This window comes from Canis lupus, chromosome 1 (genome assembly GCF_048164855.1).
Source record: "Canis lupus baileyi chromosome 1, mCanLup2.hap1, whole genome shotgun sequence".
Lineage (NCBI taxonomy): Eukaryota > Metazoa > Chordata > Mammalia > Carnivora > Canidae > Canis > Canis lupus.
Window position 1 is genome coordinate 44,966,791 of NC_132838.1, and position 144,179 is coordinate 45,110,969.

Genomic DNA, 144,179 nt, shown 5'->3' on the forward strand with positions numbered 1-144,179 from the left:
TGTGAGCCCCTAAATGATAGTGTTGGCTGAGAAACTATAGAAAGGCAAATCCTAAAATGGATGCTCTTTAATGGGTATTAACATTTATTACAAAGGTCAAATCTTCACATATTATGCCCACTTTTATGAGTAGATTCTCAAGTTTCTCCCCCAGACCTCCTTGTCCTTGATGTTCCTTGGGCCACTTCTCTCTCCACACAAAGTGGATGATCTGGTGCATTGCCTGAAGTTCACACTCTTGGGAGGTTTTCCGCTCACCAGTGGCTTTTAGAGTTGCCCATAAGTGAAGCTGTAAAGGTACTAACAGTCATTTCTGGCTTGAATTTACACATCAACTCAACTCATTAATGACCCGAGTGCTGGCATTTTTCTCCTCTACCTGACAGAGAACTCCCCCATGAGATCAAATGTGTGAACTGAATGCAATAGTGAGAAGTGGCTCAAGTATCACTTTTTCATGGAATTTCCTATTCTCTCTGGAGCTGCTAAAGCCGTCTTGCGTGTGCTGTTTCTATTTCACAATGAATTTCTTCTGCACTGCTCTTACTTACATCTATTAATACCTACCTCTTAATGTTTTGTTCTGGCTGCGAAGTTAGCTGATACTGCATGGTAGACACTCTGCCATAGTTAGTATCTACCAGAGCTAAATAGCATGCTTGGAGCTTTTTTTGTTTGTTTGTTTTTTTAATGGTGAGTCTTTCTGTTGCAAATGGCATGGCCTTGGTCCAGTGACTCTCATATTAGAGATTGTCAGACTCCATGTTCTTTCTTTCTGTATTGTATATATCTCTATTACCATGGGGTTTCTTGAGTCATAAGTCCAAGCAACAGAATTACTTATAGTGTGGCCTATTTCTGCTGCCGAAGCCATTCTTGTTCTGGGCCTCACTTGAAACTAGAGGTTTCCCATGTCAGAACAATCTTCCCAAGTATAGAATATTTTAAAACTGAAACAGGCCCACCAAGCATAATGCTTCTTTCTTATTGGTCAAGATACAGTAACTTGGTCTCTACTTTGAATGAGATGTCCTAGTTTTTCCCAGGCCACTGGACCCCTAAATCTCTCACATATTTTGCAGGCTCCCTAATCTTTGTAGGGTTTATGTCTCACTCTCTGGAGTTCTTGAGTCTAATCATAGCCTCCAGTGCACTTGCCACTTCTTGCTCATCAAGTTCTTATTGTTTATTACATGATATTATCAAAATAGTGGACCAATGTGATCATGTGATGTCCTGTTTAAATGGTCCACTCTCAGATAAGGGAGGAAAATGACTCAATTTTTGACTATTTTGTGACACATACCAGTGGAGTTAATATAGACCTGGGGCAAGACCATAAATGTGTGTGGTCATCTGTCACATATAAACATGAAATGCCTCTGATCCTCCTTCCTGATGGATAGTGAAAAGAGTTTACTCACCTCGTCAAAGTCCATGTACTTGAGGTTGTAATCTGCTCTAGTAAAGATACCACATCCAACATAGCAGCTACAATTGGGGTTATATTTTGGTTAAGTTTGCAAGAATCCACTATAATTTGTCATGATCCATCTTGGTTTGCCAGAGTCACAGACTGGTAAATTAGTATGAGTTGTACCACTACTCTTATATTCTTAAAGTTTTTTTAGGGTGGCACTAATCTTTGTCATTCCCTTTGGATGTGATACTGTTTTTTTATTTACTATCTTTCCTGAAGGAGGTAGCCTCATGGACTTTTATTTGGCCTCTCTCACTACAATAGAACCAACATGGGAGTTCTTCCGGCCACTAAGTATGGCCATTCCAATTATATATTCAGAAACCAAATTATATGGGCCTTTCATCACTTGACTTGTATATGTCTCTACCCTACTCTAACATATGCTATGATATTCGGGAGTGGTTCCTGGGAATCAGCAACAAATTAGACCATGTATCCAATTTCCCTTGAAAATATATGTACTGTATATTGTTGGCTTCCCATATATCTTGTCTCTAGGAAAACCATATTTTATTAGCGATCTTCAAAGATCCTTATGGCCAGCAGATTTCCAGGCTGTCACTCTGACCTTGCTGTCCATTACAGCAATTCTGACTACCTTGTTGATAACAGGTGCTGCCATCTGGTCTCAACTAGTCATTGGCCGTGGCCACTCTGGCTGAGAATGGGGAACAGAACCTCCTGGCGTAGGTGGCTCTCATTTAGCTGAGGAAAGTTTTCTGTAAATGAGGGATGCTGTTAGCTACAAAACCTCATTGCAACTAGGGAATGAGAACTTTGGCCAGATGAAAGCTCTGGGCAGGTATCCATGGCATCCACAACAATAACATTTGGCAGTAGGATAATAACTAAATATCCAGGCACCCTGTTTGCCTGGGAATTTTGTCCCTTCCCCTACACCTCCTGCCCTGGACAGAACTGTCAAGACAAACCTAGTGCAGACTTCAGTGTTGGTAGAGTGTTTATGACTTCCTAAAAAATGTGACTAGAAAAATTAACCAGCATCATGGAACTATCTATAAATACAAGTTTGTTTGTTTGTTTGTTTGTTTGTTTGTTTGTTTAAGAGAAAAGATGGATATAATGTTCAGATTTATAAGGGTCAGGATGTCTGAAAAGTCTATGCTTATCAGTACATTGGAATGTCAACCCACACTCACTATCTCTATCCTGTGACTTGGCCACACCCTTGGTCAGTCTGACACCTCAAGGGCAGCTCATAAATCGAAGAATATGAAGCCTAAATTATCTTTGCTTTATGATACTTGATCCTTGAAAGTGACTTTGTAAGGCTTTGTCCTTAAATGCAGATATTATTAAAACCTGATCTGATTATTAAAATACTGTACCTGTAACACCTATGTACATGTGCTTTTAAAAGCTAAGACTTTTCATTTATCTTTCTTATGGTAAACATATTTGGATGAAATTAAACTCAAGTCACATAGTATGGCAAAGAACTTTCATGCTTGTGGTTAAAACTTGGAAACCCTAGAATTTCTGGGAGAAATTGATGGTTCAGGGGGACTATGCAGGGTATTTGAAATGAAGGTTTGCTATAGACAGAACAATGGCCATCTCCTAATCACTGGAAGCTGTGTATAGGCTACAAAGGGGAATTAAGGTTGCAGATTGAAGTTAGGTTGCTAATCAGCTGACATTAAAACAGAGACAGTGACCTGGATTCATCAAATGGGCCCAGTGTAATCACCAGGTCCTTAAAGGAAGGAAGGCATGACTAGAAAGAAGGGTGCACAGAAATACAGTATCACTGACTTTCAAGATGGGGACAGGGAGCCAAGCAGCAAAGGAGAGAGAAGGAAATGTATTCTCCCCTGGAGCCTCCAGAAGGAACATAATCCTGCCAACACCTTGATTTTAGCCCAAGAAAGCCATTGTCAGACTTTGGACCTTCAGAACTATAGAAAAAAACAAAAACAAAAACAAAAACAAACCCACGTTCCTTCTTCAATCTGCTAAATTTGTAGTAATTCATTACAGCAGTGAGAGAAAACTCATATGAGATTGTTGTAGGAAGCAGGAATATACTGTTATCAGTGCTAAGAGTCATGCCTTTTGCTGATCCCTTTGGTTTAGAATAATTTTTCCTGCTTCTATGTGGAAGCCCAGACATAATGGGTGGTGGCTGTATGGAGGAAAAGAGAGGGTAGGGCTCAACATGAAAAGTGGTAACTGGGAGAGAGAGAAAAAAAATAACCTTTTATTTGTTTGTGTAGACAGCAATCAAGGATGTGTGAATCAAGTTCAAATGCAGGCTAACTTCCTCTCATCAGTGATCCAAAATAAAGGCAATTTATTACGCTCTTTCTACATTTTTTCTGTTCATTCTTCACACAGAAACAGCTTATGCTTTTTAAGAAACATATGTGCCACAGGTCTTAATGTTATGATCTGCAACTTTTTCTAATTTTCTAAACAAAATGTGGGTGCCTAGAAATGATAAGGGGTACATAATGTGCAAGTCAAGTTTTATGAAGACCAACAATTTTGATAAATATATCTTTTTACTAAAAAGTCTGTAAGGTGAGGACCACCGAAGAAGAGCCCATCAGTTATTATTGAAATAGATTTCCCAACATAATTAAATGCTGTATTTAAAAACAAAAACATCAAGTCTAGATCAGCTATTCTTATGATGGCCACCAGAGAGCACTGCAACCTTTGTAGAAGCTAAAAGCCCAGCCAGCAAATTCTTCCCAGGGAGTTTGTTCTTGAAGAAAGCAACACTGTGCAGGGCAGAAAACGAACACCAGGAATAGATTTCCATTTTTTTCCATATCATTTTACTAGATATGTTTTCTCTTGTTTTTATTTGTATCTTACAAGGCAATCTCAAAAAACATAAAGCAGAAGAAATGAGCCATGCCTCTTTTTTTCAGTTCAAAGAGGACAGGTGACAGAGAATGAAAGCACAAGGAAATTGAAGATATCACTCCCACATTGTCATCTTGCCCCAAACACCATGCAGTGCTAAATGTCATATCCCCATCATGCAAGGACATTAAATTCTATGGTGATTACAGATCCTGGTGTTTATTTCAGGATGCTAAATGTCTCTATGGAGCATGCTTCCTCCCCTTTGGACTCAATATAAAGAAATATTGGTATAGAACAGTGAGATCTCACGGGAAGAGATCTGGAAGGACTTTTCTGAATGTAGAATCATGTTTAATGTTTTCCGTGGTCTGTGGTAGTACGGGGAAGAGTAAAAATGTGCAGAGGAAGCAAGGAAATTGCTTCCTGTCTCACAACATAGAAAAATGTGGAGCTGTTCGGTATCTTGTTCACAGAGAGGTGCGGCTTTCAGGGAAGGTAAGAATTATTCCTCCTCCTTAATCCATTCCCTATGGACTGTTAAGATCTAGTTTCAGGGGCTTTCCTTCTTAATTACAAATTACAAAACCCTGACATTTCTAGGACTGTCACCTGACATTTCTAGGACTCGATTTCTCTTGTGAGATAAGTACACACAAAATTGGAAGGAAAATAAAATGGGAAATCTCAAATACCCTATTTTATTAGACTGAAGAAGAGATATATTCTAAAACTAAACAGAAGTTATTGGTTATTTTATTATATATTTTTATTATATTATTGGAAAGGTATCCTCTGTACTTATATTACTCACTTAAACATTCTGTGTGGCTAAATATCAAAATACTACCTTTCAAGGAGACTATTTTAAAAGGGGTGTGTGCCCATGTACTTAAATATAGCTGGGATTTGTCTGGTACCTCTCCTTAAGAGACTTAAAGCATATTTTCTTTTGATCTCTCAGTTCTATGATATTGTTTGTCACTTCAAGTCTATCTGAGGAAGCTACCATAATTACAGGAGAAGAAATTGGGAGAGGAAGGTGGAGGGACTAACGCCTGGTCACTAGGCTCTGTCTCTGACATCTCCCGACATGCTTTTAAAAGAAAACAAGTGAATTCCATTTCTTCTAACTACTTCTTCCATCCAAGGATCTCTAAGAAGCAGTGAAATTTCCAGAAGAAAGGAAAGGAAGCAGAGTGACTAGGTCACATGTCGATCCAGTCAGCTCAGCAGCCAGTGGCTGCAGGAGGGACAGTCACCCTTCAGCCCTGAGAAAAAGAGGAATTGAATGGTCCCACAGGTTTCCAGTGGATGACTTCACAAAAGCCACCATGGCCGTGGATATGTTTAGCGCAATGCACACATACCAAACGTCACAGGGCTGGGACCCCACAGTGACTGGGCAAGGTAAAGGGAGAGAGGAGTGGGAGGAGCTTATTTCCTCCCTGGTGAGAAAAGAGGAATGATAGTCCACAATCATCCCTGCAAAGACCACTAAGAGGGAAGGAGAGAAGCCTGAACACACAGATTTGCAAACTACAAAGTGCTACATAAATATAAGGCTTGGGTTTCACATTGAAATCTGACTCCACACACAATCTTTCTTAGGCTTCCTGGAGTCTTTGAAGTAGTATGCTTTATGATTCTTCCTAGATCTTTGATGCTACACAGAGATTAGAACTAAGAATTATTAAAAGCAGTATATGCCCATCAAATGTGGGACCATTCAATTCAGTGTATGCTGCAATGAACCAGCCATGGAGGTATCCTATCGGGCACTAGTCTGGGTCTGCAGGCTAACAACAGAGATAAGTAGTCTTCCTTACAAACTCAAAGAGGAGTCCCATCCAGATCCTAATCCACAGCAGGTGCCCCAGGGTTGGATCTGATTATGCTCAGATTATCTGCTTCCTGAGCAGCCATGGTTCTGGGTCATTCCCCAGCCCTCAGACACTATGTCTACAGGAGTGGGTAACAGAGTCACCCTTTAGACCGCATGAAAGTACCCAAAATCCATTTCAGAGATGACCCAATTCCCAAGAATAAAATGGAAGTAATCTAGTTTTCCCAATATCCTTTGAACCAGAAAAATGGCAGGGTTATTCCTAAATTGAGTATCATGGAAAGTGTCACCCACTCTGTCACTTCCTACTGCCCCTCCCAACCCCAATTCCTCTCAGTGGCCACAGCTGAAGCTGCCTCACAGAGGCAGCCCCCTACTTCCTAACACAAAGTAATGCAGAATGGAAAGCATTTACAGAAAGGTCTTGACACCAATAGGCAGGCAAGCTTGGTCTAGAAGAGTGGGTGCAAGATTGGGCAGTTTGGTCTTTCACTGGGGGAGCTTCTGCAGAGTAAGTGCTTTAACAAAGCCAAAGCTTCTGGATTGACTAGACCTTGACAAATAACTGAAAGGTTTGATTCCATAATCTCTTGGACCTAATCTGCCTTTAAGTTTGAGTGCTCCTAAAGGAATTTACACTAAGTGGCCAGTTAAGTGTGCATTAATGAGAAGCCAAAGCAAAGCATGGAAGTGTATTCTCGAGCCCTGGCCAAAAGCTTCTGGAGCACTTCAATTTAAAAAAAATGGTTTCGGAGTTTCTAGATTGGTATCTCAAGCAAAGGGAAAAGAAGGTGAAAGAAAACTTTGCCATACAATTATCTCCTCCACTCATACTTCTCATTCCCTCGAATTTTGTTTACATTGTGAAGAGATTAAAGCACTGGCTGCTCAAAGCAGAAGCTTCAAGATCCTATCTGAGGACTCCCATGGTCACCGTTGCCAACAGTAAATTCACCATAAGCCAGGCCCCTGAGTCTGGGAAGCCATTCTATGTGGGGCAGGCACTCCTAAATGTCTGCTGGGCCATACTGCCTGACATGTTCTCTTATTTTATTTATTTTTTAAGATTTTATTTATTTATTCATGAGAGACACAGAGAGAGAGAAGCAGAGACATAAGCAGAGGGAGAGGCAGGCTCCTTAGAGAGCCCCATGTGGAGCTCAATACCAGGACCCGAGAGCACCACATGAGCCCAAGGCAGATGCTCAACCACTGAGCCACCCAGGTGTCCCACGCCCTCTTATTTTACAGAAGCTTCTAGAACTCTAACTTGTTTCCTGCGGTTTTTCTTTCTTCTTTCTTAATACTGAGGTTGTTTTTGTTTACAAAGTATTAACACTTCTGAGTAAAACTTGGGGAAACATTCAAGGACTCTTTCCATTTGGTTTGCAGATAAAATTCAGAGGGTTATTTCCATTTGAATGTCAAGCCACAGGTTCACTCTCTGAAACATACCCCGTGTGCGTTTTTGGCTGACAATTTGCTAGGGGTAAGGGCAAAATGGGTTTTTGGTGGGTTGTGGTTATTCGTAGGATGAAAAATATTTGTGGTGATTAATAAGGGAAGATATTACTTCTCTAATAACTTCATATTACTTCATAACTACTTCTCTATTAACAGCAGACCCCAAAATTTCTATCAGACCCCAGATAAAAGACTATCTTCACTGTGTTTCATTTGGTTTAGGGTTTGTGGGCATAAATGCCATAAGGCTTAAAAAGTTTATTTACTTGAAAAAATAACCTAAGGTGAAAGTCCTTTTCTGGTTAAGCGAGTGACACAACTCTAAGCACTCTGGGTTGAGAAAGAGAGGGAGCGAGAGGGAAAGAGAAGCTAGAAATTGAACCATTATTAATACATGCCTCCACATTTATCCCACAAGTTATCCTGAGCATTCCTCATACATCATAGTGCAGCATAAAAGCTCCACTGAATCAACAGTATTCCTATTTTCTCAAGCAAAAAAGTATATACTTGGAGAATATATATTGAGCAAAACATATAATTACTTTACCATCTTTTAAAACACTAGTAATTTGACCTTCTATAAATATACTTAAATAACAAACATATTATAGATAGCTATTCACATAGGACACAAAGTGACACGTAAATATACAAAAATAAAACAATCATATTGTAAGTCTCTTGTTGCTTTTGTGGGGTTTTTTGGAGTAAAGATATCAATCAAACCCATTCAGACACCAGAATTATCTTGTCCATCTTGATCTTGGGGAAACAATATAAATTGACACTGTGTATTGGCATCACACCCAGAGACAAAAGCAAGAAACATTCCTTGCTGGACTTACTTCTATCTCCTGCAATGGCTTAGAGAAGCTAGGAGGGAGTAGAGGTCTCTAAGTGTGATGACATAGATCTCTTTAGCTGTTCTGTGGAAAGGAAACTAATCAGATCGCTTACTCCCAACCCCAACCCCACCCCCACCTCCACCCCACACCTGGGTAAAGTGTGGAAACATCAAGCCGTTTTTTGAGGGAGTGTTTAACAGAACATGCCACCTCCTTGGGCTATCCCACACACCAATCACTGTGAAGTATTTCTCAGCTCATGGAAAAGGCACCACCATTCCAGACCAAAGGTGAGAGATTTTGGTTCTGTAATACCACATTTGTTCCCTTCCAGTTTCTGCTGTAAAACACATTCCTCCACTCAAAGAAATGATTTGAAGAATTCAACTACCCAACCTGGTGGAATCTGTAGATTCTTCTTTTGGAAAAGAGAACATTTCTCTGAATAATTATCCCTGGTAAAACATGATCTTTGTCCATAGAACACTGTGATTCTCTTTAGAGCAAGGAACCTACACTTCTCACATCTCACTTAGAGCCCAGCATAACCATGAGCTCCGAGTAGAAACACGATGTTTGTTCAACTGGACTCAATCCCTCCAGTCTCAGTGTAAGCACTACAACCAGAATGAAGAGTCCTGTTGCTGTCAGAGTGGGTCCTCACTTTAGTCACATCTTTAGAGAAGGAGCCAATGCTTGAATAACTGGTTTCAGTTTTCCTTTTAAGGAAAGCTCTTATAACATCTCCAAAAGTTGCTTGGGGTAATATAAGGGAAGAAAATGCTGGCTTGTTCTCAAATAGAATTTTCAACACAGGCAGAGGAAGGTGGTTTCTCAAGTCCCTCGGGGGTGCCTTCATGGGCAGACATGGGGGCTCGCTGCTGCTGATAGATATCCTGGATCAGCAGGGTGTTCATCACCTTCCACTCCCTGTATTTTCTGGCAGTCAGCTTCGGATCATCCAGCAACTGGTTAATCATGGCCAGGTCATGTTCTTTACACTGCCCAAGTAGAAGATAAGGGGGGGGGGGGGGTCAATAAGATGCAGTGAGTATCTTAATTTCAATAAATCCTCTTCAGCCCTTTTCAAATACACATATACATTCATCATAACATTATCAAAGTGTTTTTACACATTACTATTCTAATCCCTAAGCAAGCCTAAGAGATATGGCAGGACATCCATTTGTATATATTTGCCAAAAAGAAGTTAAGTATCCTACCCAAAGGCTATTGGAAGAACTAGACATCTAGCCAGGATCTCCCATGTGGCTTTTTCCAGATCAATTCTCATTCCATACCTCAGTAATATTTCTATCTCCAAGTGAGCATCATTCCATCTAAAGCTTATAATTGTATCATGTCATTGACCACCCAAACTTCACTATGAGTAAAATTGGGACACAGTACTTTCCCTAAGACATCAGATAATCCAACATATGTCTCTATTTTTATTAAATTATCTTGATTTTTTAATAACTCACACACATGTATTTAATTAACATATACCAAATTAATATATAGGCTATCTTTTTATTCAAAGACTACTACCCTTCCATCAAAACAGTATGTGTTCCAATGACACTAATAGAGCAAACAAATCTATTCATATTATTTTACCCCACCTCCTCTGTAACCAATAACAAACATTTCTGAAACGTCTGGCTCAGGTTAAGGGAATGTTCTATAATCAAAGAATGGGCTAAAAAATGAGATGTAAGAGCCTCCACAATCCAAAATCATCCAGTCCTGATAACTTTATCTCAAATCTACTCTTGTCCCTCTGACCATAATCCTAACTTTGGCTACAAAATGCAGTTCATCACATTTGATATGTCGCTGCTCCAATCCTCACTTTAAACCCCCCTCTGCACAGCAATGCAGGGCATCCACCTAAAAGGCTAAGTCCTCATAATGGCTCCCCTTCACATCAGAGGTTCTCCAGATTTGTGCTCCATTTTCTAACTTAACTTCCTCCTTACTTCCTGTTCAAACAGTGTTGGTGTGCATTTTCCCCACACAGAATCAGTTCACATTCCATGATACTGTGCCACATGGAGGACCTTCTTCATCTTTCTTCTGGTAAACTCTACTTCCTTGAGTTGCTTTCACATGGAACACTTGCCAATCTTTTTGTACCAGATTTTACCACAACTTATAAATCTATACTCACTTCAGGCATCATATTCTCTAGAAAACGTTGTCTGAACCCCTAAATTGAACTGAAAGGCTTTTTTTTATGCTCTCGTGCCTTCCAATCCTTAGAACTTACCATGTTGTCCTTAGATGTTCCTGGATCTGCATGCCACCTATTCTAAAGCTTCTTAAGGAAGGTGACAGAAAGCATTTTATTCATCCCTGTATTCCTTGCTCCTAACACACTGCTGAGGGCCAGGGAGACATTCAATACATGTTTGTTATTGAACCAGTCTTTCTGTCTATCCCCAGGCCAGCATGTGTATAGCTAAAAATTCACAACCAGGCTCACTGGTTGCAGTTCAAATTCATGACCACAGCCATTGAGTGGCTTTTACTACTACCCAGTACTCATATTTTCCCACCCCTTTTCTCTCCCAATCTCCCAAATTACTATTTCAACACTTTTCATCCCTACTCAACCTCCTCCCCCATCCTCCCTTAAAGTTCATGACCCTGGGGCACCTGGGTGGCTCAGTGGTTGAGCGTCTGTCTTTGGCTCAGGGCATGAGTCCGGGGTCCTGGGATCGAGTTCCTTGTAGGGCTCCCACAGTGAACCTGCTTCTCCCTCTGCCTCCATCTCTGCCTCTCTCCCTCTGTGTCTCTCATGAATAAATAAATAAAATCTTTTAAAAAAAAACATTAAAAATAAAAAAGTAAAGTTCATGACCTTGTTCTCTATTTTTGTTTTTTGAGGAAATGGAAAAAATGAGAACATTTCTCTCAAATTCCTACTGCCCACTACCTACATCAATACAGGTATAACCCAGACTTCCTTCCTGTTCTTTTGGATGAAATATCTGTGCTCCCAGCAAAGGCGAATTTCTCTCCACTTGTGCAATATCACCCAACTCTCTCATACTCAAGAAATTCACTCCCACAATTCTCCCCTTTTTTGTGACTCATTAATTTCCCATCTCCACTTAATCATTATGCATGCTGTCACCTCTCCCATCTTCTAAGCCCTCTCTTAACCCCATATCTCTGTTCCAGCAAATGCTTCACTTTTCTCCTTGTCTCCAATGTCTCCCCTGCCCATGCCCATTCTCTCACAGACCCATTCCCATTGGGATTTAACCAAAACTGTTCTGGTTAAGGCCAATGACCTTCATGTTGCTAAATCCAAGAACTATTTATCTTCAACTTGTTTATCAACAGCATCTAAAACTGTTGACAACCTCTTCTTGAACACTTTCATCACGTCATTTTTGTGACATATTTTCTTGATTTTTCTCATCCTAAAATGACCACTTATTCTTAATCTCCATTGATGACTCCTCATTCTGGCCTCAGTCTTAACATTGGAAAGCTCCAGAACTCCCCGTTTAGCTTATTCTTTCTTCTACGTATATCCATGTTCTTGCCATCTCTTATGATCTCATGTCTCCCCTTCTCCCTATATACTAAGGGCCACAAATTTATCTTGCAAGCCTTATCTCTTCCCTGAACTTCATACTTGTTTGTCTAAACTTCCTCTTCAGCAGCTTTACCTAGACACTTATTAGGCATCTCAAATATAACATGTCCAAAACTAAGCTCCTATTGGGGTACCTGGGCGGCTCAGTTGGTCAAGCAAGTGATCCTTGGTTTGGCTCAGGTCATGATCTCAGGGTCATGGGATTGAACCCCTCATAGGGCCCCATGCTCCCCACAGGGTCTGCTCCAGATTCTATCTCTCCCTCCCTGTCTGCTCTTCCCTCCAAGTGCACACCTACTCTTTCAAACAAACAAACAAACAAACAAATAAATAAATACTTCAAAACTAAGCTCCTATTATTCTCTACATGCCCGACCCACCCCAACTTCCAATACACACTGAAACCTGTTCCTATCATGGCCTTTTGCAAAACACCTAATAGCAACTCCAGCTTTACAGTGGCTCAGGCCAAACACTGCAGTCATCCTTGATTCCTGCTCTCACTGCCAATCCACCAGCAAATCCCAAGTTCTACCTTCAACATATGTCAAACTATGGCACACTTCAGTTCAGGACCTTCCAAAGGCTTCCTATTTCACTGAGTAGAAGCTAAAGTATTATCAATGGCAATAAAGCACTATATGTTATAATCTCTCATTACCTTTCTGACCCACTGCTGTTCTCTTCATGCCCCTTCCTCCTACAACCCTCCAGCCACATGACCTCTTTGCCCTTTCTTAAGCCTACTAGGCATATTCCCACCCCAAGGCACTTACATTTTTCTCCTTTCTTCCTATAATACTCTGCCTTGCATAAGCTCAAGACTCACTCCCTTTCCTTTTTCAGACATTACTCACACTCTACCTTTCAAAGAGGCTTTTCATACCTATCTTAGTTAAAAATCAATCCATCAGCATTCCTCATCCTCATTCTATTCTCATCACTCAGCATACTATAAAATTTATTTACTTAATTAATTTCTTCTTGTACCTAAATGTAAGCTTCTTAAGGACAGGCATTTTTGTCTGATATGACCACTCCTGTATCATCAAAGGCTATAAAAGAATGATTCACGCATGCTAGACATTCACTAAATACTTGTTGGGAAAAAAAAATGAATGTTTGAAATAAAATGTGAGTGAATAATTATCCATTTGTTTTGAAATCTCTTTTATATCATGAACCCTATTTAGAGCCCAAGGAAATCCTTGCCATAAATAACAACAAAAAAGGTTTATATATATATGTATTTACAACAGGTTTTACAATATGTAAAAAGTTTACAATATGTTTTATATACATATTATTATATATATTTGTTTTATGATATAGAGATATAAATCTCTATCTATATATTTGCATATAATTTTAGGATTCTAGCATTGATAGCATTTATTCTATCCAAATAAGGGATCTGGTCTTAGATGATCCTAAACATTGGCACAAAAAAATGTATTATTTGTGCTTTACAATTAGCTTTAACTTCTGTTTTACATGAAGCATTTATTACATTTTCTTTTCTTTTTTTCTACTTTTTTTTTACTACATATATAATAGTTTGAGTGATAAGATTTACAATTCTGAATCAAGAGAGCAAGAATGTGATAATAGATGGAGGTTAAAATATATATTTAGACTCCAGGAAGGAAAGAAAAATTGTGTAGTGAGAAAATAACCAAAGAGTAATAACAAGCAGGCTGACCAAAAGGCAAAAGCAGAGGTTAAATAAGTGGGTAACTAGAAAAGATTGCTGGTAGAAAATCAAGCAAGGCCAAGAGAATTTTCTTTCCTTCCTCTGAGTTCTCAACATCTACATTCAAATAACAACCTTTTCCCCCCAAAACAAGCTTCCATCCTTTGATATCACCATAATGCTATTTATGTGAAGTTGTGTAAGGAGTTTTACTTTGCTCTTAAGAAATTTTGACAGGTAGGGTGAAATAGTTGTTGGGAATAAAGAACACACCATGATGAGCACTGAGTAATGTATGGGAGTGTTGAGTCACTATATTTCACACCTGAAACTAATACAATACTGTATGTAAACTATATTGGGATGAAAATTAAAAACCTAATAAAAATTATTAAAAATTATAATTTCTTCTACACAAAAAAAGTTTTGACATCTGCTTCAGAGAGAGAGCCTAATATTTTATTGAAAGAGCTAAATAAGATCTTTGCAGATAAACATAATTTAAAGAACTGATTTTCTTAAGGAAAAGTGAATTAACCACTCCTCTAAATCTGATCAAAGGTTTTAGGAAAGGTCTTTTCAACTTTGGGCTAACACTTCTCATACGGTTTTCAGCTCTAAACAATTCAAGTTCCTTATTATTTAGCTCAAGTCTGTGTTAAATTCTTTTTTTTTTTTAAGATTTTATTTATTTATTCATGAGAGAGAAAGAAAGAAAGAGAGAGAGAGGCAGAGACACAGGCAGAGGGAGAAGCAGGCTCCATGCAGGGAGCCTGATGTGGGACTCGATCCCAGGTCTCCAGGATCAGGCCCTGGGCTGAAGGCAGCGCTAAACTGCTGAGCCACCCAGGCTGCCCTGTGTTAAAGTTCCTTTATGGACAAAAGAAGTAACTACACACACGAATAGAGAGGAAGGAAATTAATGAAATGACAGAAGGCTCTGCAGTGCTTCTCAGCACAGCACCCCAGTCAACGGCATGGCACACCGGTTCTGCTTCTCTCCTGCAGTGCAGGAGGCCCACTGGATGCTTTGAACTACATTTATGATATCCTTCTTGCCTTCTGGCAGGCAGGCAAGGTTTGGCAGGGCCTCTAGAAAATACCATCAAAGAGACAATGCTCTACTTTCCTTTTTGACTCCAAATAGTCAGTATATGATGACTTAAGACCTAAGCATCGGAAATGTGTTCTACCAGAGAAGTTGGGGAAAGCAGGGTTCATTCCTCTTTTGACATAGACCAGAATAACCCTGAGAGCAAGTTTAAGTTGTATCTATTAATTACTCATTTTAAAATAAAGACAGGCTTAGTCAAGAGTCCATGGATGTTGAATTATCAGAAATTCCTAAAGATCTACATTTACGGTATGACATGATGATTCGGCTCAACTTCCTAGAAGAATTTCCATAAAGAGAATTTGTTCCAATACAATCCCAATGTAGGGATTTTTCTTTATTTATGAAATGTGCCTATCACTAATATAAACATTATTGTTAAAAGTTTCCTTGTTTCTGCATGAAACTATGTTGTCTTTGCTTGTTCACATGGCAGTTTTGAAGTATTATTTAGATAAACATTTATATCACAATGTAATAAATATAGACAAAAATGCACATATAAAAATGTTTTTGCTTGGGGCACCTAGGTGGTTCAGTGGGTGAGCATCTGCCTTCGGCTTAAGTTGTGATCCTGGGGTCTTGGGATTGAGTCCCGCATCAGGCTTCCTGCAGAGAATCTGCTTCTCCCTCTGTCTATGTCTTTGCCTCTTTCTCTGTGTCTCTCATGAACAAATAAATAAAATCTAAAAAGATAAAATAATAAAATAAAAAGGTTTGTGCTTGATGAATTACAACAAAATGGACATATCTGTGTAATCACCACTGAGGTTAGAGGGAACCCTTATCCAGCACCTCAGAAACTGTACTGTGGCCCCCTCCGAGGAATTTCTTCCCTTCTCCTCAAAGGCAACCACTATCCTGACTGCTCTGAATTTTAAAGATAATTATGATTCAATTCAATTCAATTAAAGATAGTTAAAATAATTTTCATAGCCTTTGAATAAACCTACACAAACCAAATTATCTTTCTCCAGGCTGATGTGCTTTTTTTTTCCCCCCAACAAGGCAATTTCCATATCAGCATGTCTTTCTATCTCATGGATTCCATAACATGGACTATGTTTCACCAGTCCCAGGATTACACTTTGGTGACATCTAAGAGATCTGTGAAAAGGGCTTTTTCTAGGAATGCAAAGACTGCAGATCTTCAGAAGGGTGTGGTGGATGGCCTCCAATGCTTCTTGCTCCCTGGCATTCTTGCCCTTATGTAATTTCCTTCCTTCAACATAGGCTGACCCTATGTCTTGCTCCTAATGCATAGAATGCCATAATTGTGATGTGGTGTTGCTGCTGAAACAGGTCTGATCCATCTTGTTCATTTACTGTTGCTGTCTTCCTCACTCTAAGGAAAGCCAACTTCCATTGGGAAAGCTACCATATGTTCACAGGACAAGGAACTGGATAAACAAGTGGGACTTCGGTCCAACAACCTGCAAGGAACCAAATCCTGCCAACCAGCATGTGACAGAGCTTGGAGGCACTCCTTCCCCAGTGGAGAAATGCATGCAGCCCCCACTGATGCTGGGATTGCAGCCTGTAGGAGACCTGGAGGAGAAGCATCCAGCCAAGCCAATACCAAGATTCCTGACCCAAGGAAACTATGAACTAACAAGTATTCATTGTTTGTAGTGGCTAACTTTGGGGCTATTTTGTTATCTCACAAGAGATAATTAAAACACTGGGAGAAAAGCAAAAAGCTGCTAACTTCATAAATGCCATGGCCACAGTGCATGGAGAGCAGGAGGGTCACAGAGAAGTGTACGGACGGCTAGTAAAACCTTTGAATTCTCTGTACAAACCTGGCCTCCCAGTGACCAGGTCAGAGCACAGTCCCATGACAGTCTAGAGTCCTGAGCTGCTGTTCTATGGAAAGCTAAACCCAGTCTTTCTCCTTCTAGAAATGGCCTGAACTGTCCAACCTTTCTTTAGCCTGTTCCTTGTTTCTCCCAACATGGGCTGCAATGTATCCTCCACTGACATACAATTTGTCTAGGCCAGTTCCTCCTCCATGAAAGTCCTTACTTCTCACCCTGATATTCTTTACCTCTTACTTATGGGCCAGTTGTCAGCCCCTCCATGACTTTGTCCCGAATGGCCTCAGATAGGCAGCCACGTCCCTCCACCTTCTTCCTCCCTCCACCAAAGCACTCAAGCTTCTATCAGCTACACCATTCAACACATTGCATTCTGTTTTCCTCTCTGTTTGCACTGTCTGGTGGTGTGCATTCAATGCTCCTGGAGACCAAGAATAGAGTCTGGGACTTAGAAAGATTCAGGAAATATTTGTCTAATGAAAAACATAGGAGTTCCTGGTTGGCTGAGTCAGTTAAGCATCTGCATTTGGCTCAGGTCCTGGGATCAAGCCCCACATTGAGCTCCCTGCTCAGCAGAGAGTCTCCTTTACCCTTTCCCTCTCCCTCTGTTCTCTCTCTCTCTCTCAAATAATTAAAGTCTTAAAAAAAAAAAAGAAAAATGTATTCACTCACATCAGTTATTATAGCTAAAATAGTAAATCTCAACATGTTATGTATGGCATATTACATTGAATGATCAAATATATTTATCAACTTCATGCATACCATAAAATATAACATATTTGGCTTTGAAAAGAGTTTACTAATGTCTTTCATCATTAAATGTTGGCAAATTTCTCTGCATTTGGGTTTTCTTTGTATAATTAAAATATTCCTCTGTCTTCTCTTTTCAGCCTCATTTTTTTGCAGCCTTTTGGGGTGCCTAGCTATTCTACTAACAGGGATATCTGACTAAGACTCATTCAGCCATTTCTTTGTAGCCTTGTTCTTTGATTGCTGGTATTTCTTCCTGGAAAGAGACTCAAATTCTTGATGCAAAAGGACATGTACAAGCCAAAATTAAATTGCAGAATCTATCAAGGCTTTTCAGAATCTATAAATCTTCTGCTAATGTGGAACTATTTTGCAAAGTTTCTCAGCCTCCTCCTGTTTATGCTATAATTTACATGTGAAAGCAATATGCTTTTGTTATGAAGAACCACTTTTGTTCAGGAAGCCCTGAAAATAGCCTCAGTATGTTGTGTACTGTGTGTCCCCCATTCCCATTGTGAAAACATCTGCTGGCTCATTACAATCTAGTATACATTTCCCATTCCCCATCTCTCATGGCGTTTTCTCACTCCAGAGCCTTGGGCTGACAATCACGAAGTCTTGGATCTATCTGAAATCTAGAGATTTTCTTCTGGATGTAGTTGGAGAAGAATGGTACTCTTTAATGAGTCAAGTGAAATTCCAAGATCTTATTTCATATCACTGCTTATTCTCACAAGAATATCTCACTCTCACTATCTTAAGCCCTCATTAACATTTATTGTGCAAGGTAAGGGATTTGAACTTTTATACCAAAGTGAATGTAAAGGTCAAAGCCCTATTTTAGGAAAGTGCACTGAGTGCTATTGTGTGAATGTTCTAGTGCTTCAAGGATGCCAAAGGTCATTTGACCCTACAGACGATTATACTTGTTCTCACTGCCCTCCTCTCCACCCATACAAACACACTAGTGAGCATGAATCTCTCTGCAGAACCAGCCATGCCATGCCCCACATCCACAGAATTCATCCACAATCTGAAATTTTTTACCTTCAATGTGCTATTCAAGGTTCGGATTTTGTGAAGTTTCTCATTTATGGATGGATTCTTACATCGCTTAACAAAGGACTTTCTCAACTCCTTTTTGGTTGAAGGCCGACGGTCCCCAAGAGGAGAAAGACTAGCTTGTTCTAACGATTTGTAGAGTTTCTCCATTTCATCATCCTCAGACAATTTTGTTTCTTCTATTAAAATAAAAAAAAAAAAAGCAATAACAATAAACCCAGTTAAAATCAAGTTGAGAACATTAGATGCTGTGGTCCTAACACAAGGCCTAACACAGCTGCTCTGCTGACACCTTGATCTCACACTTCTAACTTTCAGGACTGTGAGACAATAAATTTTTGTTGTTCAAGCCACTCGTTTATGGTACTTTGTTAGGACAGGGCCGTATTCCCTTTGAAGGTGCTAGGGAAGGATCTCTTTCAGACCTTCCTCCTAGATTTTGATAGGTCTTTGGCTTGTGGCAGGAGAACTCCAATATCATGGGGTGTTTTCCCTGTGTATAGGTCTCTGTGTCTAAATATCCCTCTTTTATGAGGATGCCAGTTGTATTGGATTGGGGGCTCACCCTCCCAACCTCTCTTAAATAATTACATCTGCAATAACCTAATTTCTAATAAGGTCACATTCTAAGGTATTTCTAAATTAGGATTTCAACATGAGAATTTTGGAAGGACAAAATTGAACTCATAATAGCCCACCATGTAACTCCCTTCCTCCAAAATCATGTCCTTCTCACATGTAAAATGCATTCACCCCATTCCATCATCTCCAAGAGTCTTAACCCATTCCAACATCAATTCAAAGTCCAAAATCTAATCCAAACATCATCTAAATGTGGTATTGGTGAGACTCAGGGAATGATTCATACTATGGCAAAATTCCTCTCCATCTGTGAACCTGCAAAACAAGTTATCTGCTTCCAAAACACAATGGTGGAACAAGCAAGCCCTTGCAAACTAATACATACTCTAAAGCTTGAGAACCATTGTCCTTGGTGAGTTTTAGTTTGTTTTCTTTTTTTTGTTTGTTTGTTTGTTTGTTTTGTTTTGGGGGTATTTTTCCCCCTGAAGAGTTTTAATGTTCTTCCTAGAACTGCCCTTTGAGAGAACAAATCCCCTTGTGATCTGTGGCTTTGAGCAGATAATGATCATTACACATACTCCCCACCCCCTTTCTTAACTACAACTTGCTAGCTTCAGCCCAAATGCATCCCGTGAAGTGACTCCACACAGGATCCAGGGGGGACCCACATGAACTGGGCTAAGCTAATGGCAGTTCCCTCATGCTGCCCATAGTCATTGATTCAGGGATGAGCATGTGCTTCAGGTCAGGCCACCTGGGGCTAGGAAGACTCAGTTCTGAGACTTTGGTTGGGGTATAAGGGATCAATTTCTCTTTTTTTTCTAAACATGTGATGATGTGAGCTAGAAGCCTGCAGGGATCACCCTAAGAATACTAAGAATGTAATCAATATATAGGATACAGCTAAAACATGGATCTTGGTGATTTTTTTGGAGCCCTTGCAACTAATGGGAGCCTTTGTTAAGCTACTCTCAGGGTAGTTTTCAGTCATGTACAAATGAGGACCCCAAGTGATACAGATTACCCAAAGAAAAATCTTCATCTTTTGATACTGCTTTAATATCCCACTAAGAACTTTGGTCCTTTATTCCTTTATTCTCTGAAAATAATTTTAAGAAAGATACACAATGAGATTTCTTTTTTCATCATGTCCTTTTTAGTGTCTATGTATTTCACATCTTATCCTGAGAATAAGCTTGATAGAAGGCCATCTAAAAAGTATGACATTAGGAAGAACTACAAAAAGGGGCCTCTCCAAAGGCGAGAGAAAAGCATATGATATTAATGTAAGAACTTCAAAATCAAGCAAACTTGACTTACTTTACAGTTTACTCTTGTGAAATTAGAAATATTTAAGCAGTAATTTTCTCTCATCTACTGCCAGAAAACTACCATGGGTGTTCTCAATATTTTTTCAGAAAACAGAGGGCAAAGATGTTGATCTAACTTTGTGACCAACTTAAAGTATTGGTCAGTAAACCCCTTTTCTTTCTACCAAAGCAGACTCCAAAAGGGGGAGATCTTCAAAACTGAGTTTGAACACAATTAGACTTTTTGACTCAGACTGTGTACAGAGTGAGTTTTTCTCAAATAAGCACATGAAAAGATGATCACATCATTAGTCATTAGATAAATACAAATCAAAACCACAATGAAATACTACTTTGCACCCACCAGGATGGCTAAAATTACAAAGACGGACAATAAGTGTAGAAAAGGATATGGAGAAACTGGAACCCTTATACATTGCTGGTAAGAATGTAAAATGGAGCCACCACTTTAAGGAAAAGTTTGGCAATTCTTCAAAAGCCAAACACAAAGTCATGATATGACCCAGCAATTACATTCCCAGGTATATACTCCAGAGAATTAAAAACATATGTTAGCACAAACTTGTACCTAAGTATACGTAGCAGTACAATTCATAGTAGACGAACGGTGGGAATAGCTCAAATGTTCATCAACTGATGGATGGCTAACAAAATATGGTATATGCATAGAGTGAAATATTATTCAGTAATTAAAAGCAATGAAGTACTGATACATAACAACATGGATGAAACTTGAAAGCATTCTGCTATGTAAAAGTCAGTCACAAAAAACACAGACTGCATGAGCCCATTTGCATGAAATGTCAGGACAGGAAATCCACAAAGACAGACAGTAGATTTAGTGGTTGCCTGGGGCTAGGGAAGGGGTAAGCAGGAATAGGGGATGATAGTTAAAGGCGTAGGGTTTTTTTTGTATATGTTGTGTTGAAGATGTTCTCAAATTAAGTTGTAGAGATAGTTGTACAACTCTGTAAATATCTTTAAAAACATTGAACCATTTTTATATGTGGATTTTATGGCATGTGGAATACTTCTCAATAAAACAACAAGAAAGTAGGTTTTTATGAGATTGTTGTGATAACTGATGATACTTGCACAGTAAAAATACTAAGGATGGTAACAGTGTTGGATTAGGCTGGAGATGTCAGAAAGCCTTAAGAAAATTAAATGAAAAGACATCTGACTCTCAGAGGGGACATTAGGATTGAGGACCCTGGGACATTTCAGACATACAGGGACACAATAATTTTTGTATGTCCTTTCCTTTTACAGCAAGGTAGGTGAGATTCTACTTTGAATATAGTCTTAATACAGAACTTTCAATGCTACCATATTTTTTAAGTAAACTTCAGAAAGTGAACCAAATAAGTGTGTAATGAAGAAAATAATAAAATGATTTCTTTAAATTTCTGTGTTCATGAAGCAGCTCAGTAGTGCTATTAAAGATTGTGATAATAAAATTACCTTTGACAATACATTGGTTTGTAATTATGTCAGAGTAAAATGATCATATTAAGACTACATATCAAATTCAAAAGATATTAAATTAGTAAAGATAAAAGTAATTTTAGAATCTTGGAATAATGTGGCATAAAGTACATTTCCTAAATGAAAAATAAACAGGGCTGCCTTTTAGGTAGATTTATTATTATTTAAAATATTTATATGGATATATGTTATCTTTATGTTAAAAAATATCAGAAATTATCTTTCTTCCCCATACACATTCCTTCCCCTGACCTAAATTTGAGAGCATTAATCATGAGAATACAGGTGTACGTGTGTGGTATTTGTGTGTGTGTGTGCAGTGTGTGTTGTGTGTGGTGTCTGTGTGTATGTAGTATGTATGGTATGCATATGTGTAGTGTGGGGTGTGTGTGTGTACAGTATGGGGTATGTGTGTATAGTGTGTGTGCATGTGTATGTTGCATGTACAACTTTATCTTCTAGTCTCTCAAGAAACAGTGAAACTTTAAAATTAACACATAGGTAAAGTGGACCTTTGGGGATTACTGAAGTTAATACAGAATTCACCTAAAATAGGACCAAATAATATTTAAAAAAATTCTCTATTTGAATTCATCTAGAAACTGGTGATAAAAGGAAGGGGCAAGTATGCTCAGATAAGGTTAGAGCTGTTGGGAGAAATGGGGAAAACCTGAAAGGTAAATGTTCTTGCTGTACTCCTGCTTCTAGCCATCCACCTTTCCTGGGGGGAACCTGAAACTGAAAGACTATAGATACGTCTGACCTCTAATAACTGGATTCCAGAATTGCCCACAAACATAAGGACGATAAAATAATAAAAGGTGATGTTAGGAGTCCAGAAAAAAATCCCTATTGGCTTTTTTGTGTCATAATCTGAGAGATGTGCAATATATCGCTAAATACTCAGGGGACATACCTGTGATCCAGCCATGTCCATGACCCAACCAGGAGCTCGGTATTGTTTTTACTGCTGCTAAGGGCTGGTCCTTAGGTCTTCACAGGGCCATAAAATGAGCATTCAATAATAATGGGAGCAGATGATAAACAGAATTCATAGGACAACAAAAGACCCAAAGGGTATAAGCACACAACAAAATACAACTTACACCTGACCCCAGAGCACAGGTCTTCCCAATCCCCCCAGAGAGGTTAGAGTCTTCCCAATCCCCCCAGAGAGGGCAGTGCTGGTATGTTAACCCCATGCCTTTATGAGGCTTCTGAATAAAGTAGTGTTCTAAAATCTCCCTGTTGTATTTTTATGTAAATATTGTTCTACATTATAATTTCATACTAGGAAGCACTAGATCATTTATCATATTTTACCAGATTGTAGAAGGAGCAAGGAAAAAGACTGCCAGCAAAGACCACTGGTCTGTCTCATGTTAGGAAGAGAAGCCAAGTCCATCATTCCCACCTCCCTTGTCTTCTACAGCGAAATAAATGATCTGACAGTCAAGGGTTTCCAGTGCAACTGCTAGCCTTCCTCTCAAGAGTGTATCTGCCTTCTTGCATAAAATAACAGGACGTTAACTCCCTCCACCACATAAGGCACTTTCCAGACTATCTCATCTAGCTCCCAAGGCTTTGCCAAAACTATTTTTATTTTGTGGAGGAGAAAAAAAAAAAGGAGATTCTTGAAAAACAGTAAGTGGTCTTTCCAACATGTAAATCAGTGATGGAATTAAGAACAGCTCAATTCCACACTGTGCAGGCCCATGTGTTTCTAGACCAGTCTTCTCAAACTTTAAAAGGCGAACAATCACCCATGGCTCTTGTTAAAATGCAGACTCTGACTCAGCCAGTCTGGGAAGGCCCTGAGCTTCTCAATTATTAACAGGCTCTCAGGTGATGCCAGAACTGCTGGCCTGTGGACCATGCTTTGTGTAGTAAGGCCAGACTGTCACAGATTTGTCATGTAACACCGGCTTCAACCCACGAGAAGAGAAAGGAACTGGAGTTAACAACTTAAAAGTAGGGACTCATCTAGAGAGCTGCACCTACTTTCTCTGTGACTCTTATTAGGCTAGCTCAGAATGTCTCAGGGGTCCAAACAGCAAACTTTCTCTAAATTTTGGTCACTGGAGCAGCCCCGGTGGCTTAGCGGTTTAGCGCCGCCTGCAGCCCAGGGCCTGATCCTGGAGACCTGGGATCCAGTCCCACGTCAGGCTCCCTGCATAGATCCTGCCTCTCTCTCTGCCTGTGTCTCTGCCTCTCTCTCTCTTTCTCTCTCTCTCTCTCTCTCTGAATAAATAAATAAATCTTTTAAAAAGTAAATAAATACATTTCGGTCACTGTAATATAGATTTAGACTTAAGAAAGAAATGGGATTTTTTTTTAAAATAGGATCTTTCTTGGTGACTTTAGCAAATGAGGCAAAACAACATTTTAACTAATGGTTAGAGAAGTTCACTTCTTTCCAAGATTATGCCAGATGAGTGTGCTGTTCCCTTGCCATCCTCCCACATAACCTACACTATTGTCTGCCTCTGACAGGACAGACATGCTCCCGTAGGCCCAGAATTTGGCTGTCGAGAACATTGTATGCAGATTATCTCTTTAAATGCAGCATTTTCAACTTTGCCTCCCCCACTATCTTATTTTTGGTGTTTCCTTGTGCTTTCTAGAATGTGGTTTTTATTTTCTACTTAGAACAGAAGTGCCAAAGGAAATTCATATGCCATATTTCATATCAGAATTTGAAAGGAAGCCTGTTTTGAAATTGAAAAAGTCTACATGATGACCCAAGGAAGAGAAGGTTAGCTCCTGAACATGAAATACTTGGAAAGGTTTATGTAGGAAGCAGTATTCCCTGCTTTAGGTGCAATGTTCAAAGTGAGAAAGCAAGACCGTGGAAGGCACTTATCACAAAAAGATAACTACATAGTCATTTCAATGTTATGTGTAGCCATTAATACTTTGCAAATGTTATTTAATAGAATACCTGATGCCAAGAGATTCAAAAACTTTTATAGGCTTTCTCTAATTAGTGACTTGACAACTCTCCAAGATAGCAAAAGACTTAGAATCATACTGTCAGATAATTTTGAATTATGTAACTAAGATAAATCTGGATAATTCATTTTAAAAGTAAGGATACTACTGACCAAGAACATTACCATAGGAGAATTTTGAGAGAGAGAGAGAGAGAGAGACTGCTTGCTCTTGCTATTGATGGAGAACAGCCATTATGTATTGAGTTTTTAGCATGTAGAAGGTCTCATATTAACCACTATAGACCTTATTATCTTTGTAACAACTCTATGAAAAAAAGTGTTATTAGCCCTCATTACAAGGGAGAGACTGTTGAAACACATAAAAACTTCGACCAAAGCCACAACGAGACAGACATAGTGATGACTCAAAACCTTCAGCCTTAAACTATTCTATACTATAAATATATTTGATGAACTGTCTTTTGAATAAAGCCCAATGAAGAAAGATTTCACATCAGGCAACATACAGTTAGTTAGATGATAGCCACTTGGACCACACACCAAAGCTTGGATTCTTGCTCCCACCATTCTGTCTTCCAAGGGAAAAATCCCCACCCAGAACCTCCGTTTCTGGGGTGGCCAGGTTTTACACTAAGAAACTCTATTCTCACAGGGCCATAGGGTACCAAACCAGGAAATTAATAAGCTGGCCAGCAACCTTGGAGAGAGGCTGGATGATCGGATTCTCTGTTGGGGCATTTGAACTGAGCACCTGGGGATAATCTGGTTCCAATCAGGAGCAGAAGCTGAGACATGGTCACAGCAGGCTAGGCTCCCATAAAATAAAGATAGAAGAGCTTAGAAATGGAGAATAGAACATTGGAAAAATAGTATTTGAAAGATGATTAAAACAAACAAAAAAAGAAGGCAGGCAAAATAAATTCTATGATAGAGAAATCAGATTGAGAAAGAGTATCTAAATAGAAAGCCAGTACTTTCACTTGTACTCTTTTAAGTCTGAAAGATGAGTAGTTTCATTTTGATTTCCCTCACTCTTTTTTAATTTTAGCTTTACATTCTCTACCAGAGTCATATACTTTTCTTTTCCTGGGTATTTGATGCTCCTGTTAAGTAAGGTGACTCAATACTCTTCTACCATATTATTGCTTTTATTGATAAGAACAAACCTGGTCAAAAAAAAAAAAAAAAAAAAAGAACAAACCTGGTCTATTGGGCAATCTTTAATGTTGTTCTTTATTATTATTATTACATCTTATGGCAGTGATTTTTAGAAGCAATCTTAGGCTGAGTCTGTGGTCCAAGTATCTGATAAGCAGCTCTACATTCTTAAAACAGATATTCTAGGGAACCCTGGGTGGCACAGCGGTTTAGCGCCTGCCTTTGGCCCAGGGCGTGATCCTGGAGACCCAGGATCGAATCCCATGTTGGGCTCCCGGTGCATGGAGCCTGCTTCTCCCTCTGCCTGTGTCTCTGCCTCTCTCTCTCTCTCTCTCTCTCTCTATGTGTGACTATCATAAATAAATAAAAATTTTTTAAAAAACAGATATTCTATTTGTTTTAAAAATGTATTTGTCCAATCATATAAGCACCCACAATTAGGTGAAATATTTAACGTAGACATAAAATTTCTACATTTGCTCACATTCTAAGAAAACAAAAAACATTGGCATGCATACAAAAAAAGGCATTTCCTTGGGATTTTTTTTTTCTTTTCAAAATCCTTGCAAGGATTTTTTTCTTTTCAAAATACGCAAGAGGTTGAATGGGAACTAAAAAGGGGGAAATAGCTAGAAAATTGCCTAAATTCAAGGATTCAAAGCCAATGGACTCTAGTTAAATATGTTGACCTTGGGTCCTAAACTATTGAGTCCATCTACCACGTGGGTCCATTTTGGAGACAAATGAGCACAAAATATAAAAATGGAAGATGCAAAAGGAGAGAAGGTATGGGGGAGAGTGAGGCAAGACAAAGGAAGAAGTTAACCTATTTTAAGTTCACTAAGCAGAAAATAAAGGTTTGGAGCAGATAAATGCTCTTACCTTTTTAAGATGGCACTCCCTTTTCCTTATCTCGATGATTATAGTCTAGTGTGATCTATAATTATTTGTATAACATCCTTCTTTTTACCTTATAGGAAAGCCACAGTGTACATATTTAGAGTTATGTATTTAATTATGGCATTAAATCTCTACTAGCAAACCTTTTCCCAGGAAATGATACCAATCCTAAAGAGTTGCAATTATATTTAGTAATATAAGAGATTGAATGTGCTGGAAAACTTAGAACTCATCCTGATTCCTCTCTTTCCCTTTGACATTTGATCCATTCATTTACTCGATTCATCCATCAAATACTCTGAATGTTCACTGTGTGCTAAGGCAGTGTATTTCAGAGACTAGGGATAGACTAAATAGACAAGAATATTTTATGATTTTTATACTCTTACATTTAATTGTATGATACATCCCAAATGCATATTCTTCTACCCCTGGCCCATTTCATTGCTATCAACTTAGTCCAGGCCACCATCATTGCACTGTTGACTTATCTCAACAACTACATATCTGGTCTACTACAGCTTCCTAATCCCATTTTCCAAATAGTGAAGTAATATTTTTAAAGCTTAAGGAGGGGATCTGAGTGGGACAAATTAGCGAGGGAGACAGATCATGGAAGACTCCTAACTCTGGGAAACAAATAAAGGGTTGCAGAAGGGGAGGTAGATGGGGGGATGGGGTAACTAGGTGATAGGCACAAAGGAGGGCAATTGATGGGATAAGCCCTGTTATACTATAAGTTGTCAAATTGAATATAATTTTTTTTAAATGTAAAACAAAACAAAACAAAACCTTAAGGCACACCATAACACGCCCCAGCTTCAAAAATCATCCCATTTCATTTAGAACAAAATCCAGGGATCCCTGGGTGGCGCAGTGGTTTGGCGCCTGCCTTTGGCCCAGGGCACGATCCTGGAGATCCAGGATCGAATCCCACGTCGGGCTCCCGGTGCATGGAGCCTGCTTCTCCCTCTGCCTGTGTCTCTGCCTCTCTCTCTCTGTGACTATCATAAATAATAAATAAAAAAAAAAAATTTAGAACAAAATCCAAACACCTTATGGGTTCCACTATTAGCCACATAAGCCAGCTGCTACCCACTTCTCCAATCCCTTTCCTGAGCTTCCCCTGCCCACTTTGTTCCAGCCACACTGGATTTCTTTCTGTTTTTTGTATAACTACAAAACTTATACTAGTCCTAGAGCTGTTGTTGCATTTTATTTTCTCTCTGTCTGGGGCACTTTGCCAGCTATTGTTCACTTGTGTAGGCTCCTTTGTGCCATTTGGCTCTCAGATCACCTTCTCAGGGAGGTCCTCCCCAAATAGTCATCTAAATCAAGGTCCTTCCTCCAACACCCTATTATTACATACTCCTACTTTATTTTCTGTATAGAACTTATTCACTACCAGAAATCATCTTGTTCTTGCATTTACCTAATTGTCTCCCTACCCTACCATAACATATATATACACCAGATTGTGAATTCTATGTAAGAGACCTGTTGCCTCTGTTGTTATTCATATCTCCAAATGCCAGTTGTGCCAGGAAGACAGTAGATTCTCAGTAAATATTTGTTAAACATTCATTATTTGGTCAAAAATTTTTTTTGATTTTTTTATGAGTTTATTTTTTATTGGTGTTCAATTTGCCAACATATAGAATAACACCCAGTGCTCATCCCCTCAAGTGCCCCCCTCAGTGCCCGTCACCCAGTCACCCCCACCCCCCGCCCACCTCCCCTTCCACTACCCCTAGTTTGTTTCCCAGAGTTAAGAGTCTCTCATGTTCTGTCTCCCTTTCTGATATTTACCACTCATTTTTTTTCTCCTTTCCCCTTTATTCCCTTTCACTACTTTTTATATTCCCCAAATGAATGAAACCATATAATGTTTGTCCTTCTCCAACTGACTTATTTCACTCAGCATAATACCCTCCAGTTCCATCCGCGTCGAAGCAAATGGTGGGTATTTGTCGTTTCTAATGGCTGAGTAATATTCCATTGTATACATCTTGTTCTTATCCCCTTCACCTATCCCATCAAATAAGCACAATGAGCTAATTTTGGAATTGCATTATTAAGAACTCAATAAGTAAATTATACTTATTAAATTCTGAGTATCTAGATGGGCCATAAGTAAAAAAATATATATTTTTTAGCTAGTTAAGAAAAAAAGAGGACACAAATTAGAAATGAAAAAGGGGGACATTACTAGAGATTAATTGGACACCAAAATGATAACAAAAAAATATTATGAACAACTCTATGCCCACAAATTTGATAACCTAGCTGAAATGGACCAGTCCCTTGAAAGACACATATATCATAACTAACATGAGAAGAAATAGATTATATGAATAGGCCTATCTCTATTTTAAAAATTGAAACATTGATAACCTTCCAAAACAGAAAGCGCTAGACCCCAATGGATTCATTGGTGAAATCTACCAAACATTTAAGGAAGAAATTATACCAATTCTCTACAATTTCTTTCAGAAAACAAAAGCAGAGAAAGTACTTCCTGACTTATTCTATGAGGCCAGAATTATTCTAATACCAAAACCAAATAGAGTACAAAAGTTGAAAACCATAGACCAACATGTATCATGAACACAGACATAAAAGTCTTCAACAAAATATTAGCAAATTGAATCCAACAATGTATAAAAAGAATTATATACCACAATTAATGGGATTTATTTCAGGTTTGTGAGGCTAATTCAATATCTAAAAATTAATTAATGTAATCCAGCACATCAACAGACTAAAGAGGAAGAAAAAAAACACATGATCCTATCAATGGGAATACAGGAAAAAAAAATTGAAAAATCTACAGCCCATTTATTTTTTTTTAAAAAATTCAGTAAATAGGAATAGAAGAGAATATTCTCAACTTGATACAAAAGATCTACAAAAACCTACAGCCAACTTCATAAATGGTGAGCAACTTGAGGCTTTCCCACTAAAATCAGTAACAAGGAAAGGATGTCCCCTCTCACCACTCCTTTTCAACACTATACTGAAAATCCTAGCTAATGCAACAAGAAAAGGAAATAAAAGATATACAGATTGGGAAGGAAGAAATAAGTCTTTGTTTGCAAATTACATTATATGACATTATGAAAAGGCAAAACTACAAAGATACTAAAAAGGTCAGTGATGGCCAATGGGGGGAAACAGAAGGGAGGGCTGAATAAGTGGGTTACAGAGGATTTTTATGGCAGTGAAAATACTTTACAGGATACCATAATGATGGATACATGTCATTAGGCATTTGTTCAAAACTATAGAGTACACAACCAAGAGGGAACCCTAATGTAAACTATGAATTTTGACTGATAATGATGTGTCAATGTAGGTTCATCAGTTACAACAACATCCTACTCTGGTAGAATAAATGCTACAAGTGGAGAAGACTATGCATGTTTAGGGGACAGATGGGAAATCTCTGAACCTTCTGCTCAATTTTGCTCTGAACCTAAAATTGCTTCAAGAAAGATAGAAGTCTACTAAAAAAATATTTTTCAATTTTATGCTTACTATAGTTGTGTAGTTTGAGGAAGATAGGACCTTATTTGCTTTAGCTTTAATTAGGAAAGCATAACATTGCAAGGAGAGAAATTAGAAAGTAACAATAAAAGGATAGTGCAAGAATAGATGTCAAAGGCTTAAGATCTTATCCTAATGAGAAGGGTCTCCCTGGAAAATTAACCTTTGAACTGTCCTTTCTAGCTGCAAATTCAGACATGTGTTGATATCTTTACAGTTCCTTGCTCTTGATGAACAGAGAGACATGTGTTCATGTATCCAGAATAGTCAAAAAGAGCCAGGAATATAATTATAGAGACAAGACAATGAATCTGATACCATGATGTTAGAAGCATTTCAAAGAATTGCACAGGTTTCTTCCCGGAGCAAATAGTGTAAATTGCAGGTCTCTGTTCTTGAGAAGACTTGTTGATCAGGGGAATAAAGTCATAGTTCTCTAAATTATGTCATTGACCTTTTGTTATTGACCTTTTATGAATCCCACTCAGATAGTCAAAAACATATTAACTTTGAAATTTTTTAAAAATATTTTCTGTGTGTGTTTAAGCTTTTATTTTAATTCCAGTTAGCAAAAATATGGAACGCTTCACGAATTTGTGTGTCATCACTGTGCAGGGACTATGCTAATCTTCTCTGTATCATTTCGATCTGTATGTGCTGCTGAAGTAAGCACTCATTTTGAAATTTAAAAGCATTCTTCTAAAACTATGCTTATTTACAGAAGAAATCAAAAGCTGAATTACTCTTAAAACTTACTGTTTGCAAATGGCCAATAATGAAAGTACTACATTATACAAACTACAAGTTCTAGTCAGAGGTACACAGAACCTGCATGTATTTACTAGGAAAAAGATAGGAAAGTGAATCGACTAGGCAATTAACTTAAGGAGCAAGCAAAGATCAAACAAAATAAATCTAAATAAAATAAAAGAAAGAATTCATAAAGATAAAGCAGAATCTTATTAAGTGGATAATAAAAATAATATGCAATCAATAATAGCAGACTGTATTTTAGAGTACAAAAGCAAATAAACTTCAGGCAAATTCAATTCTGATCACACAAGTAAGAAAAAAATGAAACATAAATATTAGAAAGGAAACGCTAAAATGGTCATTACATAAAGCTAAGATAACTTATCTAGAAACACTTAAAACAACTTCTAACTATAAGGTAGGGTGACTACTATAAGACAAACATAAAAAAAAGCCTTTTATTTTCACATCCACAATAATAGTGATAAAATATAATAGAATTAAAAGATTTCACTCACAAATGCAAGAAAAACTATAAAAGGTCTAAGAACAAACTTAATAATATACATGCTACACTTGTAAGAAGAAAATCTACTTAAAATAATACTTAGTACTTAAAATTGTAAAATGACCTGAGTGGAAAAATATACCATGTTCATAAATAAAGTGACTCAGTGGTTTAAAGATAGCAGTTCTCACCAAACAAATCTAAACAAATTCAAGAAAATTTTAATCAAAATCCAAATGTGATTTTTTTAAATTAAACTTGAAAATCAAATCTGAAAATTTACCTAGAAGATAGAGCCAAAGAGAGAAATGTTTTCCTGAATAATGAAGCATGCTATAAATGAAGAATCTAACTACTATACTGACAAAGTAGTGTCAAGGAGAGAAATGTTTACTGAATAAAAAAGTGTGCTATAAAGGTAGAATCTAACTATAATACTGAAAAATTAGAAGATAAAAACATCAGTGAAAGACTACAGAGATTGCAGAAATAAGCCTATATGTATGAATTTTGATACTACAAGGTGATGATACAAGTCATTGGAGAAAGAATATGTTTAATGTCATCAGGCAATGAATATTCACTTACAATTAAGTTAGATGCTTATAATCATAAATAAAATGAACTAGTTATATTGCCCAAATTTGCAGGTAAGCTAATCTGCATTATTTCATGACATCCTCTAGGGTCTGTTAGCCACTTGGCACAGAGCAGACAAAGCAGGTAGATCATCTATGCTTGAGAACAATGCCATTGAAGTCAACAATTATAGATTCAAGATTTTCCCAATCGTAAATATTTACTTCTATTTTGAGATTCCTTCTCAAATTATAGTTCAAAAAGTAGAATCACTGGGAAATTTTCTAGGGACTAAATTAAGTAATAGAGATACAAAGACCAAGATCAGTCCTCACTTGATAGGCATGCTATGGAAGCCCTCCAGTCTCTCCTTTGCTTCCTATGTTCACTGCCACCCCAGCTACTACAAAAGTTTCCTAACTCTTCTGATTTTCTGTGTCCCCTTATATGCTTCTGCCTCACATTCTAGAGCTGACATAATTTTTCTAAAGCATAGAATCTTAGAGATTTGTCCAGCCTGACTGTTGCTGGCTTTTCATGACTTTAAAACAAATTGTGATTAATAATAATAATAATAATAATAATAATAATAATAATAAACCATAAATTATGTGACTACCTTGATTAGAAACAGTCATCCATTATCTACTGCAATAAACTAATGACTAGCCCAGTATTCAACATCATCCCCCAAATTTCTTTTTCATCCCTCTTTGTCGTGGCTCCCCTCTCTATGCACAGGTCCTCCCACTTAGATCACAAACTACTTAAATATGATCTTCCATATTTTGAGTTCCTACTTTCCTTTACATCCCTCGAGTACCTTCTCTCTCTCTGTGGCACTTACTTTACTCTGCTTTCTTTTTGTTAAATGAGTCTCATTCCTCCCACTCTCCCCATTAATATGTTAAAATTTTCTAGTCCAGAAGTTGTATTTTGTTCATCTGTGTCTTCCTGTTAGAGCAGAGTACATGAGTACATGTTAGGTACTCAAAAAAATAAGGCTAAATTGAATGGACTTCAGTATTCAACTTTTTTTTTTAATGTTCTTTCTCCCTAAAGAAACATGCTGCTTAATTCCTACAGCAGCATCTAAATTAGCTAGCTAAAATAATACAGCATCCATCCTTTTGCAATCAGATTATGTACAACTTTTGGTAATATTTGCTAACCCGTAAAATCTGGCTCATTTATGTCACATTCTTAAGGTGTCATGCATATTTCCAGTAGGCTCATTTCTTCATAAACAATTCTTTTTATTCAACTTGATTCCCAGACTAGACTTGTACTTGATCATTTATCATACATCGAGTATAAGTCTTATTAGCATCCAGGACATTCACGATGTAAGTATCAGTAAAATCGTCTCCACTTTGTCAGCATGATGTAAATAGAGACATGCATGTGAGTCATTATGACATAGACATAAGTAATGTCCTAAAGGACATTACTAAAGGAGGCTAATAAAGGACATAAAGGACATGTCCTAAATGAGGCTAAATAACCTCTCACGGAAGAAGGAAATAATTCAGGGTAAAATTGAGTTGAGACTAACCCTATCACCTCTTTTCCCAGGATGTTTTGAGGAAAGACTCAGTGAAGAGTCTGGATAGCTCTGGAACTCCCAATGTGGAAAGGCAATGGGATGCAATTAACACCCTGCATTTTTTTTTATTAGCTCACACCACAGGGAAGAAACAAAAGGCTATTTCAATTCAGTATAAAATTCCAGCAACCACAATTTTAATTGCATAACTGCAAAACATTTCTTTCATTGTCGAAATAAAAAAGAAGGCTGTAATGCATGCTGCCTGCTTGTTTCAAGACTCAGTTATTAACCTTTAAGAATCTTTTCTAGGAGAAAAGCCTCTTTCTCCAGCAAATGCATCTTGAGACTGAGACTTAACCTAAAATCCTTACTCCTGTCTTGGACCATGTCGACACTTCATTCCCTGTCATAAAAGCATCCTGAACAGTATTTCAGACACAGGAATGTCAAGGCTTTTCTTTTTTAATTGGCAGCTAAAGAATAATTTTTAGCAGTCACAGAAATGAAAAGCTAGCTTATTCTCTAACACACAAACACATACATGTAAAAAAATGCATAATACGCAGTCTGATTACTCAACAGCAAATCATTACAAACACAAGAAAAGACCTGGTTGCTGTTTCCATAGCAATGACTTTATGTGGTTTAACTCTTCTGGGAATTTAACCAAATCCCCAGCAGCAGGAGAAAATCATCAGCAAAAATTTTGTGACATATGGCAACTGCCAACACATAACCAAGGGAAAAATACTTTTATTTTCTCTTCCTTTCTACTAAGAGGAACACCTTCATGTCAAGTTGTTTGAAGAAGCATAGAGATTTTGCTGGTCACGCTGCACTTAACTCAAAATTTTAAAATAGTAGGTTTCTTCTTCCTTAGATTAAAAGGGATGTTTGGTACCTAGCTAGCTCTGCAATTCATGCATCCCCAGAATGACGTTCGGACATGGACAGAGAGCTACATACATCTTTCCATGACTTGCAGCTTATTCATCCTCAAGGAAAAAAAAATCAGTCTGCAGGGTCATCTCTCAGAAAAGAATGCAAATGGAATTTTACTGTTTTGCTTTTAAAGCCATCCTCATCCTGGGGTAGTATGTGTGTGTGTATGTGCACATGCACTTTTTAGTTCTACTTATGGCCCAATGACTAAAGAATTTTTCACAGGAAAATAATAGATGTGGTACTTTTTATTTGTGATTTTCTTTAGTTCAAGCAGCTCCATATCTGGAATGCTCTTCCAAGTATCAAGTTAAAGAACATGCAGTTCAAGTTACCTTAGTGCTCTCTTAGGTATATCTTTATAAGAACCAAGATTGTGGGGCGCCTGGGTGGCTCGGTCGGTTAAGCATCTGACCCTTGGTTTTGGCTAGGGTCATAATCTCAGGGTCAAGAGATTGAGCCCCACATCAGTCTCAGTGCTCAAAGCAGAGTCCTCCCTCTCCCTCCTTCTCTGCCCCTCCCCCAGCTCCTGCACTCACACAAGCTATTATGTGCTCTCTGTCTCTCGTTATAAAAATAAATAAATAAAATCTTTTTTTTTAAAGAATAAAGATTGTGATCGATATGTATATGCAGTTGATACCCAGTGAAAATGGTTGTCTCAGAATGAGGAAACACCTCCAATGACAAGGAATGCATTACTTTCCAAGAAACCCATTCAATTTTGAACCGTTTTCAACATTAAAAAGAAGTTTCTTATGCTGAGTCTAAAACTATCTCCTTTTTGCTTGTGCTTCTAGCCTCACCATCTGCATTAGTTTTGTACTTCTAAGGAGAAGGAGATTATGCCCAAAATTCCTTCTATGTGACAACACTTCTCAAACCTGAGGCCAGCTTACATCCTGTTTTCCAGCTGTTAGAGTCCACTGGTGACCTGCTGGATTCCTCACTGGTGCTGTTTCCACCCTCCTCCCTACCCTATCTCTTTACCTCTAGACATGTTATTCTGTCAATGACTTTTTTCACTCTACTTTTTTTTTTTTTTTAGTGATTTTTAAAAGATTTTATTTATTTATTTATTTGAGAGAGAGAGAGAGAGAGAGAGAGAGAGAGAGAGTACACAGCCAGGGGATATGCAGAGGGAGAGGGAGAAGCAGGCAGGCTCCCTGATGAGCAGGGAGCCTGACATTGGGCTCAATCCCTGGACCCCAGGATCATGACCTGAGCTGAAGGCAGACACTTAACTGACTGAGCCACCTAGGTGCCTTTCCACTTTTTTAAGTGTAAAGCAGATCATTGGCTTAAATTAGGGGTATTAAGCAAAAATGCCATCAGTTGCCAGACAGGTAACTCAACTGGGTGAAGCATCTTCAGGTAAGGCCACAGGGAGTGATGACAACTGTGGTGACTTATAGAATGAGTTCTCAACCTGAGCATTCAAATTGGCATATTTCAAAATACTGTACACACACTCACACACACACACACACACACACATACACAGGGACTATAGTCATGATCCTGGGCTTAAATTATCCTGAGACCAAATATTAAATTAACAGGGTATATCTAAAAATTTGAGAACTTAAACTTTCCCTGGTAAGGCTAGGAAAGATGGGAGAGCAGCCATTTGTGTCTTCAGGCCACTCTGGCAAGGTATCATGGGAATTTCACCAGTCAACCTTTTTCCACAATTACACTCAAAAAACGCAAACCGAACTCAGCATTCCCTCACTGCTGAGTATCTTATATTAGATAAGCTGGTTTTTACACCCAAGTAAACAAGGTACAGACCATCTGAAAGGATACATCATGACTGAAAACTAACAATAAAAAAAATCCATCTGCACAAACAATAAAGACCAATTATCACAGAGTATTAAGAAAGTTCATATTATTAGGGCACCTGAGGGGGCTCATTCGGTGAAGTGTCTGCCTTGGGCTCAGGTCATGATCCCAGGGTCCTGCTTCTCCTTCTGCCCCTCCTCCTGCTTGTGCGTGCACACTCTCTCTCAAAAATAAACTAATTAATTAATTAAATAAATTTACAAAAAAGAAAACACACCATTATTAATTTCTTTACTCCATTAAGTGTTTCCTTTGCTAAGACTTAAAATGTTTTGTTGTTGTTTTTTTTCAAAAGCATAAACTGTGCTCTCCTTTGTGTTTAAAAGATCTAGAGCTGGGGCACCCTGGGTGGCTCAGCCGTTTAGCGCCACCTTCAGCTCAGAGCATGATCCTGGAGATTTAGGATCAAGTCCCGCCTTGGGTTCTCTGCATGGAGCCTGCTTCTCCCTCTGCCTGTGTCTCTGCCTCTCTCTATCTCTCTCTGTATATATCTCATGAATAAATAAATAAAAATTTTTTTTTTAAAAAAAGATCTAGAGCTGCCTTCCAAAGTGCATGCAAGTTGTCTGTCTCCCTGTTAACCATACTGGCACCTTCAGGAGCCAACTCAACTCACAAAGACCCAGACCTTTTCAGTGGTTATGGCCCAGGGCAAGTGGATGCTCTCTATTTGTTCAGAACCACAACGTATCAATCTACAAAACCCTGCTCTAATCACCACAAACTCCAGGGCATAGAACATAGGACCAAAGAGGAGTCAAGCTTTTCCTCAGATGGGCGGAAAATCACATGTCTCCTAGCTGTAAGCATGTGTCCAGTGACCCAGTGGGTAACTAACAGCCTTGAAGTTGGTGTCTTCCACATACAAACTCCTCTACAGAAGCAGCCCTGGTGCTTAGCTCCACCTGACAGTTTAATTATCAAATCATCATTCATGACTTTCAACATTCTTTTTACAAATTAGCCTTAAACTTCTATACCCACACATCAATATTCATTCTCCGGAAAGGAGTAGACAACTTCTTGGTTTACCTCTGTCTGCCATCTTTGATCCAGTGGGCTGGTCTGGGACAGCAAGATGGTCCAGGTTGCTACTCAGTGAAGAAGTATCATCACTAGACAAAGAGTTCAAAAATCCACTTTCTGATGTGGCAAAGCTATTCTCCAGAGCCCTGCAACTGTTTGCTTCAGCAGGGGCAGATGAGCGCACTGCCACAGCAAACATTATAGACTGTTCCTCATTGTCAGCAGCGGCCGAACTGTTGCCCATGTCGATCCAGGACTGTCTGTCTCTAGAGAAGGAGGCCAAACTGCTTTGTGTCTTTATCGTACTTTCCAAGGAAGAGCAAGAACATGATTTGGGTGAAGATGAAGGTGCCTGCTGGGCAGCCTGTTTCATAAATAAAACCAAAAAAGAACGAAATAAATCATGATTAAACCAGCATTCTCTACTTTCCATTTTTAACAAAGGTACTCTAGTGTTTCAGAAACAAATTATTAGTCACAAATTATTTGAAAAACCATTCACAAGTTTTGGATTCCTTTTTTTTTTTCATTTGTTTTACCAACTGTAATTCAGAACAAAAGCTTTTTGTTCTTGTATTTAACCCCTGCTTTTTTTTTTTTTTTCAAACAGCTGAAGACATCATATTTAGCTTTATATTTCAGTGATAGGGAAATAGCTGCATTGCCCTTGCATAAGACCTTAATTCTCATACTTCATATGAGGATTATTAGTACAATCCCTTTTTATTCTGTTTGAGTTAAATCTGCTATAAGGGGAAATTAAAATTCTTAAGCTTCCACCTTATTTATTTTGAAGATTCTTTTTTTTTGTATATTCTTTTATGGAGTTTGATTTGCCAACATATAGTGTAACTACCGGTGCTCATCTAGTCAAGTGCCCCCCTCAGTCACCCCATTCCCCCTCCCCACCACCCCTTCCACTACCCCTTGTTCGTTTCCCAGAGTTAGGAGTCTCCCATGTTTTGTCACCCTCTCTGATTCTTCCCACTCATTTTCTCTCCTTTCCCCATGATCCCTTTCACTGTTTTTTATATTCCCTGTATGAGTGAAACCATATGATGATTGTCCTTCTCCGATTGAATTTGAAGATTCTTGAACAGATCACAGCAATGTTCATTATAAAACTGTTACAAAGACTTATAAAATACACTGAGAGAGAATTTCTCTGTTTGTATTCTGTATTTCCATTAGTTGCCAAAAGGAATGAGGTTAAGATTAAATTTAAATTTCATTCTATTTCTTATGGATCTATATGCCATGTTTAACTGACACACTGGGTGCTCTGTAATGTCTTATTAAAGAAGATAAAGAAACCTAAACTAGTCTAAAAAAAGAACCAGAAGAAAAATGTATAATATTTATATTCACATGACAAGAACTACAATGACATTGTCCAAAACCAACTTGTGTAACTGAAATTGTTAGTGGGATAAAGCCAAAGAATAAACTAGGATTTTCTCCCAAAACCTTCAGAACATTGCAACCAACTCAGCAATGGTTGATTTTGTTCCCATCCTGTGTGTTCCCAAGAATTTTGCAGGTTCTAAACTCAGAGTTCTAATAGGAAAAGCCAGTATTTACCCAATCTATGCTCAGTTTGCTGAATATTAGACATGCTTTATCAAATAATCAATAAATCCACTTTTTAGTAGCATGACGTTAAAATATCCAGTTAAGATACTGATTCATCACGTACACCTTATTAATAACATATTTGTACAGACATGAAAACTTTCATTCCAGAATGTGTCAATGAGTTTGTAAATCAGCTGTCTTAAATCACTCAGACCATTTAACAACTAAGAGCTTAATCTGCAATTCACTAAATAAAACCTTAGCTATCTAGAGGAGATAATACATACCCTTCCAAGCTGTCCAAATAAATGCCAAGACTTGCTTACTCACTAGAATGATCTGCAAAATAAATATTAGCAAAAATACCATTCCAATCTAAGTCCTGACACGTTCCCCCATTGTGAGCTATTTTAGTAAAACTTGGCTTTGGTGGGGCCAGCTTCCTTTTCTGAAAAGAGACCAAGTGCAAGCTTTTCCTGTTGCTCCTGCTATTACTGTAATTTGATTAGCAAAATGGGCTATTTGAGCAAAAGCCTGTGTACATAGCTGCTTCAACACTTTCCATGAACCTTTCTGGACCTCAAAGCTCTGCTTATGGGCCAAGGAAAGACATGTTTATAGAGCACCAGAAATTTCTGTTAAGTATATTCCTTTGGGAGTACTACTCAAACATAAATGTTTTCAATCCATTGCTCTACTTTTGTACCATGTAATATTCATAAATGTGATTTTTAAAATTTATTTATTTGACACGGAGAGAGAGAGAGAGCGTACGCACAAGCACAAGCACAGGGAGCAGCAGGCAGAGGGAGAGAGAGAAGCAGGCTCCCTGCTGAAAAGGGAGCCCAACGTGGGGCTTGATCCCAGCTCCCTGAGATCATGACCTGAGAGGAAGACAGACGCTCAACCAACTGAGCCTCCTAGATGTCCCTATAAATTGATTTTTAAATGGAAAAAAAGAAGAGTGAGCAAGAAAAAACAAGGAAAAAGTAGAGAGATGGAAAGAGAACATGAAAAAAAAAAAGATGTGTATTAGAAGAGATATTAACAAAATAAGAATCAAAGTGATCCTGGAGTGTCATCACAGAGGGCTCAATATGCAAATGTGCCTTAGAGATACTGTGGTGCTAAATCACAGGTGATTATTTCTACCATCTGTAGCTACCAATAGCCACAGTTAAACAGAGAACACTTAACTCAGTGCCTTATATGAACCATCCAGGTAATATACTCACAACATTTCTCACTGCAAATCAAATGACAGTCCTCCTCACTCTATCCCAGTGGATTAACACAAACCCGTCCTTTATCTCAGTTCAAGGACTGGCTCCTCCAGGAAGCCCTCAGTGGGCTCAGAGCCTGGTGGGTGCCTCTATCTGGTGCTCCCAGGCTTACTTCTATCATACTTGAGAGAAGTCATTTTATTTGTCAATGAATACTATAATTGCTGATTGACTCATTCATCTTTTTTGGTGAGCTACTTGAGAACAGGCTGTGTTTAAGTATTATTTTTACACATCTATTTTTACATCTATACCTGACCTACAATTGATAATAAATTAATATCAGTACAAAATGGTCTAAAAGAAAAATAGCCCAGAGTAGTTTAGTCTCTTATGAAGGAGCACCCTGAAATTCTCTGTAGAATTTCTACAAATGATTTATCCTAATCCCAGGACCTGGCGGTGACAGTCACTGATTGTAATGCAAATACTCCCACAAAATGTTCTCATGATCTCCAACAAAATTATTATTTTACCTATTAAAGGTAAGTAATTGCATGGTGGTTCATTTCAGAACATTTGTGTTTTAAACATTTTACTTTTTGATGAGAAAATTTAAAGACATTTTAAAAATCTAAGTTTTAATGAGACTATATGATTAAATTAAAAATCAATATTGCTTTCCCATTTCCTCACAAATTTGCATGTCATCCTTGTTCAGGGGCCACACTAATCTTCTCTGTATCAGTCCCATTTTTTTTAAGATTTTTATTTATTTATTCATAGATACAGAGAGAGAGAGAGAGAGAGAGAGAGAGGCAGAAACACAGGCAGAGGGAGAAGCAGGCTCCATGCAGGGAGCCCAACACGGGATTGGATCCCGATGTCCGGGATCACGCCCTGGACTGAAGGCGGCGCTAAACCCCTGAGCCACTTGGGCTGCCCTCAACCCAATTTTTGTATATGTGCAGCCAAAGTGAGTATGCTTTTTGCCATTTAATGTATATTTTTTAATTCAAATTCCAGTTACTTAACACACAGTATAATATTAGTTTCAGGTATAGAATTCAGTGATTCAACATTTACATAAGACATTTTTTATTGATCAAAGAAGCTCAGTTCAAATGTTGATTAGCTCTAAAATTTTTTTCTTTGACTTGTTTAAAAACATAAATTTGACATAGGGAAAAACAGTTTAAGACAGCCACCAACAGTCTGTCATTAGGAAGAAGTGAGTCAGCATATAGATTTTAAGCATATTTGTTTCTTAAAAGAAGAAAATACAGGAATAACTTAAGACTAAACATAATAAAACCAAATGAGGAAAAAAAAAAGGAACGTGTATGGCTTTTCTTTTATGGGCCACATTAATAAAAACAAATTAGTCAATTGCTGCCAAACCCCAAGAAATATTGTTTGTATTTCTACAGTATGCTAGTAGTAGCATTCTCTAAAAACCCAAAAATCTTGTAGAGCACACACCCCCATCTGACCCTGGCCTCCTGTATAATCATGGAGGACCTGCTCCTCACCCTAATCCCCAGTATCCTAGTGAGCTTGAAGAAACCACTTTACTGCTAAATCCTATTCCTTAACTTCCTCCTGCCACCATTACCCGCCCCCTCCTTACCTTATCTTCTCAGTTTCTCTCATATCTTGATCCACCCACTGGGTGGTCTACATTCCAACCAAGTTCAAAATCTGCCCATTCCTTTTTTCAGTTATGCCCTGACCTGCATCATCACCACCTCTCACAGTAGATCCCTGCAACCCTCCCTCTGATTTATTTGCTTCTATCGTACCCCCCACCTCCCAGGACAGTGGGGACCTCTCCCGCACAGTAGCCTGAGTGGCTCTTTTAAGATGGAAACTGATCACATCGCATCACTCCTCTGCTCCAAACTCCCAAAGGCTCCCTTAAGTAACTCAAAACATCAAAGTCTTTAACAGGCCCTGGGGCCCTACATGGTATGGCCACTGCGACCTTGCAACCTCATTTCTGCTGTTCTCATTTTGACTCACTCTGCTTCAGCCACTGACCTCCTTAACTCTGCCACCTACACACCAAGGATATCTTAGCTCTAACTGTTCCCTTTGCATAGAACTCCCCAAACATCCACTTGGCTCTCACACCACCTTTCAAGAGTTTTGCTCAGACCTCAGCTTTCACTCAGGCCTATCCTGGCTACTCTGTTTGCAGCTACGACCCGACTTCCAGAAATCCTGTTTCTCCATAGTCACCATGCTTTACTTCCACTGCATAGTACATCATTTACTTAGTACATTGATTGTTTCTTACCAGACTCCCTCAACTCAGTTTGACTTCATGAAGAAATAGATCATTGCTTTTTATTTATTTATTTATTCATATGTCCCAAATATTTGGAACAGTTGCTCTCAACAAAATTTGTTAAATGAATGAGTAAGCGCATAAACATAGATCAAGTTACTAGACTATGCTTTTTAATGATTAAACTTAGAAAAAAAATATGTGTAACAGATTTTTAATGATGATTAAGCTCTTAAATCACTTTGTAACATCACTGAATAGGAAATATGAAGGAAGTCAGTTCCTTTTTTGCTCTTTTGTTGGTTTCAAGGAATTGTGGATTTCAAGGAATCATGGATACTGATTTCTACAGAGAAACTTCCAAAGTGAAATCTACCAGGTCCCAACTGTCTTGAGCTTTTTTAGCAAGTCTGTCAAAAGGTCCCCATTTCTAATTTCTCTTTGAATAAATGGATGTCCTTTCCTATCCATCCTGTGAAGTCTTCTCAAGAAGCAGCAGGATAAACAGAAACCTCTTGTTCACTCAGAGAAGATCCTGAAGTGTTCTTTATTCTCTTGTTGAATGTGGTCCCACCCGTTAGAAGCAGAGGTCCAACTGATCTTGTGCTGAGGTCTTAACCATTTGCAGCAATTAGAAAGACTGGACATTAAATTACATTTTTAATTCAAGATTCTGACTTTGGGGAGATGATTTTCCAGCATTGTATTAGTCTATAATTTTGAGTCATCATTCCAAAATGAAAGTTCATTACCCAAAATATCTTTTCAAAGCAAGAACTTAGAGAAAAAATGTTTCCACCTAGGCATATATAGCTCAGTCCTAGATAGCCTATCGCGGATTAAGCCAACACAATAAGCTGATTCATCCTCTGGATAAAAGTTACCATGAGTTTTTGAATTTTTGTATTTGAATAGAAAGCTTAAATGTTATTTTAACCAAGTGTCTTGCATGTCTATTTTTCAGAAACAAGAGGAAACAAAAACAAAATCTGCCTGGAAAATATGTGAGCCTGAGGAACATATTCTGTTTCTAAGGAAAATAAAATCTAACTGTTCAACATTTATCTATTTCTGATATATTTCTTCAGAAAAAAATGTTAGGAGCACCTGAGTGTCTGAGTCAGTTAAATGTCTTCGGCTCAGGTCATGACCTCAGGGCCCTGGGATGGAGCCCCACATCCAGCTCCCACTCAGTGGGGAGTCTGCTCCTCCCTCTGCCTCTGTCCCCCCTCGTACTCTCTCTCACATAAATAAATAAATTCCTTTTTAAAAGAGGAAAAAATGTTAACCTTGGTGGTCTTCCAGAAAATGCTCAACTTAGAACCTTAAGAAATAACATTTGATCAATGACTCAGAAAATTCTAGAGAATCCTCCCACTTCAATGACCCAACTTATTGGTCCCATATGCCTCTCTTCATTTATTTGTTTTGTAACAAGCATTTCCTGAGCTTCTACTGTAACATCAGGTAAAACTGTTATTGTATGATGCAATTGAGCCTTGATCCCTCATCTAAGAAGATAATTTGGTTGCTTTTAGTCTTTTTTTTTTTTAAGATTTTATTTATTCATGAGAGAGAGAGAGAGTCAGAGACATAGGCAGAAGGAGAAGCAGGCTCCATACAGGGAGCCCTGATGTGGGACTCGATCCCAGGACTCTAGGATCATGCCCTGGGCTGAAGGCAGACGTTCAACCACCAAGCCACCCAGGGTCCCTGCTTACAGTTTCAAGTAGAGTTCTAGATCTCTAACAATGCTCTTAGTAATCTGTGATACCAGTTGCCACTATAAAACTAAAAACTGCAGTATTTTAGAAACTAAAATAAATCATATAAGAATCATGAAGGGGTGGCAGACAGTAGGAGGGAGAGAGAATTTCAGGAAGAGAAAGATGAAGAACCAATCAAATCATTGTGTTACAGGTTAAAAAAAGGAGAAACAGGGGCATCTGGGTGGCTCAGTCGGTTAAGCATTTGCCTTTGGCGCAGGTCATGATCCCAGGGTCCTGGATGGGGAGCCCTGTGTCAGGCTCCCAGCTTATCGGGAAATCTACTTCTCCCTCTCCCTCTGACCCTCTCCCTCACTCATTCTCTCTCTCTCTGTCAAATAAATAAAATATTTTTTAAAAATTAGGACATACAGAGAAAAGAGAAAAGACAGAGGTAGACAGAGACAAAAAGAGAGGGAGGAGAGAGAGACAGAAAGAGAGAAACTAAACAAAATATATACTTCTCTATTAAACTAACTGGGCACATCTATTTAGTCCTTTTTAAATTCAGAAACTGATTTTAAAAGAGGAGAAAGACTACATTAAGGGCAAGTTATGAATATACTAAGATAGGACATATTATAAGTCTAATTCAAAAATTAGTCTGAATTTTACCATATTCAAAGTTTAGTTTTTATTTATATCTTAATTTAATAGGCTAGTCCTTCTGAATAGGAATTTTGATAAACATACTCAGTCAACAAATATTTATTTCTGGTCTTGGTTGCTAGCCAAATAAACTAGAAAAGGGACCGCAATTCTCCCCTCAGAGCAGGTGACAATAGTAGAGGTCATCATTTAAATGCTATTTAATATCCTAAATCCAGAAACTGGCAAAACAAATAAAGATGAAAACGTCATCACACAAAATAGAAAACTCTGGCAGAAGAGGTCCAGTAGGTGAAGGAGCTGCTGTAACCTATCAGAACCTATAGTCACTTGGGCCCTCGGATGGGCAAGTGCCATAGTGGGGTGGAAAGAGCCTAAATGACAGAGTGAGACACAGCAGGGTATGTCCATCTCAGGTGCCCCATTCACTGCATGTGTAGCCAGGCCATTCTATCTGTCTGAACTTTAGTTTCCTAATCATGAAATAAGGATAGCCACATATACCTCCTCATGACCTAGCAATAGGAGACAACTTTTAAAATCAGATACAAAGACATAACCACAGCAGAAGAAATGGATAAATCTGCCACATTGAAATCCAAAACAACTATCTATAAAAAGAGATCATGAAACAGTCTAAAAAAGTAAAAGTCATGAAGCAGAAAAGGAGATGTGCCTTCCTTCTGACAAAGAGCTAACATATAGGATAATAAAGATACTTTATAAAAACAAAATAATACCAGTAAGAGAGCTAAAAATGTGCTAAAGACTAAACAGACAGTAAACAAAACAGAAAATCCAAGTGACCAATAAATATGAAGAGATGCTTGGCCTCATTAGTAATAAGTGAAATGCAGACTAAATAATACTACTTTTCAGGGTTATGGGGGTGGTTAAATGGTTATATACTTAAAGCACCTACATAAGTCCTGGCACATGGTAGGTAGAAGAACCATAAATAAACTTCCCCCAAAGATCCTTGCTTTATTCCTTTTAAGGGCCATCACTCTAATGCCAACGAGCATCTAAATACAAAGCAAGATGTCAAGTCTTAACATCCATTAATAACCTGAATTTACATTGGATGCTTCTAAAGCTGAGAATTAAACTTGGACTTCTCTCTAGAGAATACACAGAACACTTATTTCATGTACAGATTGAATCCACTAACCCTACTTCTGGCTTCCTGATACCCTTCGGACTCTAATTTTCTCTTCATCTATTGCGTTCATCCCCTTTGTGTTCATTTTACATTGTTGTAATGCACATGCCCAGGACAGGCACTTTCAATTCTTTCCGAAGACCATTAGGGTATAAATAAACACTATAAAATAAATCTTTGAAAGCACTGGCTTACCACCCAGAAGCCCTCTGCATTACCCTAAGTCCTGTCAGCATGATACATCTGTGGGTCCCATGCAAATGCACTGAGTTTGTCACACCAGGGGGTTGCTACGGAGAAAAGTGAAAAATCTGAAAATTATACTTGCTCCTTGGAAGGTACATCAATTTAGCCTGTTCTAAAAACTGATTGATCAAAGTAGATTCTATGCCACTGGAAGGAATGAGATCCATGCACTTGATCATGACCAATAGAAAAATGAGGTCAGTACGTACCAAAGGAGAGAAAGTCTCTGCAGAGTAAGGAGGGGGTGGTGTCTCCACAGCTATTTCAGGGTCCTCCTGTTCACTCTCACTATAACATTCTATACAAAAATGAAAATGTTTAATGTTTCAACACTGTCATCACTTATTCCATAATGCATGAGCAGAGGTTTTGCTCCATCTGGCTATTATAATTCCAATCCGTTTCAGAAAGGACTCATCTACTGAGCTACCTGGTACAAGGCGATTACATAAGAGGGAAAAAAATGAATAGCCATATTAGAGTTTCTGCCCTCATGAGAGTGTAATACATAGGAAGAGGACTAGCCATGGCTCACGGAAAATAAAATAATTCCTCAAAAGAGGTTAAGAGTCATACACTAAGCTTCAATTCAATAGTGATTAATTTTGATCATAGGAGCTATCAGGAGCTGAAAATGGCTGGATAACTAAACCATCAACAGTGCACACAGAGTAATGGGAGTACCAGGTTAAGGGTATAGGTTGAGCCAACTATATAAAGTCCCCTAAGGGATGTGGTAAAAAAATAAAATAAATAAAACTGAGGCTTTAGCACAGAAGGCCTTAAATACCAGGATAAAGAGAAGATCTTTGTGTCGTGATTTTTTTTCCTCACAATCTATAAACGCACTTCAAATATACAATGGTTATTTATGTTGTGGCAAAGAAGACCAAGGAAATGGTAAGGACACTGATTTCACACTCTTCCATTGTAGTTCTTTATTGTTTGAAATCAAGTTGCCACTTTTCCATTTCTCAACTTCAGCTTTTATAATTTTTGCTATCCAAAGATATAACTCCCCACCTTCCAATTTCCAAGATTTATGTGATCTGAGCACTTCAAAAATTGTATCAACTCTGTGACTCTGGCACTTAAATCCTCCATCCTCTCAATATTCAGGAGTAATTGCATCATTAAGAAGATTTCAACTCCTGTGGCTTTTGAACCAAAAGAGTTACGGACTGAGCTAAAAATATGGCCTGTGTCCCAATCTGACATTCAGTTTCCTAGCACAAACTTAGAGTAATTAGCCTCAGCATACACCTGGTGGAAATATTAAAATATCAGAGAGGAAATAGTGGGATGAAAGTTATCTGTCTAGATCATGACGAGATCATGTCTCTGAGTAAGAACTGAGTGAGTGGGGCAATAAAACATTTGTACTGGCAGTTGTTTGAGATGTCAGTGAAGCCTACAGCTGCTAATGTGTGGGTGAAGTGTAAAAAGCATTCTTAGCCAGCATGGGAAGCTATTCCATGTTGGTGAGTCTGTGTGAATTTGTCTGCTTCTACATATTTTCAGATAATTTCAAATGCCAAACTATGTTTCATTAGGACAAGACTATGCATAGAACTTGACATTGTATTTTCATCCTATCTCATCTTAAGATTACTAAATTTTCAGAAATTGAAAATAGAACATACCTTCATCCTTTGTAGCAGATTCATGATGGATTACAGCTAATCCAAGCTTGTTTAACCACCTAAAATTCAAATAGAAAATAAATGCTTAGCCAAAGAGATTGGTCATCTCCTATCTACCTTCCCCCCCATACCCCTATACCCTGAAGGAAGGTCTTGTGCCAGTCTTTACAACGCAATTGTCATAATTCTATAGTTGGTCTAAACATTTCCAGAAACAGCATAACTTTATGGTATTGAAATCTAAAACCACTTGTTTGACAATACTTTGTTTACATGGGATATTCTTTGTAAGACAAGAAGTAAGGCTGTCCATTATCCAGTTGGCTAAGGTGGGCAACTATATATTCTAAATATCTGAACAAATATATCTTTTGCAACTGTGCATTTGAAATTTTTAGCAACCATCAAAACCTGTATCCTTGAATTTAGTAACCTGACTATTAAAGTACCATCTTTATAATTCTTAAAATGTAATTTTATTTCACAAAAAATAAAGAAAGGATGTCCATTTTTAAGCCAGATTTTTATATTAATCAATAAAAGATATGGCCAGAGTTTGACAGGTATTCCTAAGCTGCGGAAATGTTTAATTTCTTGAAGAATTTTATGTTAGGTAAAAATTTACAATGTCCTATCGTCTTAACAATTTACCATTTTATTGGCAATAATTTGCAACTAAACATCAGTAATAAAAATAGAACTAGACAAACTTGAAGGAACTCAAACTTGGCTCATGACCTCAGGCCATTGGAGTTCCTTTTCAAGGGATTAGTCAGGAACATACTTTATTACACAAATTCATGAAAGACAGAATGTGTCTACATCATATGTTCTTAGCTATATAACTTTCTATTTAAAGGGAAAATATTATTTTGGGGTGGTAATAATCTGATTTATTTCCTACCTCTTTCCAGTTTTCTATATTTTTAAAAAGTATTCCATATTATGTGTTCACTTTTTTTTTTTTTTTTTTTAGAAACCAGTGTATTCAGTAGTGGCCTAAGTCAACCAATACCAATAAAATAAAAAGAATGTTATGCATTTATTGACTCACTTATGCTTTCCATTTCTTCTAGTTCTGTATTGCTTCATGAACTATCCAGCATGCTGGTCCCTCACTACTGCATAATTGTTGCATATTCCCAAGTCTTTTCAGCTGTTAACAAATTAGGAATCCTTACCCAACCCTCAACCTGTCATGGTCCTGCCATATTTATTATTATTAATAGGAAATATATAAATTTCATTTTAACAAATAAGCAGAACTTTCTATAAGAAGGAAGATGAACTTCAGATGAATTTAAGAAGCCCCTCAGGGGTGCCCAGGTGGCTCAGTCAGTTAAGCAACCAAATCTTGATTTCAGCCTAGGTCATAATCTCAGAGTCATGAAATTGAGCTCCCAGTCAGCCTCCATTGGGGCTCCAATGGGCTCTGTGCTCAGTGGGGAGTCTCCTCTCTTTCTCTCTCTCTCTCTCCTCCTTCTGCCCCTCCTCCTGCTTGTACTCTCTAAATATATATAAATATTATATATTATATAAAATATATATAATAAAACATATATTTTTAAAGGCACTTTAAGAAGCCCCATCAGCACAATGATAAACATGAACTCTTTAATGGCCACTTAAAACCAGACTAATACATGGGCCCAGACCCCACTATAGAAACCAGAAAGTGTTTAAGACCCAATAGAATAAAAAACAACTGAAAAAAAAAAAAACAGGAAATCAAATAGAACAAATTTATCAGCCTCCATAGAATTTTGGGAAATGCATATTCAAACACAGGAAAATATTACCACTAGACTGGCAAAACTTTAAAATACTGATTTCTAGAATTGAGGAGGAAACATTCTCATCCTTTGTTCAGTTGAACTTCAAAATTGATACAGCCAATTTTAAGCAGGCAAGTTGACGATACTAATCAAAATTTAAATATCTACCCCCTAATTATAAATGTCTGTCCTACAAACCACAAATAAGTGTGGAAGAATGTTAATTCAACAAGACATGCAATGGCAAAAAGAAAAAAAACACTGATACAATATAATCATCCTTTAATAGGAAAATGGATAAAATATGGCACTAATTTCATCAGTACAATTAATGTTATAATGAAGCTAATAAAAAGACTGAGATAGGAAGCCTTGTGATGGCCTGGAAAAATCCTAACATACTATTAAGTGAAAAAAGCAAGTACAGAACAATATGATTAGCCTGATTCACTGTACTTTTAAAACCTTGTATTTGCACATGTGCATGAATTGGCATGCAAAGAAAAGCATCAGGAAGGATGTATGTCCCTCATACTGTTAAAAGTGGTTAATCCTAGGGAGAGAAGATGAATTGGAGAGTGAAGCTAGGAGTCTGGGAAGGTTTTCACTTTAAATACTTCTGAATCATAGTATTTTTTACAAGAATATGTTTTGTGTGTTATTTAACTGAAGGAAACATTTTAAAGTACATTTCTAAAACTTGATCAGGCAAAGCACAATGTCTTTATTCACTTTCAAAATACCCAAACTAACTATTCTTAATTTATACCCGATTTCATAAGTGCATACTGACCTTCCCCCCAAAACAGCATCTAAAAATGAAATAGACAGTTTTTAACATATCAAGACAAAAAATAGTTTTGAACTGAGTAAGCCTGAAACAATAAAAGGCATTTCTAAGTTCCTTTCCAGAACACAGAAATACAGAAATATAGCAAAACGAAAGAGTATTGACAATAAAGAAAAGATTCCTCCCAGCTCTTACCCAAAACTCATGTCCTTTTCATTGCCACCATTAGATACTTGCTGTAGAAAACATGATCGTTCAGAATCTTGTTTGACTGTTTCCTTTCTAGAACCCACTAGCTTAGAGTACCTCCTTTGCTAAGAACTTTTTTTAAAACTAAGGCAGTAGAGAAATTTCTATTTGTGGCTAAATAGATGGATGCACAAAAAGACTTATATTTACATAAAAGAAGATGACAGATGTTTCCTGGGAGTTTGTTGTATATTAAATCGATGTGTTGGAGGAGCACAAGTGTTAAGAAATTGATATACAAAACAAGAAGTTTCTTCCCACAAACATCGTCTGAGAAAGGCAACTACCAACCAGTCTTTGTTTAGAAACCAACTCTTCCATTACCCTTAATTACTTACCCCTGTGCTTGTAAATTGAGGGTCCCTGCAGAACACACAGCATTTCTATTAAATGTAATTACCTTCCCCTTCATCGTCCCTGAGAGAAACGTCACTGCCAAAAAATGCAGTTTCCTAAGGAAACAAACTTCTAAAACAGGACCCGTCTCTCCACTTGCCAGTCCCTCCATCCCCAGATTCTCTGCATCTCACAAAGAAATACCCAGCTCCATTATCAACTGGCTCAAACTGGCCTCCTCAGTAAGAAAGAGAGCTCTTCAGGTGCCCCTCAGAACAAATCTTTAAATGTCATCTGCATCATTTGGTGGGAGAAGAGGAAGCTAACTTGGAGGCCCCAAAGAGATTCCACTTGGATGGCTATTAACACCACCAGAGAATGCCAGAAAGGACACTGGGAATTAATTGGTGGCTCACATCCAGACTGACCCTCACTATGGCAGGGCTCCAAGTACTGCTGGGTGAGATGTAAGCCTTTCACACACCACCAACATACCTACAGCTTATTAATCAATAAAATTTAGTTACCAAAACAAAAAGAAAAATAAAGAGCTTTGTGAAGTTTTTTAAATCTTCTTTTGGGCATCCGCTCTTATTTTTCTCAGGCACTTGAGAAAGCCAGGGGGAGAGAGCTAAAATCAGAAAGAGTGTAAAAACAACTTCTCTCTTCATTTAAGTAAATAAAATTCTTGTTTGAAAGACTCAATTTGTCAATTCCTTGTCTCGTTATTTAACATGGGGTGTCCCAATGGTCTGTAAAGAGCCATTCTGCCCTTATCTGAAGGTTGTGGTGGGAGCTTAGGGAACAGGTGAGAAGGTTTCCAGCTAGATGAGGTTGCTGATGGGGCTTTCCTATAAGAAGGCACATGTGGGGGGGGGGGGGCACCTGCATGGCTCAGTGGTTGAGTGTCTGCCTTTGGCTCAGGTCGTGATCCGAGGGTCCTGAGATTGAGTCCCACATCAGGCCCCCCATGGGGAGCCTGCCTCTCCCCTTGCCCATGTCTCTGCATCTCTCATGACTAAGTAGATAAGCTCTTTGGGGAAAAAAAAAGGGTGTGTGTGTATCCACAGCTTATACATGTTTGGTGAAAGGCAGCTTTTTTCTTTAGGTTTCTAAAGCAAGAGGGTAAAGAGAAATTAGAGCAGAATGATAAGGAAATCATTGTGTATAACTAAACAAAAGAGATTAAACCATAAACTCTTTAAATGAATTATGTATATATTCTTTATTTCTTTTGCCCAGGATCTGCCACTGTGGACATATAGTAGGTATTCCACTGACACATTTTTATTAGTTATGTGATGGTAATGAGGAACACTGAGAAATCTGAGAATAGGGCTTAAATTAAATAGAAGGCCCTCCAATGCCTCAAGCACCTCAAATATATATAGCCTCTTTCAATTAACAGCCATTGTGCTCACACTATAATCTAAACCAGCAGGGGTTGGAGTCGGGCAGGTAGTGCTCTATGCATATATTCCACTTACTTAAACAGGAAAAAAAAAAAAACAGGAAATGGAGTTAGGGACATAAAATTTTATGTGAGATGTACTCTGAGCAAGAACATTTTGCAAAATTTTCATGATAGAACATGGATTAGTAATAAACAGAGGGATCATCATGATAATTACACAGGACATAAGAAATGCTACAGATATTTTTCATGTAGAATTCTAAAAGCTGTGAGATTGGTCACAGTACTTTCAGGCCTTTCTCCCTGTGATGCTGATTCTCACTGTAACATTTTCTTATAATGACTTCTGTCCTTTCCTTTCTCAACTGAGTGGTTCCCTCAGAAGAATCTTATTACTTCTTCCTAAAATAGCCATTTTGATAAAGGTAGTTCTCCAAAATGCTTCCAAATAGCCTAGAAGAAAGTAAGAACACTTAAAGTGCTAAGGAGACTAATCCTTAAAGTAGCAGTAATAAATAAAACAGGTGATATTAACATATGCTTAAAATTCAAACACCTGACCAAAGTAATCTATTTCCAAAAAGATTGGATTTAGCAATTTTCTCTACTTACACACTCATTTCCTGTGCATTCTCAGCTGCGAAAAAAAAGGTCTTGATCTGTGGATGGCTGATCTTAAAAGCACTTGAAGGGAGAAAAACGCAGACACATGAAAAATTAGAAATTAGTGTAGTTATCAATGGGTTTGAAAGTAAATCAAATACAAGTGTAGAAATTCGTCTGCTTTCTTTGTAATTTACAAAAAATAATTTAGTCTCATTAAATATCCATTGCCTAATCTCTATTTCATGTAGAGAGCAGACAATTAATTTATCGTGTTGAGACATCCAGACTAGGACTGAGTCTTGGCTAGTTAATAGTTTCTATTTAAAACATATAGGCATATGCTTTTATTTTCATTTGCTAACTGCTTTGCTATAAAGAGACAATAAATTAAAATTTACAGTCTTAGAGGTGTCACTTAATATTCAATAAATTAAAATTTATAGTCTTAGAGGTGTCACTTAAATATTCAGATCAACCTCTTAAAGCAAAATACTTATTCAAACTCAAATACATACAAGAATTTTATTTGTAGGAAAATAATCAAGTATAGAACTTCCACACTGTGACAACACGTCAAAAAATTTATCCAAGCTACCTTCTAGGAGTAAAGGAAAAATATACTTATTTTTAGTTTAAAAGAAAAGTATAAAACACTGAAGATTAGCAATGAAATGCTTCCTCTTTACCACTAGACCGGAAGTCCTGCAGTACAGGCCAGCATTCTGGTAAGTAACCAGTTTGGTCAAAACCACGAAAATCAACACAACGTCATGTATCACTGGATATGTACAGTAACAATAGAGTGGCAGGGACTTAAAGCTAATTCAATTTTATTCATTTTCTTAGAGAAAAATCTAGTCAGTTGCCACTACTGGTAACATAGGTCACTAAGGAGATAAATGCTTTTTTCTGATAAAACAGAAAAAGATGTCAAAGGCAGAAGAATAAGAAAAAGGTCAAGAGGGCACATTTGCAAAATGCAGCTGGATGCTTTCATGAAAAGAGCACATGAATGGTTAGCTAATCTAGACCAGCTCTCCTGTGAGTTCTAGGCAAGCTCAGACTCTCTGAGCTGTTCCCTTCTCAGTAAAATAAGGACTGTAGGCTGGTGACTTCTTTGGTTCTTGTCTATTCTCAAATTTTTTGGACTTAAATTATATCAGAGTATAATCCCAAAGTCTACGGTATCTCAGAATTAATTCTATTTCAAGGATGACAATGTTATGAACTAAGTCAAAGAAAGTGGTCTTGCTATCATATCTTAAGCTCTAGTGAGTCCTATTGAACCAGTCATTCTCTTCACCCAGACAAGATCTTGACATCTGATCTCCCAGCCAATCCTGGATGGGAGCTTGTTTTTCATTCCATCTCAGACACAGTTGTCAAAAATATGTCATGCCAAGGCTCCACAGGGTTTTAAAATCCATCTGTTCCACAAAATGAAATTACAGAAAATAAGAGGTTAAAAGCTTACACTGTTTTTAGGATGCTAACCCATAGGTTCAAAATTCTCAGGCATTTGGGTGTTACCTTCACTAACTTCCAAATCACCACATCACTGGAGAAACTAAAATTATGAAGGGATGTTACCCTGGCACAGAGTTTTGTGGAAAATGATAGATAACTTACTGCTTTTTCTTGCATTCAGATGCTCTCTCTACAGAGAAATCGGGCAGATTGACAAATCCATCAGCCTTCTCTGCCTGAGAAAAATACATACAACAGATATGAATAAATGAGTCAATCCTAACAGTAAGTGTGTAAAGATCATACACATTGAATAGAGATCATATAATGAAATGAAAGAGAACAAAAGATACCTCCCTGAATCAGCATTGGACTTACCCAGATCCATATTTGATGAGAGAAATTAATAGTCTCCTAATAAGTCATCCAGAATCTTTCCATGAGAAGTACCATGACCCAGCTTAGGGATGGCCAAGGTATGACATGCATAGGACTTGGCCCAACCCCTTCCTGTATCCCTGGAAGATACCAGTGCTAACCCATCAGAGCTCTACTCTGCCATGTTAGTAGGCAACCTCAGTATCAAATTCACCTCCAGTAAGCCAGTTCTCATACTCCACTAAGCCACAAGCACAGAAGGTAGAATGTAACCAGCATCCTAGCATACGGAGGACAGAGGCCAGATTTTGGAGTTAGCAAATCAAGGTTCATATCATAACATACCTAACAACTTACTGGTTGTTAGAAGGCTTGAATGAGCTTAGATAAATAAAATGCTTAACAGATACTCAACAAACATTAGTTCCTCTCCCAAGTCTGTAGGCAGTTCTGACGGGATTAAACCATAGAACAGTATCTTAGAACATCTCAGTTCCATATCATTTCCTAGGAAGACTTTTTTCAAGGGAAAGTCTTCAGAAAAAAAATGACTCTTTGGACATCGCTTGAATGTCCCTTCAAAACATCAAATATTCTATAGGAAATATAATTCTTGTTCTACCTCTCTGAGAATTTGTTAATCTTTATGGATAAAATATAACTACACCACAAGGAGGCTAGATTGCTTGTCAGATAGAACTCAAATATTCTTCCATCTACACTAGTGTCTCTGAGTAGGGAAATACAGTCCACAAGATTAATCCTTAATGACTCAGTGCTATTGGGAAATGAATTTTAAAAATTGATTTTTGAAAATATAATCTTAGTTTTAAAAGTCCACTAACTATTAACTTAGCACCATGGCTCCTCCTACCTCATTTCATGATTCTGCAACTCTTTCCCTTATTCCCAACCTGAGCACAACTCCTATACTTCCTTCAGAAAAATTAAACTGTGAAAACTCTAATCCTATGCCTGTCCCATCTTCCCTCTCCTATATGAGTTAATCTATCCAAATTCTTCACTTGAAATGCTTTCTTCTTACAAGGCTCAAAACTCAATTCTAAAGGGAACTTCCTTCTTAAAAAATTATATATATCTATATATCTATATCTATATCTATCTATATATCTATTTTATATATATATATATATATATATATATATATATATATATACTCTTTCATTCAACTTAACTATTTCTTAATGAACTGTTTACTCACTGGATGGTGGTTTAATCAATCCTATCTCCAAAAGAATTTAAAATATTTAAAGAACATAGACTGTAGATCAACTTTTTCTACAACATACAATACTTCCTGTGGATGTTCATCAGCATTATATAAAAGCATGGTTTTGAAAAACTGTCAGGCTCTGGTAATTCTACTTCTAGATGTATACCCAGAAGAAGCAAAAGCAGGTACTCAAATAAATACATAAGCATCCATGTCCACAGAAATACTACTCACAATAGCCAAAAGGCAGAAACAGTCCCATCAACAGGAGACTAGATAAACAAGTTGTAGTTTATTCATACAATGGAAGATTATTCAGCCATAAAACCAAATGAAGTACTGATACAGGCTACAATGTGAATGAATCTCGGTAGCATTATACAAAGTGAAAGAAGCCAGACACAAAACATCACACATTATACATATAACTACCCAGAATAGATAAATCCACAGAGACAAAACACAGATGAGTGGTTGTCAGGGGCTGGGGAAATTGGGGAATAGGGAGAAACTGTTTAATGGGTATGAGTTTTCCTTTTGGAGGGTTGAAAATGTTTAGAACTAGACAGCAGTGGTGGTTGCACGAAATTGTGAGTGTATCAAATGCCCCTGAATTGCTTAGTTCAAAATGGATAAACTTAGGGTGCCGGGGTAGCTCAGTCAGTTGAGCATCTGACTCTTGATTTCGGTTCAGGTCATGATCTCAGGGTTGTGAAATCCAGCCCCGCGTCAGGCTCTGCACTGGATGTGGAGCCTGCTTAAGATTCTCTCTTCCTCTCTCTTGGCCTCTCTCCCCCTCTTAAAAAAATGGATAATCCTATGTGAATTTCACTTCAATTAAAAAACCATAATCTATATTAGGCTAAAGTATTTTTATGTAAATTTCTATAATTATTTTAGAAAGAAAACAATTTATATTCACCATTTGTTTCTATCCTCCCCTCATTCATAGCTATGCCCACTGTTCCACAGAAGCTGTAGTTACATGAACCCCAATGATTTTTATGTTGCCAAGTTCTATGTCTTTTGTTCTTCAGTCAACTGAACTCTAGTAATTGATACTAAAACTCAAGGCCTCCCTCTAGAAACACCTCATTTCTTGCTTTTCTGACATATTCCTGCTGCTCCCTTTCTCCTCCAACTACTCCTTGCTTGCTTTTGTGAGGTCCTCTTCTCTTGCCTGTTTCTTAGATGTCAGTGTTCCCCAGACTTCCCACCACAAACCTATTCTCTTCTCACTCCAATACTCTCTCTGGGGGGACTACACAGCCTACAGTGGCGGCATGTATTGCCACTGCACACACACATATCCAAAATCTATACCTCAAACTGGGACTTAATCCTGAGCTCCTGTCCCAGAGATCTGACTGCTTTGCATACTTGTTCTCATGAGCATTCCACAGATTCCCTGTTACAGACTGAATATTTGTATCCGCTAACCCCAAATTCCTATTCTGAAGCCCTAAGCCCCAGTGTGATAATATTTGGATGTGGGACCTTTGGGAAGTAATTAGTCTTAGATGAAATCATGAGAGTGAATCCCATGATTAGATTAGTCACCTTATAAAAAGAGGAAGAGACCAGAGGCCCCCACTGCTCTCTCTCTCCTCCAAATAAGGTTACAGTAAAAAAGGAGACATATGCAAAGGGCCAGAAAGAAAGCCCTCAGCAGACACAAGCTGTTGGCACCTTGATCTTAGACTTCGCAGCCTCCAGAACCATGAGAAATAAATGACTATTGTTTTAGCCACCAGTTGAAGATATTTTGTCATAGCTATACAAAGACACTACCTGAGAATGACAAATCCAACCACCAAACTTATTACCTTATTCCACAAAAAGCCTGCTCCCCTTTCTCCTGTGTTCTCTCTTTCATTGAATATCACCTTCAGTCCTGTTGTCAAACAAGGAAAGGTGGCAGACATCTTTGACACTTCCATCCCCTTGTCAGCATGTATACAAGTCATCACGGTGATATATCACCGCTGCCTCTGCCCCAGGTCTTCCTTCCATGAACCACCTAGCACCTCCTTCTGCTCACCACTGACTCTCACCTCACTTACTATCAAGTCTCTCAAACCATTCTCAACCTCCTTCTAAATCTGTCCTTTCCTCTCATTTGGTGCCCAAATCACAGTCACAGCAAATCTTAACTCCTTGAACACGCTTCATGTCACTTCATGTCCCAACTGCCCTTCGACAAAGTCTGAGTGCCTTAGCAGAACAGGAAGACCCGTTGTAATCAAGGTCTGCTTAATTACACTATTTCATCTCCTCCAATGCCCCTGGCCTCTCACTCAACCAAAAATAAACAAAAAATTGAAACAAAGAAAAACTATATTTCCATTTGTGCTGAATTAGAATTGAGGCCTAATTTATGGCATTATTATTCTCTAGACAATTCTCTAGACAATTTATTTTCAATACAAAAAGCCCATCATAGATGATAACAATATAAAGTCAATCAACAAAAATCAAAATATAAATAATACATAAGTTGTAAATCTTCATTTGTGTGGATTTTTTCTGCACAACTGAAATGCCTGAGAGTCCTTCAACTAAGAACTAAATTGAATTTGAGTTGAAAGATACCTTAGCATTTCTTTAATAAATCTTTCCTTCATTAGCAAAGGCATTTGTTCATCGTACTGAAGACATTCGAGCTGTATTCAAAATCACGGATAATGTGTCAAAAATTACCTTTGCTTATTTGACTTGCAAAAATACCTTAAAAAATGACAATCACATTGGGAAAATCCTAAAGGAATGACAGTTTTCTCCTCTTCCTCCTCCTCCTTCTTCTCCTCCTACCCCCTCATATCACTTGTTCCTTGTTACATTAACTAAAATAACTTTCTCAAATGTATCCTTCCTCCTCAATAATTCCTAACTTTCCATAAAGTTACTTGCAAGTTCTGCATCAGTACCTGCAATTTTCCCTCTGTATACTAATGTAACAAAAATCTTGCTCTCTTGGGATGCAGGTGGCTCAGTAAGGTAAGTGTTTGACTCTTGATTTCAGCTCAGGTCATGATCTGAGGGTCATGAGATCAAGACCCATGTTGGGCTCCACACTCAGTGGGGTGTCTACTTGGGATTCTCTCTCCCTCTGTCCCTCACCCTCACCCTTGTCCACACCTTTCTCTCTCTCTCTCCTTCTCTGCCTCTAAAATAAATAAACAAAACTTTAAAAAATCTTTCTCTCGCCAGAGGTATCAAGCCATCCTTTGGCCATTGTATAACCATGTCTTACCAAGTCTATCTGAATTCTGAAGTGAGACAATGTTTTTCAATTTCTGGTATGATGTTCAATAATTTCAAAGGTATTCTTTCTCACATGTGAGTCTATCCACTTTCCTAAGCAACTCTGATTTTGTTCATCTCATTAGGATCTCCTCTTCAGCTGCTTTATTAGACAGTACTGAATATACATTTTTATCAAAGTTGTTAGTACTACACATTCATTTATTCAACAAAGATTTATTATTATACCTTCTTTGTGTCAGGCACTGCACTATGTCAGACATCTGAGATACATCAGTGGACAACATAAACAAAAACTTCTACCCTTGAGGGGCAAACAGACAGTAGCTCAACGTATAAACACATTTATCAACATAAATTATATAGCCCATTGCATAAACACATTTATCAACATAAATTATATAGCCCATTGCAAGCAATAATTGCTATGAAAAAAAAGTAAAGTTGATCAGAGTTAAGGGGTTCTGACTACCAGCAGGGCAGGTTGCCTTTCTGTTCTGAGACTTATAATGCCCTTCCAACCTCACTCCCCTAGATACAGCTCCACAAATCAATTTGGTCTAACTTTTCCAAACCTTTCCTCTGCTCCTCCAAGCCTAGAATAAGTGCCCTTCTCTTTAAGTCCAGGGGTAGGCTTTGCTTCTATACTTCTCTTAACTGCATTTAGTTACCTATTTCTCTGTTTCTTCAGTAGACTGTGAGCACTTTGAAGGAAATGATTTTATCACTTATTGTTATATCACTAATACTTGGAACAATGAAGGTGTTCAATACACATGAAATAAATAGAGAAGTTCTATGAATAAATGAATGACAGGAACATTGTCTTTTTCTTTACAATAAAGAAAGTGCTAAAATGAGATACAGAAGCCACTTTGGAAAACTGGCAATTTCTAAAAAACATAAACATATTATTACTATACAACCCCAATATTCTATTCCCAGGTATCTACATGAGAGAAATGAAAGCTTATGCCCACACAAAGATGTGCATGCAAACATTTGCAGCAGCATTATTCATAATAGCCTCAAACTGGAAACAATTTAAACATCCATCAAAGAGTAAATAAATAGGGTGATCTACTCTTATGATGAAATATTGTATAGTGAACATGTGCTAAAAGATGGATTAACCTTGAAACATGATGTTGAGTGAAAGTCAGAGATAAGAACCCACATATTACTGGATTATTCCTTTATGTAAAATGTAGAGAAAAAGCAAATGTATGGAGACAGAAAGTAAAATAGTGGGGTTGACTAGAGTTGGGGTTGGCAATGAAGATTAACTATAAATAGGCATGAGGGGTTTTATTGATGTCATAAGAAATTACTTAAAACTGATTCATTATGATGGTTTCATCACTCAGCACATTTACCAAAAATTATTGAAGTGTAAATTTTAATAGGGTGAATTTTAAGTTATGTTGAATATATTTCAATAATATTGTTTGTAAAAATATGCAAGGAAGGTTTGGGGAAATAGAAAACCATAATGAATTCCCTCTGCTTTGGATGTCAGTAAGACATAAAATAAGGTAAAATATGAAATCTCAGCTGTTCCTATTGGTGACTCAACATGATTTGTTCAAACTTGAGACAAAACTGGTTTAATATTTCCCATATTCAATAGTTTAAGCTAAATTATGACTTCAGTTTTGGACTACAGGAGTTTTACAAAGATATTTCATATACAATTTGCCACACTTCAAACATATTTTTGAAAATTAATTAAAATGAGACATCAAACTGAAATATTTAAATGCAAACATCAGTATCCATTGCCATCAATAATGCTTGGCTTTTTCATACCACAAATACCTTGCAAAATAGACAAAATTACTTCATAAGTACTACATTTATCAGAAAGGTAGACCTGAAAAAGAGTGTATGTGTTATGAATATATATATATATATATATATATATATATTCCAGAGAGTAAGTAGGTTAAAGAAGACCAAACCAGAAACCAAGGAAGTGTGATATAGGAAACTGTCATATATTTCATGGTTAAAAATAAGAGGTATAATTATCTCTCTATTCTCGGTGGAATCATAATTCTCTGATTCTAAGAAAACTGATTTTTTACACTTTAATAATTCTGAAATCAAGAAGCACCTTAGAATCCATATGTATTTTTAGTGCTGTATCCCGCCGCCCCCCCAAACCTGGTAGTAAATAAATTGTAGGTCTTTAAATGAATAGAATCTTAAATTTGAGGGAAAACAAAATATATGTTTCTTTGTAAGATGCTTTTGTATTTATTTGTGAATATGGATTTAACTCTTGCAATGACTTGAAGTAAATGTAAGTGAGGTTATCTAGTCAATATCAGAATCAGGAAAAGCTGAAAAAGCTCCATTTTCTCCAAATAAACCTGTGATTTGCTAAGTTCTGCTCTGAAACCCCCAGCATGCTAGTAACAGGCAAACTCTAAGCTCTAAGCAGAGCCATCCTTTCTCATGTCATCTTGAATGTGACATGATAAAAATTGTTGTTACTAAGTCCTCATAGTTGTCACTAAGTCCTCATAGTACACATAGACATATGACCACTATAGAAATCTGAGTTACAGTCTCTAATACACAAACTCATATGAATAAAAGAAAAGAGAACCTACAATCAATTGTGAAAGCTCTAGTTCTACAGAGAAACAGTCACTCTCAAAAATGGCTGCAGAGTGGAATCCATTTGGAGGATACTGGGCAGTAACTAGTAAAATTGCATTTACCCTCTGACTCAGAAATCCAACTTCTAGGATCTGTCATAAATACAAATATGTGCAGTAATGCACATTTTTGCAATGCATATTTGCAATAACAAAAATTCCAAATATGTATCATCGAGAGACTATTGAATAAACTGTGGCAACTACATGCAATGAATAACTCTAAAACATGACATATATAAATATAGAGTAACCTTCTGGACACAGTAGGAGAAAAAGTAAGGTACAGGACGGTAGTCATAGTATGCAAATTTTATGTACAACACAGATAGGATATGCCTCCACATATATACTTGCCTACATTTGTAAAAGGAAGCTATGTAGGAAATGCAAACATAAAAGGAGGGAGCAAAATGGGCAGAGAAATAGGAATGAGAGCAAGACTTATCTGATTGTAATCTGTTATATAGTTTTGACTTTGGAATTAGGTAGATGATTTATACTTAAAAAAAAAAACTAAGAACAAATGAAGCAATTCCTAAAATTAAAAAAAAAATAGAAACAAATGGACCTAACTGAATATAAATGTGATGATGTCACCCCACACAAATTATAATAATTACTCCAAGATACTTTAGAGCACAGAATTTTAACTTTACATAGTTGGTGGAACATGGGCTAAGGACTTTTAGTAGCAACATTGTCATTTTTTTTTGGAGAGTTGTGTGTGTGTTTTTTTCCCCCAGAATTCTCCCCACACACATAAAAGAATTGCATGAAACTCAAGGGCTCCCTCATTCTCTGCTTGCGCTAGAGGCCAGGCTGCTGCTCTGTTCTGATAAGCAACTCATCCCTCTCTTCCCTTCAGAAAGGGAAATGTACGCACATTCTGCAAGTATTACCTGGGCCCACAGGCAGAGCTGAGCGTATTAGCACTGAGCTTATGAGCACTGCAAGGGAAGCAAGAAAAAAATGATGTTTGCCTTTATATTGTCTTCCTCTCTTCTAGATATCGGAGCAGGCCTGACAGTGACAAGGCCTAAAATCCTGTTAAGAAATATGATAAACTTGAGAAACATCTAATAATAGCTAACGTTTGCTGAGTGCTAAGCATAGGCCATCAAGGTACTACCATCTTAGTCTGTGGATGGAAATTAATCACATTTGAGCACCATCATGAAACTGATTGGTTTTTACCTCATCACCAAACTAGATGGACATTATAAAATGAGGAAGTAATGGGGTTATTGGTAAAGAAACAGGACTCAGACCAAAACCCAGAAATCGGTTAAATAATTCTAAATATGAGATCAAACGGTCTCAATCAGGAGCTAAAATAGAAGATAATCTACAGTCTATGGATGGCACAGAAGAAGAACCCCAGATTTAGAATCAAAATATTTTGATGCAAGCCACTGATTGTGTGATCTTAATCAGAGCATGTAAGCTCTCGGGTCAATATCCACACAGTAAAAAAGCAGATATAGCCAGATCAAGGCTAACTAGAGTTAACATGGAGACATGTTGTCCTATAAAACTATTAGTTATAAAAAATTTAAGATTTTATTCACATTAATTCCCAGGCATCCATGATAAGAATGGGGAAAAGGAATAGAAAGAAAAGACAAAGAACAATCCAGAAAGAAAAAGATGAAGTAAAATAAGTTTTTAATCTGTCCATTGTCAGCTGAGTGCTCTGAACAGCTGTCTCTATGTCTTAGCTCTCCCTTGTCTTCTTTGTATCAGATTTAATTGCTGTAAAAAAATATTTTAGGAGCTCAGTTAAACATCCAACTCTTGATTTTAGCTCAGGTCATGATCTGAAGGTCATGGGATCAAGCCCTGCCTCAGGTTCCACAGCATGGAGTCTGCTTGGGATTCTCTCTCTCTTTCTCCCTCTGCCCCTCCCCCCACTCATGCTCTAAACAAACAAATAAATAAAATATTAAAAATACTTAAAAATTTTTGGACAACAAGAATACTAGCAAGCTCACTATCTTCTTCATCCATTACCTAGGTAATGTTTTTGTTAAAATTATCATTGCATTTGAGGGGTATCTGGGTGGCTCAGTCAGTTAAGTGACTGCCTTCAGCTCAGGCCATGATCTCATGATCTCAGGGTCCTGGGATCAAGCTTCACATTGGGCTCCTCACTCAGTGGGGACTCTGCTTCTCCCTCTCCCTTTGCCCCTCCCCCCTGCTTGTGTGTGCTCTCTCTGTCTCTCTCTCTCTCTCTCAAATAAATTAAATCTTTAAAATATATATCATTGCATTTGAGTTTAACATTACCTTATGAATATAATGAGATTTTGATCCAAAGAGACTCTATTTACAACAGCCTAGAAATAGATCCTCCACATAGAAAATAATAGTTAAATTTTTTAACTAATAAACAGCAAGGTCGAATTTCCTACAGAATCCACACATTTCTGGCAAGAATTATAAAAATGGACTGAAGCTTTGCTAGTGATAATCATGCTGGTTCTGAGGATGCTCCAAGGGGGAAAGAAAGATATCTGAAGGAAGCAGACCACTTGTAGCGGGTGCTGTCAGTAAGCCAATCATATGTCCCCTTCCTTACCACCAGGCCAGACTGGCCAGGCTTCCCACTGACAAGACCTGCGACTCTATGGGAGGGCTTCTCTGGCTGCCAGATTCCATTTCTCCTCCCATGTGGAGGTGTTCGAGAAGCACTGGCCCTAGGATGAGTTCTCAAGCAATGACTGATGGGACCTGGTATTTAAACACCTCCAGCTCCCTGTCCCTTGGGAGGAAAATTCTAAGGTACGTGTTTTCTAAAGGCTCTCAGAGTTGCCCAGCAGAACGTGGCTTCAGTTCCTCAGTCATAATTTGCCCACAAAGGAGAGTTTTACTAGCTAACTTTCCACTCTGTCTCACTTCCCCATTCCCCTTCCAAGTATTTCTGGTATCACTTCCCAAATATACTGCTTGTACCCAAATCCTCTTCTCAGGGTCTGCTTCTGGGCAACCTAAAACAGGATGCTGTTTGTCTCACAGAAATGTTTCTCCTCATGGTTCTACTCATGAATAGCCCAACTGCATGGTACCATAATCTCTCTTCATTGTTTCCTCCTAAGTACCACCCAAGGCCATGACTACCTACTATCATATTAGGTCACATTTCAGTAGTGAACAAGAAGTGACTGGCACCCTATTCTATGATTTGTAAATCAGCTCTCCTAGTTAGCATTCTTCCTTTATTCTTCCATTCTCTTTCATGGAGTCATATTTTAAATGAAATTAAGTTACTAGTGAACTTTCTGGTAGATGTGAAGATAATCATTGCCTTCTGAAAGGGTATTTAAAAACAATAAGAAACCTCACAAAATAAAAGAGTCTTATGTTATTGTTCTCTGTAATATAAAATCCTGAGCACACAGGCCCTTCATGATCTGGCTCTGTCCAACAACATCTCTCACCTTTCAGAAGCCTTAAAACCCTAGAGATAATTTTTACCTATATAGTATTGATGTCTTCAGCAGGAAAGAAAGAAAGAGGGGTGGAGGAGAAAGGAAGGAAGGAGAGAAAGCACTACATAGGAAGAAAAAGTTTTAAATTAATAGGAATAAATGTGATAAAATCTCACCATTACAGAATAAATTGTATATCTTGTTATCTAATAAACATTATCTACCATCCATGGTTAGAGCAAGAGTGAGGGAAGAGTAAAGAAAGAAATACGATTCAGAAAATTTGAATTCAGAGAATTCAGTGTATTCTCTTTCAAAATCAGAAATTAGAAGAAATTTTTTAAAAAGTTCTTTTAAAATCACAGTCAATATAATACATAATCTTGTCTTTACACAATATATAATAAATCTTCCAATACTTCATGAACTTCTAAATATCTTCAAACCGTTTTCACGAGTTTCATGAGTGTTATCAAGGTATGACTCAACCCAACCAAAAATAGGAAAAGGTATTTCTCCAACGAGAGCATACAAATGGCCAAAAAGCACATGAAAAGATGCTCAAAGTTAATAATCATTAGGAAATGCAAATCAAAACTGCAATGAGATAATACTTAACACCATTTAAATGGCTACTTTAAAAAAAAGTATTTTTAAACATGGGGCACCTGGTGAGCCAGTTAGTTAGGCATCCAACTCTTGATTTCAGATCAGGTCATGATCTCAGGGTCATGAGGTCGGGCTCCATGCTCAGTGTAGTCTGCTTGAGATTTTTTCTCCTTCTCCCTTTGCTCCTCCCCCTCACATATATGCATGTTCTCTCTCTCTCTCAAAAATAAATAAATCTTTAAAAAATAAAATAAAAATAGAAAAAAACTTAAGTAACAGAAAATAACAATCATTGTTGAGGATGTGAAGAAATTGGAGCCCTTATACACTCTTGGGGGCAATGTAAAATGGTGCAGCCGCTATGGCAAATACATCGGTTCCTCAAAAAATTAAAAATAGAACTATCATAGGATCCAGCAATCCCCCTCCTGGGAACATAGCCAAAAAAAAAAAATTGAAAGCAGGATTTCAAAAAGATATTTGTACACTAATGTTCCTGGCAGCCAAAAGGTGGACACAACCCCAAAGTGTCCATCAGTAGATATGAATGGATTAACAAAATGTGGTATGCACATACAATGGAATTTCAGCCTTAAATAGAAAGGAAAATTTGACCCATGCCACAACATGCATGAACCTTGAAGACATTATGCCAAGTCAAATAAGCCAGTCACAGAAGGGCAAACACTGTGTGATTCCACTCCTAGAAGCTATTGGAGTGGTCAAATTCACACAGAGAAGGTAAAATGGTGATTGTCAGGGATAGAAGAAAGAAAAGAGTATAGCATTTTAGTTTTATAAGACAAAGAGAGTGCTGGAGATGGTTGTACAAAACTGTGAATACACTTCTTGTCACTGAACTATATCCTCAAAAGTGACTAATGGGAAATTTCCTGATATGTGTATTTCACTATAAGTCTTCAAAATCAAAAAATAATTTAAAAAGTTTTAAAGATACTACTGCAAAACTCATTATTTGTCAGTAAAGGAAAATGCAATTACCATAATAATTTTTCTAAGACTGAAAGTATGAAAATCGTGGTTAATGTGCTGTGAATGAGCACCGTCTCTTTCACAGGTTTGAGCCATCTATTCACATATCTCATAACCAGATAAGGAAGAAGGCACAGCGAGAGCAGCTAATTTGCTTGAATGTTAGTTAGCTAGCTGAAGGGTCAGAGTAGAATCTGTCCTCCTGATTCCAAATCCACCGCCATCTTCAACTATAGCATGTTATTTCCTTGTGTCCTTTTTGAAGACATTGTTTCTTTTTTTAAAGATTTATTTATTTATTCATGAGACACACAGAGAGAGGCAGAGACACAGGCAGAGAGAGAAGCAGGCTCCATGCGGGGAGTCCAACGCAAGACTGGATCCTAGGACCCCAAGATCACAACCTGAGCCAACCACTCAGTTGCTCAACCACTGAGCCAACCCAGTGCCCCTAAAGACATGGTTTCAAACATGTTGTCCTAAATTCTGACTCCTTTAAGAAATATTCAGTTTGTTTTTTTAATTTCCACTGTATAGTTTCCTTTTGAAATGTTCTTGAAACGTGCTCCAAGGGGGACCAAACGCAGCAGCACAGTGACAGATGAGTTCATCACTTAGCTTTTCTGTAGAAGCAGCTGGGCTCTTGGCCCTTAAAAAAGAAAGCTCCAGAGGGATAATAAATCTGCAAATGATGACCTCGGGAAAATCCTCAGCTCTAACCAAAAGTTCAGCTCATCCCATGGGCCATCATGTGTCATTCTATTGCTTGGGAAATGTGCACACAAGCCTCATCACAAAATCACGTATTACCTGAATTCTTCCTCCAGGTTAGGAATTACGCAGCTGAAGAATCCCCCAGAGTCTTCTAGTTCACTCCTCTGTTTTTAAAACTTAAAATTAACCTTTACTGGGGTTAGTTGGCACATTTTTTAGCATTGCCAGCACAGGATAGGTCATTCTTGCCAAAAGAAACCATTTCTGGTATCTAAAAACCTTTAGTACAATTCTTCTGCAACCCCAAATCACAGCATTATGTGATTTCATCTCAGCATATATCAAATTGTGTATATTGTTTTGATTTTTGAAAATATTGTTTTCAGATGCATTTCATCTTCTTAAAGTTGCTCTGAATTACATTAAGGATATTCTTCTTGCTCAAAGTGCACTTGTAAGAAAATAGATCCATAAAGAGTTATACCACTGACCTAGGGTTACCTAACTCTGCTAAGAAACTGCAAGACTAAAATCCAGGTGATATTTCTCCCTTAAACCATGTTGGTGAAATCCACCTTCCTGCTGCTTGCTTAACAGAATTTACAAATTGGGAAGCCTGGGTGGGCTCACTGGTTGAGTGTCTGCCTTTGGCTCAAGTCATGATCCTGGGGTTGGGGGATCGAGTCCTGCATCAGACTCACCACAGGGAGCCTGCTTCTCCCTCTGCCTATGTCTCTGCCTCTGTGTGTGTGTGTTCCTCATAAATAAATAAATAAATAAATAAATAAATAAATTCTTTAAAAAAAGAATTTATAAGTTATATACACACATACACATATGTACACACATTTATACACATACTATGGCTGTATAAACATACATATATTTATATATAAGTTAAAAATATGTATCATTTTATTTTTAAGTTACATACATACATATACTTATGTATTCTATCACCTGTTGGCTATTTTAAGAAGCTTTAGAATAAAAGCCATTTCTGCTTTTAAATTCTATGGATCAATAAACAAACCATAGTATAACAACATGTGTTACATTAGAAATGACATGGAGGGACGCCTGGGTGGCTCAGCGGTTGAGTGTCTACTTTTGGCTCAGGGCGTGAGCTTCTCTCCCTCTGTCTGTGTCTGTCTCTCTCTCTCTGTGTGTCTCATGAATAAATAAATAAAATATTTTCTAAATGACAGGATATGTATGTGTTGGCATGAAAATATATTGATAATATATTGCTTAGTGAGAAAATCAAGTTACATATTAAACATAGTATCGGGCAGCCCCGGTGGCTCAGCGGTTTAGCGCCGCCTACAGCTCAGGGCATGATCCTGGAGGCTCAGGATCGAGTCCCACATCAGGATCCCTGCATGGAGTCTGCTTCTCCCTCTGCCTGTGTCTCTTCCTTTCTCTCCTCTCTGTGTATTCTCATCAATCAATAAATAAAATCTTAAAAAAAAAGAAAAAAAAAACATAGTATCATTTTATTTTTGGAAAATATAGAAAAAATTGGAAACATATACACCAAAATGTTTACAGTGATCACACCAAGTTGGAAAGATTGTGATTCATTTAAATAAGTAACTGATCGTAATTCACTTATTTCTTTCTGTTGGCCTCCCATCTCCTTTTCTTTATTTTGCTTAATTTTGTTTTCTAATTTTTCTAAATGAACACATTTTATAGTATTTTTTAAGCATTTATCAAAATTAAATTTCCAACAAGCAAGAAGATGGATTGTACCAAAAACAGATAAAGTAAAACAAAAAGAAGTTGTGGAGACTCCTACAAAAGCACTGTGCCCTGCCCACCAGAGGAGAGACAGTGCTGCATCCCCTGAATGGGCACATCGGTCAGTGCTGTGAGCTAAGAGAACGGGTCTCTCTTGCAACCCAACCTACATCACTAACCCTGGCATCCTCTTCCAAACCAACAGTGCCCGAGCATGTCACTGCCTCCTGAGAACAAGACAAGAGAAACAAAGGATTTCACAGTGTTGGTGTTTCACAATTGATTATGTAAAGCTTGGAAAGATTTTAAAGGAGAATCATATTGGCAACATAAGTCATTGTTCCCACATCATATGAACTGAACAACAAGAAGTTATTAAAAACAGTCTGCCCCAAATACAGGCTGAGCTGATCATAAAGCTTCAGTGGGAGACCATTATTCTCAAAATCTATTCTGGGACCTACCAAGGAAAATAAACATTAGGACACAGTGATAGATAGCATCAGAGACAATAAACAAAGTCCACTTTAAAGATCTTTTCCACATACTTGAAACTATAACAAGGGAAGTAATAGAATTCAAAAAGTCCTCAATCATTCTTACATTCAGATTTTGAGGGGTACTTACACTATCCTTTTCACCCTGTCATCCACCAGTTGTCTCCTTGAGGTAAAATGCAACTTATAGCTGCTAAAACATCCCACTTTGCTCATTAGACCCGTCAGTTCTACACCATCTAGTTTCCCCTCTCCAGGACAAACTCTAGGAATATATGTTGGCAAAGAGTTCATCACTTTTATATAATTAGTCTGAATCACCTTCTCCAAAGAAACATTTTTAAATATTGGAATTTCATTTGGGATACACTCAGCAGTTGGTATTTGAATTACAGAATAAATATGAAGTTCAACTAGAGACCCATTATTAATAAAACACCGCATTTTGGTATAATTCAGGGAATACATAAGGTGCTCAATAATGCTCTGAGGAAAAAAAAATAATGCTCTGAGGAACTGATTTACAGACCTAACTGATGATTAAGTAATTCGCTCAACAAATGCCTGGTGCCCACTCTGTGCCTAGTCTATAGGCTCTAGTGACACAGTTTAAACCAGAAAGATAAAGAATATACCCTCAAGTGTTTACACTGTAAGTGGGTAAAAGAAGAAGAAAAGAATATAGTAAGCTCTGATTGAAGTATTCATAAATTCCTCAGAAATTAAGACCTGGGCTGAGATCAAGAGTCACTCAACTAAAAAAAAAAAAAAAAAAAAAAAGAGTCACTCAACTGACTGAACCACCCAGGCACCCCAGTATGTGCTTTGTTGAGGGGGAAGAGTCTTCTCTTACATTTATTCCATTTAGGAAATGTATTTTGTATCACACTGGACTTAGACCATTTATTTGGATGAATTCTGCTGAATGAACTTTGTATCTTTTGAGACAAAAACAAGTTCCTAAATAAAATTGAAATGTTGAAACACACAAAAAAATTTTTTTTCCTAACCTTTGGTAAACTCAGGTAGAGATTTTTCCAAAATCTATGCCAACAGGTGATTGCTAATGAAATGTCTCTTTCCATTCTTTGCTTTTTTTATCTGAAAGACACTCGATATTCACTGAAAGTTTCAGAGGAGTTGTCTCACAGAAAGAGAAAATCTGGCTTTCAAGTGTCATTTTCTGCAAAAGTAAGTTCTACCTAATCTAAAAACTGGTTAGATCTTTGCTGTAGAGATTCTCATAAAACTGATTCCAAGAAAAATCCCTTCCTCTGAAATTCACATCAAGTTGCACATGCAGCTAAAGACCAAAAACACATGATACAGGCCCAACTGCTTGAACTCACAGACACAAGGGACGATGCAGACGGGGAGAGGGAAAGAGGTCACATTGGGGCTGGCAGATTGGATTCTCAAAAACTGAACAGTCTTCATAATATGTATTAAACCAGATATTAACCTTAAACCTCATCAGTTCTCATGAAACAAAGAGTTGGTCAATTTCACCTTTTCTGTGTGTGGCCCAGGGGCTCCTAGGAACCCTTTTGCTGCATAAGAGGAATAAAACAAATGAAATCAATGAACAGTTACTTTATTAAACAATGCAGGTTTCTAGTAATTTTATACAAAGATAGAATTTACAAAACTAAAAGAAACCAAAACACTAAAAGACAATGAATCTAAAGGAAATTCACATTTTAACCATATTCTTCCTCCCTCGGTGTTCATATTATTTTCTCAATCTCCCAGGCTCCCAAACTTGGACTCATTCTTATTTTACCCCCCAAAATTTTGTGTTTTATATCCAAGCACTGAACACATTTTGCCATATTTTACTGTTAAATGCATCCCCCATTTTCACCATGTCCACTCCAGGTCAGGAGTTCCTGTCTCAGTACCTGCATTTTGTCATATCTACTAACTGACCTTCTGGAACCTCCTTTATTCTCCAATGCATCCCATTTATTACTGATAAATTAATATTTTCACTTGCTGATTTCATTAGATCATTTTCAGACTCTCAAGAACCTGCAGTGACTCCCTACTTCCTACCAGACCAAATCCACATTCCTGCACTATGCATTTGATGCCCCCATGTACTGGCCCTGGCTCACTTCTCAGTGGGGATACCAGCCCAGGGAAAAGAGCCTGGCTTTGATATTGGTAGATCTTGTTTTTTAATCCCAGCTCTACCATTTACTCCTCACTCGACTTTGAGCAAGTTACTTCAATTCCCTAAGCTTCAGTAAACTCCCTTGAAAAATGGGAATAATAATATCTATCTTGCTAGGTTATGGGAAGTTAATAGAGTGTCCAACACAGTGGGTTGGCACAGCTCATTTATATTTTCATTCCTTTGTTCACATATTCCCCTGACTGGAATGCCCATCCCCCCACCTTCCTTCCCTAAAAAAACAGAAAAAGAAAAAAGAAGCTGTCTTCCAAGGCAGATCTTAAGAAAATCTCCCTGAAGATTTTCCATATTCACTGAAATGCATGGAAATAATGTTTTCTGATTGGTGAAAACTGTGCTTAACTCATAAAGGAAATCTGACCAAGGAAATCATGCAGCTTTGGAAACTGATTAAAAAAGGGGGTAGGGGGGCAGCCCAGGTGGCTCAGTGGTTTAGCACCGCCTGCAGTCCAGGGCCTGATCCTGTAGACCTGGGATCCTGTCCCACGTCAGGCTCCCTGCATGGAGCCTGCTTCTCCTTCTGCCTGTGTCTCTGCCTCTCTCTCTCTCTCTCTCTGTCTCTCATGAATAAATAAATAAAATCTTTAAAAAAAAAGAAAGAAAAAGAAAACATAGCTTCTTAGATAGGAAAAAGAAGAGAGAGAAACTTCCAGAGGTTTAAAAAAAAATCACTGTAACAGAACTCCCTCACATTTGGCCCAAACTATTTCCCCCAACCCTAGAATTTACAGAATTCATCCGTACTGCTCCATCTCTCTTTTTTTACTAAAAAAAGTTTTTCCCAATCTTTCTTTGATTGTGTCATTTACATAGCTCTGTCTCCTCTACCAGTCTGGAGGCTCCTAAGTGTAAGAAGAAATGTCATCTCTTCTTTTTTAACCCTATAGTAGCATTTACAACTGTTAGCCCAAATTATTTTTAATATCTCAAAAATACTGTAGGAAGCTATGTAGTTGGGTGGGTAGATGGGTGAGTGGGTGGATGGATGATAAACTTTTCAAGTTGGGTTCATTTAAAAAGAAAAAAAATTTAAATCTATTCTCTACAACTAATATTAAACTGTGCTCTGTTAATTAAAGTCTAAATTGTTTAGGCAATGCCTTCAAGTTGTATACCAGAATAATGTATATGTCACCTTGTTGTATTTTAATAGTCCACACACACTCCTGAATAATGTAAGTAAATACACCGGTGAGATGAGTAAATGCTCTCTGAATAGAAACATTTAATAATGTCACAAACTTTAAGCGGGTTATATAATACACATTCACTTTATAATCAATATATCTGAGGTATGAATAAAATCCAAAATATATATCCCAAGGAACTAAGCAAGATTTTAATTAAGAATTCTTAGAAAAGAAAAATCAATTATAGCAAAAGTGGAAAAATCTAGAACCTTAAAAATATGAGATAGTTTTAATAACTAAGTAATAATATTAAGTACTTATCTTTTTACTAATTTATAGCGACACGCCTGAAAGGAAAAGGAACTCAGAACTTCACTCCTCCTTCACTGGAGTGAAGTTGGTCCCAAACTTCTCCCACTGTGCCTGGTATCCAGGTGAAGTGTTAGAGTGCAGGGGATTTCCCTGGGAAACCTTCCATCTCCCTTTCGACATTTCCACCCCAGCCAGGTGATCTTGATCAACACACCCTTGTTTATAACCAGATGCCATGGTTATGCCATGGAAATATGCTAAAAATCAAAAATAGCCCCTAATACAATGTCACCCAATGGGAGCAGCTGTGTAGGACTTACTTAGGACCATGGAGCTCTTAGCAAATCTCAAATTGTACCTTTTCCTGTATTTCTTTTTAAGATCACAAGTGGAAATCTCTTTACCAGAAAATTACTTTCCATCAAAAGCAGTCTTTATCCAACCCATTCTCAAAATTCGCAGAGGTAATGTAAATGCTGATGATTCTTAAACCTCGTGTAGTTTATGAGATCAACAAATATTAACTGAGTGCCCCTGCCCAGTTAAGTGTCAGACAATGCACTAAAAATATACTTGTGATCCTGCTCTGCAGATATGATCAATTATGGAAAATAGAATGCCTAATAAACATGTACCAAAGAGAAAGATGAGTATAAAACTGAGAAAAGCATAAGCTGCTATGGGAATAGGCAGAGGTGCCCTGATTTAGGTCAGAGGATAAAGTAAGACCATGTAGAAGAAAGGCTACATAAGCTAAAATTTGACTTCTGAGGAGGTCAATGGGATTGTGTGGGAGAAAGACTTTTGGGCATGAAGACAAAGAGTGTTCTGAGCAGAGAAACAGCATGTGCAAAAAGGCTTAAAGAGAGTGCCAGCATATGTGATGCTAACAAGGAATTTTTAAAAATTCTGTAGTTGAAGGCTGAGTGGTGACATAAGAGAGATACAGGTCAGGAGATTCTCACAAGCAAGGGAAGAAATTTATACTTAATCCAAGGCGAAAGGGAAAACAATTGTGTGGATTGTAAATAGCTTGGATTTTTATGGCTGTAGAATGTGAATGTGGTTTTGTAAGACCTGGCATGCACTCTTGCTTGCTGTAGCACATTCTAAGCACATTATATGGGGTGTGAAAAGAGCAGATGAGTGTCTGGACTTGACCTTTCTCAAGGAAATCCGGGTAGGGCTGTCTGAAGCAGCAAAGTGTCATGAAGGAAGAAGGTAGACCATGCATCCATTACTGACTAGCAATATAACAGAGAGGCATCCAGAATGACGAGGGTGACACAGCCTCCTCAGGTGGTGTCAGGGAACAATAAAGACAATCAAAGGCGTCCCATGAGATCACTGTACTTTCATATGAGAATTGCCCTAGATTCAGCCTCTAGAGCTGTTCCCTCAGAACCACACTGAAGACTGTCATTTACCCTGGTGTCTGCATGGGGTCAGGCTGGCATGTGGCAACAATCCCAGCTGTGGAGTCAAAGGAGGTCAAGGTGATCTGTTTTCCCTGCTTACTACTTGTGTCATTTGGGGCTACAAACACAATCCCCTGAGTCTCAGTCTTCCCAACTTTCAAAATATGGTAACAATTACTACCTCAGAGGGTGTTTTCTGAGAGGAAAGAACATGTGTGAAAGGTACCTAGAATATCCCTTGGCATAACAGTAGGCATTCAATAAGAGATGGTTCTTGCTGGGATGCTATTGGCTCCATTACCTCCCAGCACCAGGCCATGGAAGAAAGAATAGGGAATAGGGAAGAGATTATAACAAGAAGTTTGCTCATTAGGCATAGGTGCCTTGGGAGCTACTTTGTTGAATCTGAATTCCTTGGGTGGCAGAAAGTAAATAAATGTTCTTAGTTTGAGGATATGTGTTTGGCTCTTATTTCACAGTTGACATTCACATGGATACCAGGAATATGACTGCTAATTAAGTATTCATTGAGTAGCCTTTTTTCCCCCGTAACAAACATATAATTAAGATGTCAGTATGTGCATGCACACCCACTCATGTGGGTGTGTGTATGTGTGTGTGTAAAGAGAGAAAATTCTTCTATAACAGAATCATAGAATTAGGGAGTTGGAAGGTCCTTCTGTTATGTACTGCTAGTTTATTAGGGTAATTCCAAGGCCAGATAACAGTAAACCCATTCTCCATTCAGTGTTGCTAATCTAACTCTATTCAAGTATATGATCTGTTACCTGAATAGCTTTATACATTTGAATGAAGGCCAAGTGGAGACTGGGCACTTGAGTGTGTCTGCTGCTTTCTCCTTTTCCTCCTTCCAACCTCATCTCAGCCAACACTTCTGCTCCCTATGGAAGCATGAGATTCCTAATGCCCAAAATAGGTAACTGCCCTCTAAGTTGCTCCTGTAAGAGAGGCTTTAACCAAATGAGCCAATGAAGCAACACCAGCCAAATCTGTAATTGTGTGTGATTCAGAGGGGACTTCCTTTAAATTCAATGAAGACTGACCACATGCAGAACGTATTTGTTAAATAATTTGTTTGAGAAAATCAATGTCATACTTATATCTGAGTTTGTTACTTGCCACGGATGTACCATTCCCCATCAATACCCAATCCTTGCAACAGCCTCTGGAAATTCCCAGAAAGTATTAAAAGGTGTATCTGTAAGTCCTCTTGTTCTATGAAAGGTGCAGATTATCACTTGCTACAACTACCCAAAAGCAAGAGCCTAAAATAGTAGGAAACAAGAGGAAGAAATTTATATTGACCTTAATTCTTCTTAAGAAAACAGCTGTGTTTATTTAGAAACAATTACTGAGGATAGAAAGCGAGACCTCAGCCCCAGGGTACCTTAAATTGGGTAAAACTATTCCACATTAGACAAGAGATGATGAATGTATCCAGAAAGGGAGATGAAAAGAGAGAAGAGAGATAGTAGGAGACGGCCTACGCTATAAGGCGATTCTTTCTTGCAACTCTCCCAAATCTTTGATAAAGTTGTTAAAGCTCACCAAAGCCTTGAAAAAAAATTTTTTTACAGAACTCAATGAAGGATTTTGTACCATGTGTCACATGGGGTGAAACCAAATAAATAAGCTTGAGAACAGGGGACTGGAGAAGGGTTGTAGAGAGAGAAGCATGGGGGTAGAAGGGAGAATGCTTATTCCAGAGCACTGGAGTTGGATGCGGGTCCAGTTTCACCAAATCTTTACAGGACAGGTGCCTAGGGGCACATGGGTAACATAAATTTCTTATTGATGGTCAGTGAATGTGTATTTATCTTACTAAAAATCTTGCCCACAAACTATACCCAGTATTTATATTACATTTATGAAGTTACATGCTCTAAAGCTCTGTTGCTTGACTGATGAGCATCCACAGCCATGTTAGAAGAATGGTATCACAGAAAAAAAATGTCCTGTTTATGGGAAATCCCTAAATAATTTCCCCTTAACTGATTAAAGGATCATCAAAGGATTGTTGCTGATCTTCACTAAAAGAAACTCCAGCTCTCCTGAGATCAGCAAGGGCTACTCAGGGGTAGTGGAGAGAATTCCTATATGAAAAATCTCTACTCATTCAATAATCAACAACATCGTTGTCTTCAAAATGTTTCCAGGCAGCACAGATCAGCAACTCTTCTAACAATAACTTTACTTCCAGCCCTTCCCAACATTTCCATGAAGCAGATCACAGAAGTCTACTGCTGATTAGGGATAAATTAGGCAACTTTCTTTTCAAGTATTGTCTGATCATCACTCAACGCCATCACTTAGCATGTCAAGGAACAAGAGATAACCGTCAACAACACAGTGCTGGCACACAGGTAGTGATTCCAAAACCAACCCACCCAAGAAAAAAGGGCAGAGGAAAATATAGTAAAGAAGGAGAAATGAAAATATGTTCTGTGGACTGAATCAGTTTATACCACTAATAGGTCTTAAAGCCAATTCCCTTCTTTTCTTTCATAGAAATCTTAATAACACAAAGGTTCCATATAAAGTGCTGTCCACGTAAATCCTGAAGTGAGTACAATTTGTCATGGAATAGTAACATTAACAGATGCAGAAAACCTCCTTCAGTTAGGATATAAATTTGGACACCCCTCTCCAACCAAAGATGAGTCAAGCAGGATAATTTTTCTCTTACATAAAATACAGTAGAATAACCTACATATCTCTTGGATCACAAACGGTTTCTAGAACTCATTTGTTTATTTGCTCTGTTCCAAGTCCCAGAAATAAAAATGAACTTCCCATAGGAACCACCTGCTCTTCAGTGATCTTTAATCCATCCACCCTTGTCAAAGCGTTTGAAAAGGAGAAGACGGAAGACTCACCATTTGATTGCTGTACCAGTATAGCGACGTTCCCTTCAGCACCACCCAGAACTTTTTCCATTTGTTGCTCAGGAAAGTTCCTTTTTCTTTTTTCTTATATAGCCAACCTTGGCAGTCAGCATGTCCCAGGTCTTTACAGGATATCCTCCTCCGACTCATCGTGAAAAAACCTGCAACAATTATATGAAGAGGTAGGTAACATATTACCCTGGTTTATGTGACAGAGTGAAAGGTTACTGTTAACTGTTTACCTCTTGGGAGTTGGATTTTTTACCAAGATTTATGCAAAGTAAATGCAAAAATAAAAAAAAGAGAGAGAGAGAGTAATTTATTTTTAAGCATTCATTTGGTGCTTACAAGGTACAAGATAGGACCAAAGAAACAGTGAGACTGGTATGCAAGTGTAATTCTAAGAATATTATTCAACAAGGATAAGTTGAAAAAAAATAAAATCGGGAAGCTGGCAGGCACATCATTGCACTAACACAGCTCCTTTCAAAATAATAGCAGTCATTATGCAATAGATCGAGAAGGGTTAATGCCCACCTAAACACAGCCACTTCCCGACTCAGTGCCAGCTTTTCTAAGCTTTATTGACACACCACGAGGGATTAATCCAAATGAACAGCATGCCGTCATTTCTTAAAATCGATCCAAAAATAACCAAAAATTTAATCTGCCCTCCACCTTCTGATATTAGCATGAAGACAGACAAAAATCGGATCCCAAAGAAAGCATCGGACAGAAAACCCACACTCAGGCACACAAAAAGGGGAATAAAGAAACAAAAGAGATCTAATTACCTTGAGTTTTCTTTCTCTGCTTCTGACGCAAGGGAACCTGCTGATAATGCAGAAAGGAAAGAAAAGAGGAAATTTCTGATTGTGTTGTAACATTTGTAAAGAGAGAAGGAGGGAGGGGGTGGCAGTGTTTATGAGCAGGATGGAAGCTAAAAAAAAACTCTCCAAGCAGAGCTAAAGGGGAGCTACTCGCTGAGGCACAAAATGTGCTAATTAGAATCGGTATACATTGAGCTTGAACCTGAAAGACACATACAAAGATGCGTAACTCGGTCTGTATCACTAATGTTTCCTGTTTCCACCACAGGCAGCTTTCGTGCTACCACTTCAGTTAAGGCAGGATGATGTGCTCTGAAGTTCTTAAAAATAGTGAAATATTTCCCCTTTGATTTTGTGTGTGTGTGTGTGTGTGAGAGAGAGAGAGAGACAGAGAGAGAAGAAGAAAAAAACAGATTCTGCTTCTTCTCCTGCAATTTCTAAGTAACATCAATTATTTCTATAAACTGGGAAGATAATTGTGATCTCACACTATGACAGGTTCTCATCAGATTATTAAATCCATGGCCCTGCCCCGACCTGGGGTGACACCTAAACCACAGGAAATAAATATCCCAGAAAAAGAAATTCCACAACTTCTTTTGGTGACATTGAAGTAACTATCAACCCTCCTTATCAGGAAATTCTTATCAATAGCCAGATTTAAATTACTCACGTACCTCTGAATATTTCTCACACGTTCTACAGAAGATAAATTAATTTCAATTTCTATCTTGTACTAGCTCTTCAGATATTCAAATCAGACATAAGATATCTGAAACACACATCTTTCACAATACATTTTAAACAGTGTATTTGTGTCTGATCAGACTACCAGCAAAAACAGATACCAAAATAAACTGCTTTCAAATAACCTAGTATATGCGTGTGCATAGAAACATTTTAGATGAAAGAAGTTTCACTTTTTCTGCACAATATCTAAGATTAATTTACTCAGATTTAAAAGATTTAATCTTATATGTCAACAAGAAGAGAATTTGAAAACACTGTACCTAATCACAAAGCAGGTCTAATAGTCGGCATGTAATCTTACTATAGCATTTTATGTTATTGTAGAGGTACCTGGGTAATATTCTACATACCTAACTATTGGTCTAACAGCTATTCTATGTGGTTCTATACGTGTGAAGAGAGAATATGATATGGAGGGAAATAGGATGGCATTTGTAAATCTAGAGGCCTGAAATCAACTCCTTGCTGTCATAATTAGTAGCTGTTATTACACAGGGAAAAGTTGATTTACCACTTAGAGCCCACTTCCTTGTTTGTAAAATCAAGATATTTCTAATAATTCCAATCCTACAGGTTTCATAGATATTCAACAAGATTTCATGTGAAAATGCTCCAAAAACTAAAAAATAGTATATAACTATATATAGTATAATATTATGTTATTACAGATAAAAGCAAATGCTTCATACTAATAAACAAAAATTTCAGCGTTTTTAGGATAGATAGGATTTGTATTTCCTTCTGCAATGATGATGAAGTCAATGTGCTTCAATGAATTTCCTGGGAAATCTCATACTGAATTTTTATTTTACAAATGTCAGAAAAAAAATTTATCCCTAAAGGAATCAGTCATCTTTGCAAGAAAAGGACATAACAAAGGCAATATTGCCCTAAATTTTAGGCAAGGATAGATTTATTACAGTCATGACACATGTCTAAAATTTAGGCATATGATGATGGTCCTAGTCTCAGCTCCACATTTCCAAATCCTTCCCATCCTGATCTGCATCTTGGTCTGAAATTCCCACCCTTCCCTCAAGTGGTCTCCTGGGGTCTTTTTTCTGTGCAATTATCTGAAATTGGGGAAATCAGTACCTATTCAAGCATTTTAGCTCAAATATAGATATCATTTGGAGAATTAAAAATTAGGTGAGAGCCAAGACTAAAGGCAAAAAAAAGAGAATAAGTAAATTTAGATGTGGGAACAGAGGCATTCCCAAGGGTCCTAGCCCCAGATGAACAAGGTGAATCACACTAGTTCATATAAAAAGAGCAACTGTAAAAACAACAAAAGAAAGGAAATTCACGAGAGGATAATTGTAGAACCTGTGAAGAGAGGCAACGCTTAGGCTATCTTTCTTCACTGGGAATCTCTGAATCTCCTCCATCCACCCTTTCTGAGCTCCGGTGCGCCTGGGAGCACTCTCCAACTCCAGAGAAAGCCCAAATGAAACTGTAGGTGTTGTCTCAATTTTGCCAAGACTAGTCCTTGGTGTTTGCTAGATTCTTCTGCCTAAGGCTGAGTAAGAGTCAGAGATCCAAGCAATGGACAACACCTTGTGCAGGGTGAGCACCCAATACCAAGAAAGGATTTTTTTATCCAGACCGTCTTTAAGGAGGGCAAAGGAATTTAGTCATCAAGTACACCCTCCTCTGACAATACTCTCCTAAGACAAATTATTATAAACTGTTCAAACTGTTTCCCCCAACCAGAAACAGAGTGCTTATTATAGAAATAACAAATTACAGGGAGTTTCAGTTGCACTTGATGTATATGAATTTGAAACCTAGTGAGTTTACATGAGAGAATGAAAACAATCTTGAGAACTTCAGTGAGCTTAAGGTACATTTTACTCCTCACAACAGGAAGTGGAACCCACGAACTAGTCAGTTTCAAAAAGATCTTAGATGTGGTTCTTTTCACTAGGTAAGTGAAAAAAGCTAAACAGCCAGTTGAGCAATCTATGAGATAATTTTTCAATAGAGAAATTGCAACTCATTAATAACAAGTATCCAGAGCCTAATAACATCTTTCCATTGGGATGTTGTGCATAAAAGTGAAGAATTACTCTAAATTCTGAATTTGCACTAACTTGATTCTAAACTGTGGGGGAAATTTTTCTTTTAAATATCTATTTCTTTTTTTACTGGAAAACAGCACCTTTATTTTACAAAATGCTTACAAAAGTTCATTTGGTTACTAATCACTTAAAAACACAGATAAACGTGCAAAGAAACCAGTACAAAATATACAAAGGAACCTCCTTTGATGTTGAATGATGGTGCTAAGACCCAAGTTATTAGTACAGTGACCTCTAATCTATATAGTAATTCGTAAATCTTGCAGACACAATTTATCCCCATGATATATTAAAACTCACAGTGAGATGGTTTGTCATTACATGAAAGTTGATAATGATCCCGGTCTTTAGCCAAATTATACAGTGATATGTTACTCAATGGGCCCTGATTTATAACATTAACCAGTTTTCATGGCGTGAAGCCTCACTTCATTGTCAATTTCAAGCTACCAATGCTTAACCAAGCCACAAAATTCCTAAATATTTTATAGACAAGTCAGTTCCAGCTGACAGAGCTGTTAGGAATATTTTTCCACAGATGGCTTTCCCCCCACAAAGATCTTTTCTCCTTTCTGGAAAATTAAACTCAACTTTATAAAGGAAATTTTAAAGCTTTCAATTATTAAAATTTTACCAGAGGAAATACTTGAAAAACTCACTTATTTTTTTTCAGAAGACTAAGCACCTTAAATATTACTTGATAATTCATATGAAAAGAGAATCTCTAGTAGTGAAAAGTGGAGATAGATAATAGACATCTTAGGAGATTTGTGTGTTTGTTGTTGATATTATATAAAAGAGTAGGACAGGGAAGCAAGGACCAGAGTCTGAGGGTAAGGACTGAAAGAGGGATGACTAGGAAGGAGAAGGAGAGATGGGAGAGGAGAGAGGGGAGAGAAGAAGTCAGTGAGTGGAGCCAGAGAAGGGTGGAGGGACCAGAAGGGAAGGAGTAGGAGGAGGAGGAAAAGGAAGAATATAGAAAGTGAGGGAGAGTGGGATGTCAGGGAAAATCCTGGAGTTTCTAGCTTAGACAATTGAATAAATGACAGCAATGCAGACAGCATAGTTTTAAATAAACACGTTCAGTAGTAAATATCAAATTTGATGTTCATCTGAGGCATCCAAGTGGAAATGCTCTGTATATATTGTACTTAAGGGTCTGGGATTTGTAGAAAATCTGGAATCAGGATATAAAATTGGGAATCATCCATCTACAGAGAGTAAAAAGCTTGATATGGGATAAGATCACCCTGTGTGTAGAATGACAAAGAACTAAAGTCAGAAAAAAAAAAAAAAAAAAGAACTGAAGTCAGAATCTGAAGGAGGCCCAATTTGATACACAGGAGCAACAGAGCAGACAATCAAGGAGACCGAGTGGAATAACCAATGAAAAGATAAAATTAGGAGAGGGGTTGTTGTAGAAGTGAGGGAGAGATTCAAAAGAAAGGTGAGTCCAAGCCATCAAATGCTGCCAGAGTAAAAGAGAAAGATCCACTTACAGATATAGACTGTAGCCCCAAAAAACACATGTGCAACGGAAGTCACACAGTTGTTAATTGCAGCACTGTGGTGATAGTGCCCAACTGTAGGAAGCTGAATGTGTTTGAGTATGTGAGTGGATAAATAGTGTCATTTTCTTTTTTTTTTTTAATTTTTTTTTAATTTTTATTTATTTGTGATAGTCACACAGAGAGAGAGAGAATGAGGCAGAGACACAGGCAGAGGGAGAAGCAGGCTCCATGCACCGGGAGCCCAACGTGGGATTCGATCCCGGGTCTCCAGAATCGCGCCCTGGGCCAAAGGCAGGCGCCAAACCGCTGCGCCACCCAGGGATCCCAATAGTGTCATTTTCATTCACTGCTGTGCTCTATTAGAACTAGAGCTGTAAGGAAAAAAAATCTCAAAAATCCTATATTGAAAATCAAATGTCTATATTAATGTTATTATTTATTGTATTGTTAAATATTGCTTATAAATACTAAAATTTCATGGAATGATAAACACCATAATGTAACCTGGGGCAAGTGAGAGGGAGATAGTAAAAGGAAGGCTTCGGTAGGAAAACACAACTGTATTTATATTTTCTTACTTTAAAAATAATATCAAGGGGCACCTGGGTGGCTCAATGGGTTAAGCATCTGACTCTTCTAACTTCAGCTCAGGTCATAATCTCAGGGTCATGAGATCAGGCTCCGTGCTCAACCAGGGGTCAGCTTGGGTTTCTCTCTCTCCCTCCCCCACTGCCCCTGCCCCTGCTCGCTCTCTCTCTCTTTCTCTCTCAAATAAATAAATGAATTTTTTTAAAAATTAAAAACATTATCAAAAAGTAAGAAAGAAAAGAAGAAATATGTACTCAATGACTTAGAATATGAATATATTTGATGTTTATTTAACTTTTTGGATAGTCTCAAATTGCTTTCAAGGGCCTACTTACACCTCTCACAGTGTATAAAATGTTCACTTCTCTGCAACCGAAAGTGTATTTTGGTGACTTGTTTCAGAATTTCAGAAATCTTACTACTTGTTTCTTTTTTTAACTATTCCATTAATTTCTGCTCTTTATTATCCCTGTTTCTTCAAAACTCTTTATATTTACTCTGTTATTCTTTTTCTAACTCCTGCAGATAATATTTATCTCATTTATTGTTTTTAATAATACATTTAGAACTATACATTTACATCTAAATTCTACATATGGGGATCCCTGGGTGGCTCAGCAGTTTAGCACCTGCCTTTGGCCCAGGGCCCGATCTTGGAGTCCCGGGATCGAGTCCCATGTCAGGCTCCCAGCATGGAGCCTGCTTCTCCCTCCTCCTGTGTCTCTGCCTCTCTTTCTCTCTATGTCTATCATAAATAAATAAATCTTTAAAAAATAAAAATTAAAAAATAAATAAATAAATAAATTCTACGTATGTCTCCCTGTTTTTCAATTCTAACTCATTTCTTTCCATCCAGTAAGATACTCTAGAATGTACTTATCAGTTTCCTAACATAGGAGAACTTTTCACTAATTTTTTCTCCTTGAGTTCTAACTTTGTTGCTTCTTGTCCAGAAAACATGATCTTTATGATATCAATTTCTTGAAATATAATAGCATTTATTTGTGACCCACTACATAGTTCAAATTTTGTAAGCATTCTATGTAAACTTCAAAGTTCCTATCTCTTTTATGAGTTTTGTTGCTGGAGCTAGAACTTTGTTAGTATTTCTATTTCTTTATTTTAAGTCTTTCTGTGTGGCATTTCTATGTGTAGGGTTTTTTGTTTACTTTTGCTTTTTTTTTTAAAGATTTTATTTATTTATTCATGAGAGAGAGAGAGGCAGAGACACAGGCAGACGGAGAAGCAGGCTCCATGTAGGGAGCCCAATGTGGGACTTGATCCCGGGACTCCAGGATCACACCCTGAGCCAAAGGCAGACACTCAACCACTGAGCCACCCAGGTGTTCCGACTTTTGCTGTTTCCTTCACATGCATCCTATAATCAGATTTTTACTTTTTAAAATATGATTGCATGTGCCTCTTGATAAGTGTTTAATCAACTAACATTTACTGTAATTTCATGTTGAGTTTTCATTTACATTTATTTTATTTTTTCCATTTCTTTCATTTCCTTACATGGTATTCCCCTGAGGCTCAATTTAGTATTTTTAAATTCATCATGAATACAACATGTAATTCAGCACATTTTTAACTCCTGCTTCAGTGTCTTCTCTCTTGGTACTATAGTCTGGATTTTTATTTTTCTGTTAAAATGTTATTATTATCATTATTACCATCAATGTACAATTAAATTTAATGACATGTTATCAATTTCTGTGACCACATTTATTTCCTTTATCAAATGTCTGTTGGACTCATTTCTCTTTATGCTAGGGTATCTCCTTTAATGGATGTTTGTAGGTAGCAAATTCTTAATCTTTGTGTAAGTAGTAATGTCTTTATTTTGTCTTCAAAACTGAGTGATAGTTTAGCTGAGTATAAAATTATTCTCATCTGGCACTTTGAAGATTCTGATCATCTATCTTCTACCATTTATTGTATTAATTAAATTGCTATCAGTCTGTCATTCTTTATATGTAATCTATCTTTTCACTCTTTTAAGATATACTATTATCCTTGATATTGTGTAGTTTTATTATTGTGTATCTAGCTATGGAGTTATTTTTATTTATACTTCTCATTCCCAGAATGAACTTTTAATTAGAGAATTGTTATCCTTTCTTAAGCATGAAAAGTTAGCAGAGATAGTCAAATAATGCTTTTCTAATTTTTCTTTATTCTCTTATTTTGCAACTACTATCAAATACATATTTGTTCCTTTTTCTTAATATTGAATCTATTTCTCTCTTGGTGCCATATATGTCCTGTAAAAGTTTTTCAGTTTACCAATATTCTTTTTGGAAGTATCCAAAGCTGAGTTCATGCCATTTGCTGAACTTTCTATTTCAAAAAATATATTTTCTCCTCTAATACTTCTGGATATTTTCAAAACCCACTTATTTTTCACATTTTTAAATTTGTGCCTGATAATCCTTTAAAAAAAATTTAGAGGATATTTTGAGTTTTGTACTTAAATTTTTCTGTCAGTCTTTTAAAAATTAATTTTCATTGTATATTCTTTCTTGGCATTTTAAAAATCTGTTTTGGAATTTAAGTTTGAAGAATATGAGTGGAGAAGTCTTATGCATTCATCTTTTCTCTCTCCCCCACCACCCTTCTCTCCACTGTGTCCATGGTTTCCTCTTTCAGTTTGGAGACTGCCTCTATGGGATGCAAAAACAGACCTACAATCATGTCCTAAGGTGACCATAAAGAACCATGCATAACCAGTCACTGATCTTGCTGGTGACTAGGTTCATCTCCTGATTTTGAAACTGTGTCCCACCTCCTCCCTCCCTAACCTGAAGGGGGCTAATTGCATAACCCCAGGCAGTGGTTCAACAACTGTTTTCATCTTTAGCCCCTTTCACAAGTAGGAAAGCCCCCATTTACCCATCATCAAGAAATGAATATAGCTCTCCTCATATTTAGTGAAGCATTTTTTTTTTTACCCCCTTAACCTGAGCCAGGAAGCAAACTACATCCTGTATCCAGACTAGCTGCCCATTAGGCCCAGAGCTTCAGACTTGCTTGCTGCTTTTCATTTCTGGTCCACAGAGATGATTACTGTATTGGTGAACCTATCTGTGGTTTTTGGTTTTCCATGTTGTTTTTTTTTTTGTTTGTTTGTTTGTTTTGTTTTTGTCTAGCATTGCTCTATGTTTGCAGCAGAGTGGAATATTAAAGTGCAAACTCAGGATCATTACTGGATGGAAGCCAGTCATTCATTAATAAGAATCTATCTTGAAATCATAGTTCCAATGACAAGCAACTCTCTTTCTATAGTAGCCTCTATATACCAGCAAGACATCTATTCATTTCCTTCTCTGGACCTTAAACTTTATTGTATTATGCAGAAATGGCAAGTATTTTGATAAATCCATACTTTTGAATATTTTATTCCTTGTCCCATTTTTCATCTGGTTTAACCTTACTCATCCTCTCTGATCCAAGTCAAATGCCACTTCCAACATGAAGCCTCCTCTGACTTTAGAAGGCAGTTAGTTTCTATAAGAATCTTATATTCATGCAGTAATGTATACTTGTAGTCGTTATAATAATTGATTCATCTTATCTCCCCAAAATCTTGATGATAGGTACTATTCTTATCTTCCTCTCCACAAAGGAGAAACTTCATCTTGGTGTAGTTAAGTAACATTTCCTTAGATCACACTTAACAAGTAGCAGAGCCAAGATTGGGCCCCAGGCCAGTCAGCTACTAAGGCTATTTTTGAACTCTATATTACATTGCTTATCCTGTCTTCTATATTGACAACATTTTGCTGATGCTCTGAAGTAGACAGTATAATTTAACTGTTTATACATCGGTGTGGTACACATGTGGTGGTAACCCTACCCACCCAGTGGTCCAAACTAGAACCTGTGAGTAATCTCAGACAGGCCCTTTCCCTTAGTTCACACATTTACTCAGTCACTACCCCTGCTCATGTTGCTTCTTAAAGTTTTCAAATCTTTTATCAGCTCTGTAGCTGAATGACTACAACCCTCTTTAGATTCAACGACTGACCAAGACTTCCAGGTAGAATTAATGTTCTAGAACATGTCCTGACTTCAAAAGCTAGCACCTAGCCCAATGTGTGTCACATGGGGAGCACTTAATAAATATTTATCAAAAGATTAACTGTGTCTTATATAAATTTTTATTTCATATGATGCCTTACTAGTAGTCCTGGCACAAGTGGAGATTTAACAAATATCCAGAAAGCCATCTACTGCCTGATTACTCAGAGCTGAGAAATGCCTCAACTAAATAACAACAGCAGTGTTAAGCAACCTGAGATTGCTCCAATACCTTTCTCACCCTCAGAGAAGTACATGCATAGAGAAAAGCTTCTGGTATTGATTGACACTCAATTTGAACTCACCTGGAGTGTTGACCCTTGCTATTTTCTTTTATTGACCAAATCTCTACTTTTATTTAGAATACCATTTCCTCAAAAACTCTCACAGCTCTCTCCAGCATCCTGTTTTAACCATATCGTCCACATACTGAGAAACTAAAATCAAAGACACAAGAATGCGTGGGGTGAAGGAGGAGGTCTAGCAGCAGGGATAGAAATTTTCCAGTGGTAGCTCACAAGACCCTACCCAATGATCCTCTCCCCAAGCAGCTGTCAGGCACTGCTCTGCTGAAGTCCTACTTGGAATAGCAAATATGTTGAACAGCTGTCCAGGTTTGATCTGCACCTCAGGCTTGTGCACCACAGCACTGGCAAAGCCATCTTAATATAGCGTGATGTGCATGTGGCCTAAAAAAACAAGCTGCCAAAAGGTGAGCTCCCTTGTTGATCAAAAAATGTGAAAAACAAATTCCTCACTTCACTCCTGAATTATCCCCACATCCCTGAGACACACACCATAGGCATGGAGTTGGAAGGAGGAGCAGGCAGCTTTCCCATGGGGGCCAGAATCATGTCCAGGCAGTTCACTGCACACGGTACACAACAACCAGACAATACATGATCTGTAAGGACTAAATACTGAGCCTTCCTGTGAAGTATACACAACACAGACCAGTTTGCTGTCAGACCAGCCATCCCACAGATGGCAGTCCAGGAAACAGCAGATAACCCAGCCACAGCTCCAGAAATGAATGTCGCTTCCTACTCAATAAGCTTGTCCTCATTGAGCCTGGAAGCTGAGCCCAGTTACCATGATTTATAGGCAGAGGTTTTTGTTTCCAGAAAATGTTTTCCCTTAACATTTTATTTAATAATAAGTTATATTAATATATCTATTATTAATATTTATTACATTGATTTTATTTAAAATAATTCTCAAGAAATCACTATCATAAAGTTTTCATCAAAGCTGACCACTGGGGGATCCCTGGGTGGCGCAGCGGTTTGGCGCCTGCCTTTGGCCCAGGGCGCGATCCTGGAGACCCGGGATCGAATCCCACGTCGGGCTCCCGGTGCATGGAGCCTGCTTCTCCCTCTGCCTGTGTCTCTGCGCCCCTCTCTCTCTCTCTCTCTGTGGCTATCATAAATAAATAAAAATTTAAAAAATTAAAAAAAAAAAAAAAAAGCTGACCACTGCTTTCTCATGAGAGCCATCCCTGAAAGTAAGAATTCTCAGAAGCTTTAGGTAAAAGAATTACACATGACAGTGTGTCCCATTTCTTCTGAGCCTCTCGTCTTTAAGGCCATTCTCCATTCTTAGCAAAAATGTGGTTACTACAATCTGAGAATAGAGAACTTTCTTAATTAAGCCTTTAAGATTCGGAAATGTGGTTGTTATTTGTTTATGCTTTTATTCATCTATTTCTTTAGTTTAGTGAGAAACTAATCGTAGAAGAAAACTAGTGATACTGACTTAGCATATAATACTTTGTTATCACCATAGCATGATGTGTGGAAAAGCTTCTAAATATCAAGGACTACACATGTAGATTCTTAGAAATGTTTAGGGATTACACCATAGCTAATCATTACGTCGAAGATTTCCCAGCAAGCTATGACCTGGATCTTAAAGATGATTATGCTAATTCTTTCTTTCAGGCTACAGTTGGTAAATTATGACTTTTGTTTATTTAACCACCAGTTTTTGTACAATTACTTGGTGCCAATTCAGTGGCAAGCAAGCTCTCACACAGCTTCCAGTCAAACACAGAAAAGAGGAAGTTGAACAAGGATAATGAGGTCCACATGGAAGTGCTATTACCTACAACTGGGGAATCAGGGCAGGTACCCTACAAATTGATAAAAACAAAAGCCTGAAAGATGAAGACCTGAGCATGAGAGGATCTAATACAGAAATGCAGGTGTGAGCCTAAAGGCACCAACCACATAGTGTTAGGGCATAACTACATTTGGAGTAGTGAAGTCACATCGTGTGGGGCCTAATAAGTTATGTTTGAAACTATAAGGTTTATCCAAAAGCCAATAGGAAGCCACTGAACAGATGTCAGCAGGCGAGTGGCACAATCAGATCTGCATTTAAGAAAGTTCACTCTGGCTGTCTCATGGCAAGTGGACTGGAGGGGCAGATGCAGAGGCAAGAAGCCCAGTGGGCAGACAGAAGGGCATGTCTGTGAAGGCGAAATATTAAGAAGGTACAACCAATAGAACTTGGTGAGTTAATACGTTCAGTCCTATGTGAAGCTTTGGCTCTGAAAAGTCTGCTGTTTCCTTCAGAGAGAAAAGACTACTATCAGATAACAAACAACTCAGCTTAACAGGAAAAAATGCTCTTCTACCACACGCATAATAAAATTTCAAATGCTTAAAATCTAGTTTCTTGAACAGTTTTACTGGAACCATTTATCATACCAACCTCAATAACTATCAGGTCAGGATCAACAAAAGTACCTTAAAAGTATTGCTTTCCCCCTTCAGATGTAAGCTCCTCGTCATATTACCAAGCTGAGTGCTCAGCACATAAAGTTCAATGAATGTTAGGTTAGTGGAAATGAAGTGTAATTCGGGATGTGATTAGGTCAAATGTGTCAAGCATTCTGAAACTACCTAGCATAAAAATAGGTCTCCTGTGCTACATTTTATTTAGAGAACAAATGACAGCAGAAAATTGAACTAATTTTCTGAATGGAAATATAAAGTAGGGTAACCGCTGAAAAGCAGCTGGAAGAAATGCTTAAGAGAAATATTTAGCTATACCACCTAGACACTGATGACTAGGAGATAAAAATAACAGGTAAATAGGCATACAAGGAGAGTAGAGCTGATTGAGTCTTGGTGTGGAGGCTGTCTCGGGAAATGAGAAAGATCCATAAACAGCCAGAGTTCCCACCAATAAGGACAGAATCTACCTGCACCCAGGTCCAAGGGGAAACAGGTTACATATTACAGCAGTACTGGCTCTTGATTAGGAATTACATGGGTGGTATGTTGGCCCTTTGGTTATCACATCTGCAGTCTGTTCTAATAGCCAGAATTTTGTTTGCCTTAAGATGTGGATATTTCAACTTTTTTTAAATCATACTTCCATCTCCAGGTCCCACCTAGTACAAGGGCTGATACGTGATAGAGTCAAGGAGAGGAATCAGTGAACATTAAATGAATGTTTGAATGAATGAATGCACGCATGAGTGAGTGAGTGGATGAATGAATGAATGAGTTCATTAAAGTACTTAGGTGCTCTCTTATTATCATAGTTTCCATTTCTTCTTAAACATGTATGATGAACTCCTTCCAGTTGGAACACCACATTCTTTCAGTAGAATAGGGAAACATTGTAAAAATTAACCCCTCCATTACTCTTCTCAAGGATCCAACCATTCCAGCTCTCCTTTTCCATTTCTTTGCTCCATATAACACAAGCACATGTCCTTATAATCATATGCATTTTTTAAAAAAAATTTTTTATAAACATTGGGCACTATAGTCTTCCTATTTTACAAATCTGTATACCCACCTTCTTTTGCCCTTGACCACAGGAACCTCCTTTAACACCCTGTGCATATGCCTTCATATCTATTCCCAGCCAAGGCTCCAATTACAGCTGCACTTATGTTCTTAGTTCTTCCTCTTCTTTATCTTCATCGTGATTATTCACATTTCTATGATCAAACAACACCTACCCATTTGCATCCAAGGGATCACATTGTCCTTTTCTGCAATTTTTAGATGGCAAATTTCCCAGGGTACATAACTGACTATAATTTGTGTTTTCATTTATAGTTTCCTGCAGTCCTGTCTCCCAAAGTTTCTACCATTTTCATTATTAACAAGTTTTTCCTCCTCATTTAGAATTAACATCAGACTCAAAGTGCTCTCATTGTTTTCTCTATTTCTGGGATATGAAATTGTTAACAAACCAGAGAATTAATCAGCTGCTCTGCTTTTTAGTAAGGTGTCCCTTCCAGGAGCTATCTAGTTCAATTTCTCCATCAATGTTCCTTCAACCTGCCTTGACATCCATTTCCCAATTTGCATCAGAAAACCACTGGCCATGTCCTCTATTTTCAGGAAGTCTCTACTTCCCCACTTTTGATTCTGCTTTTGGCTCTACTCCAGAAACTATCCTATGCACCCAACATGAGGTCATTAGATTTGCCAAAAGACGCACACCATACAATCCCACACTACCTCACATCCCCTTCTATTAGAAATATGCTATTTATATCAACTTTTTATTTTTTCCTGCATCATAAGTATACTTGGCTCAATTGACTTTCCTAAATAGGCAAATTTATAGCTGTAAAATTATTTTTAAAAAGTCTACAATGGGGATCCCTGGGTGGCGCAGCAGTTTGGTGCCTGCCTTTGGCCCAGGGCGCGATCCTGGAGACCCAGGATCGAATCCCATGTTGGGCTCCCGGTGCATGGAGCCTGCTTCTCCCTCTGCCTGTGTCTCTGCCTCTCTCTCTCTCTCTCTCTGTGACTATCATAAATAAATAAAAATTTAAAAAAAAGTCTACAATGTCAGCATAATTATTGGCAGAATGTTTCCCAATAGAGGTTGCACGAGAGGTTGTGCTAATACCATAGTTGACCTAAAACACAGAGATACTTAAGTACCATCGTTACTTATATACCATCTGTTAAAATCATGGTTATGTTTTTTACCTTTAAAAGCAAATAGCAAAAAAAATAAATAAATAAAAAATATAAATAAATAAATAAAAATTTTAAAAAATAAAGCAAATAGCTAGTAGTCTTAAATGTTTCGTGATCATAAGAAACCCCAAAACCTTACAAAAGGATCATTTAATTCCATGGTGGCTAAGGAAACAGAGGACAATAAATAGCTAGCCCAACTTAAGATCAACTTGTTTATTTTTTACTCATTCATCAAACTGATAATTAATATTTAAGTGCACAGTGTCTCGAATGGTACTTACAAGAGCATTGCCATCAGTAGCCATGTATGATGTCAAATTAGTAGAAACAAAAGCTAGAAGAGAAAAAAAAAAAAGGTTCTAAGTTAAATGTGGGATTAAAGTATTCATAAAGCATACATCTCTTTTGATTGATGAATTTCACAATAAAAGCAATTAATTAAAAGGGCTTTTAACACAGAACTCAATTAGCCAATATTTAAAACTAAGTTCATAAAATAACCAAGAATTTCATCTGCACATTGGTCAGTATTCTTTCAAGGCTACAGCAAGACATGCTCATTATTTACATACTTAATATTGTGCTAAATATAAACAAACTATTTTCTTCTTCATAATGAACAACACAGTATTCTGGAAATATTTGATCTATTGCTATTATTCTGATTGTATTAACTAAGCAATTTCAAAAATGTAACTAATCCCAGTGCCCCAGAAGTCCCATCTTTAGTGTGAAGATGAGCCCCTTTGATGTATTCTACTTTGTAGTGCATTACAAGTGGAAAGACAGGATGTTCTGTGGTTTCAAGAAAAGCAGACAAAAACAAAAAGAAAAAAATTCATATTTTCAAAATTCGACAAGCAAAAAACTTGTTAAACATTCACCAGCCACTGAAATTCTTCCCAAAGCAGAGAGACTTTCAGTCTCTGCCAGTGACACCAGAAATACAGAACCATGCTCTGTGTGACTTTATTCCTTATACCAATGGTTCCCAAATCTCAAAGAATGGATCCTCCTTTTTAATATCAAAAACTTCGTATCTATATTATATAGATATGAATATAATATTTATTTGTAAAATGCCAAAGAGAAAAGCCACAGTAAAAAATGATTGATAAATTTAACTGCTTATTTTTATTTATTTAGGAGAAAAGACTGAAGCCTAAGTAAAAATCAAATCACAAGCTGGTGAAAATATCTGCAATATATACTTAATACATAAGAATTAATTTAAAAAATGGGCAGAAGACATGAATAGATGTTTTTCCAAAGAAGACATACAGATGGCATGAAGAGTTGCTCAACATCACAGATCATCAGGAAAATGCAAATCAAAGATCAATAAGATTTCACCTCACACCTGTCAGAATGTCTAAAATCAACAACACAAAAAACAACAGGTGTTGGCAAGGATGGGGAGAAAGGGGAACCCTCTTGTACTGTTGCTGCAAATTGGTGCAGCCAGTGGGGAAAACAGTATGGAATTTCCTGAAAAAGCTAAAAATAGAACTACCCTACAATCCAGCAATCACACTTCTATGTATTTACCCAAAGAACACAAAAAATACTAATTTGAAGGGATACATGCACCCTGATGTTTATAGCAGCACTTTATCTGTGAAACAGCCCGGGTGTCCATTGACTGATGAATGGGTAAGGAAGATGTGGCACGTATATATACAACAGACTATTACTCAGTCCCCCAAAAGAATAACATCTTGTCATTTGCAACAACATGGATGGAACTAGAGTGTATTACATTAAGTGAAATGTCAGTCAGAGAAAGACAAATACCATATGATTTTACTCATATGTGGAATTCAAGAAACAAAGCAAACAAGCAAAGGAGGAAAAACAGACAAGGAGACAAACCAAGACTCTTAACTATAGAAAACAAACTGGTGGTCACTAGAGGGGAAGTGAGTGTGGAGAAGGGTGACATAGGTGATGGGGATTAAGAAGTTCACTTCATGATGAGCACTGAGTCATATATGGAAGTGTTAAATCACTATATCATACACATCAAACTAATATAACACTGTATGTTAACTACCTGGAATTAAAATAAAAACTTATTTAAAACATAAGATAAAGAGTTCTTATATACTAATAAGTAAATAATAAACTAATAAGAAAACAAGTGAGGAAAAATTCAAAAAAATAAAAATACAAATGACTAATGTTTCACCTCATTAGGATAAAATAAGTGTGAAATAAAACAACATGATTCCATTCTTTAATCTTCAAGATTAGCACACACACAGGAATCAAGTAATAGAAGCCACATTTGCTGGAGATGCGCTGAAAAGAATTTGCTGTGTTGGAATGTCAAATTATTACAGCCCAGGAGGGCAATTCTTCAAGATAATGATGATAACAATCAGTGACCACCAACATTTGCTGAGGCTTTACTATCTGCTATCAACTATGCTACACTACCGTACTAAATGTGCAAAGAGCTTTATAACATATCTTTTTTTTCTTTTTTTTTTTTTAAAGATTTTACTTATTTATTCACGATAGACATAGAGAGAGAGAGGCAGAGATACAGGCAGAGGGAGAAGCAGGCTCCATGCTAGGAGCCTGACGCGGGACTCGATCCCAGGACTCCAGGATCGCGCCCTGGGCCAAACGCAGGCGCCAAACCTCTGAGCCACCCAGGGATCCCCATAATCCTTAATGAAAAAGTAGGTAAAAACATGTGCAGGGTGATCTCGTTCATTTTTTATCATAAAAACATAGGTTTATATACATGCATATTATACATCAGTGCATTGGGGGGAATGTCTGAAGGTATTTACAGCAAAATGTATACAATAATCACCTATGAGAATTGGAATAAACAATAATATATTGCTTGTTCCTTTATGTATTTATTTCCTATAAGTATTTTTAAAATAAAAATGTTCTGATAAAATGCTAGAAGTATTTTATGGACTCTATAGCAATGTATTCTTAATATCTATTGATTGAGCAAATACATAATAAGCAAAAGCTTGTTTGAATTCAGCAGCACTTTTAGGTAAAGAAGCTTGTAAACTTGTAAAAGTTAAGGTCAAAGCTCTGATTTGGTATGAACTGGGTTTAAATCTCAGGTTAGCAATTTACTATGTAATCTTGGGCAAGTAATTGATATTGTGGGACCTCAGGACTCTATCTGTGAAAGAGGCATAGTAATAGGATTTCCTTCTTAGGGTCAGACAAAAGTGAAGTTAGAAAATATATTTTTTTATTAAAAAAAAGAAATTATATATTTTTTAAGATTTTATTTATTTATATAAGAGAGAGTGAGTGAGAGAGAGAGAGCACGAGCCAGGTGAGGGGCACGGGGAGAAGCAGACTCCCCATGGAGCAGAGGACCCAGTGCCAGGGTCCATCACAGAACTCCAGGATCATGACCTGAGCTGAAGGCACACACTTAACAGACTGAGCCACCCAAGCCCCCCAGAAAATATCTTTATAATACTCACAGCAATACCTAACATGTAATAAATGTTTGATAAATTATTTTATTGTCATAAAACATATTTATTCCTTAAGCACAAACGTATTAAAGGTCAGCTATATATACCCTTTAAAGATAATATAAAGCATTGTTTATATAACTTTTCCTGACTCAGAGGGCTAAGCAGCCCCTCTCCTAGAACAATAGAACAGCTGAATCTATTGTATTCCTTAAGCCACTGCTAAATTCTCTGCCAATTGATGATTTTCATGTATCGTGCCATATGATTGTTGGAACTACCTACAAATAATCTACTGTTATTACTCCCATGTTTTAGATGAGATAGTTTAGGCAACATAGAGGAGGAAGTTAGTAACTGGGTATTTCCAAATTCAAATCCAGACTCCACATCCTGCTCTCTCTCTCTCTCTCTCTTTTAAGATTTTATTTATTTATTCATGAGAGACACAAAGAGAGGTAGAGACATAGGCAGAGAGAGAAGCAGGCTCCATGTAGATAGCCCAATGTGGAACTCGATCCCGGGACTCCAGGATCATGCCCTTGGCCAAAGGCCGATGCCCAACCACTGAGCCACCCAGGAATCCCCACAGCCTGCTCTCTTAACCGTGCAGTACCACCCTCACTCCCTCAAAGCCTCCCACAGGATGTTGTTCATAATTAACCCCTCAATGGCCATGGTATTTCATGAACCATGATGCTGTGGTCAGGTCTCCCTGGTTGGATGATAAGAATACCAATGGTACAGACCAAGACCCAGTCTCCTTCATGCCCCAGGGCCTATCCCAGTAAAGCACTCAGCTTAGGCGAGAGTTGTCAAAATGATTTTTTAATTAATAGATCTATTAATTAGTGGGAATTATTATTTTAGTGGAAATCTAATCCCTTTGCTCAGCCAGCTTTCTTTCTTTTTTTTTTTTTCAGCCAGCTTTCTAATGTAAAATAAGAAGAGCTGATAGAGGATGATGGAAGACAAAAAGAAAAAATTCATCTCTAATTCTTCCAGTAAGCATTGGGGTTTGTTCACAATACACTGCTCCAGTCACTAATATTAAGATTTCCTTTGATCATGTGGAATATTTCCCTTGTGCACATCGTATCCCTTACCCTCCTAACCCTTAGGTGTGTTCACGCTGTCTACACCCATTGCAACCACTGTAGTGAAAGGCACCTCTCTCTTGAACCATTGCAGAAACATCCCAACTGGGGTCCTGGCTTGCTTTCCTGCCCAGAGTGATGTTTTTTCAATGCACATTTGACTATTCCTCTCTTTCTTTAAATCTCTACAATGGCCATTGAGATAAAAGCTAGTATTATGAAAATCTACAAGGAAGCTTCTGCCTGGCCACTGCGTCCTTTCCAGCCCCATCTTGGATCATTTCCATGTCTCTTTCTTTCTTGATTCATTGGCTTTCTTTTTAATTTTTTAAATATGTTTCATCAGTCTTAGAGCTCTGTGCCTGTGCTTCAACAGCCCCCACTTAAGATGGTTTATAGCTACCATCTTATTCAGCCCTTAGACCAAATGTCATTTAGTCAAGAAAGTTTTCCTGAGTTCTTATGAGACATCAACTTCCTTTTGCATGCTCTCATAGCATGTTCATTGTCTTTTATTCATAGAAGTTCTCATAACTGTACTGAGTTATTAATGTTACAATTAGTTCTTTCATATCTGACTCCCCACTATAGTATAACTTACCTGAAGGCAGGCACTGTGTCTTGTTCACTTGTTTACTGCTGTTTCCCCAATCTTTGTACACAGGATGATTCAACAGACATTTGTAGAGTAACCAAATTAAAAATACAAACTAGTAGGGCAGCCCCTGTGGCGCAGCGGTTTAGTGCCGCCTGCAGCCCAGGGCGTGATCTGGAGACCCTGGATCTAGTCCCACGTCAGGCTCTCTGCATGGAGCCTGCTTGTGTCTCTGCCTCTCTCTCCCTGAATCTCTATGAATGAATAAATAAAATCTAAAAAAAAAAAAAAAAAACTAGTAAAAACACTAAACTATAGAGGAGTTTCCATAAACAAATCCTATGAATTCCAAAGTTTTTTGCTTAGGGGAATGGTGCTGTCAGGAATATCCCTCTAGAATTCACCTTCCCAATCTGCAGGATATGGAGACTGTTGATGTCAGATTTCTCTGAATCAAAGAAAAATGGGTAGAAACACAATCAGTGGTACAGCTGGGGAAGAATAAAGCAGAGGGTGGGGGATACCTAGACACAGAGCCATTGTAGAGGCTATGTGTCAGTGTTTACTTAATAATTTTAGAGTTTCAGTACATTATTTCTTGAAGTAGTAAACATACATGAAATCAAAAGTTTCACCAAGAAGCTTCAAAGATAATTTGAGGCAGAATCATCAAAACAATTTAAACTCAAATGTTGCTTCTCCTCTTCCATAAAAAGCACAGACCCATAATCCAAAAGAATTAGGAAATGAAATGGTGGTCATGGATACTAATATAAATATGTTTGCTTATTGTTTAGACAAGGAGAACCAGCTCAGCTAACCATGGTACAGCATACTTGTTATCTATATATTGACAAGCTAAATATGTAGCACCAAGATTTTGATAAAAATATTTATAAAGCACACAATAAAAGCAGTTCATAAAAAAAATGATGCTGACAAAGGTGTTTTGAAAGTAATAATTTTGCCTTGTTCCCAACACTTCCTGAGTGTATCAGTTTAAGCAAGCTGCTCATAAGTAAAAAGAGTTCAAGGAAGAAGGAATAGTTATTTGATATCTCTTGATAAAGGATTTTTTTTATGGAGGATTTTTGTATAATACCCAGGAATTAAAAGTGTATAAGAACCTAATGATAAGGCAACAAATACCTTTCATGAGTCAAGAAGTTTCTAATTCTTTGCTTTCAACAAGATTTTTAAAAATTTATTTTAATTGTTATTTATTAAAAGTAGTTGCTGTGATAGATCACATGAGGTATTTGACATATAGTTGGAAGGGGTTCAAGAGTGCTTCATTCCCAACTATTTATTTATGTGTAAAACAGGTCTAAGGTCACATACATAAAAACCAAGAAAAGGATCAAAATTGGTGCTGAACTCTCTCTCATTCTAGCAGTAAATAATATTCACCTATAAGCAATTCTATAATTAGGGGGAAAGCCTCATATATTTTATTAAATGATGCATTCTCAATAAAAATATGTACCTCTTGTATTAATCATTATTTTGTCAAAATATCATATTCATGTTATTTGTTAAATTATGTACTAATAATTATAGTGATAACCCACTCCAAATGAAATCTTATATGGCTTAAAGAATTTGTCATGCACAAAAATTAAATCAATTTCAGTTTAAATATGTATTTTTTGCTGAAATGTATAAAACCATCAATGAAAGATTTTAAAACATATATATAATTGCATAAAAATCCATGGAATAGTAGAATAAAAATATGAGTTCCCGGAGGGTGGAATGGGGTGGAGAAGAAAACAGCAATGTAAAATTAAAACTCCAAAGATGACTTTTTAAAAAATATATATGTGAGACATATCAGATCTCTGCTATTTATATCACACAGGTTATAGTTCTTTTAATATATATCAAAAGAAATATACATATTTTTAAATATAACCTTTTATAACAAGATTTATCATGTGCCAGAAATGACATCTTTTGCAACTATTGAAACATATAATAAAAACTAGGTGACAATGTAAGGTGTCAAGGAGTATATAGGGCTTCCAAATTACTTTCTGGGTACACAACCAAAATAACATGTTTCAAAACTACAACACACATAAGCATTAGGGTCAAACATTTCACCTTGCCACTCATTAAATGTGGAAACTTCTTAGAATCACTTAGTTTGCCTAAATAGACACCTCATATGTTAAACAGAAATAATAACAATAAGCTCAGAGATTTTGTGAGAATTAAATGAAATATCACATGAGAAACTTGCAGGACCCTATGCATACTCACCAAGTGGTAGCAATTATCTTGAATGGGAGTAATTACCTGGAAATGGCTTTGTTATAGAAAACAATTCTTCCTGATGGAATTAGCACACAACTAAAGGATGTGAGCAAGTATGATAACAGGTTTCATCAAATAAAATAGCTTTTACTCTTCAAGGTTGATTGAACTCCCTATCTCTATCCTAGAGACATTTTGGGTGCCTTGTTTCAGAGTTTAAGGGTTTCGGGGAATAGTTTTCTCAGTCCCATTTGAGACTATTAACTTCTTTAAAAAACAACTCCTTAACACAACACCATATGAGACTCAGCCAAAACAATGAGGTCATAAATACTTTAAGTTTGTGAAATGAAATAAAATGTATTCCTGATAAGCTCTGTAACTAAAAAGTGGAAAACACATTTCATTACCAAATGAATAATAAAGCTAATTTCAAGGAAGAAAAATTCCTTAATATATACTGATTGTTATGGATTGACTATGTGTGTTCTCCACTCCCCCTCCCAAAATTCGTAGGTTTTGATTTAATCCCCATGTAATGTGTTTGGAGGTGAGGCCTTTGGATGCTGATTAGGTCATGACAGTGGAGTTCTCATAAATGGGATTAAGGCCATTAAAGAGGCCAGAGAGCTAGCTCCCTCTCTTTCTACCACACCAAGAGACAAGAAGAATTGGCAATCTGCAAGTCAGAAGAGAGCTCTTACCAGAACCCGACCGTGATGGCACCATGATCTTGAACTCCCAGCCTCCAGAACAATGACAAATCAATTTGTGTTGTGGACAAGGCACCCAGTTATGGTATTTTGGCATAGAAGCCCAAGCTGATGAAGAATCATTTTTCTTCACTAGATGCTGGTGAAGAATCATTCTATTTTGTTTCAGGCACAAACAAAATATAAGTTTATTCTAGCAATATATTTCAAGAACTGTTTAGCAAATTAGTTAAGTTAGAAATAGGGATTCTGGTCTTATATCATTTTAAAACTGAAGAATAAACCAAGAATATCAACATGCAACCAACGCTCTATTGATAAAGAAGGCAGTTACTAGTATAATTGGTACTTTTTGTTAAAGAACGAAGAAAGAAATTCCTAAAGGCAGTTATTGGTTCAGCTGATCCAAAAGTAACTTGCCTCCCCTCTAGACCTTATAATCTTTGGAATAATACAGCAAAATAAGCACCATGGCCAGTTTTAAAGGTTTTTGAAAAGGAAATGATTCAGATGAGTACCGGGTGTTGTATGGAAGTGCTGAATCACTATACTATACACCTGAGACTAATATTACATTGTATGTTAACTACCTGAAATTTAAATAAAAACTTATTTTAGGGATCCCTGGGTGGCGCAGCAGTTTGGCGCCTGCCTTTGGCCCAGGGCGCCATCCTGGAGACCCGGGATCGAATCCCACATCGGGCTCCTGGTGCATGGAGCCTGCTTCTCCCTCTGCCTATGTCTCTGCCTCTCCCTCTCTCTCTCTCTCTCTCTCACTGTGTGCTTACCATAAATAAAATAAAAATTAAAAAAAACTTTTTTTTAAAAAAAAGACAATTTATTGTGCTTAAAAGATAGCTCAGGTAGAATAAACTATGGCCTAGGTTTGTTCTTTTTTCACAGAGCAAGACAATGCTGAACTAAAATTTTAAAAACCAACATATTAATTCATAATGTGCTCATCCTTTAAAATTACAAGCCTGGTATATGACAAAACATTCTCAGAGCAGCAAAGAAACTTATAGAAAGTCCATGAACATGGGCAAACAATGTGCATTATTCTTAATCCAAGAACTAGAGCTAAAGAGGAAATAGAAAATGCTGGTCACTCTAGAGGCAGAAGTCTCAGACACAGAAAGTATGTAATATGTGTGGCAATAAACTGTACACTTAACCAGCAATGAGAGCCGTAAGCAAGCATCTTCTGTTAAATGGTAGTCTGTGATAGCAGCACCATAGGAATCAAGAAAGGAAATCCATCTTTGTTCTTATATAAAAGCAAAGGACATGGAAAAAATCCATTAGTTTTGCAAGTTAGCAGGAGATCTCTTGTTAAGATAGAGCAGGAGAGAAGGAAACAAAATATAAGAGCCCCCTATGAGTACAAACACAGTGATGTATGGCATGGGGATGGTCTGGAGTTATTACTTGATCCAAGAAGTTGAAATTCATGAAAGGAAAAATGCCTTTATCCAAATTATTTCAAACATTTTTTCTTTTCTTTTCTCTTCTTTTTTTTTTTTTTAAGATTTATCTATTCTAGGGTGGGGGAGCAGAAGGAGAGGAAGAAAGGAACTCAAGCAGACTCCACGCTCAGTGTGGAGCCCAACCTGGGGCTCAATCTCATGACCCTGAGATCACAACTAAGCTGAAACCAAGTCCCATGCTTAACGGACACCATGCAGGCATCTGCATTTTTCTGTTAAATTTAAGCTCTATTATCATCTGGATTCTGATCTATTTCCTGCATGCTTTAGAAAATCTTATTCTTTCTTTCCTTCCATTTATTTTCTCCTTTTTATTGTTAACTTTTCCACTCATTTTGCTACATTTCTGCTCTCTCTCCACTTTGAGAATGAACTGACAGATGGTTTTCAGAGCCACAGCTTTTTTTAAAACAGAAACTATGATGATTAAAATTACTTTATTTTCAACACCACTAAAATACTGTGATACATCATCTGAAGAGATTGGCAGACCTCTCCCTCACTTGTCCTTCTTGCATTCCCACAGAAGCTGTCAGTCCTGACAATCAAGACTTAGACAGAAAAATCTACAAATCTAAGCAAGGAAAGCTCCTCTTTCAGCCAATCATGTCAATCTCTGCTCCCAACAGACCATTTTACCATAGTAACAAGGAGGTGGCAAACCGCAAGACATCTTGAACAATCTGCCTCTTTTACCTCCTGGAAGAACCTGCACCAAATACAAGTGGCTGTTGACCATGCCCCTTCAGGAGGCATGAAACTCCTTTGTGTCCCTGGCCCTTCTGTGAGCTTCTAGAACCCAAAACTTCAAAGATTATGGTCTGCACCCCAACATGCCTTTAGGGCCCAAGTGAGTGGGCAGGGCTCTACCAATCTCCCAATGGGGCCTTGGCATGTCACCCTGTGTCCATTGCTCCCAAATGAGACACTTTCCCTTCCCTAGCTCATAGAACTGACTAGATGCTAGAAGAGACTCATCTCTGTGGGGCTGATTCTGTTCTCATGATTGTCTTAAATTCCATAATGTCAGCCTTGTAAGTGATTGCTCTCACAGGCCTTCCAGAATTAGGCTAGTATGCTAACTTTGACTATTCAAATTTTTTATATAGGCAAGGGTCCTGCAAAACATATTTGTACACACACACACACACACACACACACACCGTAGCAATCTAATACAATGCAGGTTAAATCTACATGATTACCTGCCTCTTCTTCTAGGCCATTGACAGATCCCAAGAACTTCTAGGAGCCAGGAATTCTAAAAACACAGTCATTCTAGTTGTGTGTTTAGGCCCAATCTAAGGTATCTGTGATTAAAACCCAAGGAACCTCCTCAGAGGTTTGTACCAGCACGAAGATGCTACATCAAGTAGGGAAAGGGCCATGAGGCCTAAGATGAAGCCAAAGAAAACATTGGGAGCCCCTAGGCAAAATATCAATTACTAGGTCCACTATAGTCTGACCCAGGATCACACCCTGGTTCTCTACAATGGCAGCCCCAAAGTAATGACACCTGATTATTTCACCCCAGTTTGTGAGGGTGAGCACAGATGCAGTGCTCTAAGATGAACCAGACAAGAATGGCAAGAGATGGCCCTTACCTTTCAACAAATTGCACCCCTAAATTTCTCTATTATTCTTTATTCTACAAGAATAATGATCATATTTTCTCTCCATGAAAGATAGCATCTTTCTCTGCTTGTAAAATCCAGACTCTATGTGCACTGTCCCGAGGCAGCCAGTCACCCTATTCAGCTCTCCCGAATGACCTTCCACTTAACACTTTCCACCAGTTACCTACTGCTAGGTAGCAGTGGTCTCTACCATAGGACCATTGCTGGCTGTAAAAAAAAAAAGCCAGGAAAACAAAAACAACAACAAAAAACTAGTACACAAGCTGCCTGCTGTTTGCACCTATTGCTGTGGAGTTGAGCCAAAAGTCCTCTTTTGTCTGGCTAACTCTTTCACTGAGAAATATCACTTTCACATGCCTTATGATTTTGCAACAGTAGTGCCCCAGGCCTTGTCAGACAGGAGAGGTAGAGACCGTAAGGAACTAAACTGCTATGCATAATCATGGGAAGGCTTCTTTATTAAGAATAGGATGACTAGTGTGACATTACCAAGACGGTGACAGAAATTGTTTCTTATTTTGTTCCTCCTCACAAAAAGGACAAGTAGCATCTATTCAAGAACAGGATACCACTGAGAGAATCCTAGAGCACAAGGGTGAGGCCAAAGAAGCACTGTAAGCCTCCAAGATCAAAACAATGCCTTAGAAGGATAAGAGAAGTGGCTACATATTGACTGCATTGCCCTCCCCCAGAACGGGCAGCATTATGTGTAGAGGTCTCCTTTGAGCCTCCAGGTCTTCCAGTGGCAAAAAAGAACCACCAGGGGGACAACCAGTCTCCGCCGGCATTGTGAGTCACTTCATAGGGAGCCTCTACTCTAATATTGCACCACAAGGATTACAGAGAAATTTGTAAGGCCCAGCCACCAAAAACCTGTAATGGAGAAAAGGGGAGGGCCTTACAAGAACCAGCACAAAGATCTTGGCAGACCAAGTTCATGCCTGCAGTGCCCAAGCAGTAATCCCAACCAGCGGTTTTGTTCATCTATAGAACCAAGTTGGGGCTGCATTATGACAGGGAACTCATGGGGGGAGGTGCAGGTCTGTCTAATATCCTAAAACAAGTTTTGCCAGCCCCAGAGCTGTTTTGCCCATACCCGGGCAAGGTGCTGAATCAGAGCCCCACCTGCTGTGGAGAGTGCCTTCCAGCTCCACCTGAGGAAAAGGGCTGATGACAAGTCCTGGAAGCTGTGCCGCCCAGTGGCGCTGGAGCCAAGAGATAAGTGAACAGAACTGGTCTCCTCCAGAGCAAAGCCAGTACCAAGTGTAAAGGTTTTCTGTGCTATATACTTGGGCAGGGGGATTCATTCACAGCCAAGGCTGAGAGTAGCTCCTGGTCCCTCCCCACCAGACAGCCCATTTTGGAAGTTGAGGATAGCCTGGAATTGCTCCTCTCCTCCTACCCAGGCAAGGGGGCTGAAACATAGCCCTACCAGCTGTGGAGAGTGTCTCCTGGCCCCATCAAATCAGAACACTGGTGAAAACAACTGAGAGCTGTATAGCCCAGTGGTGCTTGAGTCAAGAGTAGGGCAGACAGAGCCAATGGTTTGCAGAGCAAAGCCAGTTGGCCCTGTTTGGCCAGGGAACTCAGGGTGCAGCTCGGCTTGAGTTAAGACAACAAAGAGCTTTACTGGCTATAGAGCTGCTTACACCACACTTGGACAGGGAATCTAATTCATAGCCCCACTCATCACTGAATGTAGCCTTTAGCCTGTCTGACGAGAATTTAACCAGAGTGCACATGAAGCAGCAGGGCACATTCAACAGCCCTACATATAGTGGCACTTGAACAGCATAGCTGGTGGCTTCCCTCATCTGCAGAGAAAAACTGGTGGGTTCACCTGACCAGGGGATTCAGTGCACCCTCAGGCCTGACTCAGGTCCTCAAACAACAAGCTGCTTAGGCCTGGGCCCTGGCCTATTGTCCTCCCAGGGCTGGGATGCTAATTTATAGCCTCAACTGCTATTGAATATAGTACCCAGTCCCAACCATCTAGTAACCCCGACCAAAGAATTCAGGCAACTGTGGGACCTATCCTACAGCCTACTTGGGTAAGGAGCCAAGCCAGTACTCCTATACAACTGTGCTCAACCAGTGGCACACCCCCCTTTCTCCATCATTAGAGCTCAAACAGTTGCCTCACCCAAAAACAGACAATAGCAGGTCTCACCTGCCCAAAGATATTACCAGAAGACACACCTGGAAACCCAAACTGAGCTAATTGGTAAAAAAAAAAAAAAAAAAAACTAACTCTGTCTGGAAAAGGAGCCCCATTACCAACATGAAGAAATAAGGATTACATACACACACATACACACACATACACACACACACACACACACATCAGGTAAATATGACACTGCCAAAGGAAACTGGTAAAGCTCTAATAACCAGCCCTAAAGAAATGGATATCAATAAATTCTATACTGTACCTAATATATTTTTTAAGATTTTATTTATTTATTCATGAGAGACACAGAGAGAGAGAGAGGCACAGACACAGGCAGAGGGATAAGCAGGCTCCATGAAGGAAGCCTGAGGGGGTTTCAATCCCAGGTCTCCAGCACCAACCCTGGGCTGAAGGTGGCTCTAAACCACTGAGCCACCTGGGCTGCCCTCTGGACCTAATATTACATTGTATGTTAACTAACTGGAATTTAAATAAAAACTTGAAGAAAAAAAAAAAGAAATGGATACCTGTGAACTGCAAGACAAAGAATTCAGAATAATCCGCTTTGGAAAGTTTAGTGAACTATAAGATAACACAGACAAGTAAACAAAATTAAGAAAACAATGCATGAACAAAATGAGAAGTTTGAAGGAAATAATAACCATAAAAAATAAATTCTCAAGTTAAAAAATATAAATTTGATAGAGTTTCAAAAGTAGATTTGACAATGCAGAAGAAAGAATCAGTGACCTGCATGACAGGACATGGGAAATTATCCAGTTAGAAGGGCAAAAATTAATAAATGAAAAAGAATGAAGAAAGCCTATGAGAATTATAGGACACAATAAAAAATACCACAATATTTGCATTAAACCTGTTAGATCTATCAATGAATTTAGTAAATTTGCAGGATTCAAAATTGATACAAAACTGATACAAAAACATCAGTAGTGTTTCTATACACTACAACAAAATTTCTTTAAAAGAAGTAAAGAAATTAATTTCATTTACAATAAAATACTTAGGAATAAGTATTTATAAGGAGATGAAATAGCTCTAACCTGAAAACTACATGGCACTGAAAAAATAAAGAATATAGAAATAAATGGAAAGTTATTCTGTTTTCACAGACTGGAAGAATTAATATTGTTAAAATGTCAGTACTACCAAAGCCATCCTTTGATTTAATGCAATCCCTATGAAATTTCCCATGGCATTTTTTAAAATAGAAAAAAACCCTAAAATTTATGTGGAAACACATAAGACCCCCAAATAGTTGAAGAAATATTGAGAAGGACAAAGGAGGAGGTATCACACTGCCTAACTTCAAGCTGTACTATAAAGCTATACTCATAGAAACCAGATAGTAATGGCATAAAATAGACAAATAGACCACTAGAATAGAATTTGAAAGCCCAGAAATAAACCCAGGCTTATATGGTTGACTAATATTTGGCAAGAGAGCCAAGGGTACTCAGTGGAGAAAAGACAATCTCTTCAATAAATGTTGCTAGATAATTGGATATTCAAATATTTAAACAAATGAAATGGAACCCATACATTAGAAAGTGGAGGAGGGACAGTAATACATCTTCCAAATTGAGAAGGTCCTTTGAGACCAGAAAGCAAAGTAAGCCACTCCATACTGTTGACACAGTTTTATTCAGGGTAACTTACTGACAGTGGGATTGGATGGATAGATGACCCAGTCACTATGCAGCTATTCTCCACAAAGTGCAGACTTTAGTCCACAGCTTTTATAGAGTGAGGGGCATCATGGTGAGGTCAAAGGGTAGCTATCTAAAGTGGTGCCATCTGTGTGCCAGAGAGAAGTTCAAAACCAGCCTTCCTGCATTCCGGGGAGGGCATATATTAACCTCCATGTCATTGTGCCGACATGAACAAGGAGGGCCAAAGATGGAGTCGGTATTGTCAGCACTCCTACACTGTATCTTTCACCACCTAAACTTAACTTGAAATAGACAGAAGACCTAAATTCAATACCCAAAACCATGAAACTCCTACAAGAAAGCACAAGGAACAAAGCTCCCTGGCTTGGGTCTTTTTTTTTTTTTTTTAATTTTTATTTATTTATGATAGTCACAGAGAGAGAGAGAGAGAGAGAGAGGCAGAGACACAGGCAGAGGGAGAAGCAGGCTCCATGCACCGGGAGCCCGATGTGGGATTCGATCCCGGGTCTCCAGGATCGCGCCCTGGGTCAAAGGCAGGCGCCAAACCGCTGCGCCACCCAGGGATCCCTGGCTTGGGTCTTAGTAATGATTTCTTGGATAGGACACCTAATGCACAAGCAACAAAATCAAAAATAAACAATGGGACCAAGTCAAACTTAGAAGCTTTTGCTCAACAAAAGAATCCATCAACAGAGTAAAAAGAAAAACCTACAGAATGGAAAAAAAAGTACTTCCAAGGCATGTATCTGATAAAGGGTTAATATCCAAAACATATAAAGAACCTCTACAACTCAAGAGCAAAAAACCAAATAACCCAATCAAAAAAAATGGGCAAAGGACCTGAACAGACATTTCTCCAAAGAAGATATATGAAAGGTCAATGGGTACATGAAAAGATGCTGAACATCACTAGTCACTAGGAAAATGTAAATTAAAACCACAACAAGCCCACCTCCATGCCTGTTAAAATAGCCATCCATCATCAAAAAGACAAGGGATGACAAATGTTGGCGAGCATGTGGAGAAAAGGGAACCCTCACACACTGTTGGTGGGTAAATTGGTGCAGCCACTATGGAAAACAGTATGGAGGATCCTCAAAAAATTAAAATTAGAATTACCATATGATCCAGCAATTCCACTTCTGAGTATTTATCTGAAGGAAATCAAAACACTAACTTGAAGAGATGCCTGAGCCCCCATGATCATAGCATTCTTCATAATAATCAAGACACACAAGCAACCCAAATGTCCATCAATAGATGAATGGATAAAGAAATTTTGCTATATATAGAAATTTTGGTATATATATATATATATATATATATATATATATATATACACATACAGGGAGAGAGAGAGAGAAATTTTGGTGCATATATATATGCAATGAAATATTATTCAACCATTAAAAAAAGGAAATCTTGCTATTTGGTACAACATGGATGGACTTTAAAGGTATTACACTAAGTGAAATAAGTCAGAAAAAGACATACATGAATCTAAAAAAAACAAGCAAACTCATAGAAAAAGAGATCAGACTTGTGGTTACCAGAAGCAGGGATTGGGGGAGGAGGAACAGTAGGACAGTGGTCAAAAGGTACAAACTTCCTATTATAAGATAACTAAGCACTAGAGATATAATGTACACTGTGATGACTAGCTAGCACTGGTGTATGACATAGGAGGAAATGCTAAGAATTATTATCACAAGGAGAAATGTTTTTCCCTTTTTTTTTGTTCTTTCTTCTTTTTTTACCATATTTATGTCAGATGGATGTTTGCTGAAGCAATTTGAGTAGTCATTTCACAATATATGTAAACCAAACCATTATGCTGTCAGGGAATACAGTCAATAATAATGTGATAACTTTGTATGGTGACTGATGGTAACTAGACATCATGGTGATCATTTCATAATGGATATAAGTGTTGAATTACTATGTGGTACGCCTGAAATGAATATACTATACATCAACCATATTTCAAGAAAAAAAAGAAAAACCATCATGCTGCATACCTTGACCTTACATAGTGATATCATTTATTTCTCAAAAAAACTGAGAAAAAAATTTTTTGAAGAATAGAGTGACTTCTCTTAGAGGCTCTTACAATGATATTGGGCAGAATTACTACAAACTGTTTTTAGTCTGCATGCATGTCAACTCTATAAAGTAACATCACCTATACTTTCAAAAATAAACTACCATACAGAGCAAGTAGACCACCTGCATTACACAGCTAGGAAGTTATAAAGTCAAAATTTGAATTCAGGTCTTCAGACTCCAGGCTTTGGACATGAGCAGTATTGTCTCTTATAATAAACATTGCCTTTTTAACTTCTCCTTAGCAACATGCTTAATTTTCCTGCAAATAGTAAATCTCGTTACATTCTTGCAGGATGAAAGAGTAGCATAATTCTTGTAGCTACCGAAGTCCAGGCATACAGTGGGTGCCTAATAAATACCTACTGGCATATATTGACCCTATCTTTAGGATAAGTTAGAGTAGGTAAGTTATTTACCAAATTTGGACAATTCAGAAGGGGCTTATGTGACTCAAAGTAATTGACAGCTTGTACTCAAAGGGCCACATGTGTGTCCACAGATCAGCTGCCACTGGGTCATGCTGAAGGATCAGATCAGGAAGGAATAGAGCTCCTAGAAAGAGACACTGGAGAGCCAAACACAGCTTGTTTGGTAATTGAGTATCCTCTCCAAGCTTTCGTTCAGAAATAATGTGGGGCTGACCTCCCGGTCGTCATCCGAAATGGGCAGGCTATTCCCTCTTCTTAGCTTGCCAACAACCCTGATCCAAGTACCTGAGTTTTGCTTCTGTTGACAATGTTGGGTTAAGGTTTCCAAAACTTCTAAAGCAAGAGTGACAGATGTAGCCAAGACACACCTGTTTATCCTTTTGGAAGAATTGCTAAATTAAAGTTATTCTACATACCCTTCAATTGAGACATTTGTTGACACAATCCAAGCATACCATCTCCTTCAAGAATAGATGGCTTTCTCTGGCTGGAATCATAACACGAATGCAAAGAGACACCTAGTGGACCAACATGGTAAGTACACTAGTTAGCTGGAGACCAAAGACTGAAACACTGACTCCCTCATTTAACACTCTTTTGATTTCAATAGAGCTTTTTTTTTTTTTAACTACCAGAGTTTTAAACTCAGAAATTTAGGTTTTATAAATGAATATTTTGTGTTTCTTTCTAAAGGAAATGTTTGCTCTTCTATTTGTTTTTTAATTAAGCTATCTTACTGCATGAGTCCTGAGAAGTAATACAAAAATTATAGGACAGATTGTAATAGGCCAGACACTTCAGTTCACCTGAAGTGAACACAGGTATGATTATTCTTCTGTTTCCATCCATTTCTAGACTTTGTGTGTGAGATTTTTCCATTTGTCTTTAGGTTATTTTATTCTTGCTTTTAATTCAGTAAAGCCAAAGACTTTTTTTTTCCCAGCCCAGCTTCCTGTGGTCCGCCCAGCTTCCTGTGGCCCGCCCAGCCTTGTTACTTCACACTGCCTTTCTCACTCACACCTCACCTACACAGTTTTATATCCACATCTTCACAGTCAACTGGTGCACCTGCCACTCTTTCACCTCCCTAGATATAGATAACATCATCAAACCTCAAAAGTAAAAGTCTGTCATCACAAAAAACAAGGAATCAAAAAAAAAAAAAAAAACAGGGAATCATCTCTTTTTTTCTTTACCCCATATTACTGAAATTTGGTTATGACCCAAGTTCAGATTAGAAATCGTTTTTAATTAAATAGGTATGCTTAACTGACATTAATATGACCTCAGGGACTCACGTTCATAGGATTCTAGATCTGAAAGAAGTAGGCTTATTCTGGGGGGAGGCAGATGACATTTACACAGTCTGATTACTCTCCGATAGCTGTGCTGTAAAAACCCATGTGGATAGTCCCAGGAGAATGAAGTGCCCAGTGCAGAACAAGAAGCCAAAGGATGCTGAGGCTCTAGATGTGGAAATGAAAAAGTGATTTTAGAAGTAGATTCTCCTCCCAACCACTCCAGCTAAAACTGAGTGGAACAGAGATGAGCTGCCAAGCCTCATCCTTCCCAAATCCTATCATGGACAAAACAAGAAGGTCCTTACTCCACCGTTTTGAATAAGTAAAGTGGTCTTTATTTTCTCCATCACATATTTGATGGTGAAATGTTGAAATTAGGAATAAACCAACCAAAAAAAAAAAAAAAAAGGAATAAACCAACCATGTTCACCATCATTCAACCACATTGTATTAGAAGGGCTCATTTAAGAATCAATTTAAAATTGTTTTAATTTTTATTAAATTTTAAAATTGATTAAAATTAAATTTAAAATTAATTAAAAATAAAAACTATAATGATTAAAAATAAGAAATTAAGATTGTATTTTCAGATGGTATTACATGTGGAAAAGGTCCTACACATGAATTATTAAAACTAAAAGGTGGAAGAGTAGGGTTGCTAGATACAAGGCCAATATGTAAAAATCAATATCATTTTTATATACTACAAAAATAGCACTAAAATAAAATTTTTAAGAAAATACCTATACAGCAACATCATCAAACTTTCACATAATTAGAATGAATCTAACAAAAGATGTGTAATACTTCTACAAAGAAATTTGTAAATCTATAAAACATTATTGAAAGAAATTAAAGAGCTAAATAAATGGAGAGGTATGTCATGTTCATTAATTAGTTGACAACATTCAGGGGAATATAAAGATGACTATGGTTAATGTTTTTAATTTGCTGCTAATTCTATCTTATAGTCTTAAGGATTATCCTACCTTTTCTTCTAGAACTTTTATTGTCTGCCTCTCATATTAGATTGGCACTTTACTTACAATTGATATTTTTTAAGATTTATTTATTTATTTTTAGAGAGCAGGGGACAAAAGGGGAGAGAGAATGTCAAGAAAACTCTGCACTGAGTACAGAGCCCCAAGTGGGGCCCAGTCTCATGGCTCTGAGATCATGACCTGAGTGGAAACCAAGAGTCAGATGCTTAACCTACTGAACTTCCTAGGTACCCTTCTACTTACAATTCATTTTTTATCATAGCTTCAAATAAGAATAAAGTTTCATTTTTTAAATTAATTACCAACTGTTTGAGTATCATTTATGTAAAATACATCTACTTCCTCTTTGGCTCTAACCATAAAGGAAAATCTTCATAAGTTGGAACACTCTGAAATTAAGAATTTCCACTTACCCAAAGACAACATTAGGGATTGTAAAAGCGAGTAAGTGAATGAGGAAAGATATGTACAGTACATTTTATTTATATAATCCTATACCAGAATGTATGAAGGAGTTCTATAAATCATTAAGAAAGAAGCAAAAAATCCAAGAGAAAAATGGGAAAGGACTCAATAGCCATTTCACAAAAGAGGATATCAATTAGCCAAATACATAAGAAAAGGTGCTTAACCTCAGTAACAATCAGGGAAATGCAAGGCAAAATTGCTAAAATCATGAAATTTTAAAAGACTGACAATACCATGTGTCAGCAACATTGTAAAACTAATTAAAAAAACTCTCAAACACTACTGTTGGGAGTGTACATTGGAGCAACCATTCTGGAAAACTGTTTAGCAATATCTGCTAAAGTTGATCACATGCATAGTCTATGATCCATAAATTTTACTGTTAGGTGCACATGCATCAGATATGCATGCAAAATGTACACTGAACACATGTATAACAATGTTTCTAGCAGCTTTATTAATAATAGCCAAAATGTTCATAAAAGCCCAAATGTCCATCAACAGGAAAGTGGATAGTCATACAATGGAACACTACTTAGCAATAAAAAGGAAAAAAATTACTTCTACTTAGAGTCACATAATGCTGAGAGAAAGAAGACAGACACAAAAGAATATAAATAGGCAAAACTAGACCATCATTTAGTAAGGTACACTTGGGTCATAACAGTATAAAAGAAATCAAGGAAGCAATGAACTACCACAAATGGCACTACTAAAAGAAAATTTAAATCAAGAAGGAAGTCAAATGAGAAATATTTAGAATTTATCACCATTGAAAACACTACGCATTAAAATCCTTAAGGGATATAACAAAAGTATGTTTTAGAGGAAGATGTATATCTTAAATACATTCAACAAAATGCAAGGAGGAATGAAAAACAAATAAGATAAGGGCTTACCACATGAAAATGGAAAAACAGCAAACTAGCAAACCAAGAAAGAAATAGGAAAAATAAAGGCAGAAATCAATGAAATAGAAAAATATAGAGAAGATTAATAAAACACAAAGCCAGTTCTTTGGACAAAAATTAATAAAATAGAACTCCAGCAAAACTGGTTATGAGAGGAGGAGACATTAAGTACAAATAAAAACTTCTGAGTGACAGCTCTTAGCCTGCCAATTATTCAGCCTGAAATTAACTTCAAAAATTCTATTCGGATGCAGGCAAACGATTAAGAAGAAATCTAGTGTAGAGAGATTGCCTAATAACCCATGTTGCAACCTGCTCTCCTGAAAGAAGCAAAATATTCTTTGCCCAAATCTAGCTTATTCTTCCATACATTGGTCAGAGGGTGTAAAAATCTAATGGAAATTGGAAACAAAGTACGGAGAAAAGCAGAAAAAAAAATATTGCTTGTAAATTTTTTCCAGGCAAAATCACTTAATATTTAAAGATTATTGTAACATATAAGGACAATTATATACACTCAAAATTCAAAATCAGGCAAGTTGAAAATTACTATCCTGTTTCTGAGTCTGCTTCTTTCTTCCACCTACTCATTTTGTCCCCTTTTAACAGAGATCCCACTTCTCAATGCTCACCAGAAGGATCTTCTCTTGGACATTTATTAATCTTTGTCTCACCAGCTCCTTTTACTTCCTCTCCTTGTGGCACTGTCAATCATATGGTCCCACATCCACAGTATATGGCTTAGGTTTGCCAATCATTCACTCATTTATTGAATATTTATTGGCTAACTACGAAGCAGGCATAGTTTTAGTCTGAAGATAGAACACTGAAGAGATAAAACCTCCTTGCCCTCCTGAGATTTACCTTTCATGGGGGTAAACAATTAACAAGATAAATTAATAAAATAAACGACATATGATATGGAAATAAATGAAGAAAAATATAATAGAGACAAGTAATTTAGAGGGTTGTCATTTTAAATACATGAAGGAGAACATTCTCGCTAAATCCATGACATTTGTGTGAAGACCAGAAAGAGGTAAGGAAGCAGTCAGTGGAAATCTAAGGGTTGGAGCAGCCAGGTTTAGAGAACAGCCAAGGCAGAGGCCTGAACTGGGAATTGAAAATGTGTCTGGCATGTGTAAGGCACAGCAGGGAGGCCAGCATGGCAGAGGATGAGTGTGCAATGGGAGGAGAGAGGTAGGAGATGAGGCCAGAGGAAATATGGGAGGCCAGCTCATGAGGATCGTGGGTGGTCTTGTCTTTTGAGTTACTGTTAAAGACTTTGGCTTTTCATGAAGTGAAACAGGCCAGCTTTATAGAGTTTGATCTGACACACATGTTAACAGCTCTGGCTTCAGCATTAACAAGAGAATGAAGGAAGCAAAAACATAAACCCGGAGGCCAGTTACAAGGCTACCGCAGTAATCCACAGAAGATATGAGAATGCCTGGACCACAATGAAGGGAGAGGTATAAGAAGTAAATGAACCAAAGTATTTAACATCTTTGTCACAATGGCCAATTCAGAAAAGAGGTTAAGGTTAGCCAGGAAATTCTGCCTACAGCATTGAGGAAAGAGACGTCATTTTTTTTCTGAGATTTGAGCCATGAGCACAGGGCAAACCTGGAGTTAGCAGTGACCGCCTTGGTGACCTTGGTGACTCGGTGGGGAGGATAGAGAACAAAACCAAAACAGTGACAAGAGAGCCCAGGGAGACAGGAGGAAAAAGAAATCTTCCTGTGCCACAAAATGCTGAACTAGACATATTTAAGAAGATGAAGAGCTGAGTATGACTTATGGAATTGCAGAATTTCAAAGGCATACAAAGAATTCTCAAAGTTTACCAATGGGATAAAATGGTATCTACAAAGAAGCAAGAATAACATCAGATCTCTTACAGGCAACATGGAATGTTAGGGGTTATCTGAGGAATGCCTTCAAAGTTATGAATCCAAATAAAGGTATACATAAAATTCTATATCTAAACGCACAATTAATCATGAGGGCAAAATAAAGACATTTGCAGACATGCTTATTCTCCATGTGTCTGATATGAAAGTATTGCTTGATAAAATATTTCGATAAAAAGAAAAATTTAAGGAAGAAAAAATGAGATATAAGAAAGGCAAGAAAACAAACAAATAAATAAAACCATGAAGTTAAGACTCAGAAAAAGATGACCATACAATAGAAAAAAAGTCCCGAAGTATAAAATAAATTCAGAATAATCTATTAAAGTTGATCTAAAGTATGGTTTCTTATTTCCAGTTCCATATTCCTGGCACTGATTTTGCAATCAATTCTTACTGCACTTGGAGTTCCATTTAATTTCAAGTTATGGTTTTATAGAAAAGAAAAAGAAATAATGAAATATGATTAATAACACAAATGAAGCCTAGAGATGCATTGACATATGAGGGCCATTTTTTTCTTTAGACATTTTTTCCATAATTCACTATTTCTATACCTTCACTGCTTCCTTTTCAATAATCCTTGTTTTATTTATTCCTACCTAAAATTAGCACATGAAATACGTGCAATTAATACAAAGACATGAAAATTACTTACCTACATGGTAAAACATAAGGAATTACAAATGTGACTGATTCAGGAAGGAAAATTGTTTTATAGAAATGCCCAATTCAAGACTTTCCAGCAAAATTCATCAAAGAGGAAATTATTGACACTCATTAAATCTAGTTTTTCTTTCCTCCCTCGTGCCCCCCAGAAGACCACTGGCCCCAGGTTGTTGGGAGAGGTCACGTGACTAGTTCTGACCCATCAGCTCTGGGTGGAGGTGATGTGCATCACTTCCAGTCTAGAGAAGAGTATGAGTGCTCCACTTTCTCTCTTCACCCATCATGGCAAACCCTGAAGCCACCTGCTACCACGGTGGTGCCACGAAGAGGTGGAGCTTCCATCAGCCTGAGAGATCATGTGGAGAAGAGGGGACTTCTCCTCTCGTGTGACCAGAACATACAGTGTGAATAAGAAATAAAAACTCCTTGTATTAAGGCAGTGAGGTTTCAAGGTTCATTTGCTACCACAGCATAGCCTTTCCACCCCCTGATGAGAGCTCCCTGTGCCTCACTATTCATTTATGAAAGTCTTTGCTAAATTTCTTTCTTTCTTTCTTTCTTTCTTTCTTTCTTTCTTTCTTTCTTTCTTTCTTTCTTTCTTTTTTTTTGCTAAATTTCTTTATGTTTAGATTTTTCCTGTGTAAAGTAAACTGACATATACCCAAGGTCATTAAACCCTTTTCTGGACACTTTAGCTGGAAAGTAGTTTTATTAGGAAAGACATCGGTATTTCTATGGAGTATAATAAACAAAGGAAAAATGAAATATCTGGCAATCAGAATATTTTCCTCCCTGAATAAGCTTATTCCTCCTCCTCTCCTCCTCCCTATGCTCATTGTACATAAATAATAAATGCAGAAGATTTTCTGAGAAAGTGCCCAACTGATTTGTGAAAATAACCTCAAAAGACTGAGACTTTCCACTAATAATCTCTCAGTTTTGGGTTCTGAATTCTCATAATTGGGTTCTGTCCCTTAGAAAGCTATATCTGTATTTTTGAACCAGAATTTAAGAGTACACAAATATTATTTAGCCAGAAAAAAAAATACCACAAATGATAACCTGTTCTCTTGATAATTTGAAAAGCTTACAGATTCTCTTTCAAACCTTAATATAAGTTTGTTTTTGTTTTTGTTTTTGTTTTTGTTTTCAGCTAGCCAAGTCTCTCCTGGTAATCCAGTTGTCCCCATTCCTGTTCACATTGGCATATTTTGTGCAAAAAGAAAAAAAAAATCATGAGCCTTCAGAAGAAAACATATGTGGTCATCTATTCCTTAACTGCCAGCTCACAAGATTTTAACATAGTTTATTTTAAACTAAGCCAGAAATCCTTGGAGTCCCAGTTGTTTTTCCATTAGAGGTATGAAATTCGGCCCCACATGTTTCTGTTCTGGAAAAAGTCCATTGACGCTCTAAATCACCTGGTAACATAAATTAAGTAGGTCTTAGAACATAACCCTCATAGGCGCAGCAGGAAAAAATGAATTGGAAAAATACAACCTTGTGTTCAAAATGTATCACTTAAAACTTCACAATATTCACTGCCCAGTAGGAATATGTCAAAATAATTAGACAAGCATTCTGTACTTAAGAATGCTCTGAAATGTTGGTGGGAATGTAAAATGGTACAGCTGCTGTGGAAAACAACTTAAAATTTAAAATAGAATTAACATATGCCCCAACACTTCCACTTCTGGGTATTTACCCACAAGCATTGAAGGCAGGGTTTCAATGAGATACTTGTACATCTATGTTCACAGGAACATTATTCACAATAGCTAAAATGTGGAAGTAATCCAAGTGTCTATCAACAGAGAAGTAGTTAAGCATACTGTGGTACATACACACAATGGAATATTATTCGACCTTTTAAAGGAAGGAATTCTGACCTGTGCTATATAACGTGAATGAGCCTTGAAGGCATTTCACTAAGTGGAATAAGCCAGTCACAGAAAGAAAAATACTGTACAGTACCACTTACATGAAGTACTTACTAGCACTTCAAAATCATAAAGACAAAAAGTATAATGGTGGTTGCCAGGGGCTGAGGGGAGGGGAGATAGAGAGTTATTGTTTAATGTGTATAAAGTTTTAGTTCTACAAGATGAAAAGAATTATGAGGATGGATGGTGGTGGTAGTTGCACAGTAACATGAATGTATTTAATACCACCAAACATGGATATATTTAATATTTAAAAATGGCTCACATGGTAAATTTTACAGTATGGGTATTTTACCACAATTTTAGAAAGTGAAGAAACATTCTGTGAGGAACTCAAAATAATCAGGGGACCAGAGATGTAAGGACCTGTAAGTAAGAACTAAATATGAACTCTCTGGTTTCATCATACATACTTGGACTAAGAATCATGCCTTTAACATACCAGAGTTACTATAAAAACAAAGATCCTTTACTATTGCTTAATGACAATGGTAAAAATGAAAATTATTAATATGCTTTTGCATCAAGTTGGAGGGCGTTTTATTATCCTAGTAGCTGGCTCAATACTTTCTTTTAGGTAAACATCTAACTTTGCTAAAAAAAATACTATAATAAGTCTCTTTGTTGTAAAATCTGAGATCCAGAAGTGTTTCAATGCATGCAGAAAAGCCTACATGAGGCAATGAGGGGGAAGATGGGAAATTGAGCTCAGAAAACGATATGATAGAAGTAACATCCACAAGGTTGGGGTAAGGAGAAAGCAATGATTAGTCTGAGCTTTTTCTTCATGTTAGGTAGAACCAAGACAGCAGCAAAATACTTGAAGAGATCAGTTGTTGGAAACTCAAAGAAATCATTACCAGATGCACTCTACTCTTAAAGGTCATAAATTTGGGGGTTTAGTGAGAACTGTATAAGAATCTCCAAGAGAAACAGATGCCTCAACTGATGACAATATCATCCATTCATCTCTCATAACTAACACTGATTGAGTGCCTAACTGTATACTAAGTTTTGTTCTAAGAGCTATGGTCAAATTAACTCATTAAATCCTTGCATCAGCTTTAGGAGGTACTAGTACTATCTCCCTTCACCAGGTGAGGAAAGTGAGGCACATACATGTTAAGTGACATAACCAAGGTCACATAGCTAGTAGTGCCAGAGACGAGATCAAACCCAGGCCATCTGAATTCAGAGACTGTCATTTTCACCACTATACTGTCTGTGATTTTGTTCAGCACAAGATTTTCTATAATGCTTAGCAAAACTCAGATTATCTAATTTGGTCATTGGCTGACTATCATCTTCCATAGGAATTGTCAAGTTTTATGTTATAAGAGTCCATAGAGTTCATCTAACCTAGTGTTTCCATCAATGCAAGGTTCCCTCATTACATATCTTTTTCTGACAACAAGCCAGGTTCTTTCCACATACCTTTCATAACAGGAAGGCCCCTAATCTGAGTGTCAGAGGTGTTTTGCTAGAAAAAGTACTTGACACTTTTAAAGGTAGTAAAATCCACCAATTTTTGTCAATGCCTTTGAGTAACTAGTTTGCAAACCACCAATGAAAAGCATAAGTAGGAAAACTATCACTTAAAATTCCTCAACGGGAAAAATAAAAAAATAAAAAAATAAATAAATATAAAAAAAATTCCTCAACGGGGGCTCCTGAGTGGTTCAGCAGTTGAGCATCTGCCTTCAGCTGAGGATGCGATCCCAGAGTCTGGGATTGAGTCCCCCATCAGGCTCCCTGAGGGGAGCCTACTTCTCCCTCTGCCTGTATCTCTCTATGCGTCTCTCTCTGCATCTCTCATGAATATATAAGTAAAATCTTTAAAATAAATAAAATAAAATATAAAATAAAATAAAATAAAATAAAATAAAATAAAATAAAATAATTCCTCGACGAAACATCAAATGTTTTGGGGTATAAAGGGTTCTTTACCATAGAAGGCAATGTAAGAGTATTATTGACCAAGTCACACAATCTGTCTCATGAATAACATATCTTAAATACCCCTATGTTGAAACAATAGGACTTTATGTGTTTAAAGACACATAAACAGCAAACCTATGCACTAAAACTAATTTTTTTGTCAGTGAGTTGGACAACCACAACAATGGGTTTTAACAACTACAGAAGGAAAAGAGAGGGCAATGCTCACCAAAAAGCATGATGGAGACTAATGGGTCAGGGGTAGCAATGTTTCAAAAATAGTTGTAATATAATTGGGAGTGGTAGAAAGTGCATGCCAGGGGCAGTAGTGATTATTATTATTATCGTTTGGCTCATAGAAAAATAATGGCACTTAAATTAATATACTAATACTTTCTGAAAAGTTACCAGATTTTCAGTAGTATCCTAAGAGTCACAAACCCAAAAAATGTGTCCTTGATAGATAGTTGTGAAAAGAATGCTTCCCTTGTTGGGGCATCTGGGTGGCTCAGTCAGTTAAGTGCTCAACTCTTGATTTCAGATCAGGTCATAATCTTAGAGTCTTTTTTTTTTTTTTTTAAGATTTTATTCATTTATTCATGAGAGACACAGGCAGAGGGAGAAGCAGGCTCCATGCAGGGAGCCTGACGTGGGACTCCATCCCAGGTCTCCAGGATCACGCCCTGGGCTGAAGGTGGCGCCAAACCGTCAAGCCGCCCGGGCTGCCCTAATCTTAGAGTCTTAAAATCAAGCCCTGTATCGGGCTCTGCACTGGGTGTTGAGCCTGCTTAGGATATTCTCTCTCCCTTTCCCTCTTTCTTTCTTAAAAAATAAATAAATAAAGCTTCCCTTGCATTTCCCAGCAAGGGGGCTGCTTCTCCCACTCCCTATATCTCTGTCTCTCTCTGTGTGCTTCTCATGAATAAATAAATAAAATCTTTTTTTAAAAAGGGAACTAAGACATATAATAATTCTTTTTAAATTACTTTATAAATATAAAATCAGAAGAATGATGAGAAGAATTACACACATATTCAAAGAACTCCAGTGTTGCTTAGATCATTAGTGATGAACTTTAAAGGCAAGAACATCTTAGGATTGTTTTACTTTTATATTATAATTATTAAATGTAAATATTTTATTTGAATTAGTAGTAAATTTATATCAGTAAATGCCTCATTTCTAGAGCATTCAATTTGCATTTGGGCATCTAAACACACTTGCTTATAAAATAAATAAATCCTTCACATAATTATACTTCTATGGTACTTTGATAGTTACAGTATGTTCCTGACCACTGAGAGGGGCAAAAAAGATCAGTCTGTATATAAATTGCTTTTCTAAACAACCCTCCCATTGGAAATCAATTACCACCAAGAATCCATTTTCAAGGGAAATCCAGAGGACCAAAGATAGTTTGTTGTTTATTAATACTATTAGCTTCCCTCTGCATTAATCCTATTATAGTATGGTTCACAAATTAGAATAACAAAATGGAGTACAGGCCCTTCAGGTCATAAATATCACTAAAAAAAAAATAATAACTCGTTTTGAACGTTTTTCAATTACATACCAAAAGGCTATGAGTACCCTCGTTCCAGTTCTGTTGCCTCTGATCTGTACCAAAAAAAAAAAAAAAAGACAAGAAAGGGGTCATAAATTTTCTGCCTGGATCCAGTCAAAATCCTACCACATCAACTCCAAGAAGAGGCAACAAAATAGTAAGTTGCTCATCATAATAACAACCCCATGTCTCTCTTGAAAAATGACACAGGAAGTTCTAACTCAAAAGGAAAGAAGACCTAGGTAGTCAACTAGCAGGAAATCGTTAAAGCTGAGATCCCCTGAAATTTATTGTTTTTTAAAAGATAAAGTGAAAATAATGTTCAAATCCCTTTGAACACTACTCAAGATATATTATTATTTTACTTTTAAATATCTCGAAAGATGTACACATGGATTTAGAACTTCCATCTGTTTTCCTGGAATCCTGTCAGTGGAAAAGTGTTCCATATTAGTAATAATCATCCCATTCATTGCCTAAACCATAAGTTTAAAAAATGTATATTTTCTAAGACTTCATTTTTTAGGGCAGTTTTACGCTTATAGTAAAACTGAGAGGAAGTTACAGAGATGTCCCATATACCCCCTGCCGCCACATGCATATAGCCTCCCCCATTATCAACATCACTCACCAGAATGGTATTTTTTTTTTACCAACAATAAACCTACACTGACACACTGTGATTAGCTAGGGTCCATAACATACCTTACAGTTCACTGTCAGTGTTGTACGTTCCATGTTTATAGAAAAATATACAATGACATATATCTATCATTATAATATCATGTGATATTATATCATAGCATTTTCATTTCCCTAAAAATCTTCAGTGCTCTGTATATTCATTTTTCCTGCCACTAGCAAACACTGAACTCTTTATTGTCTCCATAGTTTTGCCTTTTCCAGAATGTCATATAGCTGCAATCTTACAGTATGTAGCCTTCTCAGATGGGCTTCTCTCAGTAATATGCATTCAAGTTTCCTCCATGTCTTGTCATGGCTCAATAACATATTTATTTTTAGCACTAAATAATATTCCGTTGTCTGAATGTATCAATTTCTTTATCCATTCACCTACTGAAGGACACCTTGGTTGCTTCCAAGTTTTAGCAATTTGTGAGTAAGCTGCTATAAACATCCACGTGCAGGTTTTGTGTAGACATAATTTTTCAACTCCTTTGTGTAAGTACAAAGAAGCATGATTGCTGAGCTATATGGTAAAATTATACCAACTTTTTAAGAATCCACTGTGTTCCAAAGAAACTGTCTTCCAAAGTGGCTCTACTATTTTTGCATTCGCATCAGCAATGTATGAAAGCTCCTGTTGCTCCACATCATTACCAGCATTTAGTATTGTCTGTGGTCTGGATTTTGGCCATTCTAATAGGTGTTTAAGTGGTTATCACAGTTCTGTTTTAATTTCTTTGATGACATATGGAACATCTTTCTACATGCTTAATTAATATGCTTATCTGCCATCTGTATATCTTCTTTGATGAAGTGTCTGTTAAGATATTTGGTCCATTTTTTAAGAAGGTTATTCTCTTATTGTTGAATTTTAGGAGTTCATTGTATATTTTGGATAACAGTCCTTTATCAGATATATCTTTCGCAAATACTTTCTCCCAGTATGTAATTTGTCTTCTAATTGTCTTTATATTGCCTTTTCTCATTTTTAGAGAAGTTTCTCATTTTAATGAAATCAACATATTCTTTTCTCTCATGGATCACATCTTTGATGTTATATCTAAAACAGTATCACCATATTCAAGTTTATCCAGTCTTTATACTACACTATCTTTTAGGAGTTTGATAGTTTTGTATTTTATACATAGGTCTATGATACATTTTTAAACATAATTTTCTCTACCACTTCCATAAGTAGAAATAATCATGTTTGTGAAGGGTGTATGGTCTGTGTCTAGATTCATATCTTTGCATGTGGATGTCCAGTTATTCCAGGACCATTTGTTGAAGGGACTATCTTTGCCCCATTGTATTGTCTTTGTTCCTTTGTCAAAGATCAATTGATCACATTTATGAGGATCTATTTCTGGGCTGTCTACTCTGATCCATTGATTTGTTTATCTTTTTACCAGTACCACACTGTCTTGATTACTGAAACTTTATAGTAAAAAGTTGAAATTGGGTAGTGTCAGTCCTCCAACTTTGTTTTTCTCCTTCAATACCATGTTGGCTATTCTGGGTCTTTTCTCTCTTCATATAAATTTTAAAATCTATTTATCAATATACAAAAAGTAAATTGCTAATATTTTGATTGGGATTGAATTGAATCTATGGGTCAGTTTTGGAAGAATTGACATCTTGACAATATTTAGTCTTTGTATCCATAATAAACATGCAACATCTCTAATCATTTAGTTCTTCTTTGATTTTATCCATCAGAATATTGTAGTTTTCCTCATATAGATCTTGTATATATTTTGTTAGATCTATACCTAAGTATTTCATTTCTTGGGGACTAAGGTAAATGATATTTGCATTTTTATTTCAAATTTCCCTTGTTAATTGTTGGATATAGGAAAACAATGGACGTTTGTATATTAACCTTGTGTCCTGCAACCTTGCTATGATCAGTTATTATAGTTCAAGGAGGGTTTTTTTTTTTTTTTGTCAGTACATGTCACCTGAGAACAAAGAGAGGTTTATATCTTTTTTCTACTCTATAGATATTTTATTTTATTTTCTTGCTTTATTGTATTAACTAGAACTTCTAATATGATGTAGGAAAGGAGTAGGGAGAGGAAACATCCTTGCCTTGTACCTGATATTAGTGGGAAAGCTTTCTCACCATTAAGTATGGAGTCAGCTGTAGGCTTTTCTGTAGGTAGTCTTTATCAATAGACTATCAACTATCAATAGATAGTTCCCTTCTCTTCCTAGTTTACTGAGAGTTCTTAACATGAATTGATGTTAAATTCTGTCAAATGTTTTTCTGTATCTATTGATATGATCATGTGATTATTCTTTTTAAATCTATTGATGTGATAGGTTGCATTGATTTTTTAAATATTGAACTAGCCTTACATAACTAAGATAAATCTCACTTGGTTATGGTATATAATTCTCTATATACTTTTTTTGGATTAGATTTCATAATATTTTATAGGGTATTTTACACCTATGTTCATGAGAGTTATCAGTCTGTAGTTTTCTTGTAATGTCTTTGTCTGGTATTGATGTCAGGAAAATGCTGGCCTCATAGAATAAGTTAAGACATATTCTTTCTGTTTCTGTCTTCTGAAAATATTGTAGAGAATTAGTATAATTTCTTCCTTAAATGATAGAATTCGCCAGTGAACCCATCTGAGACTGGCGCTCTCTGCTTTGGAAGTTTATTTATTATTGATTCAATTTCTTTAATAGATGTAGACCTGTTCAGATCATCTGTGTCTTCTTATGTGAGTTTTGGTAGAGTGTGTCCTTCAAGGAATTGGTCCATTTTACCTAGATTGTCAAATTTGTGGGCACAGAGCTATTCATAGTATTCTTTTATTATTCTTTTAATTTCCATGGAAGCTGTAATGATGTCACCTCTTTCATTTCTGATATTAGTAACTTGTGTCTTCTCTCCTTTTTTTCTCAGTTAGCCTAGCTAGAAGTTTTTGATGTTATTGGTCTTTTTAAAGAACCAGCTTTTGGTTTCATTGATTTTCTCTATTGAATGCCTGTTTTCCAGTTCATTGATTTTTGCTCTAATTCATATTATTTCTTTTCTTCTTCTTACTTTGGATTTGATTTGCTCCTCTTTTTCTAAGTTCCTAAGATGGAAACTTAGATAATTGATTTTATATTTTTCTTATTTTCTAATATATGCATTCAATTCTATAAATTCCCTTCAAGCACTGATTTTACTGCAAGATTCTTCTTTTTTAAGCCTATTTATTTATATCTCACAGTAAAATGAGATGGCAGAAAAACATGCTCTGTAAAGGACAGATACATTTTAAGAAGATCTGTTTTTTAATGACTCATTTGTTTTGAATATTTGGGCTTTTTTAACATTTTAAATTTTCCTCCAACTTTTCATTTTTTAAATTCTAAAACTATAAGAAAACTGTGGGAACATTTAACAATGAACACCTGGATAGCCTTCACTAGATTCCTAAATTATTACCATTTTGCCATATTTGCTTTATCTCTGTCTATATGTGTAAATATTTTGCCAAACCATTTGAAAATTACTTATAAAGACATTTCACCCGTACAACTTTATCATGGACATCACCTCACACCAATCAGAATGTCTAAGATCAACAACCCAAGGAACAACAGGTGTCAGAAAGGATATGGAGAAGGGGAACCCTCTTGCAATATTAGTAGGAATGGAAACTGGTGCAATCACTCTGGAAAATAGTAAGAAGTTTCCTCAAAACGTTAAAATAGAATTTCTCAAGATCCAGAAATCACACCACTGGATATTTATCCAAAGAATAGAAAAATACTAATTCAAAGGGATACATATACTCCAGTGTTTAAAGCACCATTGTCTACCATAGCCAAATCACGGAAACAGCCCAAGTGCCCATTGACTGATGAATGGATAAGGAAGTGATGGGATATAGATATTGATATAGATATATAGGTATAGATAGATAAAGATATATATATACATAAAAATATCTGTGTATATATACATATATATGTATGTGTATACATATATTTATAATGGAATATTACTTAGCCATAAAAAATAATGAAATCTTGACATTTGTGATGACATGGATGGAGCTACAGAGTATTGTGCCAAGCAAAATATGTCAGTCAGAGAAAAACAAAAACCATATGACTTCACTCATATGTGGAGTTTGATAAACAAACCAAATGAATAATGAGGGGGGTCAAAAATAAAAAGAGAGGTAAACCAAAAAACAGACTTTTAATTATAAAGAACAATCTGATGGCTAGCAGAGGGGATGCAGGTGAAGGAATGGGGTAAATAGGTCATGGGAATTAAGGAGGACACCTGTAATGAGCACTGGTTGACGTATGAAGTGCTGAATCACTACATTTTACACTTGAAACTAACATTACTCTGTGTGGTAATTAACTGGAATTTAAATAAAAACTTTAAAACAAACTTTAGCATGTACTTCCTAAGAACACATATCCTACCATAATAATACTAATAAACGTAATAATAAACATACTTGGAGGCACCTAGGTGGCTCAGTGGTTGACTGTCTGCCTTTGGCTCAGGGCGTGATCCCGGGGGAGCCATAGGGAGCCTGCTTCTCCCTCTGCCTATGTCTCTGCCTCTCTCTGTGTCTCTCATGAATAAATTTTTAAAAAATAAACATACTTGGGAAATTTGAAGTGATATAATTATCTAAAATGCAGTTCAAATTTTCCCAATTGTCTCAGTGATGTCCTTTTTAATCTGGGTATTTATATTATATTTTATTTTAAATCCAGGGCTCACTCAAGGTCACCACTGCATACAGTGTCTTATGTATATAGTTCCTTTTGTCTCTGACAATTGACATTTGTGCAGAGTCCAGTTGTTTTTCGCATAATGCCTCTCAAATTGAATTTATCTGATTGTTTTCTCACAATTACACGCAGGTAAACATTTTTGGCAGAGGCACACATGTGAAGTGGGAAGGCTTTTCTTCTTTTCATACATTATAAAAAGTACAAAATAGGTCAGATTAATATTTTCTTTCAATCAATTTTACTTAGTTATTGCCTCCTAGACAGTAAATTTAGTATAACAGTTTGCAGTTTACAAAGCACTTTGACATGGATTTATTTACTCAATTTGTACACCCACCCTACAAGGTAGGTGTTTTTAATCATGTTTTCTTTTTGAATGCAAATTTATCCAAGTTTATAGAACCATGAAGACTGTATCTGAGGAAGAAACCCTGTGTTTTCGTGTCAAATAAATCTAGACATTTTTTTCTCTTCTACAACCTGCAACTCTCCATTGCCCAAACTTTGTGCCTAACAGTTCTAGTTGTATGTTAAATTACAAGGTAATGTAATATTATGCTTTATCAAAACATTTCCAACTGTAATGACTTGAAATTACAATAATCACAGCAGAAACAATATAAAAATGGATGAGCATTGGCTGTATTGAATGCCAAGTAATTGGCTTTTGTTCATGTTTATGTCTTTGCATTTGGCGCAACTAGTAATTCACCAGCTTTTCTTTTCTCCCCAGAACATGATTTTTTTTTTTTTGTCAATTCCTTCTACTTCCTAAAGCATGAAAACAGCACTGGTTCATAGCATAGTAATTGGTATTTGTACAAGGACTTCTTAGCATATTAAATTAATTACTTTTTAATTTTCCTTTTACCCTTGGAACTTACAATCCCAGTACTGTTTAGTTTAGGGTCAAATCAAGAAAAGTTTGGCTATTAGTGCACATAACTTGATATACAACCAATAGCATGGATCCTTGAGTAGACATTCCAGCCAGTAAGAACATAAACAAGTTTCCCTAACTGCGAGTCAAGGGCACTGGTAGGGGTAAAAGCCAGACAACTTTTATAGTCATACTGAAATTCAAAAAGCAATCCCACCCATATCCAGGTAAGGTCAACTGCAGATGCTCATTGGGTGGTATTCACACTCAGATATACTACCTAAATCATCTTGAGTTCAGAAAGATCTTGAAGAAATAGGGTGATATTTTCCATTGATAAAAACAACTTTGCCACCCCCAAAGAGCCTCAGGCTCAGGTGACAGATCAAGATCACTTACCCTTTCATCCATGTACAATTTTCCAGCACTCAGTGATGTGAATACCTCATTTCAAAGTAAAAAAGTAATTTCAAGTGTCTAAATAATGGGTGTAATATTATTGTCCTTGTCCAGTGTTCAATTTCATAAGGAAGCAGGGACAAAATCCTGAAAATATTCAACTTTCACAGAGTTCTGCAGGTGTATCATTTTCTTTTGAACTGGCATATTATTCACTCCCTTAAAAGAAAAATCTATATTTTAATCCTAGGAAATGCATTATTCTCATTGTTCATTTGGATTAATTTTCAGGCCAAATACAGTAAAGGAAGCTGAATTTGATATTTCTGCCCTAAGTATATACATTATAGCTGGACAGAGTGATGGAAAAATTTTCAACCATAAAGTCTTTAATAGAACACGTATCATTCATTTTTTCCACCAATCCTCAGCAGACTATTATCATAAAATAACAATGAGAAGTTGCCTGCAGTTAATTTAATCACTGTAATTTCCCAAAAAATAAAGATTGATGTCTATTGAAAATTATTCCAATTATGTCTTTGAAAATGAATTCAAAATTGTTAAAATTACTACTTTCAATACTATATTAATCTCCACCAAGCGTTATTAGTTATCCTTACAATCTTCCTAGAGCAAAAAAAATGACATCAGTGCCCAACTTTTTTAGTTGGTAAAAATTCAATTTTGAGATCCCACAATTATTTTTAAAACTTTGCTTAAGTTTAATTCACTTTCAGAATACATCCTGAGAAGCAGTTTTTCTGCTTAAAAACAAAGACACAGCCGATGTTCATTTTATCGGATCACATAAAATCAAATTATATAACCACTTGAAAATAAGTAGAAGTAGAGAGAAGGGATCACAGAAACAATGTTGAAGGTAATAAGAGCCAACATTTATTGAGCTCTGATTATTACTTGATTTGGGCAGGCACGTGCTAAATGTTGTACAGGCACTGATTGTTTCGTTTCTACAACAACCCTATGAAGTGGGTCCTGTCTTTATTCCTATTTTACAGATGAAGACTACTGCCATGAAATCTGCTGCTCAGGCCAGCATCTGCAGCTTATTCATAGGTGGCTGCCTGTGTGCCCCCCAACCTCTGCTAGCCACACACTTGTTCCTCTCACATACACACACCTGTTTCTGGTCATTACTTTGATGAGAACTCTCCACAGTGACACCTGCCTTTCTTTGACCACAGCCCTCCTTTTGGAACCCCCAGACATTCTTGAAAAGGAAAGGGCTACAGAGGGGTAAGAACAGGGAGGCTCAATGCCCAGAGCAATGCTCCTCCTCCCATGCTGCCAGACTTCCTTACTCATCTTGGCTTTTTCCAGGGTTCCCAGGTCTCTCCTTCCAGTCCAGCTCCTCATGGGGGCCTGGACCTCTAGTCAAGTGTATAATGTCTAAAGCACCACAGCAGAGAAGTATAGCCCCTCTTCCCCAGGGCTCTAGGACCCATACGGTGCACCTGCCTCTGCCTGAGTCCTTCCTGCAGCAGGTCAGAGGCTCAGCCGCAGCTCCTTGGCTCTGCCAGCAAGGGAAGCGACCACTTTGACCCGTGTGTCCACATTAGCAGTGGGTTGGCTGCAGCCTCGCAAATCATGTTGGCAGACTCCCATCTTGACATGGCTCAAAATACTATTATTTTGGATCATTTGAATAATTAGAAATTATTCCAAATTATTAGCTAAGTGAAGGCGGCAAAATGCATGAGTGTCAAACTTTTCCATGATTTGATCCTTGATAGACTGTGAACTCTGTGTACATTTGATGAGGATGAAAGCAAGTACTGAGAAAAAGAAAAGAAAGAGGAACCTGAAGGACAGGAGTCCTTAGCCGTGAGGAATTTCCAGGGCATGTTATTGTGGGGACCTTATTCGCTTAGAGCAGGCCTGAGGCCAGGCACATGGAGGCAGGGGGAAGGGAGCCAGCCCAGAACGGGACATGAAGGCAGGAGAAGGCTAAGAACAAAATTCACTTCTCAGTTTTGCCACTCCCTACTCTACTTCCCCCAGACGCCAAACTACATCATCCAATCTCATCAGCCCACCCCAAAGTTCCACCACTCTTCCTAGACACTCTGTTAGTAGAGACTCTTCTGTGTCAACTTCCACCATGCAGGAAAATCCTCTGCTGACCAAAATGGATATTCCACATAAATGTTGTTTGCATGGATATCAGCTTCCATCATTTCTTCACTAAAGTGAAATAGGCTGACAGGACCCACTCATGCCAACTTCAGATGGTGGGAGGGAGGAGTAGATAGTGCACAGAAGCTACATGTTTATTACATGGTAAATCTTTCCCCTTCTCTTCCCTAGTGGTCTAAAGTCACTACATTTCTAGTTATTTGGTCCTTCTTGCAGCCTCCTGATCACTACCACGGCATGTTTTTAAACCCAAAGTTAACATGCACATCTGACAATGGTACCTACTATCAAATGCTGGAAGGGACAATGTATATTCAGGACCTGTACTATGCCAATAACCATAGCATCTATGCCACTTATTAGAAATAAAGCTTTCAATATGAAAAAAATACATAGTTGCATTATTATAAACTTTAAAATGCAACAGAAAAGTTAATTAACAAAAATCATCCAGCATTGCCAAGTCCGGAGATACATACCCTCTTAATGTGTATTTCCTGCTCCATTTTCTTCCATTCACTTGGAAATTTGTAATGTAACCAGGGGTACTCCATATGTATAGCTTTGTGCCTATGAAGCCTAATCTTAAGAGTTCTGCATGGATGTGGATTCTAGCTAATATTTGAGCTGCTTGACAACTCACATTTGCTCCTTTAATCACAGCAGAGGCCCTGACATTCCACGAAGTTTATCAGGCATGTATGAGATTTTTAGACAGCACCCTAATGAGCTATAATGCTCTGAAGAGCATTCTTTTCTTATCTCAGTTGTTGAGCAGGAGGTCCTAGGGTGCAGAACAGTCTGAATGTCCATATGTATATTTTCAGTGTTTGAAAACCAGCACATAAAGCATAGAAATGCTTTTGAGAACAAGACCAGTAACACTTTCAAGGTTCAAGGATTGGGGCAATCTCAAGTATTGCATTGTTTAATGCTTCTGTGTTCTTTTGATGAAAGAGCTACATAAATAGCAGAATACAAAGATTGTTTAACTCAAATTCACTGTTAATAGGAAAACAGAAGATTCAAGGTCATCTGGCTCAATTTTAGAGAGCCATAAAATGATTTCCTTAAAAAAAAATTTAAGGACACCTTAGAAAAATATATTACAATGACATTTCATAGACACACCACTTTGATTTACCACTTTCTCAAATTGTCCCCCAAATGTCTTTTTAGACATTGGTTTGTAGAAAACCTCTCAATAATAAGTCAGGGGGAATTTAAGCCAGCAGCTTAACTTCAACTTTCTAAACACTTCATGAGTTATTAAATAATCAATTATAGAATCTCAAATCAAGAAGATACTTTTATTTGTTCAGAATGTGCCCAGTTAGTTCAACTGAAAAATGACACAAACTCAAAATAAAGCAAAGGAAATGAGAGTAGCCTTCCTTTAAAAATGAAATACTGGCTATGCCTGGGTGGCTCAGTCCCTGGAGTGTCTGTATTGGGCTCAGGTCATGATATCAGGGTCCTGGGATTGAGTCCCACTTTGGGGCTCCCTCACGGGGGAGACTGCTTCTCCCTCTCCCTCAACCCCCTCATGCTCAAGCTCTGTCTCTCTCAAATAAATAAAAATATTTTAAAACGTGAAATATTGTTAAGGGACTCTTCTTTCCGTGGAGCATGAGCAACTCCTATTTTTTTTTTAAGATTTTATTTATTTATTCATAAGAGACACAGAGAGAGAGGCAGAGACACAGGCAGAGGGAGAAGCAGGCTCCAGGCAGGGAGCCTGACATGGGACTGGATCCTCGGTCTCCAGGATCACACCCTGGGCTGAAGGCAGCGCTAAACCGCTGAGTCACCCAGGCTGCCTGCAACTTCTATTTAGATCGCAGCATTAGCATTTCCCTTTTCTCTTTCTCCATCCTCTCTTTCTCATTGTCTCTCTGTCTCTCTCTGTCTCTCTCTATGTGTGTCTCTCTGTCTGTCTGTGTCTCTCTCTCTCTCTCTCACACACACACACACACATACACGATATCAAAGAAAGAAAAGACACTAGTATTTCTATTTGTTGGGGTACTTCACCCAGAAGCTCAGTTTTGCCACTCCCTACTCTGCTTTCCCCAGACGTCAAAATCACATCTTCCAATCTCATCAGCCCCCCCCCCCGCAAAGTTCCACCCCCCTTCCTAGACACTCTGTTAGTAGAGGCTCCTCTGTGTCAACTTCCTCCACAAGGAAAATTCTCCATTGACCAAAATGGATATTCCACATAAAATGCCGTTTGCATGGACCCAGAAGCTCTCCGCAAGTACTGCTATTTCCTTTACAGAAAGGTTGTGAGTCATCCATGACTTAAACTCTGTCATCGGGGGATCCCTGGGTGGCACAGCGGTTTGGCGCCTGCCTTTGGCCCAGGGCGTGATCCTGGAGACCCGGGATCGAGTCCCACATCAGGCTCCCTGCATGGAGCCTGCTTCCCCCTCTGCCTATGTCTCTGCCTCTCTCTCTCTCTCTCTCTCTCTCTCTCTCTCTCTCTGTGACTATCATAAATAAAAAAAAATAATAATAATAATAATAAAACTCTGTCATCAAGGGTTAGCCTCCTAAAACCCTGAACAGTAAGTCCCCAGCAAGGGGCTTCAGGAAATCAGGTACCTGCTTTATGCCCATCTGTGTGCCAGTTCTGTGCAGGCGGAAGGAGAGCCTAGGGAAGGGCTGCTGAGAACCTGGGTAGGACGAGCAGGTCTGCACTTGTTGGTTTCACCCTAGACTGCTGGGCATACTTGCATTCAGAAAAGGGGTCCTATGGCTTTTTAAAAAATTATGAAATTCTGCATCTATACCCTTCTGGTTTATTTTCTGAAATTCAGACATTCTATGCCTGAATAATTTATAAAATCTATTATTGGGTTAGTACACAGAAAATGAAAACCCATTTTCAGAACTGTTAAAGCCAACTGAATCTAATATGGACATATTACCACTTCTAGTTCACCATTTTACTGCTCATTTCCTAAGACCTTATGCACAGAGGAGAAAATTTTTCCCACTACTATGTGTTTTTCATCTCTGCCAGAAGTAAAGGACAGCTTCTGTCCATCTTCATTAAAAATAAAAGTTTGGCCTCTTTGTGAGTAAAGACAAAAAAAAAAAAAACCAAAACAGGAAATTTTAGGTTAAACCAAGAATATTATAGGTTAATTATAGGTATAGGTTAATACCAAGAATATTATAGGTTAATTACAGGTATAGGTTAATACCAAGAATATTCTCACTTATTCTGAGTCTCTGAGCATTTTTATTTTTATTTGAATGCAGACTTTGAGAAAAATGGATTTTTTTTCTTTAACAAATAAGCAAAGTAGGTATCTTCCATCCAAAATATGCTCAAACAAGTAAATATTGTACTTCCCATCGGCTTTAAAGAAGCAGACATTTTATGTGCCTCAGCAATTTACTCTACTTTTGGATGTAATCAATAGACATTCCCCTTCCATAGGCAATAAAATTAGAATTCTTATATTCAAAAACAATAGGTTTCATTGTTGCCAGCTAGGAGTGGCTTTAATGGAGAAAGGGCCTCAATACTCAAATCCTGAAAAGAAGAGCTACCGACCAACTATTCTAAACCCAAAGTGAATATCTTTGTTAGACTTAGCTCCACATTTAACTGGCTTATAATCAATAAATCTGTAAAATAACTCAGCCACTTTCCAAAGCATATATTTTGCAGCCAGTTATCTTGGGGCATTTGCCAGAATGCTATATTAATCAGTTAAAATATTCCATGTGTGCTGTACTGAGTTTCATAATTGAAATGAGCACATGGTTCTATCAGGTTTAAATTCTCCAACATAAAATCACAGTAGTCATATTGTGTCCTATGTGTCTATGGCCTTAAATACCCTTGTATCTATGAATGGAAATGTATCCCAAACTGTTCCAAGTGGCCTTTTCTCATGCTGACCTTAGGCTAGTATGTTCTGAGATATTTGTCTGATTGGAACCTATGGTATGATCATACTCCTGTAATTGGGAACAGGGTCTTTCCAGAAGAGAGGTTACATTTCCAGTGTCAAAGAACTTGGAAAGATTTGGACTCTGAGACATGGTAGGAAAAATTTCCTTCTTCATCCTATCTTGGTTTTGTTCTCTTGAGCCTATCTATACTCTAAGAAATCTTACTAGTGGGTTCTATGAAGGAGCTATGAAGATGCTGCAGCCTCGTGCAGGCAGTCTTTGGAGTACCCTGGGAGAAAGGAAAGCAAAAAAGATACTATAAGGGTGAGCTGCGGTCTACCAGTTCTGAAAGCAAGCATTTCTAGAAATGGACATACTCATTTTGTAGTTAATGGGATGTACTTAATGTTTCTTACACTCTCTCCCTTGTATCATTAAGTTATTGCGAGCTGTTCAAGTATAGTAATAACTTCTAGTAATATTCTACTTCTCACTGGCCAATGCACCTGGCATGGTGACATGCTGGCTTGGGGCCAGAAGTTATATTACAATATGAACAAGTCTTATATCTCCCTGTGTCAGTGGGTAGGAGAGGAAAATAATACTTCTAATGCACAGAACCCAAAACAAGTTTATGAGGAATTCTTCCAAACATAAAGCTCACAGCTGAAAGAAACATGAAAGAGAAATTCTAAACTGGGGAGCCAGCAGTTTTTCTAAATAATCAATAAAAACAAAAACCAATTCTGATCAACTTATGCTAGGTGACAAACAGGATTATCTTTCTATGTTCTTTAGACAAAATGACTTTACAAAATCATTATCATATAAAGAGTCAACAAAAATCACATAGCTAAAAATGTAGAGAAATTGTTTTAGAGATATGTCAGGCAGTTAATTTTTAAATTATCTTATTTTTCTAGGAAATGGGCTACTTTTGGTATTTTGTCAGCTTTTTAAAATTATAAATTTATTCTCATTTCTGTCATGTCTTTTAAATATTAAGTTTCTTACAGCTCTCTCTTTGTAATTTTGTATTAATTTTCCTAAAGAAGACTCTCCAAATTGTATAAGAGTCAGGCCCCACGAAGTCTGAATCCACCCTAGGTATCCAATTCCTCACATGACAACTTGGTCCCAGCTAGACTATGGCAAATGATGGGATGGTGGTGGAGGAGATTGAGGGGGGTGAGTCTAGAGACTGTGGCCACATTTGTGTGATCACCTCATGGGGCCTCACAATAGTGGTAGCCAAGAGATTCATGATGTCCTCCAAGGGGCATGAGAATTTCAGGCACAAGATTTGAGGCTGTATGACCAGGCACCCCTCCAGCCTTGAAATATTAGCATTGTATGTTGTTAAATATGCCTGCAGGCTTCCTGCTCTCTGAGCTAGTAAAGCATTTATTTAATTTCCAGCATGGAATAGCTGTGTTCTCATGCTTGCCAGGAGCATTAAATCCAACTGGCTGGTTCTCAGTCCACGTCAAACACTCGGTTACAATAAGCAATACTTATATAATGTGTTTAAAGGTATATCCATTACTCTCTATATCCCAGAGTTATTTACCACTCAAAGTGCTAAGACTCTAAGAGGTCTGTGATTCCCTAAAACTGTATGGAAAATTTAATGTGTGTCTGCATTTACAGCTTTCATCAGGGCCTCAAATTGGTCCATAACATGTAAAAATTAATAATCACTAGTCTATATTTCGAGAATAAGTACCTCCAACGAGGTGGTATTAAAAAAATATATAATGATACTTTGTACCTCCAAAAAGGTTTTTTAAATTATACTACGTATTTTTAAATCCATTTCTATATTAAGCTGTGCCAGCAGAAACATGTGTCATTGATTACACTAAGGAATTTTTTTTGTATATTTTTTTATTGGAGCTTGATTTGCCAACATATAGCATAACACCCAGTGCTCATCCTGTCAAGTGCCTCCCTCAATGCCCGTTACCCAGTTACCCCAACCCCCCGCCCACCTCCCTTTCCACTACCCCTTGTTCCTTTCCCAGAGTTAGGAGTCTCTCATGTTCTGTCCCCCTCACTGATATTTCCCACTCATTTTCTCTCCTTTCCCCTTTATTCCCTTTCACTATTTTTTATATTCCCCAAATGAATGAGACCATATAATGTTTGTCCTTCTCCGATTGACTTACGTCACTCAGCATAATACCCTCCAGTTCTATCCACATTGAAGCAAATGGTGGGTATTTGTTGTTTCTAATGGCTGAGTAATATTCCATTGTATATATAGATCACATCTTCTTTATCCATTCATCTTTCGATGGACACCGAGGCTCCTTCCACAGTTTGGCTATTGTGGACATTGCTACTATAAACATTGGGTACACTAAGAAATTATAAGAGATAGCTCAATGAAACAAAGGAGGCTTTTAAAAGTACCATTAATTTCATTACAATGTAGCATCACTGTGGACAAAATTGGTTGCCCCCCAAATTCATTGGGGGCATTCATATATCTAACCCCCAATATGAAGGTATTTTTGATATGAGCCTTTCAGAGGTAACTGAGCCACCGAGTGAAGACCTCATGATGGGCTTAATGCCCTTAGAAAGTTAGAGACAAGTGAGAGAGCACTCTCTCTCTTCCCTCTGAAGACACAGCAGGAGGATGGCCATATACAATGAGGAAAGAGAGGTCTCACCAGAACCTGACCATCCTGGCATCCTGATCTGGGACTTCCAACCTCCAAAACTGTGAAAAATAAATTTCTGTTGTTTAATACACTCAGTCAATGGTGTTTTGCTATAGCAGCTTGAACTGACTAAGACACATTATAAGGCAAGGTCTATAGAAGAAATTTCTCTCTAGTTTCAATAGACAAAAAGTTGGGCATCTCATTTGATTTTATAGGAGATGTAATCAGGAATCTATAACTGATCATTTCTTATCCTTTGCATTGTAAATCATATTAATATGTTGTACTCTAGTAAAGATCTAGAGCCTTCCCACATACACTTTGTGTATTAACTGCATTCAAAGACATTTCTCACTTTTCACACTAACCTTTTCTTCCATTCCTTCTTTCTTATCCATTTACTTGTAATTTTATTCTATTTTGCTGTATGCATTTATGCAACCTCCCTCAAATCCTTTCACAAACAAGGCAGATTATAAGTAAGAATATGAATGAACAAATGAAGGAATGAGATTTCCACTTGAAAATTAAAAATGTTAATGTTCATTACTGCATTTGGAATTATACACAGATATGTATTTGAAGAATTCAATTTATCTCAAACATGCTCATAAACTTATGAAAATGTATATTACAGGGGTTCTTAACTTAGGACTCATAGACACTTCAGGAGACCTACAGACAGAATTCAGGAAGTCTGTACACTTAGATGGGGGAAAACTGATCTTCATTTTCATGATCTCTAACTGAAATTTAACATTTCCTTCAAACACAAATATTGGCAATAAACCACGGAAGTATTCAGCAGTGTCTGTGAATTTGTTTCCTACGGATATTCCAGGTACACTCATCTCCCATTTGGGTTGTTGCAGCTATCTGAAAATATCACTTACACTCATCATCACCTTCAAATGTCACTACACTTGCTGCTGTTAGATTATGTTAATTAATTCATTTTAAAAATGCATTATTACTGTATCACAAATTTTAATAATTTTATTTTCATATATATTTGGTTTCCTTATAGTCCTTTGTATTTTGTCTTATACATTTTAAAACATTATTCTGAAAAGGGGTCCACAGGCCTCCCAAGACTACCAAGGGGTATCCAGGACAGAAAAGAAGTTAAAACTCTGACAAACACAAACTGTATTTACGTAGCATCTTTACAGAGTGTTTGCAAATATCTTACTGAGATCTGTACCATAGTTAGGAAATGGGGGTTTCTCTTGATTGGACAACAGTGGCATCCTCTTGTCAATAAAAGAGAATAGTAGAAGCAGCATGAGTCTTCCTATCCTTTTGATAAGGTAAGGTCACAATCAGCCCACACACAGCAAACCTATTTCTTAGGTCTGCACTCGAAACTTCTGAAAAAATACATTTAACAGCTTTGTGAAACTTTGGGTCAGCGTTTCTCTTACTGAGAGAGAAAAACAATTGATTTAACATTTAAAACCTCTACTAAGAAGCAGTACGTTTGACTCAATCATGTAAAGACTCAATATCTATTTTGCAAATTATCTGAGCCCCTTCCTAATATTTTTTTTCTCTCTTGCATGTCAAGCTTCTTTTGCATTTTTATCCGACACTTTGGCACTTCTAGCACAATTGGAATAAGGCAAGAATAAGGAAGTAAAACAAAAGGCTGTCAGTATGATTACTTAACATAGACTTCAAAATATTTTTAGTTACTGTTGTGACATTCACAATGAGGACCTGGTACAAAGAAGTGTGAGTGTCTGCGTGGATGTGTTGAAGAGAAGAGTATACATGCAGTAAGACCACCCCCAAATGGCCATGGGCAATGGCCTTTGTCCCGACTTTGGATCTAAGATTAGGAGAGGGATTATGGACCAATTAGGGAGATTCCATCTCCTCATGACACTGCAACCCCAGCGGGAAGCCAGAGTGAGGAGGGATATTGGATCCCTGGGATGGTGAAATTTCTTCCCTCTCTCCTCTGGGCCAACAGGAGGATATTGTCCCTGAGCCACCAGCCCAATTCCAGTGAAAGATGTAGTTGTAAATTGGAGTTCATAAATAAATAAGGCACCAGATTATCTAAAATCCTCTGAGTATACATCACTTTGTGTAATTAATAAGTTTCCCAGCTGGCTGATTTCTTATCCTTGTTCATGTTAGATATCTTAGATGACTGAATGTGTTATAAATGTACTATATACCCCCTACATACTTAGAAAAGTTGCCTGAAATTAATTTAATCTCCTACCAATGGCTATGGGTCAACTCTGAAAACATCCACTTTCTTGCATGGACGTATTACAGGGGTAATTTCCAGGATCCACACAGAGTCTTTGACCATTATTGGAACTGATGCTGAGAACTTTGGGTCCCTAAAGCTGCTTTTTCTATTTTTGTCTAATTCTTTCTTTTTAGACATTACTTTTATCCTCCAACTAGATTTGAAACCAGATATGCAATCATGGGTAGATTGAGCCCCTGAGGACATCGTAAACAGAATAAAAAGTACAATGCATGAGATTTGTTATTTGTTGTTTCTGACATCTTGTTGAGCATTCATAGAGTTTTACTGATTTGCTGATTCTTTAACTAGTGCCAGAAGTATGAGTTTATAGCATAACTTCCAAATAAATGAAATTCAACTGTACTTGGTTTTCTGGGAAAATCAACCAGAGAGGCTTCATTATTCCCATATACGTGCCTATATACAAACTCAAAACAAAGTTTATGCCAGTTTATGGCTGACAGAAAGCTTCTGTTGTTGAGTTAGCATCCTGAATTCAGTAACTGAAATATTTACAGACCTTGACAACCCAAACCACCAGGTCCCACTGACTGAAATCTCTGACTCACATACTCATTTTCACAGAGACAGCAAAACCAAGTGTTCCCACTTCCTCTTTCACCCAAGGCTTTATTTGTCTCACTGAGTTGTAACCACACAATGTGGTGGAAGGACTGTGGACATATATTGAAATCCTTCTTCTGCCTCAACTAGCTGTGGCACTTTGAAGAAACTACTTTTTCTCAAGTCTGTAAAGTGTTTTCATCTGTAAAGTGAATATAATATAGCTTAGAACCCAGAGTGTTTGTGAGGATGAAGTGATATAATTTATTCAGTGTCAAACACTTAAGCAGATGCTTAAGAATTGTTTCCTATCATTGCCCTTGTTCCTTTATTTTCATGTTTATTGACTTCGCAGCACCCAGTTATATAGATCATCTTCAAAATACATAGTTATTGTCTTCAGTGAAGCATTGTTGATTACCAGCTAACAGCTTCAGTAATTCTTCCTAAATCCCCATCAGCTTTTGAATACAGTTGTGTGACAGCACTTCCCACAATGTCTTAGGAACATGTACGCATATATCCCTGTCAGTCCTCAGACTCAGAATTTCTCTGCGTGAGGGTTGGCATCTCCTGCACCATTGTATTCCCAACTTTTAGCCCATTTCCTAGGATATTTGCAAGCATTAAATAAATGAATAAAAGAATGAATTGCTATTTAGATATCTTAAACAAAAGTTTACATATATGAGGAGTTTCCTAATCTAGGATCATAGAAATTTGGATCAGAAGCCAGAGATCCAAAAAAAAAACAGGAGGCGAAGGTGACCAAATCCATGGATATTTCTTAACCATGGCTTTCCATTGATCTCCTACCACTACATCTGGTTCATAACATTAACCTGGGAAATTTCCAACTATATCTTCAATTCAGAAAAGAAAACAAAATTTCACCTGCATTTCTAGACAGAGTCAGTCAGCTATGCCTAAAATAGTCTATTTTAGATCATAAGAAAATAGGTGAGAAGGCTGGTACCCTGGCTGTCCACTCAGCTCTCTCCATGTCAACGCTTATTTAGTCAGGTGTCTTTCTTAGGAGGAAACAAAACAAAATAAAACAAAAACTGTAGCTAAAGAACCTGGTTCATCACACTTGCCTCACAGTTATTTGGACTCCCTTCTCCTTCACCCCCTTGGTACTTTTCTACAGTGCATTTCTCCATGTCCATGACAATCACCAGACCCCTCATCTTTGTGCTTCTCCCTAGATATTTTCATATACATGTGCCTTTACTAAGAAACCCCTTCCTCACCTTCTCATCCAAACTTATTTCCTCCAATTTCTTAAACCCTAACATTTTAGAGAAAAAAAAATGACCTTTAGTTACAGCCCAACAACACAGTGCAATTCCTTCATTTCTTTGCAGTCAAGAAACTAAGACCCAGAGATGCTTGTGACAACCATCTGTCAGAAAGCTCTCAGGATCAATACATCAAACTTTATCAGTTCCTCTTAGGAAAGCACTTACATGGCAAGGAAAAAGCAGGTGGATGAATAGAAGGGAACACCCACCAGCTCTATTCTAAGTGCTTTCATATGTGCTCATGTTATCTTCATAATGAATCCATTTTATGAGAGACAAATCTAAAACCCAGAAAGGGAAAAAAAGAAAGAAAGAAAGAAAGAAAGAAAGAAAGAAAGAAAGAAAGAAAGAAAGAAAGAAAGAAAGAAAGAAAGAAAGAAAGAAAGAAAAATATATAAAACCCAGAAAGGTCAAATAGTGAGGAGAGGAAGATGTCAGCAAAGTAGGAAAATTCTTTGTAGGCTCATCTCATCCCATGAACACTAGATAACTACCAAATCATCCTAAGGACCCTAGGAATTGACCTGCAGACAGACAGACCAAACTCCACAACTAACGGGAGAGAAGAGGCCACATGGGAGAAGGTAAGAAGTGTGGAGATATGGTTTAGTGGAGAAACAGATCATGGGTGCTTGAAGGGGAGGGAGCCATGGTCAGAAGAAGGACCTCCTCTTGAGAGAGGAGCACACAGGGAAATGCACAAGGGGAACGTTTCCCCAAAGCCAATGGCTTGGAAATTGAGAGAGTCTGAACTTTGTGAGTCCTTGTGAGGCTTAAAGCCTGGAGTTTTAAAGGTCAGCAGGCTTGGCTGGGATAGAGCCCAGAGGGCATTGCTCTGCTCCTGAAGAGGGCAGGCAAACAACCCAGGGGTCGAGGGTGTGGAAACTGTGATCTGGGAGAAGGTGTGGGGCACACAGAGTGGAGAATATTTGCTCTTTTCAGCATGTGTCCTTGAGAGACAGCATTCACAGGGATGGGAATAAATAGCTGACACCCCTCCCCTTTCCCACCCCTCAGTATGAACACAGAGCCACCTGCAGGATGCAGCACAGCACCTCACTGGCTGCCTACCTTGCTTACACCAAGCCCTACCTGACCTGCACTTTGGTGGAACTACCTTCTCAGTCCAGCTTGCCTCAGTACCAGTGCACCTGGGCCTTCCCCCAGAAGACCAGCACACACCTCTACCCACAACAGCTCTCCCAATCAGAGAGTTCTGCGGGCCCTCAGTTCTGGTAGAGTTGATGTCAGGTCTCAGTTCACAGTAGACCAGAGCACCTCTAGTGAAAACGCACCACAATCAGGCCAGGAAGCAAATGTTGCCCACAGCAGGCAAGGAGAGCTTCTGCAGACCACTGGCCTGAAGGCTAGAGCAGCCAAAACACCATAGCAGAGTGTACACTCTGGAGACCCTCCCTGGAGCACCAGGCCCTGGGCACCAGTTAACCTCTTCTCTATAAGACCATTACTTTCAGGAGCAGGAGATACAACAGGCTTTTCTAACACACAGTAGAAGGCAGAGTCTTAGACAAAATGCCAAGATGGAGGAATTTATCCCAAATGAAAGAACAGGATAAGTCCGCATTCAGAGATCTAAGCAGAACATACATAAGTAACATGCCTGAAGGAGAATTTCAGGCAGCAATCATGAAGATACTCACTGGACTTGAGAAAAGAATGGAAGACATCAGTGAGACCCTTACCATAGAGATAAAAGAGTTTAAAAGGAATCACTCAGAGATGAAGAATGCAATGAATGAGATTAAAAACAGACCTGATGCAATGAACAGCAGGCTGGAAGAAGCAAAGGAACAAAAAAGTGATATAGAAGAAAACTAATGAAAAATAAGGAAGCTCAACAAAAGAGAGAAATAATTATGCAATGCAAGAATGGACTTTGGTAACTCAGTGACTCTATCACATGTAATAACATTTGTATTACAGGAGTCTCAGAAGAAAAAGACAGAGTAAAGGGTGAATAATATTTGTTTCAATAAATAATAGCAGAAAACTTTCCTAATCTGGGGAAGGAAATGGACATCCAGATCTAGGAGGCACAGAGAACTCC

The 144,179-nt window shown here is 37.5% G+C and overlaps 1 protein-coding gene and 2 non-coding genes across 3 annotated transcripts; all 3 read right to left on the reverse strand.

The window, feature by feature from the left end:
- Positions 1-4,264: 4,264 nt before the first annotated feature.
- IPCEF1 (interaction protein for cytohesin exchange factors 1) lies at positions 4,265-111,233 on the reverse strand. Its single transcript, XM_072828492.1, has 11 exons — positions 111,203-111,233; positions 93,421-93,473; positions 79,130-79,169; positions 78,327-78,496; positions 55,006-55,079; positions 53,383-53,454; positions 48,207-48,265; positions 46,773-46,861; positions 37,699-38,056; positions 18,514-18,707; positions 4,265-9,477 (listed from the first exon to the last, which is right to left on the reverse strand). The coding sequence occupies exons 1-11, from the start codon at positions 111,216-111,218 to the stop codon at positions 9,271-9,273; spliced, it is 1,332 nt and encodes a 443-aa protein (XP_072684593.1). The 5' UTR covers positions 111,219-111,233; the 3' UTR covers positions 4,265-9,270.
- Positions 31,058-31,160, reverse strand: LOC140608774 (U6 spliceosomal RNA). Its single transcript, XR_012010751.1, has one exon. It is a non-coding gene; the product is annotated as a U6 spliceosomal RNA (small nuclear RNA).
- LOC140608909 (U6 spliceosomal RNA) lies at positions 41,156-41,262 on the reverse strand. The gene has a single exon (XR_012010909.1). It is a non-coding gene; the product is annotated as a U6 spliceosomal RNA (small nuclear RNA).
- Positions 111,234-144,179: the final 32,946 nt, after the last annotated feature.

What these genes read in the sequence shown, in the direction of transcription:
- IPCEF1 (XM_072828492.1), bottom strand. An exon ending in ACTGGTACAGCAATCAAATG is followed by an intron (nt 55,080 to 78,326) that starts GTGAGTCTTCCG and finishes TATTTTTCTCAG; the next exon opens with GCAGAGAAGGCTGATGGATT. An exon ending in CAGAGACTTTCTCTCCTTTG is followed by an intron (nt 38,057 to 46,772) that starts GTACGTACTGAC and finishes TTTATGAAACAG; the next exon opens with GCTGCCCAGCAGGCACCTTC.